Below are 144,179 nucleotides of genomic sequence, written 5' to 3' on the forward strand. Positions count from 1 at the left end.
CCCCAAATTGCTCCCCGGGCACTGCACTGTGGCTGCCCACTGCTCCTAATAACTAGGATGGGTCAAATGCAGAGGCCATATTACCCCAAAGGGTTCAATAAAAGGTATATTATTATTATTATGATCTTACAACTCAGCAATGTCACATCTCTGCAGCTTAGGCTATCTGATGTTATTTAGAGAGCCAAACCAAGCTGAATACTTCATCTGAATACTTAAGAAAGGTCATTTAAGGGTGTTTGCTGTAACAGACATCTGTATAAAGTGTAAATAAGTGAGCCTTATGGTGAGCCAGTGGAGTTGAGCCTGCCATTACTTCCTCTGCCTTTTTAACAAACCCACTGAGGTGTCTCAGAATGCAATAGAGAAATCTACAAACAGCTGTGTTAGACGGGCATCATCAACTCCTTGAGTCCAGTGATAGGCACAGAGTAATGGGTCCGCTATGTCTGCGCACTGTTGGACCTGTGAAAGCAGCATGCAACTCAAAACACTTAATGATGACAGATGCTAATGACACAGGTCAAAGGTCAGGAGGGTCCATTGGGTAGGACTTCTTTGGTACAGGGGGTATGATGGATAACTGCCATAGGGCTGGTACTGTGTGCTCCTTGAGTGAGCGATTAAACAGTTCACAGAAACCATTCTTTTTTGTGACGCATAATTGGTAAAAGACTTCTACTTCTGGATCACTTGATCAAAACATGTATATTTCCTTGTGTGTCTTTCATCAGTCTTTTTTTCTCACTGACTGACTGCCCTACATTACCCTTCTTTTCATGCTTCCCCTTTTCTTTCTGAAAAAAATGCTTTATATTGATACATTTCTACTGAAGATGTTTAGGCGCATTCAAATGAATGCCAGGTGATTTTCCAGTTTTGAAGGCATTAATTGCTGTTGATTGTTAATTAGACCTTCACATGAGTTGTGTTGGGTAAAAGGTAATTTGTTGGGTAATTTGTTATAGTCTTTTTGGAAAGAGATTTTGAAAGTAAGTCTCTTCTTCAAAGATTTTCACAGGAGAGTCTAAGACTGTTCCCTTGGTTGTTACTAGGTTTCGTGTTCTATATTCTTCTTATGAGTATTTTGATGTTGAAGTTACAGAAAAAACTGTACATTTTCCACCATTCTACATCCATTGTACTTTTTATTTATCAGCTGCCCTTTCTTCAATCAGTTTTAGCAGTTCCTTTGGCTATTCTAACTTCAGTTGAGTTACAGTATCCCTAGCTGAGTCTATCAGTATTATTTATTGTTTCTTGAAAGTCTTGCAAACAATTAGTGGGTCAGCCGATTTTAAAGGCTGTGAAAGAAGAAATATGCGATTAAATCTTATGTTAGACAGCATAACTGAATAAGCTTTCGTTAAATTTCCATTAGCAATGTCCATGTAGGGTTTCTGTTTCCATAATACTTAGAACAATAATGTGACGATCATACTTCATTCAACCTTCAATACTTTTTAAAGTTTTGGAAAAGGGAAAAATAAATAGAAAAATAGTCAACAGAACTGGCTTTATTAAGTCATCTCCATGACAATTTCATAGTGTTTGTGTTATACAGTAGTGTTTTACAATTTGTATAGTGTAACACAGAGGATAGTAATGAGGACAAAACAATTGAAGCCAGTTGATTACTATAAAACTACATGATTGCTCATGCTGTCTGGACCACTGTTCCATTTCACCGTTTGCATAACCTTATTAACATTGTCCACTTGTAACTGATATCTGCTCTTCTCAGGTAACTACAAGACATCTGATGCTATGTCATAACTTTCTGATTTAAATCTAGATTTGTGAAATCTGCTGTAGAGTCTCAACAAACTGACTCTTCGCTCCAAATGTTTCTCCGAATATACTCAAGGATACTCAAGGCTCATTCTACTTTATTGATAGAGAAGGACTTTATTTCTCTCCAAGTATTTCTCTGAGTTTCTTTGTTTCTGAGTTCCTTCTCTTTGTATGTCCTGTTTTCCTCACCAGGATAACTTCTGACTCTAACCTGGTCTCCTGAGTAGAATTCTGTTTTCCACTTGATGTTATTTTAATGTCCTTGGGCTTGTTGTTTGAGAACATCCTCGTTGTACTTGATGGAACAATGATTTCCTCACAGAAATTCAAATTGCCAGTCACTTTCTCCTTCACTAAACCTCCAAAACAATGCATTCAAAACAGTCTTTAGGAGAACTATAAAAAGAACCATCCAATTTATTGTTTGCTTTTGAACCTCTCAACTGCACTGCACTCTTCACTGCACAGCAAAGCAGCATAGACAAAATATGATTTGATTCAAAAGAATGTTTATTTCTAAGGCTGATTTTGAATACTGCATATTTATAACCTGTCACTCCCTTTTGGAATGACTTACAGTTATTTGAAACTAAAATCAATGACCAGATACAGCCATGAAATAAAGCCAATCATTCTTCTAAAAAGTCTATCAGGTACTAAAACTTTTAGAAAAAACTACACACAGTTTGAATATCCTTAAATTGTGTGTATACTGTGTGAACACGAAAATGTACAGTGAAAGGCCAAAACATTTTAACAGGGAATGTGAAATTTTATTTATTTATTTATTTATCCTCGGGTGGGTGGTAAAACCCCTTTTCTTCCCTTTTGGAATGTCCTTCATTCTGAAAGGTACACACACTCCGATGCATCCTCTAAAACATGCCCGACTAGTTGCTGCTATGTTAAACCCTTCAATGGAGCGCTAAGCAAACAACACAGCTCAGACTCATAGCTGAGAACCCACGGTCCCTGTTGGACTCCCATCCCAGTCAACACAGGCAGAGTCTGGATTCTATCCAGAATCCCTGCACTAAGAAGGTGTGCCTCGACAGGATGCATCACTCAAGAGACTGTTAGCTTTGATGATAGTGCATGTGGATCATTTCCCCGTTGAATTGCATTAAATGCATCACGCTTCTTCATTTACTCATGCAAAACACAAGCAAAATGGCAAGGGTAGGGATAATTTATTCAGCCACTTACCTCCCATTTGCACATTGACACAACTGCGCTTTCCTGAAATAGACATGACAGCACTGCCAAAGCGAACAGCATAATGTTCATTAGGATGAATCATAGTATTTAACATGTCTAGGTCTCAAAAACTGACAAGAATTTTCAGGATATACTGTATAGACTTAGCCTAATCTGACATCTTGCACAGATATAAACTACAATTTTATGTGATATAAACAAAATATGAACATCACATTTACATTTTAGTTTATATTTAAAATAAACAAAAATCTATCATATAATCATAAAAACGAAATATTAATATGATACATTGAATTAATGTATTTCAAACGCATGTTTTAAATGGGTGGAATTTCAATTTGGTTTCTGTCCATGAAAGTCTTAAAGTCCATTTAACAAACTGAACTGAACTTGATCAATGAGCTGGGCCAGTGTGGGGTTTTTTGCATTTAATTCCATTTTTAACAGTGCAATTTTAAATCACTATGGTAACAGGATATACCACTTGAAAGTGTTAAAAAACAGTAACCTATTTTAAGATGCCATTACTTTAGCAACAACAATTCCTTATTTTGTAATATGTGGGTTGCAAAACAAGCATTTTGGATATACTAGACAAAATAAGGAAATGTCAATGTCCTTTTCACGGTAGGGGTCCAGCTAACCAAATGCAGAATAATGCAATTCTAAAAATGTGCTAACACAGAGAAATGTCGATAGAATGTCCATTGTTTACTTAGAATTTCTCTGGAGGAATTATCATTGTTGTCCATTTCGCTGCTGCATACTTCTACAAAAGTACTTTTGTGCTATTATCTATGTTGCAGGCTCTCTGGAACAAGAAGATGTATGAACTTCTCGGACCAGTATCGGTAACCCTGTTGCACAGTGATCCCCATCTGTGAGCAAAAAATGCAGCATAACTTCAACTGAACCTATAACCGCTATGGTATTAAAGTATAAACAACTGAGAAGCATTTTAGCTAATGAAATTACATTTCCAATGGTATATAGTTTGTTAGGCATTCATAAAACAACACAGGTTTTGTTTTCCCAGTGTAAGGAAACAGTAGCATTTTCAATAAGCACACTGAGACTGGTATGCTTAGGCAAAAACTGTTCTTGAGTTTTTATGGCCAAAAAGGTTGAAGTTTTACAACAAATTTGCAATGCCTACATCTAAATGGATGACTTCCTTTGAGGGACTTCCAAGTCTCTCTAGCCTCTTGAATATTCTCGAGTGAGTATTTTGGAGGAAGACAGCAAAAACACCTTTGGCTCCACAATAGAAGCAATTTTCATGGCAGCGATCATCTAAATACATTCTCAAAATATTGTATTATTATTCAGTATGCTTACAAATAAGGAGCAAGCTTGCTTTTGAATAATAAATAGCATGTGAAACTATGGAATGTGTTTGACTCATTGATGGGGGTTGGGTATTTGACAAAAACATCAATCAATGGACCTCAATGAATATATTAGTATACAAGATGTTATTATTGTGATTATTGGACTTTTTTTTACAATCTTCACGACTTGTTGGTATCTGATGAGAGCACAAGGAAAGGACAAGGTAGGGGCAGTCAATCTTCCACTTCTACTGTGATTGAGCTTCTGTAACATTGATTTTGTAATACTTAGAGTAATTCTGAAAACAAATTTGGAAAACAAACCCCAGGGTTACCTTTCAGAAGACACCAGGATTATCAAAATGGTTCAAGAATAGTAGGCCTTTTATTTTGGGTATATAATTTTCAAGCTTGTGTTAATACAAGGGGTGATAGATAGAAGGTAGCAAAGATTTTCTCACGATATGTACATACTAAAAATAGTCTCCTTTATGATAATGACACCACAGCATGTCTATCAAACCAGATTGAAAAATTCTCTGTAAGACTCCCAGCGTTTCTCTATAAATGTTTAAAAACTGACTGAATGCATTTTAGATTTAGAAATACATGTGTGTAACCTTAGAGTAGCACCCCACCTGCATGCCTTGCATCAATAATTGAACAAGCCAATTAAGTAGAATAATTAGTTACAACAGTGGTATCTCTGAATACCCAGCATGTCAAACCAATCAGTGGATAGGCTACAGCAGTAGAAGACCAATAAGTCTAAAATATAAGTTTAACAAATACCTAATGAAGTGCTCACTGAGTGTATATTTTTAGTACCTTCCACAAAAAAGTATTTCTTCCTCAAAATGTAATTTTAACTGCTTTATTTTTCCCTGTGAAAGATGTGAAACCCATTGCAAAACGGAAGCAGTTTACTTGTGTCAAAGTTGCATCTTAGTGTACATTTGTAACAACTCTGCACTTGATGTGAAATTAATAAATAAATACATAAATAAATAAACCTTCCAGGCAGAAGCAGGTCCAATGGGAGAAGAGATGTAGGCGAAGGGCATAATGGTAAAATTATAATACACCACCAAAAAGAAAACCCAAGTTTACCCTGTATTCAATTTACACTGACAATAGGGTCATCTGTCCCACAGATCCATATGAGTGATGTCATGCTTTTCAGACAGTTGGGCTCATGGAGTCATTGCACTGCACTCACTCTCATCGATCACGTGAGCAGCTCGTGCAGTGAGTCAGCTGGCATGAATACAGAGCTTCTCCAGAACAACTCAAATCTGTCTGATTTGGCCAGGCGGTCAATCAGCCACAGTTACACGGAGCTCAGGCACAGGTGTTGCACAACCATTTGACAGGTCCAGGGCTTGTTCCTCTGTTTGTAACATAGCCTTATCCTCACCCCGTCCTCACAAAAGTAGCATTCCCATCCCACTTTACCTGATCCAGATATGATCTTTAAAATAAGAGCCAATTTCAAATGCTAATGACCATGTCAATAATAAGGGGCTCAAACCTTGTTCTGATGAAAATGTATGAATAAAGAGTTGAGTTTCAGATTCATCATGGGGTAACATTTAGTGAGGGCTATGCTTTAGGATGTATAAATAGCTGGCTTCTCACTGCACTGTCTCCAGACACAAACACGATTTGTGTGGTTGCCACAAAACAGCATGCATCCTTATTAGGGCAGGAGATGACAAGTACACAATAACCTGATATACTTGGCTCCATATGCACAAAAGGCTGATCTGAGACCTTTCACAGCTCACATGCTGTGCACCATTTTTCTCTGCATGCAGCTGCTGGGCTGATCTGAGATCTGTCACAGAGTTAAGAGAAGGAGCGAGACCACAGCTGGAGGGAGGGTGCTGTCGCTTTAAGAGCAGAATACAAAGGCGCCGCCAATCCCTGTGGCTACAGTCGTCAGGAGTAATAGTGCAAGCGATAGTGCTTACCATTGAGAGAGAGAGAGAGACAGAAAGAGAGAGAGAGAGAGAGAGAGAGAGAGGGGGGGAGAGAGAGAGAGAGAGAGAGAGAGAGAGGGAGAGAGAGACATGGAAGGATGTTCTGGCTGCCTTCGTCTTTCAGATGAGAAGATGATGTAGGCAGAGTTGTACGGTTGGAAATGATATACTTGAGGACCAGAATAAGCTCTTTTTTGCCATTACCCATGGACATCTGCTGCAGAAACAACCTGGGGAAAATCTCTGAAACTTTCGCAAGCAGAATTTGTGTTGTGGAACATAGGACTGAACAGTGAAGGGCAATTTCATACAACAGATTGAGACTATAAGATATGGAAACAGAAAATACACTGCAACTTGATAACTGATTCTGTCTGGAATTGGGATAATTTTTATGGCTCTGGGGATCTGAACTGAAACATGCCTCAGAAATTAAAGTCTTCATGAATATAGTAAGTATATATTTTACATATCAAATTCAACATCATTTTAAATACGTAATTGTATGACAAATTCTTGCTGTAATGGCAGATGGAGGAAGTTATATATAAGTGTAAGCAAGTAAGTAAGAATTTACACAGCAGGCAATGATCTTTAAAGAATAAATCATAACAGAATTGCGCAGAAACCAAACTCAGCTATATGAAGGGAAGTGGTCAAACAGTGAAGTATTTCATTAAAATGACAATATATATTGTTGGATTTCACTTATGAACTACAAAATGATGAATACGAATGTGGGAATGATGAAAAAATAGCTCTTATTTCTCAAAAATAATTTATGGAATAATTCAGTATGAGTTCAAAAGGCATGGCACCTTAAATTTAGAATTAAATAAAAATAGTTTTAAACAGATTTTGTTCTGTTATTATCTCACAGCTAATAATTCCTTTGTTGGAATTTAATAGCCTTTTTTCCTCACCCTGTGGGTCTGAGGTAGTTCTGACGGCAGGTTCGCAGTGGTTCAGAAGATTACCAGGATGATATTAGGAGGTAGATTAGATCCAACGGTTGTCCTGAGGGTGGTTCTGGTGTGGTTTTCAGAGAGGTTCCTCTGTAGTTTGATGGACTTTTCTGATGATATGTTAAGGGAGGGTCTGATGGCTGTTCTGATTATGACTTGAGTGTTTCTCTGGGGATGGTTGTGAGGTTTTATTGCTGTTCTTGTTCTGTTGCAACTTGGCAGTTTTCTCAGCTTGAAAGGCGTCCTTACATTTCTTTAGGTTTTTCATTGCTTATTCATTCCTACATGTTACATCCTCAGAACTGACATACACACACACACACACACAGAAAAAAATAAATAAATAAACATATGTCTTTAAGTTTAAATCTTTTAAAGTTCAGGGTAACATGCATTCAGCAGAATGTCTCACCCTGTTTATTTGCGATATTGTGACCTTGTGATATTGTGTTTTGCAAGCTGCTGATTAGTTGCACAAATTAAATTACATTTTCAAAGCTTGTATTTTAATAATTGAATTATCTCCTGGTTGCATGGAGGTGTCTTCATGATGCATTGAAGACATTATTAACCTCTTGTTATCTGCATAAATACGAATTATTTAGTAAAATAATTCTCTCAGCTCCACTTGCAAGCATGCAACCTGCATTTATAAACATTAAATTAGCTGAAGTCATCAACTGGACAGCGTGCCCTTTGGAAATGTAATTTACTTCTCTGCTGCTGTACATGGAACTATGTGCAGTTACCTGTCCAGGGCGTTCCATACATTGACTGACTAATATGAGAAGTCTTCTCTTAAATAAGAATTCTGTTTCAACCAAACCTGCTGGGGACAAAACCCCTTTTCAAAGTGCCTTTAAAGAACTTGGAGGTGAACAATAGCTGATTCGTATGCACCATCTGTGGTTCATCAATCTAAGGTAATAAATCTGTGTTTAATGAGTGACCCTAGATGAGTAAGAAAATTTATGTTTTAACAAATCCCCGAACTCAAAGAAGTTTTTCTACATCCGTACTACCCAAGACGGCTTTATAATATACTCAGCATAGCCCCTACATCACAGCACAGACATGTAATTTCACAACAGTTTACAGTTTCTGACAGCAGTTTCATATAAAAACTGTGCTCTTAATTCCCCACAATTAAAGTAATACATTTCTAGTCAAATTGCCTCTGATATAAAAGATTGGCTGACAGTTTTATCGGCTGTTTTGTATGTGGCGTCCTTGATGTGAATATGGTTTTAAATTTGTGCCTCTAATACACTCGTGTGGAGAAGGTCAACCACAAATAAACAATGGGTGTTTCTTTCTGTCATTCATATGAAGCATTATGGTGAAGCCCTTAATCAGTTTTGTCAATAAATTTGCCTCGGCAACATTGTTGAACCAATCTGGCCTCATAATTCGCTTGTGCAATTGATGAGCTACACAGTACCCTGCCTCCTATTTTCTCTCCCAGAAATAGCTCAAAATGAAAAGCATGTTTAGTTAGAGTGACAACCATAGGAAAACAAAGCTTTCTCTGGAACAAATGGCCATCTCACTCAGGCATTCTATGTGGATCATCTGTTGGAGAAAATAATGGACATCATCACCACCTGTATTCTCATCTACACACCTGTGTTTCTGTCTGTAGCCTCACCTCAATCACCTCCATTGAAAGTTTACAGAATGATACATGGCCACATTCATAGACACAGAATAAGCCGAGTCATAGACTAAATTCAACTTTGAGAAGAGATTCTCCATACAAAGCTCAATTTAGTCCAGGACTAATCCTAATCTGTGTGTGAAACCGTTTTATGGAGTATTTCACCATAAAGTGCTATTTATCATATTTCAAGTGTATACATTTGGTTTTTACATTTGGGTTTTAACGTTATGAAGTAGCCGTGTATCCAACAGCACTGTTAATTTGGCATATAAAACCACCCGGGCCATTAGAGGTTTATATTTACAGGTGCAGTAAAGTATTAATTAACTGTATTCTTCACAATATTTATCACTGTGTGCTGTTAAATTAGAACCAGCATGAAGGCCTGTTGCATAAAAACCTAATTCTGTCAAACAGTGCCTTGTTTAGTTTTTTGTTTTTTTTGTTTTTTGTTGCTATGGTTTCCACATCTTAAAAGGTTTTGATTTAATCTCATGATTGTGATTCCAAATACATGACTGGCACAAATGGAAAGAGAAAATGAGTTTGATGGCATGGTTAAGGCGATTTTGACTGGATAGGTCCATTTTCAGATATTATGACATTTAGACATATGATCAGAAACAACTTCAAGTAGTTCATTTACATTTTTTTTTAATACCTGCCGTGTCAAGTAAACCAAACACCAAAAAACTTTAATGGGCATTTTTCCAAGTTGCAGTTCCTGTACGAAATGTTTTTTCCAACTTAACTTATTGATATAGCTACCAAATTTTACCTGGTACTTCTTAAACAAAATAGCTGGGTAAATTACAGGTTTTTTTTCTCATATATTTTGTTATCTCTAGTTTTTGGGGTATTTTATGTGGAAAAATAGCAAAATATATATATTTTAAAATAATTCATTAATAAGCCCATTTTTTTTTCAAAACCCCTCTGTAATTTCCAAGCTATTGAGTCATTCATCACATTGAAATAAAATAAATGAACTCTAACTTAATCCACAAGTTTGATTGCATCGGCAAATTTGTGCTTTTCTAATTATTATTGTTTTATTATTATTCTTATTTTTATTATTATTAATATTCATAATAATATTAATAATTATTATCTTTTTTTAAGTAATAATACATTTTTTTGCTAACTTCCATATGTTCCTAAAAAATAAAATAAAAGTCATAATACAATATTAATACACATATTCAAAACATGAAATGTTATTTTGACTGGAGGAACGGATTATTTTTCGCCTATTCACCTGTGGAACATCTCCTTAATGCAGTATTTTACTACTATTTCTCTTTTTAGCATAATTTATTTAATATGTAATAAATGTAATATCAACATGATGAAACAAAAATTAGGAAGTCATTAGCACTGGTGTTAAATAATCATTACATTCCTATATGTATTAGTTATACCTACTTACAGTAATTGAGCAGTCTAATGTATTTTACTATTGGAAATTTTCTAATTAGCTTGAAAATGTATTTCTTTGTCCAGTATTTCTCATAAAATGATAATATTCATGCAAAGAAACCCATTTTATACTTATGTAATTACCACTCATAGTCAAGAAGTTAACTGATTTCAACACATTTGTACAAGCAAAAAAGAACTAAACTTCTTTTAGCAGTTTTCACATAATCTGCGCCAGTACTATATACTTACTTACATACACTTACTGTATATGTAAGTGTTTTGCACATTTGGTAATTTGATAAGATTTTGATATTAAACATTCAGAGTACAGAGTATTTAGGGTGTCTGTCATTTTTATCAATGAAGAACCTCCCTGTGTTAGGATGTGAAAGCTTTGAAGCTCAGTATCTCAAAACTACTCAGAATGCACACACAACCTTAGAATTCCAAGGTCACAAATGAAGTGGGTACATGAATTTAAAAAAGTATTTTGGTGTAACTTTTAATTATTCAGGGATTAAATATTACGTAATGGGTCTACTCAAGCAAAATAATGATCTAATTCCAATTTTGTCATGCACACCTGAATGGTGCATTAAGCAGAGAGCAATCACAGAGCAACAGCATGTGGATCCAGGTCACAAGTGCAGATGAGAGCAAAAATTGGTAGTCAAACACTGACTGCTGAGATGGGAAGACACCCAACAGGGATAGACCAGGATGAACAGTCACACTCTCAGAGGAAATAAATACATATTTCTGTCATGTTAACGTACTCTTGTTGCTTCCATAATCATAAGCATGAGAATCTGCGAATCAGTGTTACAATGACAAAGTCTGAATGCAAAGCTTCAACAATGCCTGTGATTTGTACGCGCAGCATTGCCAATACTGGCAGTGGAAATGTTGAAAGCAAACACTGATTAGCTTAAAGGTCAGAACATGCTTCACGTTAATGTTCCAGGTGGCCACACTTAGCCCTTTTTTACAACATAATTAGCTAACAAATGAGTTGCTGGGATGGATGCACCACTGTCTCTACATGTAGCAACAAAATATATTAATATATGCCATATATTTTCTTCTATGAAAGTAGTGAATATAAAAGAGGCATAAATTCATAATTTACTGTCCATTGCATAATCAGAGCTGCCTGTCAGCTTGGTGCTTTGGTGACCTTAAACATACCAGTCAACCAAACAAAACATTTTTTATTTATTTTCTATTATTGTTTATTGACATTATATACTTATATACAGTTGTTTGATGAGTGTTAATAATTATATGTTAATTATGCACATGAAATGACTATATTGAGTATTATATATTCCTGTGTTGATCATTTTGTCAAATACAACAGAAGAAACTGTGATGATGAGGGAGGCAATCGCAGTGAAGGCAGTAAGCACGGTGATGAAGCAGCGAAACGTCAGTATTTCCACACGATTGAATTTCACACAATAACTGACACTCCAAAATGTCAGCCTGTTATTTCGTCCCCTAACATGTGATGCACCATTCCCTTCCTGATTAGCAAAAACATTTTCCACTGTCACATTCCAACAAAAACTAACAAACACATAATAATAATAATAATAATAATAATAATAATAATAATAATAATAATAATAACAATAATAATAATAATCCATCATCATCATCATCATCATCATTAGCATCATCATCATAATAACAATAATAATGCTACTACTACTACTACCACCACTACTACTACTACTACTACTACTACTAATAATAATAATAATAATAATAATAATAATAATAATAATAATAATAATAATTTGGAACATCATGATTTATTTGATTTCACCAATTAAAAAATCGTAAGGCTGGAGTGTAAAGGGGAAGGTGCTCATGTTCCATACAATTAAACTGTGTATCTTAAAATGTTTTGTCTGATAGGTTATAGTTTAGTAAATGTGGTCCATATTAATATTATAGAAACTCTTACTGTTTTAGAACTGAACATTTCACTGTGTATCACCTCAGGATAACTGCGCAACTATATCAACAAATGGGAGACTTGTAGCTTATTGTGACAGGCAATAGTAGAGGCAGTTTGTGCAGTCTGTGCTGTATGCACTCAAATATAGAAATCAATATTTGACTAGCGCAATGTGTACACTAGGTTTTCAACTCTCAAAACTGAGATTTGGCAGTAATTGCTGAATGTGTGGCATGCCTTGTGAATGTTATGAACGCTGCCATTTCCCTGAAGCTCACAATATCTGTACTGCAAGGCAATAGAAATGAACTGTGGTGAGCAAAGGGGTCAGCAATCCTCCTTTCTTCATGACAATATCATGACTCCGCAGCCAGTATTTTATCAACCAAAGGCACCACTTTATTTGCTCTGTATTGTATGTCCTTTAGGACTAAGGGTAAATCTCTTTGTTTTTGGTATTTGGCTGAAGATGTGGCATTTCTATGGACTAATCTTCAGTTTTTAAAGGACTGTAACATTAAAGGAGCACTGTCACGCTTGTTATTTGGATTAAATGCTTAATGGTTTATGGGCAGCCACCCATCCAGGCGATCACATGACACTCCCACGAAAATATGGTAACCTTAGCATACAGATATCATGGAACCTACGGGTATGGCAGACTTTGCTGGGTTAGAGGACAAGCTTTTCGATTTTGACAAAGAAATACGGTAAGGCGGTAAGAGCAGTCATCTGGCAGTCTGAGGGTTGCCATTTCGATTCCACCCTGGGTGTGCCAAAGTATCCCTGAGCAAGACACCTAACCCCTAAATGCTCCTGATGAGCTAGTTGGTGCCTTGCATGGCAGCCAATTGCCATTGGTATGTGAGTGTGTGTATGAATGGGTGAATGAGAAGCATCAATTGCACAGAACTTTGGATAAAGGCACTATATAAATGCCAACCATTTAATATAAGTTCTGTTTTTATTAGCTAGCTGGATGCAAATGATTCACATTAGAAATGTCTGGCCATATTGCAGAGTACCTGTTCAGGAGGACCGGAAGAACGTTTTTCAATTACTGAACAGAACATTTGATTGCATTCAAGTGAGATGAAACAAAGGTGAATGCAGATTCATTATTAAGCACATCAGGAACACCACAGTCCAAAAAAAGTAAGGGGGGCTTATGGCTGTGCAGATCAACAATATTCTGTTCACTCTCTCTAGCTCTTCATCCCAGAGAAAGGATCTGTAGAACTCTGGAAGCTGAACTCCTATTTCTAGAATGGCAGGCCTACATTCTTCCTCCCCTGAAAGGTTTTCAATATAACACAGTCTTCTCGACTGCAAGCACAATGCAGTTTCTATGCTGCAGGAATCACAGTATCCACAGATTACCTATATGGTTATTTTTGAGATTTGAGTTGCTTTGTGGCGGGTTGCAAATGCTGTAGAGTTATGCACATTCAAACCCACTCACAGCACATGTTAAAACATAACATCCTCTCACTGCACCTTTAAAAGCATACTCACAGAGCAGGTTAAAATGCTTAAATGCTTACATGGCAGATCTTGCACACATAAAACTTTACTTACTCACTGTAGCTTCAAGCAGAATGCACTGAAATGACTTTTTATGACATAATTGACCAAAGAAATGAAGAAATCTGTATACTTCATAGTATTACATAAACATTGAAATATTATTCCTTACTCTGCTGTCCCTCTTACACATGATGCAGTAATATTGTTTTGTTTGCCACTAGGGTTGTAGAATTTGTGGAAACCAGACAACATGCACACATAGGCAACAAAGGGCAGCTTGAAGCTTGAAATGATCACATTTTGTCTTAGATCTTACAGGCAGTCTCACTATAGCCCATAGTCTGTGAGGCCACTCCATCTTTTCAGTGTGAAGTAGCATCTTGAATGGAGCAGTTAGAATATGTTCCAAGGTTATTATCATCATGCTATAAGTGTCTATCATAATGAAAGAGATTTACCATTACTGATCAAGATGCTGGCCAGAAGGCCAACATTTTTCACTGAAGAGAAGATGTGTTGTGAGGCAGGAGGATGTTGTGTTCATTGACTTCTGTAATTCAGAAATCTATTCCGTGACAGCTGGGACTCTGATGCTTCTGTTTGCATTGGCCTTCCTACCAAAATTATTGTCGGGACTTTTCTGTTAACAATTTCCTCCAGAAAAACAGATTCTAATTTACAGACAAATGGTGTATTAATCTTGTTTTGCAGATGCCCTGGCTTCAATAAGGAGAAACACAGTGCATGCACACAGCAATCAATACATTCCCAGACAACATTTTATAAAGAAATTCCGCTCCTGTTCAAATCAGGAACATTATACCATAATATACCATACTAGCATCTGCTCCACAATCTAAATTAAGCATTGATCAAATTGTATGTTCTGATATCTTTAATAATTGATAGGTTAATGAAGCGTACTGTTGTTGATCAATAAGCTGATCGCAGTTTGGCTATGTCCCACCCGATGTCCACACTAGCAGACTCTGCCTCACTCTGTTCTCACACCACTGAAACAAAACTCACAGCAAGCTCAGTCGCAACCTGGTCTGCAATCTGCCATCTCAATCGCCCCCAGGGCCCCACCACCCGCTAACAGAATAAATCTCCAAATTTGGCAACTCTGCTCTGTCTCTGAAGTATTTGTAACTTTGGTGACCCGGCTACTGTACACTCACAAATACCCACATGGAGAAAAGCATATCCAAGGCCATGTCTGAAATCCATTCTGTCAATTATTTTCAGAGGATTGACACATTTATTTATACATTTGTTTTTATGGTTTTTTTATGGTTTTTGTTTTACTTATCAAACTGCAATCTTCTTCCGGGTTTGGCATTTAATCTGTAGCTTTATAGTCACCAGAACAATGGGGAGATGGGAAGAACAAAGACAATGTTTGTTAAATGAAATGACAACTGACATTCAGTCATCACTGAGGCACACACACCTCCCCAGCTCCTGGGTCAGGCACAAGGTCGGTCCCCTGAATTCACAGACTTCTGTTTTCTGTTTTCTGCATTCTGTCCTCACTCCAATCCCTGCTTGACAAGCCACAAAATATTTGTATCAGATCAGCTGAAATTATTCACTATTTTTAGTACACTTCATATAGCATAAACCTTCACATTTAGAGGATTTCATGTACATATTTTGATTACTCACATGCAATGAGTACAATGTTTTCATATTCCATGCTTGTTGCTTCAGAGGTTATATGCAAATGTAGAACTTTGTTATTACAGTTTAATTTACTAGCAGAGGCCTCCTGTTTGTCATGTAAAGTCATGACCTCTGAATCATGACCTTGATAATGAAAATGTATAAAACAACTCCGTATGTTAATTTCCCAATCATCATCACAATAGCCGTTACAAATTGTCACAAATGGGCAACAAAATTCATTGAATGAAAGCTTAAAATGAGTATGTTAATCCTACTGAATTCACATGGGAGAAATGATAGAGGAGACATTAATATTCCATATCCACATAAATTAAATACACAGAACCAGTTTCTGGTTTGAAAGTTCAGGTTTTAAATATGCATTGAGATTGTTTATTTATTAATTGTGCAAAATAATTGACATAATAAAGAGAACCTATGCACATTACCAAAATAACTGCTTAAAATGACTTAATTGTGGTAAATATATTAGTAAAAATATGAAACACTCTTCAAGCCCTGTCTATCCTGTGAGCAGTATAGCTGAAATATAATGAGATGTAATTGTATAGTGTTCTGTTTGTATGACACTGGATTGATGTCATGGTAATGCCCGCTTGTTGCTCCATTAGAGTGCTGCTGTTTGACGTGATGTTCAAACCCCTGAGAAGCAGACAGCTGAGACAGATACCCTGAAAAACCCCCAGAATGCATTTCAGAACAGCGCCTTTGTGCTACATTTCTGGAATGTGCAGACAGTCGAGCCCAATCACAGGATGTTGCTGAGACGTGGAGTCATTCAGGACTGCCTGTGCAACGCCTATTCCAGAGGCTGTCGCATTTCAGCCAGGGCTCCTCCTCATTTTCTCCAGACATCTTCAGCAACCCAAGATATATAATTTAGGGGCAGAGTGGATAACCTGTCCCCCTCTCATAATAGGGGTTGGTGTCTGACAGTGATGTTCTGGCAGAGACTTTGATTGAAGCATCATCATAAAAATCAGCGTGTCAGCCTTTACTGGGAAAGCAGAGATGATCAATGCACCCACTTTGCTCCTGTGGTTACCTGGCCTCACTCTCACAGAGTGTTTCACAGGTCAGAACATTCATTTTTACGAGAGAGAAACACATACTTAAAACAGAACAACATTGGAAGACATTGTCCCTAGTCAAACTGAATTTCTCAGCTCCTCCAAGAACAGTATAACATCACACAAAGTGGAGAAGAGTAAACCAAAATGAGGATATCCAGCGCAGATAATGGCAGAGGCAGTGGTTCAGAATCCCCTGTGCATTTCAATGGGTTGCATCATTTGATTGCCCATGGGGACACCGCTGACACCTTCTGCACGTGGAGGACACCGCTGATGCTGTCTGCGGACAGGGGACACTGTTGATGCTCTCTGCGCGATACGGAGGAGACCACAGACACTCTCTGCCTCTTGAAGTTCCCTTCCTGATTCCACACCTCGGGCAGGACAGTACTTTGGGATCACCATCATGGTCAATGTGACTCCCAGTGATTCACTGGAGAAGGTACACGTCCAGTATAATGTCCTGGCCCTGGCATTGGGAGTCCCTCTCATCTTGGTCATTATCCTGGGGAACGTCCTGGTGTGTCTGAGTGTGCTCACAGAAAGGTCCCTGAAAACAGCCACCAACTACTTCATCGTCAGCCTGGCAGTGGCCGACCTCCTCCTGGCCGTGCTGGTCCTCCCCCTCTATGTTTACTCAGAGGTAAGCCTGCACATGTCTCTTGATGTACAGCTTACAAAATGGACTCATTATGAAAACTACAAGAAGTCCCAAGAACAAACATCTTCAGATTAATCTTTTTTTAATGGAGCCTGAGCACACATAAAATCCTCATTTTCATTGTGCTAACAAATTTTGTTTGCCCTGGGCTCATCTGGGTTGAGCTTGACTGGCACTTTACCAGTTCTTGTGTGTTTGCGTTTCAAAATCATGCGTTTGAATTTGTGCTTGTGCTTGTGTTGAGTTTCTGGGTGGCATTTGGACTCTGAACACGTACATCTGTGACGCACTGATGACCATGGACGTGATGCTCTGCACCGCTTCCATCCTCAACCTGTGCGCCATCAGCATCGACAGGTAAGGCTGTGCTGCATGACTGCGCTGTCTGCATGCGTGGCAAAAGGAAGCGTGCACCAGACATTAAATAGTCAGAACCTTCCTGATCTCTGAAATATTGGTTTTGAAATATAATAAATGGCATATTTCTGCAAATGCGCTGATAAAAAGACAAAAACAGACCGTTGTTGTGAGAGAGTAAGGCTTCATCAACCTCAAAACAGACAGTGCTACAATGAGCTGTAAATCTTTTCCTAGGCTGAACCAGTCAAAGAATTCGAATAGCAATAGTCAAAGGAATCACTGGTATAGTACGGTAGTTGTGGCCATTTTTTATTCATGAAACCCTTTTCTCCAATAATTAAGTTACAATAAACAGGTAAACACTTTGTCAAAATGGCCATACACCTAAGTGTGAAATATAAGTCAAACAAGGATGAACATGAAAACACTTTAAAACTTAGTGTGCCTGTTATACACCAAAGTACACAGGCTTTGTACTTAGGATGTTGTAACTAGTAAGGATTTCTAACCCAGCACTATAGTGGGTGTTGTATTTGCAAAATCTCTTGCTATTTATCTGTCAGATGATTTACCATATTTCTATATGAGAAAACAGCTCATACAACAGCTCTTTATCTTTACAGTCGCTCTGGCACAAAACAGAATCCCATAACATCTCCAAACTTCTGCAATGACACAGTTAAATGTCACACGCAAAAGATCAATCCATCTTTCTTTTGCAGCAGTTTGTAAATTTGATTCCATTTTGATTTGATTACATTAAAGATGAAGATAGAATTCAAATGAAAGAAATGTGATCTTTTTTAAAACAAAGACTAATAAAAAATGTTCTAGTCTCATTCTTAGAACAGAATGATTTGTTTTTTTCATTCAGCATAACCACTTTAGTCTACTTTTTGGCTGTCTACTGAAGCACTTTGGTGAATGGTACTGAAGAGGGGAATGTTGAAGAGCTGTAGGAGTCCGTAGGAGTCCACAGGCTGCTCCCTAACATTGACCTTCAGCACTGCAGGAAGGCTGAGAGATGTGGTTTCTGCTGTGCTCAGTATATCAGCAGTGCAGCAGTGCACTACATGATCCGTGCTTAATTACAGCAGTTGTACTCAGATGTCAGAGCACCCTAACACTCGAGGTAAAACCGGATTTAAGGGCTTAATATTTATTTAGACTGCATCAATTGAACAGCCCACTCACATCCAAAAATGAAATGGAATTTCTGTCGGAGTAAACGTTTTTGCTGAAGCGCAAAGTTACAAGCTATAAAATGTAATTGCTTTAATTCAAGGGAAAGTGTAGTTAAGGGAAATTGTGTGCGTGTGTGCGTGTTTGTGTGTATGAGTGGGTGTGTATGCATGTGTGTGTGTAAGTGCAGATTTAACAGACTCATTAAACATAAATTAATCATTTTATTGTAGGTATAATATCATAGATTAGTTCATTTTACATAGAAAATGAATATATCCGCAACATATCCATCAGACTGATGTCTGAATATCAATAAATTAATAGACCAGAAAGTTACACATGACTGGTGTTTAAGGAGGCTTTTCTTGATTCAGAAGATGCATCGGCACAGCATCTACCTTAACACATGGTAGCTCATTTTTCAGATGTATTGAGCAAGTTATCAATTACATTAAACATCAGAAACACTGAAAGAATCTCTGGAATGTCAATAGTTTGATTAAGCACGGTGCAATGTGACCTTAAGCTAACGGTAACAATAAGTTGTGCTCTGTTGCCGAAATAAAAAGATTATGCGGCAACACAGCCCATCAAATGTTCAAGGTATGAAAGGTCAAAACATGAAAACAACAATTTCATGGTGAACAGAAATAACCCATAATTCCCCTTGTGCCTGCAGGGACTGGAGGCTCTGAGGTCAGTTGTGATATAATAACATGCCTTTCGGTCTTTTGGAAGGTACATAGCCGTGGTGGTCCCTCTGAAGTACAACCGGAATCAGTTCAGTGTGCGGCAGCTCGTCTTGATTGCTGCCACCTGGATCCTGTCTTTCGGGGTGGCCAGCCCCGTCATTTTCGGCCTGAACCAGGTTCCTGGCCGGGACGCCAGCGTGTGCAAGCTAGAGGATGACAACTTTGTGGTGTACTCGTCCGTCTGTTCCTTCTTCGTGCCTTGCCCCGTCATGCTGCTGCTCTACTACTGGATGTTCCGCGGCCTGAGGAGGTGGAGCGCCAGCCGGAGGTCCAACCTGCTCCAAGGCGAGCGCCACTTCTCCCTCAGCCTGCGGAACCTGCGGCACAGCCGGAGGTCAAAGGTCAAGTACCTGATGCCCGCCCTCAGCCCCAGCCCCGGCGCGGCCGAGGCGCCGCCCATTCCCACCCCCGAGAACGATCTGATCACCACGCACATCGACAGTGCGTCCGACGGCGAGGCCGCGGAGAAGGCCCCCGAGGGCAGCCCCAAGGAGAACGGGCTGAGGTGCCGAGGGTCCGAGAGGGGCTCGCACAGGAAGAGCACGCGCGTCAGCGGCCGAGAGCGCAAGGCCATGAAGGTCCTGCCCGTCGTCGTAGGTGGGTGTGCCGCGTGCGGGCGGTGACGTGGGCGGGTGGATGCCGGGCTGCGGGCGGTGTGGATGCGGTGGAGTGGCTGTGTGCGTGTAGTTAAGCTCCACCGTGGGCGCAGTGAAGTCAGCGGCGTGATGAAGTGCTTTGGTGGATTCAGTGAAGTATGATGCTCTGATGCAGTAAAATGGGTTGAAAAGGAGAGATTTATAGGGGTCTGGGTGAGACAGTGCAGGTGCAAATGACCCTTATTTGCAAGCAGTACTGAGCTGCAGAGCTCTACACTTCACAACTCCAAGAAATGACTGCGTTGCATCAGGTGGAAAAATGTCCCCATGGCCAAAAAAAAAATGTCTCCAAGAATCTCGTACCAGGGCACAATTAGGGAACAATGAAGCCTGTTTTCACAGTTGTTTGCACCAATTTGATAGTAATGGGAGGCAACAGCTGTAATGGTGCTATGCTAAATGACATTAACAAACCATATTTCTTCTGCGTTGGCAGTTGTGAATTCACATTAGCGCAAATGAAGCTGTGCTTTCAGCAGGGGCTTTTTCCCCCACCTGGCTGGTGCCCAGATAGAGACGCTGCAGCTCAGGGAAAAGGCCTGATCCCCCCTGCTGTGCTCAGAGGCCGTGTGTGGGCAGAGAGTGCTGTGGAAGTAATCAGGGATGAAAGATTTGCAATGTTGACAGAGGAAGGTGTCAAATAACACTTTATTATAAGTGCAGACATGCTATCCTGTTTTTTTTTTCTCTGCTAAGGCGTGCAGGAGCTCAATGCTCTGTAGGAGTGAGAGCAGATTGGGCAAACAAGCCCAAAGATTCATTACACCGTTACTATAGTATACAGTATATGGCTTAGTTGGTAGAGGGCTCCTCTCCTGCCAGAGTGGTCCTCTGCATCATGAGGCTCCTTCCCACAGAGAAGTAGCACGAACTGGGATCTCCTGCTAGCTCCACACAGCTCTGTAACACTGTGTTCCAGAAGCTCCTTTCAACCACCCTTTCCTTACCACTTTTCTCCATACTGTAGGATTAGGATTACGTCCTAATTTGCTCGGTCGAGAGCAAACAGCTAACATAGCTGCAGCTCACATGTGTGCATGCATAAGGAGTTAAAACAACAAAAACAATTATGTCCAAATTAAATTATCCATAAGCTATACATATTATTATTATTGTGTATAACATTGGCTTATTGCTCTGTTATGAGTATCTGATGTTTTATTTTTAATCTCATGAACAGATTTTCTTATGACACGAAGGACCCCTTTGGAATTCTGTTATATAACTGAATATTGTCTTATAAGAACACACAAGCGTGAAGTAGAGGCAAAAAAGCCATTCATCCCATATCAGCCTGTCATTTCAAGAAATACTCATAATGTAGACATGTATTTATGTCTCATTGTATTGTCATATAAAATTTAATCAATTCAACGCTACTATGATGAACATTGAAACGTTATGCCTGAATGTATGCCTAAAACCTCAATTTCCCCTCCACTGTAAAGTTGATTCTTAGTGAAGATTACTGTGGCTAAAGCAGACAATTAGAGAGCTATTGTGCGCATGTTCCTCATCTCTTTTCTGGTTTCCACGGTGAACACCAAGGGTCTTACCTCACCACCCACTCATTGTCCTGCATTATCCTTATGCTGTCTTTGATCCTCAGCACAGAATTTTAAAAAGCTGCACTCAATTAATCCCAATAAAGCTCACGGCTCACAGACGATATGGCATGTGTCAACATTTATTTGTCCCAAGCTCCTTGGTACTGCCAGCATTCATGAAGAATACAGTCTGGAGATAATACAATGGGCTTTTTTTATTAGTGAATTCAAAAGGCTCTACATGAATCATGTACATCCAAGTACATCCCATGGGAGTTTAGACTATATAAGGTGTGTGCATATCTGTGAGCCATTCTTACATTATTACTTGATATTACATTTTGCAAATTGACATTAAGCGCTCATCTTTTCCTTGATTGGAGCCATTCCATATTAATTGAGTACCCTGCTGAAAAGCTGAAGCTAGGTTTTGAAACAGCTGGTAGCTGGTTGACCAGTTCAGACAAGCTCCATACTCAACAGGGCTTCACCTGCTCAAGTTATGTTTTGAAACAGCTGGTAGCTGGTTATTTGAGAGACAGTGACCAATCTGTCCTTACCCCATTCTGCACCTGTACACAGGTGTATTCCTGGCCTGCTGGACACCCTTCTTCGTGGTCCATGTCACCAAGGTTCTCTGCACGTCCTGTGACATCGGCCCAACACTCATCTCCGTGGTGACGTGGCTTGGCTACGTCAACAGCGCTGTCAACCCCATCATCTACACTGCCTTCAACACTGAATTCAGGAATGTCTTTCACAAACTCTTGTGCTGTCAAACATAAAGCCGGGAGTGGTTGCCTGCATGGTGAACAAGGTGTTGCTTTTCATGAGTTCAATAGATTTACATACACTGTAGTCAACATTGTTTTGTAAACAGTTATTATCATACACAGTAGTACCTTTAATGCCTTAGTTGATGTAATTATCTAAAAGATGACAAAAGCCATTAGTACTCATACTATGGCAATGTTCTAATTGAATGAGACATATCTGTAAAATATGGATACAGTAGGTTATAAATCATGCTGAGATCATAGCCCAGAGGCATAAAATATGTGGAAATGTGCTTTGGATGTGTGCAGTTACTTTTCTTTGCGCCTTGTACAGCTTGCCAACTTTGCTATAAATAGGAGTCTGTCTTAAAAGCCTTACTTGTGTTCTCTGCTTTCATTATCTGTGGAATATCAGTCGGACCAAGGTGTTTGGCCACAGGGACAAGAACATCATGGGGATATATGTTATTGATATCCTGAGATCTGCAGTCTTCACAATTTTCAATCCATAAGCAATCAAGTTTTTACAATGAATAATTGATTGTGGAGGGCTAGGAGACATCTCTATCGAAAATGGCAGATACTGTGCATTCCAAGTGTTTTGAGCATTGTATGAAAATGACTAGTATCTTGTTTCATTGTCTTCAGAATCAACCTGTATTGAATAAGTGTACAGAGATGAATGGTGTAATATGTAAAAATGGTCTTTGTCCAAATGGTGGAAAACAATAAAACAAGATTGTTCCACACACTTTCTCAATTTTTTTGGTCTAGTCTGAGAACAGGCAGCAGAGACCAGCCCTATGAACCAAAGACAATACCTGTGTAAATCTGGAAGCAAAGCTCAAATCTAAAATTGTGTAGTCCATATTAGGCAGAGACAATGGTTCGCATCTGAAGGTCAGACTTCTCAGTCATCCGAAACTAAATTTCATTAAAAAGGAAATACCCTTGTCACTCAAGCCAACCCAAAGAGGCAGTAGAGATGATCATGTAATCAGTGTAGAATGAGATCACTGCGTGTCAGCCAGAGGGTTTCTGGCTATTTATTGTCTCCACAGTGATTGGCTGAAACACCGTCACATAAGAATATATCACAGTTCACCAAAGGCCAAGTCGAGCCCCTTATTGACCATCGCCAAGTCCAATTCACACCTGAACTGGTCTGGCAGCCAAAAGGACTCACAACCACAACCACATCATTGTACTAAGCCTCCTGAGAAATCAAGCATGACCCTTCAATCTAAAGGCAGCTTTTCTCCTAAAACCTGCTCCAAGTGCTGGGATCCGGGTGGGAACTGGTTACTCTCCATTCTGGAGTCTGTTGTGTTGCAGTTGGGGCCAGGCTTTGGCTTACAAAAATAGATTCAAACGATGTACATGGCAACCTGAAGGTAACCAAGGTAACCAGATATAATGAAGAGGTACACGATCAGCGCTCCAATGTAAGGCTTTAGCCAAACCCTCCACATTACTCATTTGCATCACTTTTATTCAATGAATGTTTCAGTGGAACAGATATTCATGCAAAGTGATTAGTGCTATTGTTCAGATGATCTGCAAACCTTTCAATGTTCTCTATCATTAGTCTCCAGGGTAGGAATAATGTTTACATGGTCCAGCAGCCTAAATGGTGTTTTAAATCATTTTCAGATTAAAGAATGAATATATACACACGCAATGTTTTTTTGTTTGTTTTTTTACAGAAATTAAAATGATTCATATGTATTTTCTGCTAAAGAGTGTATTACTGTACAATAAAAATCTACGTTCATAAAGTTTCCAGAGTATTGCAGGAAAACAGCATATTTGTTGTACCCACACTACAATGATGAAAATAGATGCACAAATACGTCCCTATACGTTTCTGTTTTTGTCTTTTGCACTGATCCTATCATTCAGGATCAATTTAATCTAAAAATTCTCACTTTGCTATCACATTTCTAAATTATACATAAATACAGTATATTCTGACTGATGATGCAAGAAAAAATAATCTCTTTATAGCACATGTTTATTAATCTAAATCAGGTAAAAAATAATACAAAATAAAAAAATAAATAGACAGGAATAAACCATGATATTGTACTTTAGAAAACCTCATTTACTCAGTCACTAGTTTTTTAATCTCTGTATATGGTTGTACACCATTTTAACAATATTAACACCAAGGCTATATGAGAAAGGCTCATAATGTATGCAACGGGTAGCTGCTTTAAGATTTTTGCACATTCCTCCATTTTAACAATTATCCAGTGACAGAAAAACCATTCATATGGAAACAAGGTTATTATACAGTATTTTAGATAAACTGTGCATGTTCATACATATCATATATGTGTATATCAGATCAGATCACCTGACACATACAGCATAAATCTGATCCAGTAAATCCACAGCAGGCATCCGTTGGAAGAACAGAATAGTGTTTTCAGATTATTACTCATTTTACTACTTGATACTAACCGTTAGTTTGAGGTATTGAGCAAAGACCTCTGAAAAACAGCTTCACAACAGAACTACCCTAATACCAAAATAGACTTCTCTTTTTCACGGTTATGAACAAATGTGAAAATCCCATGAGGTTGAAGGTGATTTTATCACAGTCAAAACCAAGAGCTAAAGCATGAATTCAACAGAATGAAACAGCTCAGTCAATAAAAAAACATTAATTTCAACTCTATTACAAATACTAGTTTGAATCTTTGTGAAATGGCCATTTTATTATTTTTTCTCGTTGGACTAAATAAGATGTGATTTAACGTCATATTCATCTCAGCGTTACTTACTTTTAAAAAACTTAACATTTTTATAATTCCTTTATGTACATTCAGAAACTTCCATATAAGCTGCGTGGAGAATACATCAATGTAAATCCAAAAGTTTAAAATAAGCTCTTTGAAAAACAATAAAATGCCCTGAAGGACTTTGTTTCACAATGTTACAGACAAAGCCCAAAGGGCCTTTGACTGAATTAAAGCCCTTGATACAGACAATAGGTATGTTAGGAAAAACACCCATATTCTAATGCCTTTCCCTTTTCCCCTTCCTTTGTTAAGTTCATTTTCACTGGAACTTAACTTGATACTCGCAGGCTCATTCAGTGGAGAATGAATAAAGTAGAAAAGACAAATTTTTGTGTTTTAATCACTTACATTTCCACATTCATCAAAGCAATTCCCTTTTTCATTTTAGGGCTTAGAGAAGCACCTTTGAGACGGCTTTACATATAAATTGTCAAACTGCGAGCAAAATAAAAAGTTTACTCCGTCCTCAGGGCATCAGGACTATAACATTTTTGGAGATTTTTCCTTTTAATTCTTACACAGCACAATTGTTCATGTGAATGTCTGCCAAAGTTATGTTGAATTAATTATTGCAGTAAATGTAAATTTTGTAGCTTTGCACAGTGTTCAATTTTCTTATTTTGGCTTCAGACTTAATATGCGAGGGTTGGCTACGCATTGTAAAACTGACATTAAAAACTGCACACAGCATAGGTACAGGTAACTCACACATTCCTGCGGAATATTAGAAGAATATTTTTTGTCTACCATTTTAATTAATTACTTCATTTAATATCATTGAAATTAATCCATAAAGATAAGTATAAAAATATTTTTACTCTAAGCCTATGATGTCATTGACAGGAAACAGGAAGCTGGTCCCACATCCTGATTAGTTCTGTCCCCTGGAAATACAAATATGAAACTTTCTTCTGTTTCATTCAATGTGATACCTCAAACCTACAGGATAAGTTTAACATGTGCCAAACTCATTTTTGACTGTAAAATTTCTTCAGGCTTTGATCAGTATATAAATGTCAAAAGGTGCAATTTTAAAAACATAAACTTTACAAATAGCCAAGGCCGTTTATATGGCCACTGCTTCACTGCAAGGATAATTTACAATAGTACAGTTCTAAGAAAAGCGTGGCATTCTATGGCTTTTGCAAGGTGTGATGCAGAGCAGAGCAGAGCACTTAGGACAAACAGAGCTTTCTGACTCTCCAGTGCGAGTTCAGCGGAGTTATAGCACCATTACGTGGACAGACAGGATGTGCAGGGTGTCTGTCATGAGTTGCCGTAGATTATCTTAGGGCAGGTCTCAGGGGAAATGCAGTGCGATTCGTGCTCCACCAGCCCAGCGGGGCACTGGCAGCCGGGGACACAGGGCTTGAAGCAGTGCGACTCGATGACCCCCAGGGGTACGTCTTTGTTGAAGCAGGTCTTGGGGCAGGGGGGCCCACACTCGTCAAAAACAAAGCCACGGTCAAGGGGACAGCCCACAGCTAAGGAGACACAAATAAACACTCATTAATAGCTGCAAATGACCATTACTTTTATTATTTATTCAGCAGATGCCTTTAAACACAATGCTTACCACATAGAGCGTGGGTCCTCCACGTCCTTAACACTTAGCACACAGAGCATGGGTCCTCCATGTCTTTAACACTTACCACACAGAGCATGGGTCCTCCACATCTTTAACACTTACCACACAGAGTGTGGGTTCTGTGACATCTGTGATTCTCTCTGTAAAGTCTGTCTGTGATCCTCTCTGTCAGTCTGTCTGTGATTCTCTCTGTGAACATCTGTGATTCTCTCTGTAAAGTCTGTCTGTGATCCTCTCTGTCAGTCTGTCTGTGATTCTCTCTGTGAACATCTGTGATTCTCTCTGTAAAGTCTGTCTGTGATCCTCTCTGTCAGTCTGTCTGTGATTCTCTCTGTGAACATCTGTGATTCTCTCTGTAAAGTCTGTCTGTGATTCTCTCTGTGAACATCTGTGATCCTCTCTGTCAGTCTGTCTGTGATTCTCTCTGTAAACATCTGTGATCCTCTCTGTCAGTCTGTCTGTGATTCTCTCTGTAAAGTCTGTCTGTGATCCTCTCTGTCAGTCTGTCTGTGATTCTCTCTGTGAACATCTGTGATTCTCTCTGTAAAGTCTGCCTGTGATCCTCTCTGTCAGTCTGTCTGTGATTCTCTCTGTAAACATCTGTGATCCTCTCTGTCAGTCTGTCTGTGATCCTCTCTGTAAAAGCCTGTCTGATCCTCTCTGTCAGTCTGTCTGTGATCCTTTCTGTCAGTCTGTCTGTGATTCTCTTTCTAAACATCTATGATTCACTTTGTAAAGTCTGCCTGTGATTCTCTCAGTAAACATCTGTGATTCTCTGTCAGTCTGTCTGTGATTCTCTGTGAAGTCTGCCTGTAATCCTCTCTGTCAGTCTGTCTGTGGGGCGACATGGCTCAGGCAGCAGGAGCAGTCGTCTGGCAGTCGGAGGGTTGCCGGTTCGATCCCCGCCCGGGCTGTGTCGAAGTGTCCCTGAGCAAGACACCTAACCCCCAAATGCTCCTGATGAGCTGGTCGGCGCCTTGCATGGCAGCCAATCGCCGTCGGTGTGTGAGTGTGTGTATGAATGGGTGAATGAGAAGCATCAATTGTACAGCACTTTGGATAAAGGCGCTGTATAAATGCCAACCATTTACATCTTTAACACTTAGCACACAGAGCATGGGCCCTCCACATCTTTAACACTTACCACACAGAGTGTGGGTCCTCCACATCTTTAACACTTAGCACACAGAGTGTGGGTTCTCCACATCTTTAACACTTAGCACACAGAGCGTGGGTCCTCCGCGTCTTTAACACTTACCACACAGAGCGTGGGTCCTCCAGATCTTTAACACTTACCACACAGAGCGTGGGTCCTCCAGATCTTTAACACTTACCACACAGAGCGTGGGTCCTCCAGATCTTTAACACTTACCACACAGAGCGTGGGTCCTCCAGATCTTTAACACTTACCACACAGAGCGTGGGTCCTCCAGATCTTTAACACTTACCACACAGAGCGTGGGTCCTCCACATCTTTAACACTTACCACACAGAGCGTGGGTCCTCCACATCTTTAACACTTACCACACAGAGCGTGGGTCCTCCAGATCTTTAACACTTACCACACAGAGCGTGGGTCCTCCACATCTTTAACACTTACCACACAGAGCATGGGTCCTCCATGTCTTTAACACTTACCACACAGAGCGTGGGTCCTCCACATCTTTAACACTTACCACACAGAGCGTGGGTCCTCCACATCTTTAACACTTACCACACAGAGCGTGGGTCCTCCACTGCAGCACCACCCCGGCCTCCCGACACTCCGAGGCGTAGGCCTCCAGGGCGTCACACAGGCAGTCGTCAGAGTTGGCCCCGCAGGCACACAGGTCATACACGCAGGACGCGTAGAACATCTCCGGAGGGATGACTTTGTGGCAGCGCTCAAACACCTCAGACTTCAGGATGGCGCAGCGGACATTGCCCATCTTGCGGGCAAAATAGCCGGCCTCCTTGCAGGGGTCGATGTCCTCTCCGTCTCTGCACTGGCTGGCAGTGTCATTATCTCTCTTCACCTGGTGGAGGGAGAATTCAGAAACTTCAACTAGTTCACTACTGCATTTAGCTGATGATATTCCTGTACTGTATGTATTATGCAGTATATACCTGCTACAGTTAAAATCCGCCACCCTTGTTAGCATTAGCATATTTGAAGAAACTTCAAGTTCTCCTATACTGCGATTATACCACAGCTTGGGGGGACTTTAAATCTTCCTCACAAAATTGGAAGAATAATAAATGATTAATTAAGAAAAACACAAGATAACATTTATTCATACTGTATGTTTTAGCTCCAATTATTTTTTACAACTTATTTTTAAAAGAAGCCTCTGGTATCAGTTTTAAATGTTTTCATTCAGCTTGTCATTTTTCAGACAATTAGATCCACATTAATTTGGCTTTCTGACATTTGTAATCACTTTTACTTATTAAAGTAATTGCATATTCGGCTTAAATTAAGATAGAACCAAGGCCCCCGGTTGTCTAAAGACAGATGCTTCCTCTGCTAGAATCTTACAAAGGATATTTAGCTCTTAAATCATACTTCAGGGAAGTAAAACCGTTGTTATAGGAAGGAGGAAAACAGCCAGTAACATTTCCATAGCATTTCAGTAAATCCATTGCAATTAAAAAATAAAAATTCAGAGAAGCCTTCTATGCCAAAAAAACAGGCCAGGATTCATCATTTGTGAAAATACACCATAAACAGCTGTTGTCCACCATCAATTCTGCATCTCTACCTGTTGTCAAAAAGCAATCCATTTTCATAACACCTTATCGACATGCTTAATATCTTCAAATTGGTTTCCGGTGACACAGACTGGCGCCTTTTGAATGGTGTGGCAGCTCACTGAGTCTCTCGCCCCCACCCTCCCCTGTGCACTCTCAAGGTGACCACTGACCTTCCAGCTGTTCCCAAAGGTAGCCTCAGATTTGACAGCCTGGCCAGTGGGAAGCCTCATGTCATCCTGGGGGTAGTTGTTGAAGTTCCCGCAGAGGCCACACATGTGGTTTTTGTAGGTCCCTGGGACACTCACCTCCAGGTGAGACTTCCCGTTCCACAGAACCTGTACCGTGATATGGGAGGGGGAGGGGCATAGGAGGCATGTTACAGCAAGAGATGGGGCAATGCCAAATTTCATACCACTCTCCTCCACTTGTCTTCTCTCCCCATACTGGAGATGAGTGAAGGAAAGGAGGAGAGGGGCAGGAGGCAGGAGCAGGGAGAGGGAGGGGCACAGATACAGGTACACAGGTGATACAGCACCTTCACTCCAATATTGGTGTTCAGTAAGATGGTGTTCGTCTTGCGCTCCACATAAATGTAAGGCTCCTTCAGGTAAGGCAAAGTTACAGTCTGGTAATCCACCTGATAGAGGAAGAAATGCCAACATTTGTTGCAATGATGCTAAAATAATTAAGGGCAACAGGTAAACAATCACAGTTTCACAAGAAACAACATTACCATGACCATCCAGTTCTGCAGCAGCTGCACCATGACGTCGCCAATGAAGATGGTCACCTCCTTGGTCCAAGATACGCCTTTGCGGCCGCGATCGTCGTTCATGACATGAATGCTGTGGAGCAGTGGAGTTTAGATGTTTTGTGCATAAATGCTGCAGTACAGTTTGCCTCAATTCATATACAGTATATGCATATGTAGCCAACTGCATACGGTATGTAGCCAACCTTCAATGGCAAGTTCAAAGGAACAGGATGCTACTTACATGCTTACATGAAGGAGAACAGTATAAATACAGCTTCTTTTGCTAAGGAGCAACATTTATGTACTGACAAAATTTTTTACACACTCAGGAACGTTATGTGAACATAAACAGACTGGATGAACTGTGTTACAGGTGCTACAGCTCACCTGAAGTCTCCACCCTCACAGTCCTCTGCCAGCACGTAAGTGCAGGCCCCCTGGAAGTTGATCATCTTCCCATCGAAGGTGCGGTAGTGAGGGTCACCAAAAACAATGCAGGTGGCTGGCCTCGGGATGCAGTGGGGACAGCACATCCCAGGGATCAGAGCTGGGGTCTCATCCTTAAAAAACACAACAGCTAACACTAGTATCAAGCTTAACAGACACAGTGAATAATGTTATATCATGAGCTCTACCAATGTCCTTGTAGACCAGTGAAGGTCACTTCCACATGTTGCCTGGACAGTAATCATCATCTTGTCAATGAAATGTCCTGCCTATATTCTACTTGTAATCCCTGTAATGACCTCATCCCTGAAATAACCTCATCATCTCGGTAACGGCCTGATTCCTGTAATTAATTCATCACCAATGGCCACCCCTTTAATAACCTTATCGACCATTTAATGACCTTATCGTCCCTTTAATGACCTTATCCCTTTAATTATGCTATCATCCCTTTAATGACTTTGCTGTTACAAAGTTTCTTTTGCAGGATGTCAGATGGAAACTGTGTAAATAGCTGTATATTATTTAGGTTAGCACACTTGTGAGCTGTGTAAATCACAGTGATATACACACAACCCAACAACAGAGTCACAAAGACAGCTGATGTGCTTAAAGGGCCAACAGCACGCTGGTTGCCCTCAGGTGTTTTCTTCTTAATTCATGTGATGATTTACTGTGATGATTTACAGCCTGTAAATTCATCATGGTTTCTTCAAAGGTAACCCATGTGTGTGCACCTGTGGGAGGTGGTCTGACAATGTCCTTAGTTCAAATAAATTGTAATTTAATTACAGTAAAGTCAAGAGTAAGCAGTATTTGTGTGCGTGTATATGTGTGTGTATATGTATGTGTGTGTGTGGGGGGGTGGTGTTTTACAATCATTTCCTTGAAAATACTTTACCCCTGCTGCGATGAAACTGTTGTTTTGCATAAAAGAGAAAACGATATGCAAGAGATAAACAACTAAAAGACTGCAAGCTCAAAACAACTCAATTGTACTCTAATGCAGTAAACAGAACATAGTGTGGCAGAGTCTCAACTTCTCTCAACCAGAAAATTTCATGCAAACAGGTCTTTCCGCAGACAGCGGCTGTTTTCCAGGAATCATCCACGGAAGCAAAGGCATACCCCTGACACCCCTGCTCCCCATAGCCCTCATCCTCACAGGTCTGCTAAAAAATGCACTTTTAAACACTCTGCTACTACCATTCCTTTACGCCCTTGTCTCTGCAGTCCTGCTCCTCATAGACCTTTTCTCTGTGGAGCTTCTGGGTGATGCCCAGACTCCTGATGAGGCTCGATCTGATAAACTGCAGCTACTGTTCTCAGGCTCGGCCTGGAAGCAGATCCTAACACCACAGCTGTTCTCTTAATTTTATGTAGCAAATGTATTTGCACATAACATTTCATCTGTATTAACCACTGGAGGCAAAAATACACCAGCCGCTTTGACAACCTACTCTGCGACACATTAAATGGGAGTGAAGGCAATATAAAAAAATCTCAAAACATCATCACTGACTCACATGGTAAAGCCCAGTCAACATCAAACAGCCGACTTGAGAGGAAACAAGACAAGAAGAGACGGGAGAAAGCTCAGAACGTCCAAATTAAAATCTCAGAACGTCCAAGTAAAAACTAGGCAGTCCACACCAAAGCGCCAAGTAAACAAATAACGTTAAATGTTTCCATAACAACGACTCCACATGCTTGACTGTTTATGTTTCTTCTAGTGACCTTTACATGTGCATATATAACATAACATTGGCTCAAAAAATCTAGTTTCATAAAAAGTGTCAGACACTGACACCGATGCCCTTGCGGCACTACTGTGATTGGTTAAGGAAATATATTTTGTCTATTACGTAGCCCTATGTTCTAAAAGCAGTCTACAGTCAACTTAAGATGAGACTTAACATGGTCAGTTTCTGAAATGCTAGCCAGACAGTACACACCGCTAAGACTTTCTTCAAAAAACATTTTAAAACCACCCCCGTCTCGTCTCAAGTCGGCTGTTTGATGTAGACTGGGCTTTACAGAAACAGGGATTTTTTTGAATAAATTGGTATCATTTTCAATGCTGGTATCGGAAGTTCACTGAGCTACCAAGTACAGATACACACAGCTTGAAGCCTAAGGGCAGAGAACATGACACAGCAGAATACAGCTACATATCAGAAGGGGGCACAGATCCTGCTGTTATTTTCTCAGCCAACCTGATTAAGTCCAATAAAACCTAGGAATATGCATGCTGTAGATTTACAAAATGTCAATGCATCATTTTGCTAATCTATGGACGTGAGTGAGAATAAGCATTACGTGTTTCAGTGTGAAAGTGAATGTGATGTGAGTGTGATCTAAGTGTGATGTGTGCAGTGAGTGAGGATGTGAGTGTGATCGATGTGTGATGTATGTAATGAGTGAGTATGTGAGTGTGATCGATGTGTGATGTGTGCAGTGAGTGAGAATGTGAGTGTGATGTGAAGTGTGGATGTGAGGATGTAGGTGTAGATGTAGGTGTAGATGTGGGTGTGATGTAAGTGTGAATGCAGTTCAAGAGTGTATGTAAGTGTACATACCGAGGCGCAGGTGACCAGCGGACATCGTTCTGTTTGGCAGTGCACGTCCCCGGACACACAGGTACAGGATGTACACTCGTCCACCTCCCAGTGTTCGTTCGACTGGTAGATTGTGCCCTGGTATACGCATGACACGCTGGGGTCTGAAACATACACGCACACACACACAAATACACACACACACAGTCATGAGAGCAGGGTCATCTCTCCTCCAAACCAACCATTTGTCTCATTTCTCACTTCCCCAGGTCTAAACAGTGCTTTTCTCAAAATGCTTTACAGTGATGACAGGGAACAGGGACAGGGACCTCAATCTCCACCAATGTGTAGCACCCACTTAGGTGATGCATGACAGCCATTCTGCACCAAAACACTCACCAGATAGAGAGGTACAGGAATGATTGTAGCCAATTAAACTGGTTAGGTGATTAGCTGGCAGGTTGGGAATTTAGCCCGAACACCATGGAATGTTCTACTCTGTTCTAAAAAGTGTTGTGGGATCTTTAATGCCCACGTGAATTGGTTTAACGTCTCATCCAGAAGGCGGAACATGCATGTATCGCTGTGTTTATATATTCAGAGATACGTGCATGTTCATACACTCGGAAGGGTTCTGTTCTGTTTTTTTTAAATATGAGAGTGTGATAGTATTGGCCAGATACACATCTCAAAGGTCTGGATGTCGCAACTCCTACAGGCCTTGAGGAGCAAAAAGGGAGGATGAGGACAAGTTTTCCTTAATGAGCTGGTTATCCTTGAAACTGGCATGCACACGTTTGCAGAGTCCCCCTGACAGAGTATAAAGGATCGCTGTAAATAATGTGTTTTTATAACTGTGTTGACTCAGCAGGGATACTCCTGAAGAAATAAAGACCCTTATAATTGGATCCAGAATGAAGTGTTACATCTTTATTACAAGACAAGTGTGGATAATTCCTTCTCAGGTCAACAATTCCAAAATGTCACTTTCTTCATGTTAATGAGAAAACAAGATAAGCCCAAATCTCTACAATGCCAGGAGTGACACAGTACTTGTGGCCTCAAAGTACCTGTTTGCATGCTCCTTTTGGTACATTTACAGTTAATGCAATGGTGGTAAAATATAGGGATGGGTAATTCATTGAAATACCTTGGCATTCATAGCAGCACTGCCCTGGGGACTTCACCTTTACCAGGCCATCCTGGCATACCAAGGGCTCACACTCCTGGATGTTACACTCAATATAGCCCAGCTGAAAGTACACACACATTCACTAGCACCATACAATCTGCACTCAGTGAGCACTTTATTAGGTAGACCTGTACACCAGCTTGTTAATGCACATATTTAACCAGTCAATCATGTGGCAGCAACTAAATACACAAAAGCATGCAGGAAAGGTCAAGAGTTGCAGTTGTTTTTCAGACCAAATGTCAGAATGGGGAAGAAATGTGATCTAAGTGACTTTGACCGTGGAATGATTGCTGGTGTAATAAAGTGCTCAGTGAGTGTACAAGGTACAATCAACAATGGCGTTGCCATTGTAGCAATAGCAACATAGTGGAAGTACAATGACATCATTGTTTCCCCCAGGTATTAATAGCAGAGGTGGCTTTGCAAACATCCAGAGCGCCCCCACAAACAGGAAAAAATCAATAAAGCTTCAGACTCGGATCTCCATGGGAGGGGGGAAAAGGCACGGTGGTGCTTAGTCACCTTAAACACAGCTCGTGCCCTATACCTCCCATGTTCGGGGCAGAAACAGGTATAGGCTATACCATATGAATACTGCATTGAATCATTACAATCCTTAACAAGAACTTCTATAATATTCTCACTTGTTTGAACACCTTGCAAATACAGTCTCTCCCCATGTTGATATAATCTAAATGAGTATTTGCTGAATGTTTGAACATAATAATGGACACAAGGCGCTCACTGTGATAACGGACGCCCCCTATGGGTGACCTGTGGGACGTACGTTACAAGTGCAGGTGATGCATTCATCCAGGGGGTCTGTCCAGCTTTCCCCATTGGCCAAGCGTTGGATTCCTCCCTCAATCACACACTCTGGAAAAAAAAAAGTAAATCATTTTTCTTGTCATGTAAATCCAATTATGAAGAAATGTTCACTGTTTTATTTGGGAAAAGAAGGCAGCCTCTCTTGATACTTCTCAAAACAAACTAAAACAGAATAAAAACTCACTAGTTAGGCAGTAATGTGTCTATCAAAGCACATATATGAACAGTGGCTAACTGGTTAGGGGTTACCATTGCAGGTGGGACAGCAGGAGTCCTCAGGGGTGAACTGCTCTGACACAGGGCAGCTGAGAGGGAGACACCCCTGATGGACACACGTCCAGGTCAAGTCCTGGACAAACACAAAAACATCCGAATGTCCTTATCTCGTCTGTCGTCCCAGATCGGGCTCAAATTCATAATTGAAACAATAAATAATTCAATGAAATAATGATCCTGCAGACTCATTAGAAATTGAAATGAGTGTTACAAATCAGATAGGAATTCACCTGGAAGACGTTATGTTAATGAATTTCAGAGTATTTGACTCTTTTACACAAGTCCTATTTCTAACAAACTGCAGGGCGAGTGGAGAAAAACGAATCATTTCGTCCAGTCCAATGGAGTTATCAAAAGCTGAGTTGCTCATGGGGATGCATATGTACTGGATGTGTGTGTGTGCGTGTGTAAGTTGGACTCCCCTGTTACACAGTACCTTGCACTGACAGGTGAAACAGGGGTCATCCGTGGCGTGGACCTCGTTGCCAATCAAGGTTGCTGTGCAGTTGCTCAGTGGCTCTGTAGCACAAAAGGAAACACAGAAGGTTTTTGTCCAGCACACACTGTGTATACCTGCTAATTCTGCTTACTCCGTCAGTCAGTGTGCCTTAGAATAGCCATTTTTCTGAGGGGGGACTTCAGGTAATTACAATCTAATGTACAAGCCTCCCCGGTGCCAATACTAATTGCACTGAATCACCATCCAGTGAGAAGAACTTCTCCTCTCATCTCAAATGCAAAAGCCAGCCACAAAGAGTTGTTTTCTCCAGGCTGCTGAGAAATAAATGCATTCAATTGTAGTTAAAGGAAGTCTTTCCCCTGCTGTGGGACATCCTCTGTGTGAATTCCCTGCATGGCGCCATTTCTATCTTCTTGCTGGGCGATTTATGACGCGCCAGCCTCAGAATCCCCTCTGCAGCCCCACAGGCCAACCCTTGGTCTGCTTAGCGGGTCAGCACTAAATGAGCTGTGAAATTCTGGAGTGAAAGCAGAGCGAAACAGCTCATAAAACCGTTATTAGCACTCTCCACTGTTCTGAAAGACACATCCAAGAGGTATTTTCCCTTCTCCTCGTTGGTGTTTCATGAATGCTTATCAGCTTTTAAAGGCGCATTTCTTTAACCATGACTGAATCCTGATAACACTGCTGATTGTTTGTGGGTCAGCAGCACTGAATACATTAGTACTTGTCCATACCCTTCTGTTGCAGTGAATAGGAGATGAAGCCCGTATGCAGGCTTGCGGCAGATCTCAATCCTCTCCTTGCTTCAGGCCAATTACAATAAAAAACGAGTCCCTTTTAATCAATGTCCCAGACACAAGGCTGAAATGCAGGGCTGCTTGTTATAGAAAATAGAAAATGTTGGGGTGGGGGGGGGGCAGGAAGGTATCTGCGGTCAATGTCAATGGGGTAATTCATCAGCCTAACCTTTTCCAACTAAAAGGGAAGCCCCCCCTCCCACCAGAGAATCAATAATCCACCATCTTCCTGGTGGAAGGGACGTGTTGGCACCTGTTTATTGGACATTACTGCCAGGGGATCTGAAGGTACCTGACAGGCCTGCTGCTGGGCTGAGTTAAAGGTCAGCACCAAGGCCGAGCCACCGTGCAGGGGCAGAGCAAGGACCGGTTCTGAGCCCTGTGGGGCGTGAGCACTGGAGGGGGCCGTGAACGACACACACAGTTGTCCTTTGACCTTTTACAAACATTTTGCTTTGCTGACAAGCATGAAGATAGGCTCAGTGTAAATACGTGAATGAATAGATAAGCAAACAAACGAGCACAAATGGAAACAGACATCACTGCAGAGAGGGGTACTGACGGGCACACACGGGGCAGCAGGAGTCCGGACCAGAGAAGAGGATATGGTTTTTCGGACAGTCCACCAGGCTGGGACACTGCTTCCGGTAACAGTGAAGGTGCTGTTCCCCATCTGGCATTACCTGCGCGCACTCACACACACACACACACACACACACCACCACCGCACACACACACACACACCACCGCACACACACACACATACACACACACAAACACACCACCACACACACACACACACACACACACACACACTGTTACGTTAAGCTTAGTGGAAGTACAATTGTATCACTATAGCTGAAGTATGCTGAAGTATACTAGAGACTATTTTATCACATGGGTATATTTACCTCATATATTTTTCATTTACTGTATAAGCATGAACACACATAATTCCCATAAGCACATTTATAATAATATTTGGTTTGGAATATCAGTTTCAGTGGAGGCGGCAGTATTTTCAGCCGTACCTCGCAGGTGCAGATCTGGCATGGATCGTTGGAGGGGTGGAAGCTGTCGCCGGGGGCATACACTTGACCGTTGTAGACGCAGTCTGTGCAGAGGCAGAGACACAAAGCCCTTTAACGCCTGCACTGCACAGATAGAGCCCTGTAAAGTCTGCTCGTTCTCCCATGCTTCAAAACCACACGTCAGGGACAATGGAAGACAGAAACCGACAGCTCGTTTCAGCAATGACATAAACTACACCCTGACTTCAACAGAAAATCTGCCGCCCTTCATTATTCATCACAGGAAGTATAAGTCATTATGAGAGCTCTTCACTTAAATCACTTTTTGGTATTACATTATGTTCCTTCATGCATGATAACCGTCTCAAAACTCTTCAACTCCCGGTCATACCCCATTGGGGGTTCACGGGGATTGGACCATGATGCAATTGTGCCCTCTGTCACTGACACCAGATGGAAGGTGTTCAACACTAAAACTAAAAATATTCATAGGTAAACAGTGTACATCATGATAAAGGAAGTCAGGAAGGTCTTCTGACAGTGGTTCGGTAGTTTGTGTTGAGGGGACATATTTCAGCATCCCACTGAGGTCAGGAGGATGAATACATTCATACAAACCTCAAGTTCCCCCTGGGACAAATAGAACCATTCTATTCTATTAAATATTAATGAGAAGGATATTCATAATCATCATCACAAATATAAATGTTACTTATTTCTTTGGAATTCCTCTTTACCACTATTCTATTTATTTGATTTGGTCAGAACAATTTTGTTCAAATTAATTTCTATCCGAACCATACCACGACAGTCTGTCAGAGTTCATGTGTAGAATTACTGAATAACCTCTTTTGCAATTGGCTTTAAACCCGTTTTCACAATCTTGTGCGAGTGCTTTTACAATGATAGCATTGTAAAACCTGTGGCTGAGCATAATGGGCTCATTTGCAAAGCATGAATATTTAAATTGCATGAAGCGACAATGAGGCTGCCGAACCAACCTGCCTTAAGTTTTTACCTCAACCCGAATGTGTACAGCTGAATTATGCATGGCTGCTTATTTTTACTTTTAGTCACTGAATCTGTACCGAGATGGCCTTTGCTCAGACTGGTCTGGAAAGGATCCCAGGGCACTCAACCAGGATCAGTTATCCGCATGGAAAACTGATAAATATTCAATACTCGACCCAGGGGAAGTGCACAGTGAGACATCTCACCGGCATTTATACAGTACGGCTGATATATAAATGGATATGTCCAACTAGATAAACAGTCTTTTTTAAACAATATTTTCTCACAGGGTCATCCTGAGTGGCTTTGGAAATATATTTAGATGCACTTTTGTGGATTTAATATGGATGTTCTTTCACAAGAACTCATCCTCTTTTTTGATGGACTGTCATCTCAAACCCATTATGGGTACATTACTGCTCTCCCATGTGCAATATGAAGGCACGCTGAGGCACGCTTTCCTTATTTACAGTCATGACATAGCAACAACTCCAGGACCAGGAGCTGTCAATCACTGCCTGATGAAATTCAACTGAACACATTGCTTCCCATATGAAAAACACCTTCACTGGTTCATATCGCCCTGTCCTAGAAGATGCTTGTCTCTCCATCCACGGTGTGGGACATGGAAAGCTCAGACTCTGTCTGAAGTAGGAACAGACGGGGGTGAGGTTGGGGGGTTGGGGGGTCAGACCTGCACACACGGCGCAGCATTCCCCCGGGACCTGGATGTGGTTGAGGCACGGAGACACGCAGCGCACCTCAGAGCACGTGGTCACGCCATCCACGCACATGCACGACATGCAGGGAGTGCTGGAGGCGAACCAGGTGCTGCCTTCCGTGTGTTCACGACCGTCGTACGTACAACCTGCGAGGAACAGGCGTGTCACAAGCAACATGATGGTGAGACCTCAATGTGTCCTGCGCTTCAGGACCTGTGTGTGTGCATGCATGTGTGTGTGTGTGTGTGTGTGCATGCATGTGTGTGTGTGTGTCTGAGCGTGTGTGCATGCGTGTATGTGTGTGTGAGTGTGAGTGTGTGTGCATGTGTGTGTCCGCCATTTTGAAAGTGGTGCCCCCACCAGTTTAGAAAAAGTAATGTGTCTTTACCGGGTAGCAAAAACAAGTGTAGGTGCAAGTGTGTACGTGTGTGTTTGTGTGTGTATGCATGCGTATCAGTGAGCTCTGATTTCCTCTAATGGCAGATGCAAAGACACAGCACGTATTCCAAAGGATTGCTATTATAATCACAGTGGTTCTAATCATGATGATTGTAAGACCTGTAAGGTGTATTTAAAGACTCCTTCCACTGCAAAAATGCATGCTGTAATAGCAGGGTAAAGAGAGAACAGTTGGACAATTGCACGTGCAGAACATTTCAAACAATTTCCAGTTTTGTGAAACGTGCTTTGTCTGACAAAATCAGGTGTTTGCAAAAGCTTTGCAAACATCCACAACCATTATTTATAATAAACACTGTCAGTGGTGTCATTGAAAATATGACATTAATTATATCCCAGAGATTTTTATTTAACATGATAATAATAATTATTATTTATTATCAACTTCTTCTACAGATGACTGCTGATTGCATGACACAAATTATAATACAAATTTGGCATGCACTGCAACAAAATGTCTTTCGTTACCAGCTGGATGTAGGTGTATGAGTGTGATTGGTACAGTATCTCTGGTCCTGGCTGTAGGTGTATGGGGCTGTTGAGTGTCATTGGTGCAGTATATCTGGTCCTGGCTGTAGGTGTATGGGGCTGTTGAGTGTGATTGGTGCAGTACAGTACCTCTGCATCGTGGACAGCAGGTTCCTGGCTCGGTCACTTGATGCATGCAGGTCAGTTTGGGGCATTCGATGTTGGAGCAGAGGATATTACCACCCTGACATACAAAAAAAGAACTTTCATAGAAAGAGCAATCCTAACTTCCACAGACCAGCCTATAAGGTCCAGCAAGGCCCGATTCATTGTGAGCAATATTACCGAAAATCGGCCAAAGTAAGCTCTATATTCATAATGTACCGACGGCTTGCATTAATGAGCATTAGAGTGCAGTATGTGAGAGATAGAAGCTGTGGTAATGGCATCTGTGGTGTTCTCAGTCTAAGAGTGGTGGGGTACATGGGGCCAGGACAGGAACAGGAAAGAGGCGGGAGAAGGGCCAGGCCTTACGCTACAGGAGCACTGGCGGCAGCCGTCCAGGGTGAAGTCGTCCCCGTCACCGTACAGCACTCCCTCCAGGAAGCAGTCCTGGCACTGAGGACAGCACTGCCCCAGGGGCGAGGGAGACGGGTGACTGCAGGGGGGATTACACACCACCTCCGAACAGCGCACGTCACCTCTCTGGAGCACGTAACACACACACACACACACACACAAATACAAACACAAGTCAAAACAGAACAGTGTGCTTCTGTTTTATTCAGAGAGGTTAAATCATTTTTCACTGCCTTTTGAAATTCAAATGTTAAACCCTAATTGTATAACATCAGCTGACAGTAAAACTCTGTATACAGAATACATTTATAATAAATGTATACATTATTAATATGATATCTAATTATGAATACATTTTGTTTATATAAATTATATTATACATTGATTTAAATGTATAAATATACATAAGCCATCTCCTTCAAAGAATAATGGAATAATAATACAAATATGGAACTATATACAGTATAAGTAAGTGTTTATATGTTTTTGGTAATATTATTATATCACACTTATACACATTTATATTTCTATTACATGTAATGCTTATACTTCTCACTGCTTCATGTATTTGACATTTTAGGAAGACAATTTTGAGTGAAGAGAGTGGAGAGATAGAGAGAGGGGCGAGTGAAGCTCACCACACAGGTGCACTCCTGACAGCGGTTTGCAGAAGGGACCCAGCGCAGCCCGTCCGCATACTCCTGCCCCTGGTGGAAACACACCGCTGGGAGGGGAGGGAGGGGGTCATGTAGTATTTAGCACTACGGACATGGCATGACAGCGGTACTGAACACTGCTGGGATGTGATGCGACTGCAGCAGTCACAAGACCGCGGTAACAGTGTTAAAGGGGGATCAATGGGGTGTCAGCGTCGCTGAGGCAACGGGCCATCACAGAGAAAAATGACAGAGACTCAGTTTGTATGGATTGTTGATTTGGAAAAGCTGTGGCCAAGCCTCGCTTCATTCGCTGACAATTTCCTCAGCTGCAGGGAAAAGTTCTGACGGGAGAACTCGGATTACATTGGTGACATGAAAAAAATGCGACACAGCAGCATAATTACCTTTTGAAAGAGCACATTCGGAGAAGGACTGGAGTACATAATGACACAGCTCCAAAATGCACACAACATGGTGAAACCACATGATTACTGCAGCCTCTCCACCTGACCATTATACTTCCACCAAAAGACTAAAACACTAAACAGTTCAACCCAAACAAGACAAAGTTAATGGACGACAACCCGCCGTGTTGTGCTGAAGGGAGAGTCGTTTGAGCGGCAGGCTGAGTGCGGATTACCTGGGCACTTAGCGCAGCACTGGTTGGGCGGGGTGACGGGGTTCAGGCAAGGCGTCGGGGGGCAGACCTGGGGAGTGCAGGCCACGCTGCCCCTCACGCAGCTGCAGCGCTGGCAGGGGTTGGCGGCGGGGGTGAAGGTCTGGGTGGAGGTGTACTGCACGCCCTCGTACAGACACCCATCACAGGCCGGGCAGCAGCCCCCCGAGGGCACCGGGTGGGAGCACTGCTGCGGGCACGGCTTCCTGTGACATGTCACCGCCTCGTTCTGCCACAGAGGGGATTTTCACCACAGTTAGAGACAGCGCTGTAAGCTGTTTCATCTACACTCACGTTCTAATGCATTTCTATATCGCTCAATTTAGTCAATGTTTACAAGTATTTCGTGCCAATTACGCATTTAGAATTTTAATTTGCGAGACAGAAAGTGAGTGAAAAAGAGAGACAGAGAGAGAGAGAGAGAGAGAGAGAGAGAAAGACTGCCTTTGCCCTTGTTTTTTTTGTTGCATGATCAAGTGATTTAAAAATTAATTTCCAACAGAGGTCAAAGAAAAACAGACTTGTTTTCATCACAATTACCTGTTTAGAGATGCCAGCCTGACAGTTACAGAGAGTAATGTTAACAATCTAATAAAAGACAGTTTGCCCAAATTAAACTGACAGGAACAGACTGCATCACTCAGCAGCACTGTTAAACCAGGCTGCATTAATTAAGCGCCTCTAATTGGAACAATCTGGAAGCCTTCAGACCACCTGTCCTCCCAAATTTGGAACTGGCAGTTGCACCTTTCAACATATCACTGTGCTGTGTCACCTGTAACCACGCAAGGTGACAGCGGAGGAGCATTCACTTGCCTGGTTTTATTGCTGGGACTAATGCCATTGTAACATAGCTGATTTATAGCTACCCTAGCCAAGGAAAATGTAAACTAACAGTGTCCTGCTTCTGTGGACTCATGGTCACATTTTAGCAACATTTTTAATACCTTTTTTGCCTGGAAAGGCTGTTGTATTAAGTGAGCTTAAATGACTGAGTCACTTCCTGGATCAGGCTCAACTGCTAATCTCCTGGGATTTTCACGCACAACAGTTTGCAGAGAATGGTGCAAAAAACGAAAGGCCGCCAGTGAGCTGCAGTTCTGTGCAAAAACTCCTTGTTAATGAGAGACATCAATGGAAAAGGGCCAGACTGGTCAAAGCTGACAGGAAGGTGACAGTACCGCAAATAACCACGCATTAAAACAGTGGTATGCAGAAGAGCATCTCTGAACACACAACGCGTAAAACCCCTTAAGTGCATATGCTGCAGCAGCAGAAGTCTAACCTACATCCAGCAGCAAAAACGTAGCAGTGTATTTGCGTATCAGGTGCTCAGGAAATCGGCGTGCACAGCTCGACAGCGCGCGTACCAGGCAGGTGCAGGAGCGGCAGCGGTCGGACGGGGAGTCGAAGGTGGCACCGCTCTCGTACACCTGTCCCTTGTGCTTACAGCGCCCAGTGCACACCGGACAGCACTGTCCCAGGGGGGTGATGGGGTTCCGGCAGGAGGTCGGGCTGCAGGCCACAGGGACGCAGGTGACCCCCCCATTCTGAAAACACAAAGAACAATGATAGACACACAAAGAGCAATAATAATCAACATTAAAAATAGGAAGAAAAACTATGAATTAGCATTAGCTTTTTTTGCAAAGTAAATCATTGGACTTCGGTTTTGTGCGCTGGCACCTTATACTCAATAATCAACATTAGTTTACTGGTGGGCTTAGTGTTCCTGCACTTTTGGCACATAACCTTTACTGCCATTGTTGTGCATTGTTTCAGATAAAACAAATACATCCAACAGAAGGCTGGAGCCAATATTATTTTCAGAAGCAATTAAACAAAGCCCAGGGAGAAAGCTTCTTTAAGCCCCAAACAAACCGCAGGCGAATAAGCTTGAAAGTGCATTTAAATTTGAAGCCTCATTTCTGGGCATTCTCTTCACATAATATTAATACTTCCATTCAAATTCTAATCTTTGAAATAACTGTGCCCAGAGCAAACACTTACATGGTCACAGAAAGACAGCTAATTTGTTTTTAAACTTTTGGGAGGACGCGCACCAAAGTTATCTCACTCATTCTGACGCTTAGCCATACCAGACAGGTGCAGCGCTGGCACTTGTTTTTCGGGTCTGTGAAGTGTTCCCCATTATTGCAGTCCCGGCCATTGAAGTGGCACCCCTCACACACGGGGCAGGTGCAGATGTCTTTGGCGGGGTGCGTGCATGTAACCTTGGGGCACTGCTTCGAGCCACAGGTCACCTCTCCGTCCTACAGCAGGCAAACCAAGGCAAACAGACACAAGACAGCAGTGCTTATTCAAACACTGCGTGATTCACTGAGGCAAAGCACTACAGCCTATATCGAGCGATTCTGTTTATACACCGAGTGTGAACGCCTGCCAATATCTGTCTCTACCAGACAAGCAAAAATGACTGATCAATCTATAGCCAGGGCAACATTTAAATACTGATGAGATATGAGTTACAGCACATCTGAGTTGTTATATTCCACAAGTGTATGTTGTCAGGGAAGTATTAAATGCTTAAAAGGATATCCACATTAACACTAATAGATGTATCTCCAACCGATCTTAATTATATATATATATATATATATATATATTTTAATGAAGCGCATTACTGTACATTTTCATAACAAGCCAAACATTTTGCTTCCCTGGGGACAGTATCTTGTCCGCACACTATGCATTTTTCATTTTTGTGGATATCTGTGAGAAACAGCAGAAGTGAACTGGGAGCTCAGCGTCAGCGTGAATTGGCTGCGTGGTTATCTGTACCCACAGTCTGACAATGACTGACTGGCTCACTGCTGTGCTGGACCCAGGGCCTGAATTGTGATCACAGCCTTTCAGGAGCAAGAACAAAATGGAAAAGTGATGAAATACAGTATAAATCTATGGAGAAAAAAATAGAAATCACTCAAACAATTCCCTAATCTGTTTCTGCATACTTTAAAAGGAAACCCAACCAAAAGTCATAACTTGGTACGCTTTATTGAGAGAACAACTGAAATGACCTATATGTCACATGTGAAAACAAAATTTCTTATTAGAATCTGCAAAAGATAATGGCACAGGAATATACACAAGTCACCTCCTCTTATTATTATATATGTATATGAATGAATATGAATGAATAACATGAATAATGTGAACTACCTAGAGCCCCATGCAAACTGACAAGGTTACAGCCATATAGATGCAGGAACAGTAGACTCAACATTCTGCCCTCACATAACCCTAATCACCAACTCATTCAAGTTGTACTTATCTATCCGAGGATAAAGAAGAAACATGCTCTGATTATACACAATTCTCCATACAGGATTACAGGATTGAAAGATTGAGATTGGGGAAAAGACTCTACGACTAAATGATTAACAAACTTTTTCTCCCTCCCTCTCTCCCTCCCTCCCTCTGTCTCTCTCTTTTTCTCATTCTCCCACCAGCAGTACTCATACCATTTGTACGTATTCAGGGTATGTTTTTTTTTATGGTCTACCAAAGCTACAATGGTCTTATTGCTGGAGGTTTTAGAGGCTGTTGTGGAACATTACACCTTTAACTCAGGCTAGTGGAACGTAGAGGCAGAAAGGATCTCACCATGCATTTGCAGTCCTGACAGGTCCCCTTGGGACCAGAGAAGACGTCTCCATCAACATAGGACCTGTCCTGGAACACACATCCTGCAGGCACACAACCACAGACGCTGGTCAGGAACAACATTTAGTCCTGAAGACCAAGCCAAGTCAAGTCATAGGTTAACCCTTTCAGTGCCAAGCCCAATATGAAATGGCTCCAGCAAGGTTGAGAATGCCAAATAGCACCCTTGGGATTTTACAGAAGCTAAGTTTGAGTGCCATATGCCACTCTTGGGACTGAAAACATCAAAGTGCATTTCACAGAGGTCACAATGCAATGTACAATTAAAAACAAAAGAAAACGTAATACACAGCACAAAATCCTCATGATTAGCATGCTAGGGGAATGAGGAACATCATGAACACCTACGTGAAAGGCAGAGGTAGTAAAATAAAATGAGTGATCACATAAAATGTGTGATTGCATCTGAGTGAGACTTTCTCAATGACAGTGAGAGTTTTGCAATGAGAACCAAATATTTAATGTGATAATAGCTGTGTTGTGAGGATGTGTACTTGAATTGTTAATTGCTGTGTTAATTGCATATATGCCTTTTGTTAATCTACTATATCGCAGTATGAAATAATGGACCTATGGAAATAATAATCTTATCAGTCTTTGAGCTTTGAGCTTTGCGGTCTGAACAGACAGAAGGGGATTGTGGGTGCATCGGTCAGTCCCACATTACCTTCACAGACGGGACAGTCGCAGGGCCCAGGGGCAGGGTGCGAGCAAGGCGCAGGTGAACAAATCCTCCTGATACAATGCACAGTCCCGGCCTGGAGGGGAGAGAACGCCAAGCCTTTCATCATGAAAAATGCAGAACAGAGCACAGAGACACGAAAATACACTCACACACATACTCATACTGTAGCCAATTTCAAACCTGAGTTATTCTGGTTAAGCTTCTTGCTAAAGACAATTTCCCAACAGACAATGAAACCAGAGCCTTTTTCTCTAACCACTACACAATGCTGCTCCAGTAAAGAACTGCACAGAGTTAGTGCGTAGGGATGACACTGTAGATAGCTCATGCGTAATTAGGAGGCTGTAGAGACCTGGTACATAGTGAGGACACTGTAGATAGCTCATGCGTAATTAGGAGGCTGTAGAGACCTGGTACATAGTGAGGACACTGTAGATAGCTCATGCGTAATTAGGAGGCTGTAGAGACTTGGTACATAGTGAGGGCACTGTAGATAGCTCATGCGTAATTAGGAGGCTGTAGAGACTTGGTACATAGTGAGGACACTGTAGATAGCTCATGCGTAATTAGGAGGCTGTAGAGACTTGGTACATAGTGAGGGCACTGTAGATAGCTCATGCGTAATTAGGAGGCTGTAGAGACTTGGTACATAGTGAGGGCACTCTAGATAGCTCATGCGTAATTAGGAGGCTGTAGAGACTTGGTACATAGTGAGGGCACTGTAGATAGCACATGCGTAATTAGGAGGCTGTAGAGACTTGGTACATAGTAGGACACTGTAGAGAGATCATGTGTAATAAGGAAGCTGTAGAGACTTGGTACATAGTGAGGGCACTGTACGGCTGATGATGTACGCAGTGATGTATGCAGCTTACCCTACAGGTGCACTCAGAGCACTCTGAGTCTTTAGGATCTGGGAAGGACTGGCCATCGGTGACAGCCACACCGTTATATAAACATCCTGACAGGAGACAGGGGGAGGTTTCAGGATTCAGAGAGGATTTTTACCACTGTCTTGAGTCGACTCTACTGCAAGGAAACACTGCTGTTTTCCTTTACAATGGCATGAAATATAAATGTTACAAACACATAAACTGCTGCTGTTAAGTGCATTGTTCAGAATTGTATATCTCTTAATAAAAACTATCTCTGAAAGTGATAGTGATAAAGACAAAGAAGTGATAAAGAACTGTTCCACAGCTCTGAAAAAGGAAACTCTCTAAAACCAGGGCATGGTCTGGATCTATGGTGACATGTTTGTACAGGATATGGGATGCTGTGGCTGAATCTAGGCTGGATCCAGGGCCCAGGATGTTACCTTCACAGACGGGACAGCAGCTTCCAGGGCGGGTGACAGGATGGGAGCAGCTGGCTGTGTAGCAGGGTTTAGGGCTGCAGGTCACATGACCTCCTGCGCAGGAGCAGCGTTTGCACTTGCTACGCGGGTCAGTGAACTCCTCACCATTAAGGTACTCTTCCCCAACATAGCTACACCCTGAGAGACAGAGGAGAGAAAGTCTGTTGCACTAACTGCACTAATAGCAAGGATCACCAATGTATGCAATATACTGTACAGCGAGGCACTGAGACTGTTATTAATCAAAAGCCTGATGAAAAGCCACTAGACTCGAAGCATTACTTTTTTGTTCATAGACCCACATTATACAGGAGCACATACAATGCATTTACATTGTCCATTTTTTTTGTTTGTGTCTGAGTTTTTGTATTTGCATGGACTTTCTGCGTGTAATGCAGTTCAGCAGCCCACAGCACATAAAAAAAAACAATTTAAGAGTCAAAGAGAACTTTTAGGGTGAAGAATGATTGTCAGTGATTGATTTCGTCATACCGTCACAGATCTGGCAGCACTGTGTCTGCACAGGGAAAGGACATGTGACCGCAGGGCAGTGCTTTCTCTCACAGGTCACCGTGCCCTGTCTGCACACACACATCCCACAGGGGTCTGAGCGGTCCGCAAACGTCTCCCCGTTAGCGTGCTCCTTCCCATCGTACAGACAGCCTGTGGACGAGGCAGGCAGAGGGAGGGGGAGAGGGGGAGAGGGAGAGGGGAGAGAGAGGGAGATAGATAACAGAGAGGGGGAGAGAGAGTGGGGGAGAGAGAGGGAAAGAGAAGAAGAGGAATTAGCCATGAAATTGATGTGTCTTGTTAAGTGCACCCACGGCAGGAAGTTGACGGGTGTTAGAGCCCGCCTACTTACCGTCACAGGTGCGGCAGCAGTCCTGCAGTATGGGGTGTGTGCAGTGGGCGTGGCTGCAGGGTCTGCGCTGGCAGCTCACACTCCCATTGGTGCAGATGCAGGTGCGACACTTATCCGCGGGGTCGTAGAAGCGCTCACTGTGCTTGTAGGACTGCCCCTTGTACAGGCAGTCTGCAGGTGGCGCTGTGGGACAGAGCAGTCATGTTACAGTCAAGCAAAACACAGGCGGTCAAGCAGCAGTTATGAGAGTCCCAATGCTCACACTGACAATGTACAATTACATTTGCAACAGATGATGACCTTGCTCTAAATCCACTAATGGCTGTTTGTATATAATTGTAATAACTTCCCAAAATTAAATGAAGAAAAGACAGTGGTTCAGGAGAGAAAATCTAGCCTGTAATCCTGACCAATTGGCTCTACAGAGGAAACAAGAAGTAAGGAATTCAGAGGTCATTTTAGATCCTGACCGTGGTTTTAAATATCTCTGTGATGTGACCAAAAATTACCCTTCCAACTGACCAGAGTAAGATTCATGATGCAAACAAGGTGACACTTTCGTTTTTAGCTGCTGTGATTATGGTAATGCACTTTCGCTTGAGTTGCCAATGAAGGCTGCAAGACTACAACTTGTACAAAACACTTCTGCCTGCACTTTAACAAGAGCATGAAAGAGACAGTATATTACACCAACTCATCCTCCCACGCCTTTTAGAATCAATTTTAAGATTTTTGTTTTTTAAACGCTCTGGCACAAGTATAGCACCTTTTCGGAAATTGTAATAAGTCTCGTCTTTAACCCAGCCAACATGCTCAATTTGCCAGAAATGAAACTCAAGCAGAGAGGTGAAGCAGTTTTTTCATTTTAAGCAGCTAGTGAAAAAGTTGCCTCAAGATATCAGATAGGCACCATCAGCACATTTTAAGAGGAAGATAAAAACATACTTTTTTCGGAAAGGATGATCACATTTGTCTTTTATGGCTATTCACATCTTGCTATTTACTTTCATCATTGTAAATGTATAATTTTTTTAACTTGTTTTTGCTCCACCGTCCTATTATTATATTTCATCAGCATTTCAGTCTCTTTTAAAATAGCCTTTTTATGTTTTATCATGCATTTCCTTTTAGTTGCATTAGTGAAGCAATAATATTATTGAGTTGAAAGAAAACCGTGTTATAGAAATGAACTTTAGCTCAGGAGGTAGAACGGTCGTCTGGCAGTCAGAGAGTTGCCGGTTTAATCCCCGGCTCTGTCAAAGTGTGCCAGACACCTCACAGAGCCAGACACCTAACACCTAATTGCGCTCAACAAGCTGGTTGGTGCTTTGCATGGCAGCATTTTACCATTGGTGTGTGAGTAGATATGAATGGTGAACGGGGGACATTAATTGGAAAGCACTTTGTGCAGCCGTAGTTGTATTTTGTCCTTTTCGTGCTCCTGAGGACCTCCAGATTTCCCAGTGAGAGAAAGGTTAATTAATGTCCACATTCCTTATCGTCAGCGAGACAGCCAATCACACACGTGAGGAGCTCTTTACAAGCGCACGCTACTGATTTATTCTTATCGGCATGGCATGAATGCTCTCCCTCCAACAGCTTACCATTCACATGGCCAAACTTATCGCCATCTTCTCCTTCCATTTTCTAGAAGGACATCATAGCTTCCCACACTCACAGAGAACAGAGTACTGTTGTAAATTAAAACATGCTCCAAGAGAAAAAGCATATTTAATCATTCCTAGTCTAATTCCTAGTCTATCGCTTCAGCAAAGACTAGCGCTTCAGCTGAATGCCAGACTGGGAGGCAATGTCGGGAGGAATGCTTTTGAGCAAACTTGGCTTTTTATATGCAGCTTCAGATGTGCAGACTGCACTTCCTCACCCGGACACTGGGGGCAGCACTCTCCAGGTACCATGGAAGGGTTGCTGCACTGCTGTGGGGGACACCGCTTCATCAGACACTGGACGTTTCCATTCTGCAGCAAAACATATCACAACAAGTTAATCCTGCACAGCACAACAGAAGTTCTGACAGCTGAATGCAAATAATGATTATTCATAATTATGGATGATGGACCTCACCTTTCCACAAAGCCTTGAGTAATAAATGCCAGCAAATCATAATTTTGGCAAATGCCCAACACTGGTTTTAATATAACCAAAGGCAATTTGCTCGTAATTGTGCCTGAAAGAAACCGGAGTCTAAAAGTCACGTCTCAGCTACGGTAGTTATGCTTGCGCTCATCACAAGCTCAAATCCTTTCTTCTGCAGGAAAATTAAGCATGAACTAAAATAAGACCTTTAACAAGTATAGCAATCTAATGATGGAACTATAATCACAGTAAAAAGCTGGCTGCATGGAAATAGAAGTGATAATCAAGCTCAGAGTTGAAAATCCAGAGGTGTGAAAACAAAAGGAGTCTCATGGCAAGTTCTCTAAATAGTGAACATGGAGAGGGGAGCTATTTTCGGGTGTAAAATAAAGAATGAAGACACTGAGAAACTTTCGTATATCAGCCCTGCAGATGCTATGAACTTTCTGAACTGTTTTTCACTCATGACATCATCTAAATAATTAGAATTTAGCAATTGGAGGCATGGGCCTTTGGCAGACACTTGAGCTGAAAGCAAGAAAGCAGCTGCAGAACTCACAATGCAATGGCAGGTCCTGCATCTGTCCGTAGGATGAGGGAATTCCATTCCATTTGGGTACTCCTTCCCAGCATAGTTACAACCTGACATACAGGGACATTGGCATTTCACATTGGCAAATACTCTACAGATAGCAATTTCAGTGCATGTGCACTATATAACACCCATTTTACATTTCTACACAATAAACATTTTTCCCTTTGAATATTATTTTCAGAATCTGAGAGCAATGCAATTACATGACATCTTACATTTGATATATCCACCAAGAATGGCTCATTTCAGTCAGTATGCAGTAAGTGCAATGCGTGCATGTGTGAAGGGTATGGTACCGTTGCAGTTGTTCCGACAGCAGGACCCTGATAGTGGGTATGTGCAGGTGGGGTGTGGACACTCCTGATCCTGGCAGTCCACTCGGCCCCCAGAACACACACACTCCTGGCACGGGTTCACTGGGCTGGGAAACTCCTCTCCGTCAACAAACACACGGTTGTCAAAGTCACAGTCTGTGGAGAGAGGACACACACACACACACATAGAGAAACACACACGCAAGCACACACATTAAATGTAATACATTAATCTGTAATAATCAGTATAATCCAAAAATTTGGCCACATTTTGCAAGATTACCAGACATGAACAGATTAATAGCAGCAGTGATTAGCAGCTTAATAGCAGCAGCAATTAACAGCTTAATAGCAAGCTAGACAATTCTTTTTTCCAATTTAGATAGTAATTATACCTATAATTAGATATGAATTATACGCAGATAAAAATAATAATGGAATAGAAAAATTTCATTACAGATGGAAATGGGCCACATGCTAGATATTTTTCAAATATTTGTCACACTTTCTGATGAGGTAGGTAAAATTACAATAATATTACAGTAAAATAATTTAGTGTTATTACTTTTCTGGGACAAGTAAACAGTTGGAACAATTAACATTTTGTAGCTTGTAGGCATGGTCTCATGAAAGCTTAACAACCAATAGATTACTGGTCAGACTGTCTGACTGTATGAAGGATGTTGTCTTTCTTCATCAAGGAGGAATATGTTAATTAAGGGCTTCTAAAGGATGAGACAGACAGTGCTTTCACGCCTCAGCACTCTCTGATAGTACAGCCCAGGATGAATCCAAGAATATCAACTCTGGATTAATCAATGAAGAATATGTAATTCAGGGCTTCTAAGGGATGGAACAGGCTAACATGACCACTTCTCTGCTTGACAGGAGAAGGAGATGGATTACTGAGAGAGAGACAGAGAAAGAAAGAGAAAGAGTGAGAGAGAGAGAAAGGCAGAGAGAGGGAGAGATAGAGAGAGGCAGACAGAGCTTCACATCTCAGTATACACATGGTTGTTATTGTCAACACAGATATATATCAGTGAGCACTTTATTCAGTATTTATTAGACTTATTTTTTAGACTTCTACTGCTGTAGCCTATCAACTTAGAGTTATGATATGTTGTATGTTCAGAGATGCTCTTCTGCATACCACTGTTGTAATGTGTGGTTATTTCTGTTACTGTCACCTTCCTGTCAGCTTTGATCAGTCTGGCCCTTCTCCTCTGACGTCAGTCATGAACAAGGCATTTCTGTCTGCTCACTTGTGTTTGTTTTTGGTGGGTTTTTTTGCTCTATTTTTGCAAACTGTAGAGACTAGTGTGCATGAAAATCCCAGGAGATCAGCAGATTCACTTCCATTTTTTCCCCATTCTGATAGTTGATGTGAGCATTAACTGAAGTTCCTGTCCCGTATCTACACGATTGAATGCATTGCACTGCTGCCACACAATTGGCTGATTAGATAATTGCATGAATAAGTAGGTGTAATAAAGTAAAAATGTTCCTAATAGTCCTCGGTGAGTGTATATAGCAATTATTCTGTATAACCTACATTCATTTCTAATGTATTGTATGTCTATATTTCCGTAAGGCAATATTTACATGTGTATTTCATGCTAATATATTATTTTTTGATATAAATTTCAGAGAGTGAGAAAGAGACAGGGGGACGGGTTTTGCCATAAAACGACACATTTACATAAAAAAGGCAGACGGCGCTTCACGCCCCAGCGTACTCAGACAGTACAGCCTGGCCCGAGCGAATTAGTTCCAGCAGACAGGTGGGTTAGTTGCCTGTAGCAGCAGGAGGCCCATAAATGCCATTAAATCATCCTCCTGGTAAACGCGGCGTACGCAACACAGACGGAGCAAACGGCATTAAAGCTCTGTCTGCGCCTTCATTCTCCCCAGAGTTTAGCGAACCGCCAACCCAGCCACAAATCACCCGTATTCACACACATTTACATTCCATCAAAGATCACCGCTCGTGTTACACTTGGGAATGAGTCATTGCCCGATCGCTGGCAGACGAGGCCTTTGGTTTTAAAAGCAGGCCATTTACTGAGGATACCAACACAGCGTGTCTGTTAAGGCACGCCGCTCCGTAGTGGCTGTTCTCTAAATCACTGGTGTTCCCGGCTCTTGTAATGACAGGAAACAGACACATGCACGCCCCTCTGTTCTCAGAGCTCTGCCACATTGCCAACGGCGTGCTGATAAATGCCACAGGCTACAGTTCTACAGGGTAACACTCTTTTGGTTGACAGATGCCACAGGCTGCCACTCTACCACATCCACAGTAGTGTGATTACCACACACTGTCGCTCTACGGAGTAAGGCTCCCAAAGTGTTGATGAATGTAACAGACCAAAGCTATAACTTGTAACAGGCGGGAGTGTTGATGAAGACCACAAACCACACTACCGCAATGCAGTTTGCAGCTTGGCATGTGGAGGTATGGTTACGCTCAACAGTTTCACAGATTTCATTTCACACCACAGCAACTGCACACTTCTGGACAGATACTGTCATGCTCTGGCCCTGCCACACCTGAATCAATGTGAATGCAGTGGCATACTTTGTGAGGACAGAACAAACATACAGACTGAAATGAGAGACAAGGGATAAACGTTGAGAGGCTGCCATTGCCTCCATTTAAAATATCAAGTGCCACAGCAGCTGTTCATACCAGAACCACTTTGCACCTACTAATAAGGCATGAGGGGATGTTAGTGAAAAAGCTCCCATGAGTGATAGAACTAATTTCATCATAATGCAACCAGCTGGCATTGGCACTGATGTTAAATTCAGACAGCCCACCGGTGCTTCTTAATAGAGGCCATTGAGCACCACAATAGAAAATAATAAAACGAAAAAGAGCCAAACATTAGAATTATGTTCACACCTTCACCACACGCCCTATGAAGTCATTTATTTACCTGACCATGAGACAGACAGACCAAGCAGTCTAGGAGAACTGCTGCTTCATGCTATGTTGGAATCCACTGAGGGGTAAGTGGGTGGGGGTAATGGGGGGAAAAGGTATATAACAAATCCTACAAGAGAATACACACATCTTAAGATACACATAGAGTAAAGCCCTTCACATGAGTAAACACACCTCACCCCTTTAGATACACATACAACCCTTTATCTGAGCATACACACATCACTCCTTCAGGTAGATGCTGTACAGCCCATGACCTGAGTATAAGGACAATGCACAGCCCTGACCTCTCAATGGAGCAGAATTTGCTCATTAGTCAACTATGAATTTATTGAATTGGTTTTTAAGGTAACCAAGGTGAATTTTGAGTGAACTGAAAAAAAAAAAAATTCATCCTAAGTGCATATTTAGATCAGCTATTTCACATTTCCCCAAAGTTAAGTCCACTGCTTTCTATTTGTATGCACACATTGCTCCGCTCCATTCAAAGTCACATCAAAAAATGCAATTGATATTCCAAGGTTGCATAAAGTTAAAAGCAAAGACTTTCCTTTTAAAAGGCTTAAAATAGACTTCATCATATTTCCTAAAAGATTGGAAGATTATTGGTAATTGTATTTATGAGTCTTGTGCATATAGAGATCAGTTTTACAGCAATGCAGATGCAAGACAAATGGCTAAGTCTGTTACTGACCTTTTATCTAAGCAGGATCTGAGCTGGATTTAGAATGGGACCCAGTTGAAGTGAGATTACATTGATCCTTGTGTTAGGTAACGGGTTTAGACAACAGATGTGGCCAAGTGTCAGGAGCAGACAGGAAGTCTGAATGTTCCTTTCTGTCTTCTGTGTCCAGAATGCACTGATGCGCAGAGGCAGTATTTATTGGTGGGGGGTGGCTTGGCCTGGATTTCATGTAGTTTCAATACAGGGGAAGTGTGGGACAGTGCACAGGGTGACGTTCTTAGATTGTGCTGTGCACTTCCAGCAGAGTTCTCCTAACACTGGACTATGACCACACACACTCTTACAGACCCTTGCCACACACGCACACACACACACACACACACACACACACACACACACACACACACACAGTACAGTTCAGAGAACAGCATATTGTACTTTGTCAATACAGAGCAAGTATTAATTCAAGGTCTGGCTACTGAGAGCACTTACTGGAGCCTGTCTGATTTCTGAAAAAAAAAGCAAGAACTAGAGAGCAAGAGAGCCAGAGTGGAATAAGGGTCTGTGTGAGTGAGATAGACAGCAAGACAGGGAGAGGGAAAGAAGAAAAGGGAGGATCTGTTTGAGAGAGATAAAGAGCTAGAGAGAGAAAAAAAAAATCACTGGAGGGTCTACCTAAAACCGAATGCTGAGGTGGCATTACCACCACAAACTGAAGGGCACACTAAAGGCAAAGAGACAACAGAATACTCATCTATGTTCAATCGCTTCCTTCCCTACCCCTGAGGTGAAGCACCATCGGAAGGGAATACCAGGTGTATTTGAATTTGGTTTTAATAGCGTTGGAGCCACTGAAGTGTTTTACTCTTATCTAAGTTTGTCTCTACAGAGAGGGGGTGCAGGTGGCACCGCACCGCACAGCAATAACAGCAAAGTACTATGAGAGGCAAGCAGCTGTAATCCCATTTGCATCCTCACTGCACAATCAAGGGCCTCTAAGTATTTATATACCTGAGAGTATTTATATATCCGTATGCACTTGAGCTCATATAGTGCCATGAGTGGCAGGATGTCTGCCACTTTGTTCCACTGCCTTTATTAAAGAAGCTCTTTGCATTTTCTGGAAGTGTAATTGCTGGTTCTCCACCAGAGTTTTTGTATTCAACTCCAGAAATAAACAGAATAAATTAATAGTGCAATCTGGAGGTTTTATCCGCCTCACGTCGCCCCCTGTCGAGGGAACATAGAAAACCAAAGTAATTCTGGATGTAAGGGATTCACAGCCATTGTCCTTTGGAAAGTCTAATTTCGATGACAACTGAAGACAGAAGATCAGGTCACAGATGCCCATTCAACCAGATGGCAGTTAGTGAAGGATAAGGAAGGAAACACTCTCCTGACTGATAACGGCCCTCCCTTGGTGACAGTGAAGAGAGGTCACAGTGAGGTGACAATAGCTCAGGAGCTAAGAGTGGTCATCTGGCAGTTGGAAGGTAGCCGGTTTGATCCCGTATCCTGGGGGCATCGAAGTGTCCCTGAGCAAGACACCTAATCCCCAATTGCTCCTGACAGGCTGACTGGCACCTTGCATGGGAGCCTAACGCAGTGTGTGAATGGGTGACTGAGAGGCATCAGCTGTAAAGCACTGCTGATAAAAGCGCTATATGAATGCAGTCCATTTACCATTTACAGTGACCATGACTCCCTGGCGTGGAACAGACTTGACTTGATCTTAGGCATATGTCAACACACTGCCCATGCCTCAGGCAAGAGCATCACTGGAGAGCCTGCTTCATACCACTCAGTGTACAACTGAGCTCAAAGCTATGAATTCATTTCCTGTGGTGACTGTAACTGGAAAGGCAGGTCAACATTGGAAGAGACTGACAGGCGGGCAGGGACGACTCACTCGGGCACTGGGGACAGCACTGTCCCGGGGGCGTCTGGGGGCTGGAGCAGGTTGGAGGTGGGCACTGCGCTACAGTGCACTTAACTGTGCCATCCTGCAGGGGGCAGACACAACAGGACGCAGTTTTGACAACACATTCAAGTCCATCTATCTATACTCACACACATCAACTCCACTCTAGGCATCCAGCTGAAGCTTACAGCTTAACTCCACATGCCTGATGCTAACACAAACCTCCTGTAGAGCTTTGATAGATGTCAAACTGTAGTCGCGGGCAGGAGGGGGATTGGTGAAACACTTTACAGGCATACGAGTGAACCCAGGCTGGGGCAGTGACTGTATCCTATTCACACTGGAAACGTCACGATTCTGGGTTTGAACTCTACCTGACCACATTCAAATAATTCTTTACACGACTGGGGGTGTGAGTCATGGGAAGCAAGCCTGTTGCCTCCCTGGCCTTAGAGTAAGCACAGTGGCCATATAACCGATAGAACAGAGACAGAGACATCGGCCAGGATCAAAGAACCACGTAACTCACCTGACACCTGCACTGCTGACAGGGGTCGTCGGGGTCATGGAAGTCCTGCCCGTTGCTGTAGATGCGCTGGTTGTAGGAGCAGAGGTCACAGGTGGCACAGCACTGGCCTGTGGGAAGGGACAGACGCAGTCAGGGAAGGGCTCGCGGCACAGCGCGACTCGGACATCCTCCCCTGGCGCACACTCACCCTCCAGCTTGCTGGGGTGCAGGCAGGACACGGCGGGACAGCGGGTCACATGACATACAGGCTCCCCGCCCACACAGCGGCAGCGGCGACAGGGCTGGCCTTCAGCGTCCCACTCTTCCCCCTCCTCAAACTCCAGCCCGTCCACCACACAAACTGAGAGAGAGAACGAGAGATACACATACACACTCTAACAGCCTGACCAGAACTACATTTACCTCATTTTCCATTCCCGCTGCCCATGAATTTTGATTAGACCAAGGAACAATGGAAATCTTCAGTGGTTTGGGATTGGTTGAGAGTTGGGAGGATGCAGGGATAACGAATAATGAAATTAGTGTTGGTGTAGTAGGCGACTGGTTTTAAGTGTCTGAAAAGTGAGTCAAAAGCAAGTGATGCAACAGGTTTGAGGACAAGCTGGACCACATAAAGCACAGCAACAGTCTAATGTCATTCCATTATATTACATTAATTTTGCATATGTTCTGGACAAGATATCTCATATCATGTCAGTCAAACTGCATTCAGTTAAATACAAAAGACTGCGAAATCCTTTGCAAAGATGACACTTCCAGGAAAAAATATGGCATATAAAATTTTCTGGTCCTCTGCTTTCAAAATAAGGGTGATGAATGACGGTTCAGAGGAAAAGAATAATGGCATGTTTAATGTTCAGCCGGAAGAGCCCTGGGCACTTCAGTTACTGTCTGACTCCAAAGGCAAGCACAGGCAAACTGCCAGATGAACCACATCCGTCAGTTTTTAAAAGTGTTCCCAGTCCCTTCATGAATCTGATGATTTAAATCACCTCTTGATTCTGGAACAAGGTTGAGGCTTCTCATAGGACAATCTACAGAAAATCAGCCAGAAGCAATTCATCAAGCTGCACGCATAATGCTTATGGAGTGCTGGAGACACTTCATTATACCAACCTTGTGAGGACATGGATGGAGCAGTACAGTACAGTGTGTTTGATAGACTGTAGAGTGTGATGGGACAGGATGTGGTGCAGGGTACCTTTACAGACGGGGCAGCACAGCTGTGGGTCTATGACGGGGTTGGAGCACTGGATGAGGGGACACTTTTCCTGGTGGCACCTCACATTCCCGTTCTGTGATAGAGACACACTGATCAGTTCTCATAAGAGGGCTACAGCTTGTACAATCAATAAATGTGTGTCTGCATGAATACATATATGTTTTCGTGTTTTCGTGTGTGTATGTGTGTGCGTGTGTATATGTGTGTGTGTGTATGTGTGTGTGTGTGTGTGTGTGTGTACATGTTTGTGTGTTTGCGTGCGTGTAGGCCTCACCATGCAGGTACAATGGACACAGGGTCCGCTTCCTGGGGGGTTGAATCTTTTCCCATTGGTGTAGACCTTACGCTCATACTCACACACTAGAAACACACACATGCAGGCAGGCACACATGCAGGCAGGTGCACACACACACATACACACACACACACACACACACACACACAGAAGACACAAAGAGAGCTGTGACTAAATGGGCAGATTTTTATAGATTTTGAATTTTATATCATGCTTGTTCTGCTTAATTTGAAATTTGCATTTTGTAAAATTTGACTGCACTTAAGGGCATCATTTGCAATAAATGAGTTGTATTTTGCACATAATTATAGCGTAACATTGGAGCTTTTCTAAAAAGGTCAAAACAAGTTAAAAAATAACCTACAGGGAATGTAAATGAAAGCAAGGGGAGCATTAATGATGATGAGTTTGCAGCTGCTCTCCAAAGAGGAGCTTTTCACCGATGTACTCTGACTTTGAAAAGATCGCTCGGTAATATCCAGCCATGGGATGAAATGAGGGCCCTTACCATGGGCCTGAGGGATTAAGGGGCAATGGCACACAGCCAATGGTCCTCAAAAGCCAGTGCTTTATAACTGCTTCAAATGTCCAAACAGACACTTTCAAACACACCTTGTGTTTGTACTGTACGTTCACACAGAAAAATTGCAACTTTTAAAACTTTTAATTACATGAAGCATGTAGAGATTATTTCAACATCATGCACAGTCATATTAAAATACAGTAACTGAAAATCTGAAATCAAATCAGCACATCAAAGGTGAATGCTACCTAAATCTTATGAGCCTATGACCCCTATAAAGTAAATTCTCAGAATAACCCCACATTAAAATGTAGTCTAAAACATTGAATTATTCTGTACACATTTCAAAGCAATTGCATATACTGTACTTTCAAGGACCGGTTTTATGGACACAGATTAAGCTTTTTCCTGGACTAAATTGAGTTTGGTATGGATAATCTCCATTAAAAATTCATGCTATACTATGCTTAACCTTTGTATGCAAAACTAGCCCCAAATGTACAGTAAAACATTTGTTACTTTTGTCACATGCATCCCACAAACAACAGATGAATCACTGATACAGTGGAAGTAGTATATTATATATTGACACAATAACCACCGTTGGTTCAAGTGTTTTATAGACTCATAGTCATAAACAGTAGAGCTAGTTGGTTAAGGATCAATACTGTTATCATCAGTGGAAATAGTGTTTTAGACTGACACAACTGTCATCTCTGGCCAGTAGTATATTCAAAAGAACTCCACTGCTGGAAGAGTTTTACAGAGTCTCGGGGCACTGGGCTTCATTCCAGGTTTGTCCCCCTGTCCCTGGCACCACCACCCCCCAAGCAAATCAGAAAATCCTACAGATTAACAGGACACATCCACAGGGGGCAGTGGTGCTTACAGAGGCTAATCACTTTGATGCAGTCTTTCCACTGCATGACTCTTTACAGCACAAAATCACCCCCAGACTCCATCCATAAACTCTGATTCTGGATCAGTGAGGGGGCTGACAAAATGTCTGGGAAATGTTCTGACCTCATTTCCACTGTGGGCTTGTCCTCATCACAGAGCGGAGGAGCCCAAAATTACCTCACCATCCTACTCTGTGATCTCTACAAACACAACACCCCCGCCCCCAGCAAGCCATAGAACGGCCTCAACACACAAACAGCAGGAAGTGATTTAGACTCAGCAACAATAATGCTAGAGGAACCTCAAACAGGACTGATGTGATCCACCACTGGGGAAATAACAGATTTTTAGAGAGCTCTAAAACTTTTTGGTTTCCCAACGAACTCAACTGGTAGGAAAAGCACGGCTAAACAGTAGCCTGCCGCCTGCCTCAGGAGAGATGGTCCAGTCTGTCCAGGAACACAAGGAACCTGCACCATTCGCCAGTTCTTACACCTACACGGTTCTGAAACAGCGTAAGGACACAGGGCCTCATACTCACTCTCACACGTGGGGCAGCACTGGCTCTTGGTCTGGGCTGGGTGAGTACACTGCAGAGGGGGGCAGGTGTGGTCCAGGCGCTCACAGGAAACCTCCCCACCCTGTGAGATACAGGTAGTGTTACACCATAAACAATCACCCCACAGTACCACATGTTCCATTAGCATGCACCAGACCAGTTACAAGGAAGCTGTGCCATTGTGGGTAAAATTAATTACAGCACCAGTTTCCCCCCCATGAAAACAACACAAAAACAAGTTAGTGCAGTTTACTTGACGTGTATACAGTATAATACAATGCCTGGTTCCAGGTCTACAGTGGGAAAGGGGTATAATGAGCCAGCATGGTTCCAGCTATACAGTGGGAAAGGGGTATCATGAGGCAGCCTGGTTCCAGCTCCACAGTAGTAAAGGTCTATAATAAGCCAGCCTGATCTGAAGTGGCATGCAGGTACTGTACATCTAAAACCGGTAACCTTGGGCCATACTTATTTCACAGGATGAGGACTCACCGAACACTGACAGCGTGAGCAGGGATCCAGGCGGGAGACAAAGACTTGTCCGTCCACATACACCTGAGACTCATAATCACACTGTTCACATCTGCAGCATAAGAGAAGCCCATATTAGTGTCTAATCTTGGTACCCAGCATTCACCGCCTATTTTCTACAGAACACCGTGTCCCCTCATACCCTGAGGCTGCAATTATACTCAGGCCTTTCTGTTCCAGATTTTAAATGTCTATTACAATATTGACAAAGGGGATGCTGATGTAACGTTCCTTTATGACAGCCATGACAATATTAAATGACAAATCTTATTCCAGAGTGGAAATCTTGCTGTTAGATCACTGGAAAGTTGGCTCGTGGCTATAGATGATTCGGCTTTGATAATTCTTAGAACAGTGTGCAAGGGGATATGCACAGTACATTCAGTTCAAGAAGCCTCCTGAATGAAACAGTATGTTCATGGCATACGCACGCATAAATCCAGTTTAACATGAAATCTTAACAACCGAGGAAGCAGCAGTCACTTGATGCATTCTGGGTAAAGCAGGCAGGTCGGTGTGCTCTTACCGTGGGCAGCATTCTCCAGGCCTTGTGACTGGATTTCTGCAGAGTGCGTGGGGGCAGGAGGTGGGACTGCACTTGAGGTCACCATTCTGGTGCAGATACAGATGAAAAACATGTACTTTCTCATTCTCCCTCTCCAATGTCTATTATCATCCCCCATCCCTCTTCCCCACTCTCTCTTTTTCTGGATAGCTACCTCCTATTCCACTAAAAAGTCAGCGATACCATTGTATGTTTCTCACTTTTAGCGAAATATATTTTATTTAGAGCCAAGCTTAAGCTGCCTGCACTAATTTGCTACCCAAAGTAGCAGTAGTCAGTGCAGTGTTCCTGTACTATTGTAAAGTAGTACCTACTACCCCCTACTTTGGGGTCAGGATTTTCTCTGGAATACCAGAATTCTAGGTCTTGCCCAGATTGCTTGTCAGCGCCCACTCCTGACAGCACTGGTCAAGCAGTTCCAGGCCTTGCTGCTGACTCAGCTATGTGCCAGACAGGAGGACTATATCATCAGCAGAGAACAGGAAGCCAATTTCAGTTTCGTGTAAAGTGAGGCCTGGAGCTACAGGCAACCCCAACATCGATATTTTAACCTTCTAGATTGAAGCTGCAGTGCTTCGTGAGCTTTTTTTATAGGCAGTTTTTACTCAGTGTCTGTGTTGCTTTATTAGTTTGTTTAGATGACTTCTCTTTCATGTGCACTTCCCTCACTGTAATGTAATGTCTAACCATTGAACTGTTCCGTCTTCTATTAGTGAAACATCCATCCATCCATCCATTATCTGAACCCGCTTATCCTGAACAGGGTCGCAGGGGGGCTGGAGCCTATCCCAGCATACATTGGGCGAAAGGCAGGAATACACCCTGGACAGGTCGCCAGTCCATCGCAGGGCACACACACCATTCACTCACACACTCATACCTACGGGCAATTTAGACTCTCCAATCAGCCTAACCTGCATGTCTTTGGACTGTGGGAGGAAACCGGAGTACCCGGAGGAAACCCACGCAGACACAGGGAGAACATGCAAACTCCGCACAGAGAGGCCCCGGCCGACGGGGATTCGAACCCAGGACCTCCTTGCTGTGAGGCGGCAGTGCTACCCACTGCACCATCCGTGCCGCCTATTAGTGAAACACTAAGTGATAATTTCAGCAAAAGAACCAGATGGCCACTTCACAGAATTTAATACATCTGAATATTGCACTGGACAGTTTCAAATCATGGGCAGAAAGAACAAAATAGGTGAATGTAAGTAAAACAACAAGATCTTGGGTTACAAATAGCAAGTGGTAACTTACAAAACAAGTGCACTCCTGACAGCGATCTGCACCAGGTACCTGTTCCCCATTGAGGTAGTCTCGGCCATTCATACCACAACCTAAAAGAAACACACAAAATAAAATGTACTTCTTACACTAAACAGTACGACTTTAGGATCACAAACCCGTATCCTATACTCAGCACAGGTGCTTCCTTGAGATGATATCACTGGGATAAAGATTTATTACACAATTTGAGAAACTAATTAACTATACTGATAATGCACATTTTTCAATTGAGTTGCATTATGTGCAGTAATCAATAAACACAACCTTTCCCACTGAACCTAAGAATAAGGATAAGGATAATCTCTTGACACAAAGCAACAGCTGAATAATGTTGCACATTTCCATTAATGTGTGGTGATGAAGACAAAATGGTCATTATGTTACCATCAGAAAAGTAGAAAACAAAAATGGCTCAAAACAAAGGTCAATGGGGCTTTTCTGTGCAGACTCTGAGACTATATTGTCAGTACTGTTCAGGGATTTAATTATTTCAAAAGCCATTTTCAAAATGTATTTTCTCATTTTAATGCATTTACATTATTTTATATCTTCATTTTAATTGCTAAAATCTATTTATCTTTGAGTTTGTTGTTGAATATTGCTTTAAAAAAGTGTTTTAGGAATCAGGCTTAGAAGGACCACCTACTGTGCAATATCACTAAACCCTCTAAAGGACAATCAGATTTAATGAAGCTGTTGTTTACTGGTAAAAGTGAGCAGCTCAATGAGATTATTTAACAGCTAATCAATAGGGACATGCAACTGACTGACGGTATATTCAGCTGAAACGGAATGCATTCTTTGTTGTACAGGTAACAGTTGAAATTGTACTTCCCTCAAGGGTCTTTCAGCAAACTTATCCCTGGTTATGGGTATGCACTTTGTTGTACGTCGCTCTGGATAAGAGCGTCTGCCAAATGCCAATAATGTAATGTTATGTAATGGTGCTCTGGTGGGGAGTTGCGCACAGACAGGGCTCCGCCATTTTGGGCTGTTCCACACTAACCTTTGCAGACAGGACAGCAGGTGCCTGGTGGTGGGCTAGAGGGGTTTTTACATGAGGGGGCACACTTTTCAGCCTGACACTGGACCTGGCCCTCCTGTTCCAGCACGTGGAGGGATAGGTAGAGAGATATGAAGAGAGGGAGAGGCAGGGGAGGTGTGCAGGTATAAAGGGATGGAGAAAAGACAGGGGAGGGGTAAGAGAATCCATTCAGTATGTCAAGCCAGAGTATTCCAGTTTAAAATGCCCACTCATTACATTTCTGTCACCGGTAATTTTATCTTTACTATTACGCCAGGCCAACAAGTGGAGGATGTACTCCTCCTCTAGAGCCCAGTTCTTGCCATAGGCAAGTTTGTTTACCTTTTTTTCCACTAGCTTTTTGAGGGGTTTTTTAAGGCTTCGTTCTTGCCCTATTTTCCTTTCTGGTTACTCTGTAAACCATCTTCCTGCATCTCTATAAAAAGTGCTGCACAAATAAAACTGAATTGAATTGAACTGAATTGAATTTATACAGGGGATACTGCACATCACAGGAGCTACAATGGCACAGAACACTTATAAGTTAGGCACAGATTTACCGTGCAATAAAAAGTAAGTGCATGTAAAACACATTTTCATGGTGGCAATCTCTAGAGAGGAAGAGCTTTTAACATCTCTAGAAGTTTCTTTGTCAGCAGAACTGGCAAGAGAATGACCTCAGTGGGTAGGTGGAGCTATACTGCTTCCAATCACAGTGAAATATGTAGCTTTCCTTTAGCAAAACACAATGATTAGCTTAAATTACTGTGGTCAATCATAGGACATCTATTTGGGTTTCATGTACTCAACACATGCTTAGCAGTTGTTTCAAGCCCTAAAATATGGGGACCTGCGGACCCAATGTCAGAGGACAATTCTCCGATCCATCCTCAACGTCCATCCACGTCAGCAGAGATCAGTGAAAAAAAAGGTCAAACCGATGTGGGCAGGCCAACAGATTTATATTTTGTTTTCCTTATTTAATTTATAAGATACATCTTCATCTCAGTGAGTGTTTACATTTCAACATGCTATGTATGGATTCTGTGGGATGTGTTGAGAAGCTGTGCTCCACAGTGCTAACAATGGCATATGCTCTCAGTGGATTTAACCCTTTGGTTTAGGGTACAGTCCCCTGGTACTAGGTTTCATTGAAGCCAAGTAGTACTAATCAGGGAGCAATGGCGATACCTAAAAAACAGCACAAAGCCATTCAATATGTTCCCACACACTGTTGTATACATATACACACTGCACATAATGCATGTGCAAACTGGCCATATGCACAAACGTGCACACACACACACACACGGATTGTAGCGCACACTTACCACACACGTGCAGATGGTACAGGGGTTGTCTGGCATGCGCCACTGCAGTCCATGCTCACGCTGAATGCCATTGTGAACACAGCCTTCACATGAAAAATCAGGAATTTAATGAAAATCCAATATCAAAACCAGCACATTTGGTGTCAGCAAGCTGCTTTACCAAACACATCTAGCTCAGACAACACACAACTTGTGAGTGACAGACAGAAGATGGATGGTCCCAGAAGCAACCAAATCCACAGATCTGCTGACAATACTTTCAGGTTTTCACAGCCCAGTTGTGCTGAGACAGCTACCCGTAACATTACAAATCTTACTTTAGATTGGCTAAAATAAATATTTTGAGGGCATGAAATCCCTTACATGTGCACTCCGTGTGGAGTAACTTCTTGGCTTGGGATGGTTCAGGAGGCCTGGATCTCAGTTCAGGCAAAGGGACAACTCACCTCGGCACATGGGACAACACTCGCCCTCACTGGTCTCAGCGGCCACACAATCCAGCGGAGGACAGGAGACCGCAGTGCACACTAAGTTCCCATTCTACACCCCGACCGCCACATAAGACGAAAAGAAAGAGAAAATGACAATAGTGAGTGTGCAACATATCTGAGCCTCTGAGCATCTCGGTTTACATAAACAACCTCAGTGGCCCTCACCCATCTCTCCCCCGGCCCCTTCTCCCTCCTCTCTGTGCCAGACTACCTTTTCCCCAGCCCCTGTCCCTGGATGACTGTGGGGGGATTTGGGGTGGACTCCGGGGACACTCTGGGGGTGCTGTTATGGGACAGTGGGGCGGGTGAACCCTCACACACTCTCTTTTGTCTTGGTGCATTCCGCTGTCACCCTGCCTCTAACGCAGAGCAGATGAAGCAGAAACACTCCCGGCCCGCCAAAAAGCCCGGCCACCGCCATCCACCCTTCAAAAGGGTGAGCATTCATTAGGCCGGTCACCACGCATGACCGCTCTCCCTGAACCGGCGGCGACCACTCGCTACTCACCACAACCCCTCCAACCCTCCGACCTGCTCCCCGCAAAGAGAGAACACTTCCTGTTCATCATTTCTGATTTGCTGCAGTGCTCTGACTGATATGCAAAGGGTACTCCCCCGTTGCGGAAAGTCTACAGCGATGTCCTTAAATTACAGGAGAATGTGTGTCTTCTTCATAACCTTGCAGGTGCAAAACCAGCTCAGAGAGTAATGAACCAGCATCCCCACTGTTCACGCCTCCTGGAGCTACTGCTGTTCCTTCTGATTCTTTTCCCATTCAAGTCAGTTAGCGGCTAACATCTGGGAATGGTGGACCTGACCTTGCATTTGTCCACCTTCTCAGACAGTCACAGCTGGACCCACTTGAGTTACTTCACTTACTCACAGACCCAGACTGGGAGCTAAACTCATCTAATCACAGCCAAAGAATCTACAGCACAAACTTTGAGCGTGAATCTGGCCAATAGTAATGCAAAATAATTTCTCGTCACTTTATGATGTCTCTATGGCATTAGAGAAGCACAGGCAGGCCAAGACGGTTCACAGGCATCGTGGCTCACCATGCAGACGCAGCGCTTGCAGGGATCCTGGCGGTCAGAGAAGGACGCACCATCTAGGATGATCTGCCCATCCATACTGCAGCGTGAGCAGTCCTGACAGCAGGATCCATACGGCGGCTTCACCCCATGGCTGCAGGAGTGCTGACATGTCTGCACGTCTACACATGACGTGTCCCCTTTCTGGAGGAAAATAACAAACAGTGAGACAGCATTGTACACACTCCAGGGTACAATCAGAGAAACAAATAACAGATGCAAACACTCACGAGACACACAGACCCCGAAAAACATATTCAGAGACAGTTATTGTTATAAACAAATGTGCTTGTGAAACAATGCGACAAACAGCCACATACACACAGTAACACACAAACAGATTTAGAGAGATTCAGATGCAACCATACATTTTCCACAGGCTGCTACACAGATATTAAGCCCCAAGGGTTCCCATTCAAAACTTTCACCCTACCTAAAGGGTCTGTCACAGCAGAATCGTGCCCGGATAGGAGTGCTATCGCAGGCCTGAAACAGCTGTATAGATAACACACCCACACAGGAAGGGACTGAGATTCCTCTCCACATCAGCCATACATGTGCGGGAGCCATGCGGCCCCAGAATGGCGCCAGCAGACAAACCGTACAGCACAACACGTCCTTGATCTCATTCATTAGTCATTGCTTCCAGAGACTTCTCTGTACAGGGCAAAACAACAAGCAGCACGTGGCAGGAGGGCACACAACCTCAACCTACCCTGCAGGTACAGATCTGGCAGCCATCCAGAGTGTTGAAAGAGCCATTGTAAGGTCTGCCGTCTACATCACAGGCTGAAAATAGAGTTTTAAATCATCCCGATTACCCTCACTGTCAAGAGTCACAACACGCCTTCAAGTGCCAGCATTTCTTTATCTATCATTCTCCAATGCCGTAAAATTAGCAGATTCTACAGTTACAGTGTGCTGCCTTCAAAGAAGACTGCTCCAATATGAATGAACATCGTCTGGAAGGATGAAAGGATTCCTTTAACTGAAAGTCTACTCTGATCACATCATTAAGGGTGAAGAGAAATGGCCTCCTGCAGTGAGACTGAAGCAAAACTGCCGTCAGGATGGTGGTGCGTATGTACCTGAACAGGTGGGACAGCACTGGCCTGGTATCTGAAAAGGTCTTGAGCATCTTGTAGGCTGACACTGAACTGGGGTACATTTCACCAGGCTGTTCTGAAACAACAGAGATACAATTACTACCCCTGTGAAGTTCTACTGCCAACCAAACAGGACATGTTTCTGAACTAGAGGTTATGCTGGAACAAAGGCCACTTATGGAGGGTATTCAATGCTATAGCAGACTTACTGTACATGTGCATTTCTGACAGGGGTTGGATCTCGATACAAAGACAGCTCCATTCTCATAGACTTCTTCTTCATACTCACAGCCTTAAAAAGACATGGCATTCATAACACTCTTACATCATAGTTTTTCCATGCATAACCAAGGTCATGAATATATTTTAAATGGTTTTCCTCTGTGCCCTAAATACCATCATCTGTGGGAGAGAGGGCCTTTACCTGGTTGGCAGATTGGGCAACACTCCCCTTCAGGGATATACTGGTTCAGACAGGACAGGGGGTGGCAGCGGCCCCGCTGACACTTGGCCCGGCCGTTCTGAAAATCAGATAAACAAGCAGATTACACCATTTTCCTCACCTAAATGTCATTCCGTCTGCCAACAGCAAATCGACAGACTGCAGACTGGAAGAATACCAGGCATATTACGGACACACACTGCTGAAAACATTCTTAAAACCATGTGGGGATGTTGTCATTCAGGGCACTGATATGGAATGTGCCGCCCTTCACTGCGTTCCTTCCAACAATAGGAACACAACCTGGCGCCCATGGAGTCTGCAGTTACAGCTCCCTGCAGTATCATTACTGCATCAGACACATTTGGAAGAGAATCCCTGATCATTTAGTAAATGAAAGGCGTGTGAATGGTGAAAAGTAATTTGTCTAAAATGTTGCTAATGTTTATTTAGCAACGCTTCATGGACTGTGAGTTCTGACCAGCATAACTATGGAATTTCTGCTGCCACTGCGGGTAAACAGTGCATGATGCCATGTCTCAAAGTCACACCACAGTGAGCGATTGGCTACTTGCACTGTTCAATATTTTTTCATTAATGTGAAGTAATGATGTCATTAACTACAGACACAGGACTACTCTCCTGAGAAGCCGAAGAGGATTATAAAAGGGAGCGTGATCTCGCTTAAAATCTCTAAGGAAGCACTCACCTCACACACACAGGACTCACACGGGTCCGGGCTGAACACATCTCCATTGCTGTACGTCTTGCCTTCGAAGACACAACCTTCAAGTGACAAAATATGCCCACATCAAACCAGTAGACACCAGGGATTAGGCTCTGAGATTAAACCAGTGCTAGGTCTCTGCGCAAGGTCAACCTTACTGTACTGTACTATGATAAATATTCAGCACACTAAACATGAAGGACACAAGTGAGAATACAAGCATGTTTCAATATGTAGAGAGAAAACCAATCAGCGTGAATGGTGTCTGCTCTGGTCCACCATCAGTGTTCTGGGTCTGGACAGCCTGCTCATAGTCTGGGAAATAAAACATATCTGAGATTAACAACTATAGTTTCTCAATATATTCATCATTTTATTCATGACTGGGCTGTTATGAGTTCAAAGAGGCAGAACTGAGTTACAGTTTGTAAAGAATAGACTAAGAAGATTCTCCTAAATTGTATTCACATTGGCTAACGTAGCCATTTTCATAAGAATAAAACCTCAAGAGCAAAATTTAAAATTAAAGCTATAATCCACTCAGAAAATAGTAGATTAGATTATATTAATTACGATATTTATAGTAATCTGAGTAAGTTTTATGAACTCCCTGAGCAAGCCCCATTAAGATATGTCTTGAAGCAGAACATCTCACAGAAGAAGCAGTGTGTGTCTCACACATGAAGAAAATCACATCCCACAGGACACAGGAAATGTCTCACAAGTTGAGCAGCATGTGGTTCCCACATGAAGCACATCGTTCACATGAAACAGCGCACATCTCACACAAGAAGCAGCATGTTTCCAACACATAAAGAAGAACACTTCTAGCGAAATCTCACATGAAACAGCACACGCCTCACACAACATAAGATTTCACATATACGGCACCATGTCTCACGAGTGACACAGCATGTCTTGCAAACAAACCCATTTCAGACATGAAACAGGACCAGTCTCACACACAAAGCACACTGTCACTTGTTGAAGTGTTTATATACATACCCAAACATTTCAGTCCACACAAGGGCCTTATCCTGCAAACATCCACTGTAACCTGCACTCATTTGACTCCATTCATATTCATATTCATATCATATGAATGAGATATATTCAGTACAGGCAGGCTGAACTGGGCCGTATCAGAACTCTTGTTTGCTGGAGGGAGATTTATGGACAATAGAGCCACATGCCTTTCTACTCAGTGTTTGTCGGGTATTATATTCTTCTGGGTTTGGTGGGATGTCTGAACCAGCCTTTTAACTGAAGCCACATGGGGGCAGAGAGAAGGAGAGGGAGAGAGGCCACGAGGAGAGGAAATCAAAGGGGTAAAGGACCCGACAGTCACCTACAAAACCTGGAAAACCGTTTCATTCTGAACACAAGCCCCTCTGAACGCTCCTGCTAAACTTCCATTCCCCTTCATCTGTCAAAAGCGATGTTTGCATATGAGTGCCAATTTACCTTGTAAGAGGGGATTTCATGCCAGTTTCTGCTCTTGGTCATTTAATCACGACTGTGGCCTGAGATAAGAATCTGTGTTACAGTACATGCAACTCATTTAGTCTGGGCAGTTTGTTAAAACGAATACAAAAACACACAGGTATGTAATGCAATGTTGCAAAGACATTTTTTCAGGTGGAAAACCAGAATAAACAAATGTCTTTCCAAACAGTTTTTGTCTGAAAAAGAGCTCACATAATGTGAAAATAAGTTTTACATGTTACACTATGTTAGCCATTACTTACTGAGTCAAGTGAGAACAACAGAGTTCTGAAAGAGTTCTGAATGCAGCCCTGCATCTTCTATGAATTCCAAATTTACAATGGCAGAGTTCAGCAAGTCACTAAGTGGTAACATCTGGTCAGTTGTTTAACTCTATAAAGGACTAAGAGACATTTCACAAGAATAACATGTAACTGTAGTTAACCCCACAAAGCAACAATGAATGTCATACCATCTTACATTTACCAGAGAAACCATTCCAACTCATTTAATTTATCGACTGCACAGTGCAGTTCCACAGAATAGCAAAGGCAGGCATTCATAAAAGTATTTCATAGTCAAATAGTGTGTTCTCTCACTATTCCTACCCATCGCCTCCCCTACACACAGACACCTCCTTCATACCCAGCTTTGATCAGGCACCGCAGGAAAAGTGGGGAGGACGTCCCAGGCTATTAATCATACTGGCAGACTTACAGTAGCCCTGACAAAAGCGCCCATATGCATTAAGTTCTCTTTGTTTTTCAACACAAGTGCTGTGTATCAAAGCTTGACAGACAGACTCATTTGACTTCTTTGAGGACTCGAGACAGACTCATAGACTTCTTTGAGGGTTCTGACTGTTACATCAAGGTTGATGTTCTTAATGCAAGTGCAATGCTGATGGTAATGTGAGGAGAGGTGGATACATTTCCAGAATGTAAGGCTATTCCAAATGCGGTATCACTTCAGGACAAGTAAATGGTATTTTCAGTATTCTCTCTCGTAGTAGAACCGAAATTGAGGTAGTATGGAAATACAAAATACATGATATAAATGCATTCGCAACTTCACATGACCTGGAAACAATAAAAAGTAAAGGCTACAAATGCAATGATTCTTGATACAACGCACTGTAAGAAAACCCCAAAAATGTACAACAGTGTAGAAAGGGTTGATTTCACACTAAAAAGAGCAACATATTAGAAATCCACACAAGTAATTAAAATGAACTAAAATTTACCAACAATTTATTGCCTTACCAGTTGATATACTGACTACGACAACTACTACAATCAATTTCAATTCAGCTGGATTCAGGTCAGCACTCAGCAGTAAAGTCTTGAACAAGAAAAAGAGGACAATGTAATCCTTTCCTCTCAAGAAAATATAATTTGTTTATTATGCTGTCTTGTCTATTTAGCTTTGACTACTCCAGGCTCTCCCCGTCTAGGGGGTGGGTTGGTGGGGCACAACCCCTACTCCTCGCATAGCTGGGACAGGACAGTCAGAAATGCATTTCAGCACAGTGCCCTGGAGACCATCTGGCTCCACAACCCTCAATCTCCTGCCAGTAACGAGGGCAGCACATGCTCCTGGTTTGCAGCTTCAGGGTCAGAGACCCATCGTGGGCCTGACATTAAGCACCGCTTCTGTAAAGCAGACCTGCACATAGAGGGCACAGCACCTTCAGAAAGTCTGTATGTAGAGGGATAGTCCACATACTGTCAACATTAACACTCCCTGCACATGGAGAGCACAGCACCGTCAGAAAGTGTGCAGACTGTCATCATCTGTATGTAGAGGGATAGTCCACATACTGTCAACATTAACGCTCCCTGCACATAAGTGCAGGATGCTGTCAGAAAGTGTACAAACAGGCTTTTTTTTTGAAGGCAGCATTTTCACAATGCGTCCTTCTAAGGTGCCTTATATCGGTTATATTTGAAGGCACAGTCCGATGTGTGCTTCGCCTGGGTAGGACATCCCATAGGACCTTTTTATGATTAGTACCAGACTGCTGAATTCTGTTAAATTAATGGTGGCTCAAAGCAGCAAAGCCAGGCTATCGCATTAGCCGCTACAGAGGACGTGAACCGACTGCCAGTAGCGGTCTTTCATATTTTTGTTCACTAGAAAGACACTGTAGAAAAGACTAATCAATGCTCTCTCTGCAAGCCACCAAGAAGTCTCACACTTATAGTAACATGATGTGCTATGTTTTATGTATTTAATGAGCATCTCAGTAAAGCTGCCTTGCTTTTTTTGCTGATCGCCTTCTGTCTTCTTACATCTCAGTGCACAACCAGCCAAAGTGTTATGATAGGCAATTAGTAAAGGAACCAGACATGCAAAGCAAGGCATGCAGGACCATCAGCAGTCGTGGGAACAATAACAGTGTTAAAACAATGCTGTGCTTGTGTAACCCTATTCTTTATTGGACACAAAAGGAAGAGAGAAAAGCCTTGCCCTTGATCGGACATGAATCCATGCTGTGGTTTGGTTCTTGTTTAAGAGGCCGGAGAAGAATGGAGATCTCCTCTGGAGCTGTGCAACACCAAACATGCAGAAACAATTAAGTGGGGGGGGGGATATTAGCATACATTCCAAAAACATCATTCCCATTCCTCAATGTCAGAACAGGATTCATGCTTTTAGGTGGTTTTCAGTCTGCAGACTCCAACATTGACCAATATTAAAGCAAAACAGCACAATATTTAAAAAAAAACAACTTTGATACCACAACAGCGTGGGCGTGCCTGAGGTATTACAAATGCAACATAATCCAACAAGTCAGGGATGAATAGATCATAGGAACATGAAAAGCAGAAAGTTGGTTTTCTTGTGCTACTACAGTGCAACCTCTCTGAATCATGTGCATAGTTCATGATATCTTAAAAACAGCAAGTGTTATCTTGTGTACTGGTAAATCCAAGTGCATAAAAATAAATGGCTCTCTCACATGTTTTTACAGTAGGCACATTTGTGCCAGTTTCTCAAAGTAAATTTTTTATTTTGTGAAATGGCCAATCATACTTGTTCATCAAGTAATTGCATACAGTTTTTTCTTTAGCAAGCTATGCTAGATGAATTTATGCCTGGATTATTCACTTTCATATGTATTTTCATCCTCTGGATCATCCACACTACAAGTCACTGAAAATTGCAATAAAAGCAATATATATCACTTGTCTACCAGACAAATTCCTATAAATGCAATGATCCGGCAGGTATTTGAAGCATGTAGTAGACCAAGTCATTTTGTCCTTGTGAAGAGGCCCAGGGTTGTTCAACCCAGAAAGTTGTCCCCATAACCTTGACTCAAAAGTGCTCCCTTGTCACCATCCCTGACACATGACATGGCTCCCTGTGGCTGGATCGTACCACTCAGTAAAGCAGGATCCGCAGTTGTGGACGCGGCACTCCGCATCGGGATAGCCCACACAGTGGGCATTCTTGCAGAGGTCAGGGCAGGTCACTGGGGCAGGGCCCACTGGACAGCCCGAGAACCAGTGCAACTCAAAGCAAAACCTGGGGACAAGAGAGCAGCCAAAAACAAGAAATCACACTGCGGATCCAAACGGACTGGGTACAGTGGCTACATACATGTTTGGCATACACATTTAGCATTTGGAGCAAAGATTGATGCACCGTCATAGATTGAAGCCAAAATTTCAGGTAAGAATATCAGTTCATGTCGTCTGCTCAGGCAAATATATCACAAACTCACATTTACCCATGTATTTTGACTGCCAAATTACAGTATTTCTACAATGAACTCTGGACCTCTGGTTGTTTGTTAATGTAACTGCAAGTGCAGTCTACTGTGCATTCCTACTACTCAAAATATTCAATAGGCTATAAAAAAACAACCGTAACCAATAAGTGATACAAATTGCAAAGTTATGGGTAAAGGGAGGTCTATGGGGCAAAGGGGCATCTGTATTACCTGAGGTCAGGGGTATAGAGGTGTCTGTATTATCTGAGGTCATGGGTATAGGGGGGTCTGTGTTACCTGAGGTCAGAGGTATAGAGGTGTCTGTATTATCTGAGGTCAGGGGTATAGGGGGGTCTGTATTACCTGAGGTCAGAGGTATAGAGGTGTTTGTATTATCTGAGGTCAGGGGTATAGGGGGGTCTGTATTACCTGAGGTCAGAGGTATAGAGGTGTCTGTATTATCTGAGGTCAGGGGTATAGGTGGGTCTGTACTACCTGAGGTCAGGGGTATAGGGAAGTCTGTATTACCTGAGGTCAGGGGTATAGGGGTGTCTGTATTACCTGAGGTCAGGAGTGATGGGAAGCCACAGGCCACTTTCTTTCACTGAGGAGATGTTGGGGGTGTAGTCCCTGTCAAACGGGTGCTGCAAGGCCCTCTGCTGCTCCATATGCCGAATCCTGGCCATGCCCTCCTCAATATCCAGAGCCAACCAGTTCTGAATTACCCAACTCTCAGGTAAGGGGCTTATGTGGGGACAGATGCGCTTGATTCGGGACAGAGTTCCCAGACCTGCCATGCTAATCTGGAGCTGGGCAAAGAAGTAAAACCTCATGTAGTGGGGGCCCTGAAAGTAGAAGTTACAACTGTCCTTGTCATAGCCATCGGTGCGAAATCCAAACATGTCAAAACCGTTTCTGTCCAGGCCAAAGGCATCAAAGCCGTACTTGTTGTATCCGTCTTCAAAGAGCTGGTCCATGACCCTTTCACTTTCCGATGAGACAAAGGTCCGGTCTCTTTTCATCCCAAAGGACGTAACATTGGACCTGTTGAACCCGTAGCGGTTGAACCCAAATATATCATACCCATCGACATCCATGTGGTCGCGATCGAAGCCGTCAATGCCAAAGCTATGCTTATTCCAGCCCATTTGGTCATAACCATTCCGGTCATAGCCTTGTCTGTTGTAACCCTTCTTGTTGTACTCACCTTGATGGTTGGCGGTTACCTTTTTCCCAAGGTTCTTTCTGCTATAGTCATACTGGTCATAGTCATTAGAGTCTACACTGTACCTGTCATACCGGTACTTGTCTGGACCGGATGTTCTTTGTGGTGAGGTAATGTTGCAGGGGGCACCCAGGGTGATAGGCACATAGAGCGTACAGAGCTGTTTCTGGGCTTGCAGCATATCATCCGGAGCCACATTGAAGGGCTTCATCTTCACATACTTCAACTCTCCAGGAAACTGGGAGGGTGAGTCACGCCCACGTTCCTGCCACTGCGCCCACAGCTTGTCCATGAAGGCATAGTGGGACAAGAAGACAGGGTCATATGGGCTGAGTGGAGAGGCCATGTGTCCCCCCACCCAGAGGTGGAAGAGTGATGAAACCGCCCGGATCTGGTTGGAGAACTGACCAAAGTCCTCCTCCACCAGCAGCAGCTGCAGGTTGACAGCGTCTGGCAGGGAGACGGAGGAGTTGAACCTCCGCCGCAGGCAGGGCGACCAGCTAGCCTCCCCCTGGAATGGGTGGTGCGAGACACAGTCTGTTACAGGTTCCCCGTTTCCCCCGAAGAAATTAGCCTGCCAGATAGCAGAAGTCTCCAGGGAACCCGCATCCACGGCCCACTCAAAGTAGGGGATGGAGATTTGGCAGGACGAGGCCTTCTGCAGCTCCCGCTCCACCTCTTTCAGGAAGTAGCGGTGCCAGGGCAGGAAGAATTGCCCATTGGCCTGTGGCATATAATCAGCGCGCATTCTAGTGAAGCTTTCCCAAATTCCTGATAGCACCATGGCAGGGGGAAAGGGAGGGGACAGAATATTATTAATCGGTCTTAATACCAGACACAAGACCTTTAATGCTTTAATCCCAATTTCTTTCTGTACTCCCCAATTTGAAATTCCTAACTGCACTTATCAGCCCTTTCCATGCAATGTCCTCAATATGGAGGGGTGTGCTAAAGCATTGTGCCTAACACACAGTTTTTTCACAGCTCAGCTGGGTTGTAGAGTTATTTTTCTGGAAAATGCTCTGATGGACAACAAAAGATAACAGAACATCGATTGACCACAGGAGTTGCTATTGTGTGATGACATATTTTAATGACTAAACCCTCTCTCTATGGGTATAATTCTGGCTAATGGTCCTATCATAAATAATCACTCTTAACTAGATTTGTCTCAGCGGGAACCAAAGCACTGATATTTGTTGAGGATAACGTTGCTTATTCATACTGTGTGTATTCAAACATAAACAGGTCTAGGACTGAGGGTATTTTAGTCAGCTACACTCACATATCTGTAATAGACAAATTACATGAATTGAAGTGATATGATACCTGGTGTAGAATAAAGTTTCCTGATGGCATGCTGATACACCTCTCTCTCCCCAGGGGTCATATCCCGCACCTCCTTGCGCTGAGTCAGGTGTTGGCAGGTGCACTCCACAGATCCCATGTAGCTGCACACACATGCTTCACAGGCATGCTCAAAGGTGTCCCCAAAAAGGTAGGAGTGCCCATGGAAGGAGCAGCCACAGCTTTCTCTGCACTGCACGTCTTCGCAGCTCCGCCCTACAGAGAAGCTGACCACCTCCTTCTGCACGCCTTCCTGATTACGCAGTTGGCACTGGGCCAGAGACACATGCTCACAGCTGTACGCAAACGCTGTGTTGAGCCCCAGATAGTTAAAGCCGTGATCATTTGTGCCGCTGCAGTCAAAACCAGCCCTGTTGAAGCCCTTGCGGTCATATCCACTCTGTCCGAATTTGGAGCGACCGTCATGTTCGCCCTTGCGATTATAGCCGGTCAGGTTGAACCCAGTGTCTCTGTGAAACCCATCCCTGTCGTAAGCGTTGCAGTCAAAACCATACTTATCAAACGTCCTCCCGTCCCTCAACCCACTGAAGACTTTCCTGTTGAGGCCGAAGAGAGCTGGACCCACCCATTCCTGGTTCTCGGCCTTCCTTCTGTGCCCATGTCGGTCCAGGTTAGAGAGGTTGTACCCGTGTCGGTCATAGCCTTCTCGGTCAAACCCCACCGAAAAACCCAGGTGCTTGGGCTGCCGGTAGCAGCAGGCTCCCAGCATGCACTGCTGCTGACAGGCATGGAGGCTCTCGAAATTGTTGTCATTCCCTCCACAGCCACTATAGAGGAATTCCTCACACTTGGCAGTGAGGGAGCTGTAAAACCAGCGGCGTCTGGGCTCCTGCTTGCGCCTGCAGTGGCCCTCCATCTTTGGCAATGTGCAAGCCTATGGGGCACATAAGCTGGATGGAGGCCTCAATTTACTCAAGAGAGGAAATCAAAACTCGCTGCTTTCGCTTTGGGGTCCAATAACTAATTTTGTTATTGTTTAACAGCTGCAGCTGTGACATAACTACACTGCTGTGGGCCACTCACTGAAGGACACTGATCTTCCAAAGAATGCAAAGACTGCATGCTAAATTTGGTAAATACTGTACTTGCATCCTAATTTCCATTTCCAGGATCCATTTGGGAGCACTATAAACTGCTTTGTCCAATAAGAATGTGGAATTTGATAGATGCCTGCAGTACTGAACTATCAATTTGAGTTGACCAATATTAAAGCAAAACAGCACAATATTTAAGTTGAGTTTGTGAGTTAACAATCATACAGTATTGTGACAAATATCCCATACTAACCTAAAATGTACAAATGTCTTTCATGAATATTAGTTTGTTCCAATATAATGATCTACTGATACACCTCTACGTATACACAACTGTTATCTAATCTTACTCATTTTAATTAACAATATTATTAACAACAGAAGAAACTTGCCACAAAATTAGTCAATTTGGGAGGGTGCACACAGGCATTTTGAGAAACATTTGTTGCAGTTTTCGATCCACCAGCTGTACTGTGTAGTTCCTATGCTGGAGGAAAGTGCAACTGATAAAAGCTAGGTTCCTGGGATAACCTCTGTCCCGGAATGATGTTACGGTAAATGATGCATTTACACAGTCACGGTCAAATCCCATTTATCAGCACATACCCAGACCGGAGGGTGCATCAATTGACTTACTGGGATGTACAACATTGCAGAATTTGCCTTTTTTTTTAAGAAAAACAAGAGGCTCTAATCCCATCATTAAAGAAGCAACATGTAAAGTGTATTTTATATTTTTGGTCATGTTAAAAATGAAAGCACCCTTCATTTATTTAATTATGCTAATTAAAGTACTCTTATTAGCAAGATAACAACCTACAATCCCCGACATAGATCAATTTTGTCACGTAATCCAACTTATCTTAAAGAGCCAGACTGGAACTAAAAAACACTTTATTACAGATCTTGCTTATTAGGATTCAACAATTTCATAAACTCTCATAGCTATGGCTATGCAACACCCAATGACACTCTGGTCATACTCAGATATTGCCCTGTAAATCCGGTTTCAAATCTAATAAAACCAGCACTGGGCAGAGTGCAGTCATGACAAAGTAACATAGAATTACTCGGAAGCAAGCCAGATTCAACTACTCACAACCAAAACACAGTGTCAAAGAATAAAACACAGAAAGACATATTGAAGAGTTTCAAGGCCCAAAAATGTTGTATGTATCTGGTTATCTCTCACATGAATCATGTGGTTAATATTTAATGAAACCTAATAGGAGTAAGGTTTAAACAGTGATGTTTCAACAGATCTAAGCAAACCATATCCATGGTACTGCAGAATACTAACAAACCTGTTACAAGCAGCTAGCGAACAAAAGAGAGATATAAGATTGGTGTACCTGGGTCAGTGTAAACTACATGCAGCTAATCTATAATACAGAAGGAAGATGGAACATTTGTGTGCAGTACTTAGATCACTACAAGCACCTAATCTACAACATAGAGAGAACATAGGACTAACCAGGGTCAGATTGCTGTACTACAAGCAGTCTACAGAGGGGGAGGGGGGAGGGGGTTCTGTACCAAGGTTGGGTTTAGTCCACTACAAGCACCTATTCTACGAAACAAAGGGTGTATTGGAGACTTTTGTACCAGGGTCAGTAGAGTCATCTATTAGCAGCTAGTCTACAACACGAAGGAAGGTTGAAGAGTGCTGTACCCAAGGCAGTTTAGAGAACTACGAACGACTAATCTACAACACATACTGAGGCTGTACCTGGGTCACTGGTCTCTCACAGAAGCGCCCAATCGCAGAGGGTGGGCAAGAACATCTAAATCCCAAGAGGTGCTGCCCAGGTTCAGAGGTCAAAACCTGGCACAAACCTCCATTTAGGCAAGGATTGGAGAGACACGGATCTGCAAGGAAACCGGGTTGTTCAGAACCCTTCTGAGTTTAAGAGTTGAATGCGTCCTAAAAACACACTCCATAGCTACGCACCAAGAAAAGTTAAATCAGTCGACAGACTACACGGAGCTGCCCATAAAGCACCAGAACACAATGGAATGATGAATGGATGAGGTAACAAGTGAATGAATGAATGGCCACGATGAAAGCAGGAATGTGTCAACAAAAACATGAAGGATTATCATCTCAAGCCCTGCAACTAACCCTGGATACAGTTGGCTGAACAAGAGCTTTTCTTTCAAACCGTTCTGAAATTAGCCATTGCGAAACACACAGTATCTCTTGTGATGTTATTCTACACACTGAAGTAAGAGAATACAATTCGTTTTTCAGATAGAAATTCTGGGATAACCTTCGTCCAAAGTGCCTCTGGTGTTTGATGCAACCCCAGTTTCAGAAAGAGCATGATCCAACTATTAGATACATGATGACTCAAATCTGATGAACTGCAAGCATAGAGAAGCTTAGTTATAACTGGATCAGAATGAGTGCACTTTTAACTAAATAAAATCTCAATCAAATGTGAGCAGAGATGCTGTGTAACCTCCTCAGCATATTCTCTCAGTGGCTGCTGAAAAGTCCTTGTTGTGGACTATTACATCTCCATTACAAAAGCGTGTTCCATTAGCCCACAAACAGCCTGCTGTAGAGTGGAACTGCTCATTCAGTGGAGCTCTTTGGCTCAGTGAAACAAACGGGACTCCAGCCAGGGCAAACAACCATGCCTCTCCCCTATGTGTGCTTTGGAAACCAAAGCCGAACACTTGGAACATTTAGCCGGATGAATCTGATGAACAACTTCCTATAACTTACAGAGGGCGACACAGAGTCGTGCTCCACTGTGTCCTTGGTGCTGAAAAGTCAGTGAACACCAAACCCAGCTCACCTGCGCATGCTATAGCTGCAAGGTGCGCAGGCAGCAGGCCATGGAGACACAGCGGAAGAGGCTGTTTTTGGGCTGTAGCCGGGGTAACTCACCATCACTGACAGCACACTGCACCTTCCCGGTGACGCACTCGCAGGTGGAGCCCTGGTCCGTCTCCCAGCGAGCCCCCTCCTCCACCTCCCGCTCCTCCCAGGTGCACGTTGGCCGACGGCACTCGCACGTCTCCAGGTACTGAACCCGCGACACCAGGTCCGTATTCTGCACAAACAGAAGTTGGACCACAGGGCATTACCTAACGCGGCTGCCAGGGGTCGGCTGAACTTAGGAAATTAACTGTAATTCAGTCAAGTCATTGGTAAATTTCCTCATTTTATTGTACTCAACGAATTTCAACTACTTTATCAAAACTGTCTTAAGAACTGTCTGAATGGAAATGGAATTGTCCACAAACATAATTAATGCACCTGATAGGGTTCTGCAATCTGAAATAAATTTTGCCTATAAGGATAGCCCGGAACGTATGTACAAATGTACGTATGTGACTGAAAGGTATAAGGTAAAATATTTCAATCAAAATAGATAATGTTTTGTTTTGTTTTTTTGGGTAGCTTGACTGAGAACCCATGCTCATTAACATCAACACCCTGTTAATGTGTCCCCCAAGTAGTGTAGCCTGCATGTCTTTGGATATTATAGCTCAGGACTTCAATGAGGTCCCCAATTATTTGGACAGTGGCACAATTTTTGTTCTTTTTGCTCTGTAATCCAACACATTGGATTTAAAACAAAGAAATTAATGAGGAGGTTAAGTGCTGATTGTCGTTCCTACATGGATCACCCGTGGATGTGCATACCCTCAAATTGAAGGCAACAGTCTGCACATTAACATAAGCATTGCTTCATTTCAAATCCAGTACAGAGTACAGAGCCAAAAGAACAGAAATTGCACCACTGTCCAAATACTTATGTGGATTGCAAACACTGTATGATTTGCGTCCCACAGTGCAGTGCATACCTGAGCCTTGACCATGTCCAGCATGGTGCTGAGACCATCAACCAGCTCCTCCAGCCTCCGAATCCTCTCCTCTGGGTTCAGGGGCTTTGACCCCCGCTGCGACCCAGGGGGGCCCAGGTGAGTGCGCTGAGGCTGGTCATGTGCTGAGTCAGACTGCGGCTCCAGGTGCACGCTGGGATCTTTCCCGTAGGGGTCTTCCATTTCAGTACTGGGAAGGGAGTGGGGCATGGAGTCTGAGGTAAAGAAGAGTGGACAAAGTTATTTTAAATGTATGCACCATGTATGCAGCAAAATCATATATTTTCATCTTGCACATAATGTGATATCAGACTGAACTGATAATCAGCAAAATGCATACAACTCCTCATCACCACTTCGGAGTACTAAATTGTTGTCTCCTGATCATTAATACAGACATTTCTTCTTTACAGGAGTCACAGAAAACCAGAGTGTTAGTCGGTATATTAGCTTATTCAATGGTTATGACTGATTGTCTCTGTGAGCCCCTCACTGCTCATGAAGCAGATGGCTTTACAGTAATGCCAATCTCCTTTAATCTCTAGCTTGCACCCTCACACTCTCATATGCTTTTCTACTCAACTGACAAAGTCCCACTGTGTGCTCACAGTGCTCGCTATATATAGTGACACATATGTGGATGCACTATGTGTATATGAGCGATGTTGCCTGAGGTATGTATGTATGTATGTATGTATGTATATGTACTTAGTATTTTGTCATCCACCTTATTCTCAAGTAATTTACACTCCTTCCCTCACTCTTTTGCTCACACAGCTTTGGATCAGGAGGTAGAAACAAGCCTGAATTTTTCATAATAAGAGCTGTATTTCTTACAGTAACAGACACAGTGACTCCCAAAGGAATTATAGGTATGACCCCAAAGGCCTGCAAGGGGACATTTCATTTCCTGTTTATTCCTGAACCTGCTCTGCACGGACACATTATGAAGAATGACTGAGTGTGTGTGTGTGTGTGTGTGTGTGTGTGTGTGTGTTTGTGTGTGTGCACATATGTGGGGAACCCAAGAAGAATCATAGTGTGTTCATCCTGTTTCCTGAATGATTTGACATTAGAATGCCAATGTAAAAAAAATCTGTCTTCCCTCAGATGCACAAGACATTTCATTTTCATGCTACGCACAGAAGATACACCAACAGTACCAGCCTTCAAATTCTCCTTAACTATGCACTACAGCAACTATGTCCAGTGGACTAGGGAGACTAGACATGCCAACAGACTGCACACATTATGTATGTTGTGTGTGCTAGTGTGCAGCCTTTCAAATTCACAAAGGACTTGCAGCATTGGGACAGGCTATCAATCAAGACTAGAAATAGCAAACTGTGAAAGTACAGAAAAAAGCATAGATTTAAACAAATGTTCAAAATAGAGAGAAGGTCAAAGGTGAGAAATGAGCAAATGAAGACCTACCGTATCAGAAAATTGCCTGAAAGAAAGGGTATAAGGGATCGATTCCTTAGCGGTAAAATATCAGGCTGCCTAGATTTACAATCCTGTATTATTTCCAGTCAATTTACAAGGCCGTCATCCACAGAGACAGCATGTAGAATTTATTACCCTTTGAAGAAATGCATCTCATTCCTGACTGAGTAATGAGATGTGCTCCTCGGTGTGACCCAGTTGGCCATGCACAGCGAGGGACTGTGCGTCTCGCTGGGAAATACAGGGTCACAACCATAAAAAAAAGCCATTGCTGCTGAAATGCATCCTGTTAATTACTGTGACTAAATATCGCATTAAAACTTTACTGAGCCGTTTTTGTGTGTGTGCTGGCAGTCCATCTATCATGAGCTTGTGTTCAGTACTTAGGCACCGCAGGCTTAGGTATGCATGCCAACAAGTTATAAAGAGTAATATAATAAACTATAAAAATCTATCACACAGACTGCACAAAGAGCAGCTCTCTGACCCCATGATTAGATGAATCATTCTGCTTATTTTCACAAGCTGGTAAAAAGAGGACAGCAAGTTCACTGAGATCATCTGATTTAAATGTAGTTCTAGCAGATGTGGTTTCTCCACTTCTTCCTTCCAGCTGAAAAACTCACATTATACATGTGTTACTCATTACATCTGATTAAAATATTAACCCCATTTCACAAAAAGATGATACAGGCATAATAACAGATTAGGCTCTGAGCTGGCTGACTCACACGTATCTACAGTACAGCTTTTACAACAACTGAAACATTCCACATCTTCCTTTCTGCTCAAACAGTTCCAGCTGTGCTTTGACATTAAACAGTCTCATCTGTTAGCATGGAGAAAGATTCAAAGCTCGGCCTACTTTTGAACACAGCTGCAGACCACAAACAGGCCACGAAGACAAGGAACTTGAATGAAAATGTAATTTCATTGAAAATTAAATTAAGTGTACGGGGTCGGGTGCAACCCAGACTCGATTTAAAAGGCAACTAAAATGTCTGAACATACAGAAACCCGGACAGGAGACTGGGGTGACCCCACCATGTGTCTCACAGCAAATAAGAGTAGAATGCGGGTGGAAGTGAGGGGTCACATCACTGTGCATACGTCCTGATCTGAAAGACAATAAAAGCTTCCTGGCCTCCCACCACCCTAAAAATAACTCCCCACTTGACAACAAGGATAGAAAATGAAAGTGGTCACATCAAAGAAAAGCTGGAGCTGACTGCTGGTAGTAGTGCAAAGGTCACACCCCTCGTCAAACAGTGATGCACTTACGGAAAGTAGGAAAGCTACATTCTTTTGTCCTTCCATGTGTTTCTGCATACGTGTCTGCCTTCTTAGTTCTCTAAACTGTGTTTGGCCTTAATAAGCTGCTCCTGTATGTAAAAAGATAGCTACGGTCCAGATTGTTAAATTAAAAGTGTGCAATAATTTGTGCTATAATCTGTTAGCATTTCACCTCTAGTCAGATTGTATGTATAAGTATATTTTGTATGTTACAAAGATTGATTCCACATTTCATTCTTAAGTAACATTCAACAACAAAAAATAGGTTTCTTAATTAAGCATTCCGGCTTCACTTGTTATTGCATTGTAAATCAATGTGATGATTAATTTACATAATTAGAGGTTACTTCAGCAAGCTGAGTATGGTTAAGGGCATATGCATCCATTGATAGTGCTTTGCTGGAATATCCCAGCATCACTCTACAGCAGTCTAATGGCCCACTAATTGAAATCACATAACTAAGAGCTCTTGGATTGCAGAGAACACAACTTGAGAAAACACCCAAAAAAAGAAAAAGGCAAGTCTGGGTGCACGCATGGGTAGGGGTGTGCATCCTTGGGTGAAAGCATGTTTGACTGTGCGCGTGGTCTTCGGCCAACTGTCTACCCAAGGTGCCTTTTACCAGTTAGGTTGCGATTACACCCTATTTTACATTCTTCTCTCTATTCTGGATGCCAAAAATAATTATAGGCCTGTCCTATCAGTGTCCTCCGACTACTTTCTCCTGTAATTGAAGAGATCCCAGGCACCCTTGTGTGGGAGGAGTATACATTCTGCACAGCTGGTGCTGGAAAAGTGCAGGGGACCCAAATCACAGGGTGATAAGTAAGGCAGTAAGTTATCATCGATGGCTGAGAAAATAGTCAGTCAATAGTCAAAAGCCAGGCCCTGAGTTTCCCCATAGTTTTTTAGTACATAATATAGAGCTTCATCCTGCCAAACAACTCAAAGGTATAAATAATTCAATTACAAACATCAAAGTGAACTGTACCTGATAGATTTTCACAGTGCCATGGACGTCTGATGTAACCACTGGTGGAGACTTCTGCTGTTTGCCAGTAACCCTGAAAAGAAAGGTGTCCACATTTTTTTAATGTCTCCGAGATCGGTAACATTCCTCTCAAATTCTCTGAGGCTCCTTTGACACAATACAGTGTAATGTCACTTTGATGCATTTAGGTTTCCTCCACCATTCTGTATGGGTCTTCTAGCATTCTACAATGTGCCTTTGGTGGACCATAATAATAATTTGTATGTTTGGAATTCTTTAATGTTTCTCATTCAAGTTCATTAATGTAACCTTGAGAAGATTTTCACATTATAAAGACCAAGTCCAGTTTTTTAACAAACCAAATTAAGTACAATAAGTGAACTATACTGTATGTATAAGCATATTTTGCATGTTACAAGACTGCACATTGCACATTTCATTCTTAAGTAACATTCTACAACAATAAGTAGGTTCCTTAGTCAAGCATTCCTGCTTCACTTGTTATTGCATTGTATGCAGAGATTAGGAAAAAATGGGGTTTTAATTCCAGTAAAAATAAAATGAACTTTAACTACACTATGCAAAATAACCTAGTGCTTTAATCTTGTACCATTTTCCACATACATTGCAAATAATTTAACCAAACTATGAGAACCATATTAAGCAACCAGCCAACAAATTAGCATTTGCATGTGGCATTTTTCGGAAAAGACAACTTCTCTCTATTAAGGCATTGAACTGAAGTTTATTTTGTGACATTTCCTGGTTGTTTATCTCTACATTCCATAAATAAGGAGTTACCAGCTATCTCTGAGTTCATTATCCGCAGAGCAAGAAGGCTGGTCGGCTCTGTGTGAACTCTCTCTCAGAGGTTTTTGCCAGAATCCCACACACCCCGTCCCTCAAGTTCCCCCACTCCCACTCTACCCAAACAGAATACAATAACAAACCTAACAGCCCTATTCTGAATACCAGCCCCCTCAGTTCTGCTGAGTTTCAACAGATCAGCACCAGAGCAAGAGATAGCTGGAAGCACTTTCTGCCTCTGATCAGATCAACTTCAATTATCATGTTCCCTTCCGGTTTGCAGAGCTTATCTAATTTCACTCAGATGCATCAGACACACTGTGGCAGTGCTCCAAACAGATTTTAAAACATAAAACTTCCTTTGAGGAAACAAATAACTAATAATTAAAAAAGGAATAATGAAGTTCATATAATTCATAAAAAAGGAAGTGTCTGAAATCTTTACTGGGCCGAATGTAAACTCACCGTGTTCCGAACAGAACACGGGGAAGCGGCCACTTCCACCAGAAGTTAACATCTGTTCAATGGTAGTTCTTCTCCTGAGGAATGTGGTTTATGATTATGGTTGCTTATTGACTATCTCAGACACTAAAATACTTTGACTGATGTGAATTGGACCAATAACTATAGAGAAAACAACAAATAACTGCACAATGATCCTGTGCTCAGAAGTCTGTGTTAGCTCACAATGATCCGAACACCACCGTATACACCTACCCGTTTCATAGTCTCTCATTAGCAACAGCTTACCCACCACAATGTCACAGTGGAGCACTATTACCATGTCACTGTATGCTGAATTTGATCGGGTATGTGACTTATACCAAGTTTTTATGATAACGGAAGGAATTATACTATACACACAAAAACCAAAGTTGATCTCAACGCAATTTTTTTGTTTTTTGTCATAAAAGTTGTACTGTTCAGATCATGGTGAGCTAACTTGGTGAGTTTACATTATTCGATTCATGACATCCCGAATAAGCAATAACTTATGGACCAGTCTTATTTCTACGACATAAAGAAGAGATTTTTAGCACTCTGAGTTATATGATGATATATCCGGCCACTGTGTGACTCACCATGAACTTACTGGCCTTGTCACCGGGCACACTTGCAAAGGTGATCTCCAGGTCAATGGGCAAGGTGAGGCTCAAGACGTCTTCACTCCTCGTTTTCTCGAAGACGATGGCCTCCTCGCAGTCAATGAAAAGCGAGATCTTGTGGGGCTCCAGGTTGAGGGCGACACGGGCCCAGCGGTCATTGGAGAAGGGCGTGCCACCAGGGAACAGGATACTGGCGGGCTCCATGCTGTGAACGGCCCGGTAGTCCAGACGCAGCTGGTTGGAGCGGGTGCTGGAGACCAGCTGGAGAAGCGGGTGGCCGTCCTTCTTCAGGGCGGCCGGCGAGATGAAGGATATGAGGGCGCCGTCTGAGTTCTTGGCCTGCTGGGCCACAAAGTGGAACCCGATGGAGCCCTGCATGGTGCTGAGGAAGTAGATGGAGAAGTCCCTGGGCAGGGTGAGGTGAGGCACCCTCTGACGGAACTTCCAGGCTGGGATGCCTGGCTCCATGCCCTTGGCCTTGGTCACACCCTTTATGGACCGTGTGATATTCAGAGCTTCTAGAAGATCAATGACTGGAAATACAAATTGAGCTTGTTAATGTGTAATTTGCTTAATTACGATTGGTAAGTGATACTGATAGTGATACTGGCTAAAAGAATCAGACCTGGGTCAAATACGTACTTCTTTTGGATTCAAATACTTTTCTGCGCTCGATGGATCTTGCATGGTGTAACTGAGCCAACCAAGAGCATCAGAAGGTGGGGTCTGCACTTTTTCAGAGTATTCCATACACCAGACAAGCTCAGTAATGTGTAGAAAAGATTTGAATCCAAAACAATTACATATTTGATCCAGGTCTGAAGAGAATAACTATAAGATGTTATGACATAATATAAAGGTACTATGGCATATTATAATTCACATGAGGCAGGTCCACAGATCATTATCATCATACATCATCAGCATAAAAGCTGAAATAAGGCAACAACTGTCAACCAAAGGAGTTCTTGTCTATACATTAAATTAGCTACTGACCTCTGAAGATGATAACAAACGCTGGTTACAGTTCATGTTCAAAATTATGTTCAAAAGCAACTAAACCTCCTGCAAGTAGGCTACTTATCAGAGTTTTGCTGATTAACAAAATGTACAGTCTTTGAGACATTAATTGGAATATGTACAGTGAATGCCTGCAGTCAGTATGTGTCCTCCAACACAAACTGACAACGGACCCCAGAGTGGCACTTTGTGCTTCTTTGTCTTTGCTGTGTTTGGGGGTGGAGGGGTCTTTCACGCACCAGCGCCCCTCTCATGAACATCTGTGTGGTCACAGCGAGGGGCCCAGAGTCCAGAGCAAAATCCTGCCACTTTGTAGAGGCAGAACTTTGACCTTTTCTCACATTCAACAGAACTGGCCAGAGAGAAACAGTGTGCAGTAATCCAGAAATCTGTGAAAGAAAGCATCACACTCCATCTGAAAGTACCATGAAAATGAAGAAAACAGGGCTTGTATAGTGTGTGCTCCTACTCCACCATCGCATAGTTGCGTGGGCAGGAACACTAGTATTACACCTGACACAGAACACTGGTGGCAGTATAGTCACAGAAAATCGCTTTTATACAAAGACCCTTCTGTAGTCAAGGATTGTGTGTAGGCATAGTCAGCACTGAAGTGTTCATAAAAGTGTTACTTGATAACAAAAATCCAGAAGACAAAAAATAAGATGCTTCAACCAGACACATGCATTGTATTCATGATCTGGTTCTGCTAAGATCCCATTAAAGTAGTGTATTAATCAAGTAATACAAAGTTTACAGAACTTGGGAAGCAAAGTAATGAATTTTCATGCTGTGAAGCAAAACTGTAGTCTTGAGCTTCTGCCAGCTCTAAATATACTGAAAATATCTTCGCTGATCTCAACTGTAGCGCATCTGAAAGACGAGCGTCTCCTGCCAAAACCAAGTTCAGTGAAATTTATGCTTCTCGTTGGGTCAGTAAAAAGTAATGGGTATTAAAAGCTGATTGTTTTTCCAAGTCACCACCTGTTCTGCAGTGGTTTATAATGGCCTCAAGTGTGCCAATCCTTAAGCCTGATGGACACCCACCAACCAAATTTGCTTATATCCTTCAGCACATGGTTTTATCAGGTGGTACACTGAGAAACATGCATTTTGAGCTGTACTTTAGATGCCTGTTTCCCTGCTCTGATTAGGACTGTTGATATAAAAAGCCAAAAACAACTGCTACAGCAGGCAACTGCAAACATCTTTGGGCCAAGGACTTGAGAACAAACATCTGCTGCTCATGACCCCAGCAGATATTTCAGATCAGTCATATAAGCCTTGTATGGCAATCGCCTTTTAAAAACTTAATCTCAGGGTTTTGCTGAGTCATTATAACGGAACACACAGTAAATAAGAAATCATATTCCTTCAGTTTAGCAAGAACGTTTTATTGGGCAATTTAAGTGTCTTAAGGAGGAAAGAGCAAAAAGAAGAAGCAGAGCTCCAAACCATCCACTCTATTTTTTTCTGGTTAACCCACCCTATCCACAATGTCTCAGACCACCCTGTTCTATATGCCCCCACCGCCCTCTGTATCTGTCCACCCTGTCCTATATACCTGCTTGCCCAGTGCCCCTGCTCACCAAGTTCTATATGTACCTGCCAAACCTCTTTCATTTGTTTCTGCACACCCATGCAAGTCCACCCTGCCCTATGTATCTGTCAATTCTGTAACATATTCCCCTACCTATCCTACCCTGTTCTATGTGCCCCCCATCCACCATATCTTACATCTCCCTGCCTGGCCTATCACCAAAGTCCATCTCCAGCAGATGTTCCATATATGTCATAACACTCAGTCTGCTCCCAACTGTAATTACTGCCAGCGATTTTCTGATTTTCCTTTCCAGTCCTGTATCACGTTAAAGCAGCTGTTGCACTGTGCTAAAGTGAGGATGACATCACCTCAGGAACAATGTGCCCTCTCGGAGGCACAGTTGCCCACTTTGGAGAAACCGGCATGGAGGAATTTCAATCTTCGTGACAAACTCGCTGCACAGATCCACCATGCGCCTTTTCATGGCCCCAACATGCTCTCAATGGTGGAGCAAATGACTATTCCCTCTGCAACTGTGAAGGCAGCGAGAGATTGTAGATATTCCCATGATGCACAGAGGGCCGTAAGCTGCATCTCTTGGACACACGCTACTCTCATTAGGCTCCATCCCTACAGGAACTAGACACGTGGACCCCATTAGATACACAGGAAGCAACAGCCCACAGGCAACCAGCGGCAGGCAGGAAGAAGACCAGCCCCCAAAACCAGCAGAGAGTTTTATACCAACACAATAAAGTTATAAAGTTATGAGGCGATGGTAGTGGTACTTTTTGTACAAACTGTTGTTCGCTAGGTTAAATTTATATGTATTGATTATGAATGGGCCTCAGTGCCTTGTTGGCGATACTCCATTTCTTTATTCTTGACAACACTGATGTTCTCCATTACTGTATATCACTCTCGATAAAAGCATCTGCCAAGAGATGATAACTGTAAATATTTGTGACTTTCCAACAACCATTTTGGGGGAACTGTCCAACCCATTTTATTTGTTCTAATGCACTTCACATTTCTATGATATCCATTTACTATTACATCTTGCCACTCTATTACCAGGTTCCCCTGAGATTTCATTGGGGAGTTTTTCTCCCCAAAAGGAGTTTTTGTTTTTACTTCATGCACTTTCTATTGTGGGGGTTCAGGTCTAGTGTTTGTCCTTCTGCTACTCTGTAAAGTGTCTTTGTGACAGTCTCTTCTGAAGGGCTACAGTATGAAAAGTGAATGTTGTTCTCCTCACTAGAGTGGTTAGCAACACTGGCATTAGAGAGAGTGGTAGTAACACTTATGTACCATTTGGAGGCAGAACTACTGTATCACTGTTACAGTAAGCAAAAACTCAGTGAATATGTATTCCTGAATGCTTAAAATATTTTCTCATCCTTCATCATTTTGCCAACATATTTGTGTTGTAGGATTAAGGACAAAGGCTGGTAACAGTAAAGGCACAAATGACAATACCAACAATATGTCCAGTTTATGAACATTTAAACAGGAAACAAAGGAAACGGTAAATATCATTGTCATATCGCAGAACTCATTAAAGCCAAAATCACGGTTTTTAAGTAGACATTTTTAAATAATGTAAAATAGTAGCCATTTGTTCCACTAAAGTTGTAATACTTTATATTATGTAACAATTTTTGCATAATATTTTGGAGAGGGGATAATTAGCTGCAATGTGTAAAATATCATTGTGTTTGAAAAATGCAACTCAGTTTACGACTTGGCATTAAATCTTCACTGTAGAGATTAAATGTGAGATTAAAAATTATACAGATTAAAAGTAAGTGTTTGTAACTCAACTGTATCTATAAATACGATGAACAGCAATCAGCGTACAAATAATGTGTGGAATGGCTTGCAACAAGAAAACATCCAAGATTTAAACGGATGGATATCCTTTTAAAAATGTACCATTTTCGTCGTCGTAATATTGGAGAGGACCGTCTTCTTGAGCTCGTGTTGCCAAATGAAAGTTCCAAAAAGCTAAGACACAGAACTGCAAGGACAGAGCTGTTCTGATCCTGGGGCTCCCCATTATCTTCACCCGAGTCTTCACTGCGCGGCCCCGCAGTTCCAAGGATCTAGCAAGTTATTAAAAGATCACTTCAAGATATTTAACGAGATATTAGCTCAAATGTAAAATAAGGCTCAGCCTTGCTGTTTTGAAATAGTTTCAAAAAAAGTGTGAACCGCTATACAATAGTTCTAACGCGCTGCATATGAGTTTTGCGGACTTTCCCTTTCCACGACTGAGCATCAATGAAACACGAAACATCTGGCGATCATTTTGCACAAAGAAACATAACATTTTATATTTTCTAAATAATGCGGCGATGTTACGAACTTAAGTCGTTGGTTCCGTCCTTTGTAATTAAAAATTTACTTAGTATTCGTCTCAGGTCATCCGTGATACTTCCATCCTGTCCCGGTCACTGTACAAGTAACCTACTTCAACTCATAAAGTTTTGTTTCCCAATGGGGGCAGGTCCCCCCCTTCATAAATGTTACGGATTCCTTAGGATCCACCTCTCAATTATCTGCAATAAAACCCGGATTGGAGTTTTGGACTGGAATGGGGCCAATAGCAGCTTTTGTGTTGAACAAATGAGGATGAATTTTTGTAACATTCGTTACTGACAATCTGTTATCTCTTACCTGTTTGTGAGCGTGATTGTAATATACCACTGCACATTCATTGGAATAGCAATCATGTATATTACATGTTAATTGTCACTTGAATATTTCACAAAGTTCAGTAATATAAATTGAACAGATGGGGTTAATTAAAAGAGGATTACCTAATATTACTGGTGCAGTAATGGAATAATCCCATTCTAAATGCTATGAAAACCAAGACAGTATTGCTGTACTATATTTTGACGTGTTGTTCATGCAGAGTACACATTTGGGTGTTATTAAATTACAAAGTCTCTTGGTCTAATTCCTAATCCCCACTCTCAGCAAAATCACTGCTCTATCCGGACTGTAATTGGAATCCTATGAACAAATTCTAAACTGTAGCCTTGTGCAAAATCGACCTGATCTATAATAATTACGCACATTAGTTGCAGTATGGACCAGGGTGCTGCAGCAATTGTTAGCAGTTACATGCATGGCCTTCACAGCCACTTTCATACCTGAAACTTCAGTCAGACAGATCAAAACCAGACACTGGAAAGCCTATAAAAATTGTTTATTGAACACATACCACCCATGTGAACATCTCAATATGCAACTACTAATTACAAATGGATCCTCACACACAAAGAGGTAGTGAGTTTGGAATTTTGCCATGGTTTTGAATAGGAACTGAGACCCATGGCTGCATGGGGCTTCAAACTGCGATGAAAGGTAGATAGAAGCACTAGATAGTTAAGCATACCAAAAATCACTAACCTTTAGATGGTCTGTTCTATTTCTTCATTTAGACTCAATATATCTACCATAGGGGTTAGATAGTCTTAGTAGTACTCCAAAAGACCATTTAAAAACAAAATGATAGAAGGGTCTAAGGTATTTTCACACATCATACTGCTATGCATATGCCCAGTTTACAATACAAGTGTTTTGTTTTTCTGAGTATATTTATCTTTTCCTTTTTTTCATGCTCTGATTAAATCAGTTGATGAAGAACGCTCTCTTCTGGTCTCAGATTTCTTAGATCAACACTGATGACCCTTCTATACCTCACGCAGAAGACCTGCAGGCAACAATTTGTGGTGGGCATAAGACACAAACGTTTAAAAATAAGTTATTAACAAGTGGAATGGTATAAGTTTTTAATTTACTGCCTTGCCTTTTTTTGAAGTACAGAGGCAAATACAGCAGTATAAGCCACTGGAATCACTTTGTAGTTGCCGTGGTAATTCCCGCTCCTTTTTTTTAATCTTCTGAAACCTTTTTTCTCTCTAAGCCGGAGTTTATTCTGTGGGTGATATTATGGATCAGTAGTGATTTAACTGCATAATGGTATGTTTGTGCTGAGCATAAGAATGACAATATTGGGAGCGGGCGAAGATTCTGAGTTTTCTGTGAAAATTGAGATAAACTGGTTTCACAGACACCCTGACACCGGTGTGGAGCTGATGTGCTAACGGCCCCCTACCTGAGTGGTGTGATCACATGATGCCTGGCAGTAGGAGGTAAAAGAGTGCACACACAACAGAGCGTTCTAGAAAATCCTGCTGGGAAGGAACAAACGGAGCTCCAGGTTCACTTACATGAGCAAGGGACTCTGAGTCTATAAATATTAAACAACATGGACAATCTCTATAAAATAGTCATGCTGTAGAATTTAACCAAGTTTTATTCTAATTTAATGAATTAGGAACATCCGGTTGGAGCATCACATCCCGATGTTCACTTGTAAATGGAAATGCAATTTTGCAATTGCAATGGAAAGACCAAAAATGACAAGCTACCAATGTTTGAAAAGATCAAAAATCCCGAGTGAATGATGTTGACTGACAGTCAAAGCAATAATTTCCCAGTAGACATGAACGAAAGCCCATCTCTAGGAGGGAAAGAAGGACAAACACACAGCTTTCATTCATAAGATGGCTGGAGAACTAAGAGGCTAGAACAGCTTTGTTTTGATGCTATGACCTATGCATTAAAGCTTTGCATGTATCCCCCATGTATCTGCAAAATGAAGTTATGTTTTTGTTCTGTATAGATGTCTTTGTTTGCTGAACTATATGTGGTCTCTGAATGTGAATAAGGATCTGTGTATGTTCTACTAATGTGGATGTGTGTTCTGGGACTACTCTGAATGTGTTATGGCACTGGAGTATGCACACAAGCCCAAGCCCCTCTCATATGAACCACCACTTTGAGTCAGTATTACAAAGACATGTGATCTTGCTGAGAATAGCTGTAGCTGTCGGGCAGCTGTTTTTTTTTTGCTCACTTAAATGGCATTTCCGGCACAGTATATTTGTGACTATAAATGAAAAAAGATGATATCACACAAAAGAAATCGGAGATGGCCCAAAAAAACGGAGATGCTAGGGAATTGCATGGGTCCACATAGGAAAATTATATACTTCTCTATTTGTATGGGAGTAATAGCAGTAGAATATAAGGTTAATATACCAACAAATGAATAAGGTTGAATAGCTGAACAGTTATCTTTCATCAAGGCTATTAAGTAAGAAGCAACAGCGGTGAGGCAGGATGTAAGGGTGTGTTTCCGAGTGCTGATATGGCCCAATCTGATAAGTGCATTCATGTTATTTTAAACATTCAGATGTTTGGTCTTTGCACTGAGGCAAAACCTGATGAATCGCTTTGAAGATGCAGAAAAAAAAAGCACATAACAGTATGCAGCACAAGTCAACACAGAATGCTGTTTCATGCTTATCAGTTTACCAATTGGATTGTCATAGTGCATTTTAAACTGCATTGCCAAGTCTTCAATAAGGACAGCATGTCATATTTCTCCTGCAACAGCAAGCACATTGTTTCCCATTGGCTGGAGAGGAGAATTTTTTCAATTCAATTTTATTTCTCCTGCAGGAAGGAGTGAATCTCCATCGGCCAGTGTGGGGATTTTGGTCAGACGTGTGTGTTTCCCAGATATTGCCCTCACCCTACCCCCGTCTCTACACCCTCCCTGCAAGGCTTGGCATTTCACAGAGTGCATGCAGGAGGGCACATCTGTCACCAAACAGTGAAACAAGATCAAAGGTGATCAAAGACTTGGGGATTTCAATTCAAATGCAACAAAGTGAGAAGTGACAGGGCCTGCTATGCAGGACACATGGTTACAGGTTAGAAGGTCACAGGCTGTTGATCACTGCTGAAAAAAATCTGAATATCAAAGTTTTCAAACTCTCAGGAGCAGGGAGTGCAAGCTCCCCCTTGTGGTTTGTGTTGGTCATAGCTACTTTATATGTCTTTGTATTGTTTTCTTAATAGAAATGGTGTTATAGAAAAAAGATTATATGCATGTTATACAAAGAAAGGGGAAACTGTCAGTCCATAAAATATGTAAAGCTATTTAATTTGGCTACACACCTGCAGCTATTCACTGTTGCATATATTCCACTAAATTCAACTATATCACTAAAACACACTTTCCAGAGATGCATTGGATTTGGCAACTATACACTCAGTGATCATTTTATGAAGTAGACCTGAAAACCAACTTGTTAATGCAAATATTTAATCAGCCAATTATGTGGCAGCAACTAAATGCATAAAAGCTTGCAGACATGGTCAAGTGGTTGAGCTGATTTCCAGACCAAATGTCAGAACAGGGACAAAATATTATCTGAGTGACTTTGACCGTGGAATGATTGTTGGTGCCAGACAGAGATATTGCTGGATATATTTACAAACCATATTTTACCGAAGATGAAGGAGAAAAAGCATCAGAGCCATAAGATAAAAATAGAAAACAGTACCAACACTATACTATCCTCAAAAGCATACCCTACTATATAGTTGCGGGCTGCATAGAACTAGGTGGGCCAAAACTAAGGGTATTCACGATTGTGTGTAGTGGTCCAGCCAAGGCAAATGGGCGGACCAGGATACTATTTAGGTGGTCGTGGTCCACCGTTGCATACCCATGCATACCATTGCGGTCAAACAAAAATATGCCTGGGTGCTCATAGATTCCCATGGCATATGAACAGGACTTGTGCAGTGCTTTGTGCTCAGATGCACCCATGGTAGGCCAGGGTAGATACATAGTGTCATTGGGTGCAAAAAGCATGGGGCAACAATCCTTCTAGAATGTGATTACATGAAGTGCAAAATGTTCAATTAAAAAATTGTGAATAACTAATTGGACAACAGGGGAAACTGTGTGCTCTGCGGTGGTCGTTAATTTGTCATACTCCAGCAATAAATGACATTTGCGGTAAAACAAATTGATTTCATGCAAGTTAATCCCGTTTCATAATGTTGCAGCCAACTGGCTGTTCTGCGAGCACACGGCTTTGCCTTAATCTGCTGCCTCAGTTATTCTAAGGATCTAGGCAAATACCCGTTTACAGCAACAGGCTGTTCGTGGCAAGAAACCGCGCTGACACGCCGATGTCAGTCGTGGCCCTCCAGCCAGTTTACGCTCAGTCGAGCTCTGGTTGATTTCGTTCTCTCTTCTAGTTCTTGTCTCGGAAATGCGATCTTAAGTCTGGAAAAACACACGTCTCTTCCATCGGATGTTCTCTGGAAAGCTGTCCACGCGTTTGCCACTTTGAAACAGCCGGTAGGATATGCTACGGACACTGAACCGCAGGCATGCAGGGACCGAGGGATTTCTGGAAAAGACGCGAAGCTCTCTGATAACGGACGCAAGAACACTGCAAGTCAAGTGCTAACTCTCTATGTCTCACAAGAACATTGTAAGTGCAGACTCTCCATCTCTGTATGTGTGTATGTTCTGCTGGGAGACACATCGATTCTGTGGGTGGCTTAACTCTAATTAGGTGGATGGGTTGATTTCTGGGATTTCCTAAAATCTTTGAGGTTTCAACATTGTTTTACTGTTGTTAATGTAGGAAACAAATCAGAAACAACTGGGAAAACGACTGTGAGAGTTGGGAATGACACTTGTAGATGTCAGAGGATTAGAGTACAGTTGTAAAAAGCTGCTCAGTAGAGAGCTGGAGAGAGCAGGGTGAAACATGGGGAGGGGCGGGGGGCTTTATATCTGAAGAGCTTAGAGGTTAAGTGACGCTGAAAACCCCTGTAACGCTACAGCAATTCTCCATGGAGAGTAATTTTTCTGTAACAATACATTGCATCTCCTTGGTGACCGCTGTTTGTTATGGGGTGAGGCTAAATAAAATGACATGGCAGTTATGATACGTTTGAGTCTTTTGGAGTTCATCTTGTTCTGACAGTCAAAATGTAAACAATTAAAGCATCAATGTACAGGTAATTTACAGTCTTATAACACAAACATTGTCATTATTAAACATTTAAATTTCAGATGTGAAAGTAAAGTAGCAAGGCAAAGTAGCAAAGCAATCACACTGGTGTTTTTATGAGGAAAAGAATCAGCATGTCCTAAAAGTTTAACACAAAAGCTTTCATTATTACCGTGTATTCTGTTAGGACAGGAGCCTTTTGATCACCCGTGTCTTGTTTATTTACTGAAGCAACAGCAATGGGACTGTATAAAGGGATTTTCAACAAAGCGTAATAATTGACCATCCTTTCCCCTAAGTGTGCTAATGAGTTTAGGCTTTCGTGCTGAAAGGAATGTGTGAGTGTGTGTGTGTGTGTGTGTGTGTGTGTGTGGATGGCAGGGTTGAGGAGGCTGTTGAAGACAGGCTGTTATTATTGCAGTAAAACACTGATGCTTACCAAGTCAACAGACCCAGATGCAAACATACATGTGCATTCATGAGGGGGGGTCATAATGCAATTAGATTTCAGAGATTGTGTTATGATATTATTGATCCATATTCTGTCATAATCCTGTAATCTGTAGTTTTATCAGACTTGCATCCTGTGACAGTAAATCTCTAATCCCCAAAACCAGCCGCGAGGGACATAATTCTTCATGCATTTCACGCTTAGTGAAATTTGATTGCTTTAAACTTGTCCTAGCCTTCCCTCACCATGCAAAACTCTGCAGACTTATTCAGCTTATCATCTCATTTTATACATTAAGTGCAGTCTAACAGTCTCTGAGTAGTGTGTTGTTGTCTTGCAATGTGGTACACAAACAATGCTGACTCACTTATCCACAGCACATTTTGTGAATTAGCTGTATACAGTACAGTAGCTATGTAGTTATGTTTGTGAATCTTCTGTAAACAGTCGTCATGTCTACATCTGCCCCCTGAAGGGTATTTCTGATGTGCCAAACATCACCATGGTTCTTCATTATCATGAGAATTCATCAATTGTAAAGGTTTACCATGCCCTTCGTGGTTACTGAGCTCACTGGTGCTCTCTGTTCGTAGTGACGTTCTAAAGAGTTGTTTTTTTTATTTTTCTTGTTTCTCAGCCTCATAATGGCTTCCTTCACTGGCACAGTTCTGGTCCTCATGTTGACAAATGGTAATTACAGACTAAAGGCAATTAGAAGCCTAGAATCTAACACACCTAACTAATCCAAAACACCTGTGAAGCCATTTGTCCCAAACATTATTATTATTATTATTATTATTATTATTATTTTACTTTTCCCTTCCAATCTGTAATGCCCTACACGTTTCATACTAGTCCCTTGGCGCAATATTTGAATGACACATTAGCAAGCAAAAAGCATACAGTGAACCACTCCCTCATTTCATTCATGACCAGAGGGGTCACTGTTGGATGATGAGTCAGGCGATACCCTGCCAACTGACATGTTCCTTCCCTTGGCAACACTGTGGTCAGACATTATGGAGGGGACATTATAAACAATTATAATTGTGGATTCACTGTTGATGCTGAAGTTTCATGATGAAACCCTACTGTATGTCAGCATGCGCTCCCACATTTGTCCCTGAGCAAGGATAGATGTGAAAAGATAGCTCTCTGTGCTTCTGTCGTGCATATTACCATTGCTCAGCACACTGTATCTGTGGTCGTATATTCCCCGGTGAAACTCCCATGCACCCACACCTGTACAGTATAATTATCTAGGAGGTGTTGCTGCAGCTTATTTATTACAAGGCTATTGTAATAAAACATGTAGGTTCAAGTCATATTTCCTGCCTCAAAACATTACAGCTCAACCCCACACAGTCACTAGACTGACATGGGCTAATGTTAGGACAAGATGTTAGATCCTTAACAAGGGGTTCTATTCCAGCCCTGCAGGGCAATGGAAACACTGCCATTAGATGACACTGGGTGTATTGTCTGATCTGGGAAAAACAAAAACAAGAAAAGGGGGGAAAAGAAAGTCTGAATATTCTTTCATTTCCTCTCCCTTGCATTGTTTATGTATTTTATATCCTGTTTGCTTATTTATGCCATTCCTTCTACTAGAAAGAACAAAGGCACGTGTGCTTTTGGTAGGTAGTGTTTGTTGGTGCAGTGAAGTACGGGTACATTTTATGAACCATCCTAGAATGAAGATGCAGTATAAACCTGGCTTCACAGCAAGCATAAACTGATTGATTGATTATTAAATCACTTCGGACATTGTGTTATTATGCATGTCTAACACCAACTCCACATTATGATTCTTTGTTTCCCCACATGGAATATGAAATGCATAGAGTAAAATTGCTTATTGGAAATGTCTTTCTTCATTCAGGTACATGTGCTACCTTAATTGCAAATCGAACACTATCAAAACCGCTAATGCAGTTTTTGGAGTTCAGGAATTGAGTTTATTTAAGAATTGGGATATACTTGATGAAGTCTTAATATCAATTAAGGACTTAATCGAGAGCACACTGTTAGCCTTGTTTCTCAACCAAACATAGTAACACTGGCCATACAGATTATCAATTTATAGTCATACTATTTGCCAATTAACTACTAAGTGGCAAATGCTAAGTGGCATGCACACTTGGATTAGGATAAGAGTGGCTAATAATTTATAGAGCCCAATGCTTCAGTCAGTGTGTGAAACATTATTTATTGCCCACGACATGTGTGACAAAGCTTATGAGCAACAAAGGATGACATCTAGTGGTCAACGCAATGAAACCAGATAAATGCCTTTGCCCCACAGAATCACCAATCACAATGTCATCCATTTAAGGATTAAGTTCACGCCACTACCACTATGATGACAAACCAAATGCCAACTATTTTTGATATACTAACAGTATATGGTCATCAGACATTGCCTTTGCCTAATTGTTGTCTCAGAGAAAATGTGGGTTCATAATAGAAAAAATGGAGGCACTCTCTTGTATAAATATAGAAATGCCTTTAATGCCTTTTCTTGTAGATTTTTAAAGCGCCTTGATTTTTTCTGGTATCCACTAATTGAATGGACCGGTTTCAGTGAGCACCTTCTTTACAGAATTCTTCTGTTTTAGCATTGTGTCAGTGCACCTCTTTTCCCATTCTTTCCTCAAGGACATGTCATCTGGGTTTGAAGGGATTACACAATATGAGGGTCCATTAAAGGCCCTTTGGAGTGTGGGGCAGGGGGAGGGGTGAACTGACTAACCTCAGTGAAACCTGCTAGCAGCTTTACTGCTGCCTGGAGGCTATTAACAGTGTCCAAAAATGGGCTAATTGGTTTAAGGCATTTGAAAAGTCACGAGGTGAAAATGAAGAGTCAACAAAGGAGTGTGAGGACTGAAGGAAGTGGTTTTTTTTTTGTTTTCTGCTAAGTTACCCTTTTTCCATCTTTTAGCTGATATCCTGGGAGATCATTGATTGGCTGGGGTCCTGGTGTGTTGATGGCCATGTTGAAACTCTGGAGTGCACTACTCTGCCAAATGGCAATAATGATCACTCACCACACTGTCAAAGGTGATTTTTTGCTTTTTATTTCAAAGTTTATATGTCCAATGTGTCAATGTATTCATTCAAAAAGTGTCTTAACCGTAATGTAATATTTGAACATAATTAATATTGAATACATGAATACAATATTATAGTCTTCATTCTAAGTATTTATACATAATATTCATAAGTAGTGTTATAATGAAAGGCAATATCTAATGTGAAATCATTAAAGATGATTGCTGGCTTGTACTATTCTTAGATTGGCAGATGCATACAATGTTCTTCATTTTTCTTAATTTATTAATCTTTCTTTAGCAAACTTTTTTTCACAGCTGAAATATTTTTATTTACTAATGTATGAAATCAGCAATATCAAAGCTGCATTTTATAAGCTTCCAGTGCACATGTGAAACATAAAAATAAACTGTTTTATGAGACAGTACTCATTGTATTCACAGCAAACCTATGCCTTGGGGGCCAGAACATCTTTGCCACAGTCAGAGAAAACAGCCCCACTGGAGAGTTCATTGCAAATCTCACCATCATTGGAGACCCTGCAGCCAATAGCCTCAACTTGCACCTCACTGGAGAAAATGCTGATTGGTTCTTTCTAGAGGGCAAAACCATCAGGCTCAACTCATCCTTCTCAAGGGCCCTGGATCGAGAGGTAATAGGAAATCAACACTACCCCTCAGTGTATTACATTCTGTATCAACACTGCTCCATCTATGTGGCACTCTGTTAATGACACTGCACTACATTCTCACAGTACATTGTGTCAGAATTACACCACACTATTTTTTATTCCATTGTCAACATACCTGTGGCTTCCTCTGGTAATCAGTTCCTCTGGTAATCACAGTTTTTTGTGTGCACGTACGAATATGTAAATATTCTGCTCTTTATTATGCTGGTATGACTGATCTTGTTCTAATTCTGTTCTCAAAGGTCCAGGGATCAATTCTAATGGCAGCTTTGACATGCTATGAAGATAATACAATACAGGTGTGTGTTTATGTGTTAAAATGCAGGTTTAACTTCCCTGTTTGGAACAAAGTAAAGCAACATGCACTCGAGAGTCAGTAAGAACAATATTTCAGGAGCAGCAAAAAGGTTTCTCTTCTTACCCATGGGGGTGAAAAAAAATTCTTGCATTTTTGCAATAATAATAATGTTTGACAGCACAATATTATGTGTGGAAGAAGCACATAATGTAAATATGAACTTCTTTCTTTTTCCAGAGTGAATATAGGATAATGGTTGAGATTCTTAATGAAAATGACAACAGACCAGCATTTCTAGAACATACCATTCAACCATTCCATATAAGTGAGGTAAGAATACCTATGTGTTATTATCTGTCTGGAATTTCACACGTTAAGGCAGAGAGGGACAATTCCATAGGGCACTTTGAGGTATATGTCTTGTGTGTTAGCTGTGTGTTAGCGTGGCTGAAGAAAATATAATATCTTTCCCCTCTAGCTGACTGAGATAAACACTGTGGCGTTCACTGTCCAGGCCAGCGACGAGGATGAAGATATCATTATGTACATTCTTGACCAAAATTGGGTATGTGGCTCTGAGCACTTCATACCATCAGATGTCCACTGTGCCAATAGCGGTGATCTGACTAAGGCAATATGCTTGCAAGCGACCGTTGATTTGCAATGCTTTCTCCTCACAGCCTGACTCCAGGTACTTCAGGATAGACCTGCCCAACAGTGGCAAAGTCATTCTGGATAAACCGCTGGACTATGAGATCAAAACACAACTGCGGTTTGTGATTTATGCAGTGGTACGTCTCCTCTGCCGCTAAGCTGCCTCTGTAGCTAATATCAATATCATGAGTTCTTTACTTATTCACAACCCGAGTAGCCATGATGATAATAATACCGTGGAAATGCTGTTTTTCACCCTTTCGTTTTGTCACAGGAAATGAACACCAAGGAGAAGAACAGTGCCACAGCCACCATCACGGTCTACGTGCTGGATGGAGATGACCAGTACCCCCATTTTCTGCCTTGTACCCCTCTCTCTAAGGACGAGACACACCCCATCTGCATTAACCCGATCTACATTGTCAACATTACAGAGAAGGATCAGGCAAGAGTCTCTGTTTAGTGATAGAGCTGTAATGAATGTATGAGAAACATACATTACCTCAAGAGAGTTAAGTTTAAATCTCATCTACAACCCACTGGAATCTGACTGTAATGTGCTTTTGCGTGTTCTTTCACTGATACAAGGTTACTTGTGGAAGTCACATTGGATTAAAAACGTCAGCCAAATGACAAAAATGTCAAACGAAAAGTGAATTGGATCTGCTGATATGCTAACAGTTCCTTTATCTGTGTCGGTATGAAGCCTGTAACAGCTTTCTGTTTTATAGAACCAGGTCTTATATTTCTCGCCTGGCCCAATATATGCTGAGGATGGAGACAGGGGCCTGAGAACACCATTGCTCTACAGAATTCTGTCAGGTGGGTATAGATATAGTATAGAGTCTGGCCAACTGCCCAAAATCACTGTTAAAAAGAAAAGTGTATCTGGATTTTTTTTGTTTTCCTGCTATCAGTTCATTTCGCATTGTTGTGCATTTTGAACATTGTTAAGTGTCCCATGTGCAACAGGTGCTGACAAAGGAAGGTTCCGCATTAATAATGAGACAGGAGAGGTGGTACTGACGAGGCCAGTGGAGAACAGACTGCTGACCCCTACTCACAGACTAAGGATCATGGTGAGACACACACAGTAACTGGCATAAAATGCATATTCCCATTCTTAATCTAAAACCACAACATTACATGAACTGAATATTGTGTAATGATTCTCATCTCCTTCAGGCTTTCCAAATAGATGACCCAAAAAAGTACACGGTGGGAACAGCCCTGGTCCGCGTTCTAGCTGAGAATCGCTTCCCCCCTCAGTTCAACCAAACAACCTACAAGGGCTTCGTCACAGAGAACAGTGGCCCCGCTGTGCTGGTCAGCAGCTACGAGAAGATTGCACTTGTGGTCCAGGCCACCGACCTGGATTTCAGAGATGTACGATGTGGAAAGTCCTCTCTCTGACTTTCATCTAATCCTCAATAATGGCTAATTAATCTGAAAATCCCCTCATAATGGACTGTAATTGAGTTAATACCACAACATTTTTAGACAATGGGCAATTTTGTCCAATACGTCAACTAGTACCAAGGTTCAGTACTTGTGAAACTTGTGTAATTCCTCTTGCACAGTGCTGTGGAACTTCCAGCCCCATGCTCTGTGCCCTGCTCACTGTAGTTCACAGCCTTTTTTTGTAATGTTGCTTTTCCGGTTAGCTGTGTGAGCTCTTCTGCCTTCATGGAGCAATATTCAGGATGGGTGGTCAGTAACAGTTGTGACAGTTAAGTTTGCTCTTGTTTGTATCAGGCGAGACAGCATATGAAAAATAGGTATGCTGCTGTTAGGTGTGTTGGGTTCGACAGACATCAGTTTTGATGTGGGCTTTCTGTGATTAGTGTCATGTATGCCTTGATTGTTCTTCTGAATATTTCCTCATATTATGCTTCTTACATATTTGCCTCTCCAGTATCTAATGAATTAGTGTGCAGTCAAAATAAGTTGAATCATCTAACCATTGTATCATTCTTCAAAAGTGCTGTGGGTATTCATTCTGTTTCCAGATGTGGCTCATGTTCAGTATTTTACCTTTTAGGGGGTCAACCCTCACCTCCAGTATTCTCTATGGCCAAAGACTAAGAACTCCAGGCTATACCGTATCACACAGGAAGGACTTCTGATTGCCAGGACCAATCAGCTTAGATCATTTGAGAAGAATTTCATGGAGGTGAGAAGTGTTAAAATAGTTTAAAGACATATTGTTACATATCTACAGATATAAAGGATATTTATAAATATATTCAGGAAATGAAATGTACACAAGCAGTAATGTGAATATTGTGCAGTAATGTAAATACTCTGCAGGTGCTTGCTACAGATCCAGAGTCAGGAGAGGTGGTCAAAGCCACCATTGACATTGAAGTTCTCCAGAAAGGACAAGGTAACCCTCAGATCAGAGCTGACCATGGTGAGGGCTGTGCGAAGATTACGCATCCACACCATCTGCCCAGAAGAGCCTGTCCTGACCTCTAGGTTTTCCACTCGAAGGCAACGAAAGAAAAATGTCAGAAGCAAAGTGCTGTACTGAATGCACAGCTAATTGGTGCCTAACCCACAGAGGGGCATGGCCCTGTTTTAATGTATCTGTGGGTAATTGCTGGGAAACCAATGAGAAGAAATCTGTATGAGAAATTGGATTAGCTGTGTGATCTTCCACAAGAGCAAATGGACACACACAGAGGAAGGGCTAAGCCATCCAACCTCTGACCATCAAGCTGTCCAAATGCATTATGTTCCGTATACAGTATACTCAATACTCATTGTAGTACACTTAAATAAAACTTAGTGTTCAGTTAATATCCTTCAAAAACACAGCTTGGATGTAGATGCTTTACTGAATACAGTTTTATTCTTTGGAAAGATGATTGCAAGATAATATTTTTATGAAAATACTTATTTTTGTTATTATTTGTTATTTGTTATATAGCCTTGAAGAATAACCTGTCTGTTTTTGTTCCAGGATCCCAGGGCCATTTTGGGCAGCAGTGGAGGCCTGGCAGGATGAACGTGGGCATGGCGTGGGGTGTTGCTGTCACGGTGCTGCTGTTGCTGGGGGCTGCTTTTGTCCTGTTCCTGCAGCTGGTCAGGAGGCGGAGGCAGCAGCAGGATCTCGCAGACCGAGGGTCAGTGGCACTGGGGAAACACCCTAATGTGGTAAGAGCCAGAGACTGGAACTTCCCAACCCTTCCCGACTTCCCGAAACTTATTATACGACTTTTAGGCTGAGTCTTTAAACTTATCGAGAGGTTGAGTGGGTGCGTGTGTTCACGTCTACGTGTATTTCTGTGTGTGTCTCTACATTTCTGTGTGTGCTTGCACATTATGATATCAATGAAAACGTATTTTTGCAGAATTGTTTTGGATCATTTGCTTGGTTATGTATCCTTTGGGTAAAGACAGACAAACGTATCCAGGTATTTCCACAAAAAATAATAGTTCATTCTGTGCCAGTTCTTACAATACATTCACCAGACAGGTTACAAGTCGTACTATCCAATAATTCCTCCTCCCTTCTCCACCCCTGCATATTTCTGCACCCATGCTACTCATGTAGACTTTACAGTGGTTTCACCAGGTGAGCGTGTGTATTAGTCAGTATCTGTATTGGAGTGTCAGTGCCAGTGTTTTTCCATTGCTTGTCAATACAAGTGAATGCATGCCATAATGGCATGCTGTAAAAGCAGTGATATTTGTTCAAACAATTTTATTTTTAATCCATCGCTTTCTTTAAATTGTCATTCATTTTCATTACCAGACATAAAATGTTTATAGCCATGGGCTTATGTAATACACTAACCAGCTTAAGCAAGGCACCCACAGTTTGTGTTGTGTTGGTGAACCAATACACTGTGTGTTTTTAATTTTAAGGTACATGACTGGGACCCGCAAGGTCGGTGGTTCAAATCCCGATGTAGCCACAATAAGATCCGCACAGCCGTTGGGCCCTTGAGCAAGGCCCTTAACCCTGCATTGCTTAGTCTAACCAACTGTATGTCTGCCAAATGCCATTCATGTAATGTAATGTAATGGTAACTTTTAAAACAACATTTTTTTTTTACTAATCAATAATGAACAAAAAGTAAAAATGGAAAACAAAAAGAATTAAAAATGAAGCTCAAGCTGGTCAGTGTACAGCCTATTTTCCTTGTACGGCCTGTGATTAGTGTAAACCCTGTGTCTAGAGTATAGTCTGTGTTCTGTAAACAGCCTATGTTCAGTGTACAAATTGTGTTCAGTGTATATACTGTGTTGAGTGTACAAAGTGTGTTCACAGTAAACTCTAAGCTCAGTGCTGTTATGTTCTGTGTACTTCCTGTTTTATGTGCATTCTCTCTGTGTACAGTTTGTGGTCCATGTGACACAGTCTATTATTGCTTTTTTGTGATTTATTGTGCTGTGAATAATGACAAATTAATCAGACATCTTATAAGCAGTTTACTTCTTAAAGGCTATTTCATATTTTTATATGAGTGTCATCCTGTTTTCAACAATGTGGGCATACCTGAAACAAAGTGCTCTTACAAATATGATATCTTGTAACTGATCACTCATGTTATAATTTACAATTTTATCACGAGTGTGATAAAAAAACACAGTAGAAATATTTTTCACTTATCATCCCCTAAATGAATCCTGCCATGTATAAATAAAAATGATGATAATAACTTGACAAGTTGAAGGCATATCCCACAGGAGGGGACTAGGCGGCATGGCAGGAAGTTGACGAGAGGAGTAGGAGGTGATCTAAATGGCTTTTCCCTGATTGACAGGTGAACCATGGAAGAGCAGAAATCTATCGCAATGAAGCATTTGATAACGGCAGCACAAGCTCACATGGGCAGGGCAAGCATGGGATGTATACAAAAAAGACGGAAATGGCGGCAGTGAGGCCATTCAGCTGGGACCGTGATGGCTCATCGTTCCTGACCAACGCCCCGCCAGTGTTCGTGGTCCCCATGCCTCCTCCAGGAAGCGCCTCGTCCTCCATCTTGTCCAACGGGAAAACATCGGACAGGTCTGCTGTAAAATCGGTGTCATTTAAGGAAGAAGGCATTGTGAAAGACCAAGAGCGGTGTGGTGAGGGCCAGCCAAGCTCCGGGGGGGTAGAAATGCACACCCTCCTCCATCCAGACTGCATAACCTCCTGGCTGGCGGCCACGACTGCCTCTGTACCAGCTGAACCAGGTCAAATGGGTGAAAGACACGAAGAGGACAGACCAGATGAAGCAAAGCCACACGGTCATAATACAGTCCCAGAAAGCTCTGAAGAGCAGGAACACAGCATGTGTAGTGATGATGATGATGATGATGATTATGATGATGACAATAATGAGGAGATCTACATCTCAGTGGAAGAGGCCCCAGGTGACGACAATGAAGGACAGCATTCTACTGGGCCCAGTTACAACAAGGACATGAAGGAACCAGGTGAAAATGGTGGTCAGGATCAGACTGATTCTCCTCCAAGCCAAGGGACAACTTTTGAAATGGCAAGCCAATGAGACAGCAAGCAGAAGCAGAATCATAAAACCAAGACTACCACTCACATTTATCTACCACCGTTATCTTTGGTCTTCCAGATCATTTCAGAGATACATACTTCAATTATCATGAGGTATGGATGAAAAGATTAATTCTGACATATATAAATTAGCTCATTTGCTTACCTTACAAATTACAAATTCGAACATTTTCGAACATTTTCTTTTTTTTATAATCTCAACCAAGTAAGATATCATTATAAGATTCTAAATAAGACATTTTCAAGATTGTTTTGAACCTTTTTCTTATTACCAGCTCCCAACAGTAATTTTTTTTTGACATATCATATTGTTCATGAAAAAATTTCAGGATCTAACAATGAAACTTGTGATGCTGTACCCTTTGTGATAAGTATATTCTTGTACTTATAACAAAAATATAATTGGCTCAAAACCCTGTCCTGGATATGGAGTAGGTTCCTGTAATGTCTTGAAAACAGATATTACATTTACATTTACATTTACATTTTAGTCATTTGGCAGACGCTTTTAATCCAAAGCGACTTACAAGTGCATAGGTTCTACCATAAGTCAGAGCATCACATATTAATATTAACAATTATTAAACAAAAAAAAGGGTTCCAAGCTTTGTGGAGAATTTGAAAAATCAAGTAAAAATCTGAATTTGCATAAAGATCTGATTTGAATATTGTAAAAGAATCTTGCAGAGAAGAAGTGTTTAAAGCTATTAAGTGTTTCAAGTCAAATGTATGATAATGTCAAACAGCAGGAAACAAAAGTACACAGAGGGTATGATAGAGCCTTTGTTATAATGCCTTTCTGTTTGTTGTGTCATTTCATTTTATGATAACTCTGTTTTTGGTTATTCACACATTCCAGTGTTTCATTTTTCATGAAGTGGCATATCTAGTTCAGCTCAAAACAATTATGGTGTATATTTAAATGAATACTATTAAGAGACTATATTCATAATGTGAAATTTCTGTTTTATATATCTTATTTATACTGTAATTGCATTGTTTTAGGGATGATGATAAATATTTTTTTCTGAATGTTCAATATGTATGTGCTGTCCTCAGACCTACCATGTCTTGCTATACTGTGAAAACAAATTGCTAATATACAGAGTGGACTTTCTGCGAGTAACCAGTGTCTGTTTCTCTCATCTGGCTGGTTTGCTGCTTTGATATCCAAGGTACTGTACCCTGAGCCTGAACTGTGGTGTTGTAATGCGTTTTGCAGGACATAACAGGTCATAACCGGTTGACACGATCAGCAGCTATCTTTTCACAGGCGAGTGGGCATGGTTTCCCACAATCCAAACATTATTTTAATCAGCTGCCCATCACTGCCAAAAAAAAAAATTAAACAAACCAGAACTACTGTCACTAAAATCTCAGCCAAATTAATACAACAGGATTTGAATGTCATGTTTGTTAGTTTGACCCACATCATGGTGTGCGTCATCAGGACCCACATCATGCCCCAAATAATATTTTAAATATTTGAAGTGTGTTCAGTATGTACCAACTGAACATATTTATGTGGTTTCATTTAAAATGGTTAAACAATTCTTGGCAGATCAGAACTAATTTCAACCTACAGTTTTATGTTATACTTGTACAGAAGTCACATTAACATTTATACAGTATACTCCATATTTATTAGCCATATTAATCCGAGAATACACTCTCTTGTTAAGTCACTACCACAATACAGAAACTGGATTTTTTCTTACTGATATTGTTAGATTGTTTAGATTTTCAACAGGGGGGCATAATGCTGTGTGGTTTCACATTATTTCATAATTTGTGTATAATAATGAATAATAAAGAATAACTGAACTAACATGCATTTTATGAGTGGAGTATGCCATTCACATTTTGGAATTATTGGTAAAATCAGTTATACATTGGTAATATTTTTTTCTAGGCCACAGAGAAGGCAAACTGTTTGTCATCAGATGTATTACTAAGATACAGTACATACAATGGTGCTCTTTACTGGCTAATTTTAATAGAAAATAGATTTCACCAAAATCAAGGTTCCATAATTATTGGTACCCCTGGTTTTGTACTTGCTGCATCCACCTCCGGCATGACTTTTCCTGTAATGCCTGACAAGGTTAAGGAGCACATTTGGAGGGATTTTGGACCATTCCTGTATGTAGATCCTTACAAGATCCTTCACATTCTTGTGTTTGTGCTTATCAAATGCCCTCAGTTCAGCCCACAGGTTTTTGATTGGATTTAGGTCTGGCGACTGAGATGTTCTTTGTTGTCACAGAACCATTTCTGTGCAGATTTTGAGGTATGCTTTGGGTCATAGTCTTGCTGTAAAGTCCATCTACAGCCAAGTCTCTGTCTTGTGGTAGAGGCAACCAGATTGTCAGCCCAAATGACCTGATATCCATTGTGCCATTGATCTTAATCAGACCCCTGGACCTCTGAATCAGCCTCAAGCATCACTGACCCACCAGTATATTTGTGGGTTTGAGGTGCCTCTCCTTTTATGTATCTCTGTTTCAATGCCAAACATGCCAGTGCTGTATCTGACCAAAATGTTGAACATTATAATTAAATTGTTTATTTCTCAAGTATTTTTTGTGCAATAATTCTGGAGCCTTAATGAATTCTGCCAGCATATTTTAATTTAGCCTGCATATTTATTTGTCTCACATTTTTTCAAATCATTTCCAAAGAAATGTGGGAACAAACCTTAGGGAAGGTGTTGATTTTCATTTTATTCATACTAATCCCAAAGGCATCCTGCTGCCAAAGGCTGAGTCTTAATACAAATGTTTGAGAGGCTGCCAGAAACCTTGTACCTGTCTATGTTTTCACCTGTCATTTCTTTCTTTCTGCTTTAGGTGTGACCTGTCATTGGATTCAGTAATCCACAGCGGAAGAACATTTGACACACTTTTATTTATGCTCTAATGAGCTCATTGGTGGTGCCATACAGACAGGAAATGAAACAGCAAAACTTTAGTGAGAGAAATTTCTCACAAAAAGTCTCAACTGTTTTGTTAATCTGACTATGTACACTGTAGTTACATTTTCCTAAACATAATGGAAAAATCCATCTGTAATCCCCTGCCCTGACAAGAACAAGAATGTATCATAAATAAAAATAAATGTTCTGAAAATGTTGTCTTTCAACAGTATGAATATAATATATAAACTGTGTTATGCGTAGGTTGAATTAATGGCATTTTCTCTCTCATTAACATGGATGTGAACTGACTCATCCTCCTACAATGTTTTAGCATTGTCAGTGTTACAGCTGGAGGGTGTTTTTGCCAGTGTTACGGGTGGAGGGTGTTCCTTCTGCTCTTGTATAAATCTCAGAGATGAATCTGTTTAGCGATAAGTCCCACAGGTGATCAAACTGCTGTTGCAATAAATCTCAGATATGAATTTGTTCTGAGACAGATCCTACACACTGTTTTCAGATCAATCTGATGAGATCTGAAAACAGTCCCCACAGGGTCACCTTGTACCCCCCACTCTGTTCCACTCATTTTCTCTACACTTTTCAGCTTTGGTACAAGCTGTTTTATATTTATATACTAGTTCATAAATAAATGCCTTTATATCAGAAAACAATTCTAAAAGAGTGATTTAATCACCAGAATTGTAAACGGTAGGCCACTCCCTTCAATGATAGTCAGCACTTCTCCTATCAGGAACCCTCTGTCAGATAAACAGAGCATATATTTTTTAGTTGGGATGAAAATTTACACAACGCCAAATAACATTATTCCCAAAGGTAATGTATTTGCATATGCAAATTCTTCATCTGAGCATGGGCAAGCATTTCATGTGAAAAAAACATTTCAGATAAAAAAAAAAAAGACATTTCAGTGTCTGCTTTTAACCTTCTATCTCTTCAGTGACTATATTACATTACATTATGGAATTTGGCAGATGCTTTTATCCAGAGCAATGTACAATTAATTAGACTAAGCAGGAGGCAATCCTCCCCTGGACCAATGCAGGGTTAAGGGCCTTGCTCAAGGGCCCAATGGCTGTGCAGATCTTATTGTGGCTACACCGGGGATTGGACCGCCAACCTTGCGTGTCCCAGTCATTTACCTTAACCACTACGCTACAGGCCGCCCTATGCCCTATACCCGGTTTCCAGTCCTTTTGACTGTTCTCACAGTGCCCTGTTTTATTTTCCACATCATCTCTGTAAAGTGAATAAACTGAATAAATGATACAGGTGAGGAGAATTTGTAGGTTTCAGGTTCATTTGTAGAACAAATATATCATATTTAATGCCTAAATCACAGCACAGCTGCAGCCCTCTCCTACACAGACTTGCTTAACAGCATGCACTTATGAGAGCCAAGAGGAAACGTGAAAGCATCAACTTCCCCACACCCCAGAAGTGTGTACTTGGGAAGTCCCCAAATAAAGCAGAACTAACTGTACCAGTGCCCCCACTCACCAAGAATGGAGAAGTCTTGAGAGAAAACAAACACTAAAAATGGATTGGAATTCAAATAAAATAGAAAAGAGTAAAATTACTCCAAAAATTCTGTTCTATTTTTGAATTGACAAAAAATCATTTGGCACACAAGGCAGAAGGAGTACAAGATTTGGTTATTTTGGAATTTCCAGCAATGTCACATGAATGGCGTGTGCTGCAATACTGTGCTTCCAAAGAAACATCTCTCATGTGACATGATGTGACATAAGCACATAAGCAATATTAGTGGTCACGTCACAGACTTTGTGATGCTACTTGATCATTTGTGCCTTATCTGAAGGAAATTTCTTAGCAGGATTTTACTTTTCACTTGAACTTCCGTCCTATACTTCATTAAATGTATAATTACTCTACTTATGTTTATCACTTTCTGACCAGGCCTACCACATTAACAAAGTATAAAAAACATACATGAATGCAACGATATACTTCAAACTGCAGCCATCAATGCTTCAAAGCTTTGGGAGGAAAGTGACTGTTTGTCTGCTTCTCCAGTTTACGAATTGACTATGCTGCCACCATGTGGGAAACATATTGCTTAACTTAAATGTTCTTATTCAAAAGTTGTTACAGTAAATACACACCGGCGTTTTTGAGCTGGAATTGTGTACTAAAATAAATAATGCCGTTTGCTAACTAACACGGTCCTATTTTTGAGGTAGCTAGCAGTAGCACAGCTGAATCCGAGATGACTTCGTATCGGTAGAAGACAGTACATGTTTATTTAGTTATTCGTGTTAATTATCTAAAATCAACAGTCGTGGAGTAAAAAAGCCTATGGAAACATCCCGTCTGGCATTGATTTAATCTATTTTTGTGCACTCTCCCACTGCTCGTAGAAGCGCAGTGCAACATTAGATGACCATTCACGTGCTGACAGTGACATTGTATCACGTTATCAGTAGAGCGAGAGCCATAGCGAAGCATTCTATTTTTGCGTTTACTTAACTCCATGGGTGTAATGTAGCCGACATCATTGGCAAACTCACACCCACTTTTTAGGTTAGTGGATGAACATATGGCACGCTACACAGTACCTTTGCAGAAACCGAAATGTCACCTTTTGTTTTCAGGAAGTTCATTTTTGCACGTGGAAGGTCATTACATTTAATAATATATTACAGTGCAATAAATCCTAGTTGTGGGCGATATCAGTGGCGATTCTTCTTCTCATTGCTTCCGTATACATCATATACACTATTCTAGACACCCGGAAGGGTGGCACTTAGTGTTACTAGTTGCACACTTTGCGTCATTTGTTTCGTTTCATGTTTAGTTAGCTGGCTGTAGTTGGAACGTTAGTCCGGGGAAATCAGGGTGGTTGGATCAGGTTTTGTTAGCTCCTCCTCAGGCATATTAGCCTGTTGAAGTTTTCAGGTGAGTTCGTTATGTTGCATGCGTGATATTAGAAGTATATTTGATTATCGAATAATCTAAATTGAACGTTTAGCTGACGTTAGCTACCTGCGAACACCTTCCGCGAGAATTTGCGATTGAGACCTCTGTTCACCATGGGGAAATGGCGTTCTGGGAGAAATACGAGTTGAAGTGAATGCATGCATACAGTCGTTTCAGCCGATAGAAAGATAAGATTTGCCTCTTAGATTTCACCGGTACACGCAATGAGAACGAGCAATTCGACATATTTACATTTATTCACCGTCATTTGTGTAGGCTACCTATCATTATTTTGTAAGAGAGCCTACGTCTTCCTCTCTCGTTTAGATTATTTGGTGTTTTAAAACACAATTACTGGTATTCCAAAAGTTGTTAAGTTACACAGAAAAGTAAAATGGCAAATGTGTATATGCAAGTTCTTAATTAAATATTGCGAAATGGCAGATGTACATTCCGTTGTTACGAACAGGCAGTTCTCTCCAGGGCCGATGAAATGCTTTGCAACTATTGGTTAACATATTTGTGAGACTTTTTCAGCTTTGCCTGAATAACATTTTTTAATTAAATCCCTAAGCATTAGCCTACTAGCTAATTTTATTTGGTGCTGTAAAGTTTGGAATTTTCTGAAAAGATCATAATTGTATAACATATTTCTGTCTGTTGTGTGCATCATTACCAAAACCGGCCTAATTATGTGTTGTATTGTGAAAGAACGTTATCCCTATTCACGTGGTGAGAACAAGTGTGCTGCCTCTTTACAGTATTTAGCAAATTAGTTAATGAGTGGTGGTGAAACCATTTTCTATTTTTCTGGGGCGCACTTAGACCTGTGTTTATCAGCCGAATCCTATTCAGTTGTTCTATCTGATCTTTATCTTTGAATGTAAATGACTGACATGAATGAAAAATCGTGAATCACACAGAGTGAAGTGCATGAACTGACTGAAAAAAGGAAGAACTCCAGACTCAGGAGCAAGTACTACATAATTGCCGCAGCTCTATGGCAATCTGTTGCACAACGGTCTGAACAGTAAGGAATTGCTGAATTGTTGATTCCAGCAAAAGCAGTACACTATTGTGCACCTGTGCCACACTACTTGTATTTTTGTCATTATTGAGTCAGAAAGCAGAGAGGATAAAGGATAGAGAAGGGATCAGAACGCAGAAACCTCCAGTTACATGGGGGGGGATTTGTATATGGGCGGTAATTCGTCCCTGTGCTAACCCTAGTCCAGATGTAAAGCCTGGATATGCAATGTTTTCCCCTTGCCATAACTGGCTGCATCCTTGCTGAGGGAGGGATTATTTTCTTCCTCCATCTAACAGTGGCCTATGGATGATTCCTATAGGCCATTGGATGCTTGCTGACTGTCTGTGCCAGCTGCATAGGAAGAACAGTCTGCCAACACAAGGACCTTGCAGCTTAGCTGGTGAGCTAACAGCAGTGGGGATGTTTCACAATCAGACAACATTCCAAATGTATCGACTTTCAAATTTGGGGTAAATTGATAAATTGTTGGCCAATAAGTAGTTTAAAGAATACATTTCTCACTGACTCAAACTGTGGATTCTGTTCATTGGATGGAATGAAAAACCTCAACTGTAATGTGGTTTGTGTGTTATGCTTTTGCCTGAATGGCACATTGTAATGTGTGCAGTAATGCAGCTTGCAGCTGTGTTGTGGGAATGTCTACCGGGGAAAGCACAGATATCCAGTTTTATCCCCGATTAAGTGCTCCTTACTCCCCTTGTAAATGAAAATTACACAGCAGGCAAAGTCAGAAGTTTCACTGACTTGGATCTCAGACTCAAGTGCCTCTAAATGTGTTTGACATGTGAAAGTAGTAATTGAATGTAATTGCAGGCTTTGATTTCCTATGGGTTTTTTCTGGGGGGCTTATAAGTCATTTTTTTTTTTTTCTCTTTGAAAATTAGGCACAACATTTCAGTACATTTGTGTTTTAGATCAATCTAACACCTGGCTTTTCACTCCCTCCATTTTAGAATACTGTGCAAATTTGAGTGACTTGGTCTAAATTTTACTATCCTTTTTTCTACTTCTGAGCTTCGCTTAGGGCAGGGCCCAGTAACCCAGACCTCTGGCAATAGGGGATCCACGGGGACTGGTGATGCTAATTGGCCATTTGCGCATGTTCTCATGGGACTGAATGAAAGAGTTGAGACTGACATGGTCAGTCATCCATGCCATCATATCTTCAGCTCAATGCACTGCTTTATCTGGGGTGCGAGATCAGAATTTATTTTAAAAAAGCAGAGGGGATTTCTACAAGCATTCGTTTTCTTGATCTTCTTGTGATCAATTTAGTTTTGAATACAGCAAGTAATTCAGAGTGAAATTATAAGTTTAATTTGGCACACTTGAAAAGGAAGCGTCACCAGCGCAGTTGAGAGAAGGAAACCGCAGGTGTTGATAAGATGGGACTGTCTGACTGTGGTACAGACAGACTATGGACCCAGCGAGTGATTTGAATCATGGCAATGGCAGAGAGGCCTCTCTTGCACAATGTGCTAGTACAGCATACTTCCCTCTCCTGAGCTATGTATAGAATAAGGGTGTTTTCTGCATCGAAAGGAGGCAAAAGTGTTATCTAAACGCCAGCAACAGTTCCTAGGGCCTATGTGTTTTATAAAACATATCTGATTTAGGCTTATATTGCAGGCATTCTGAGGAATCTGTTACTCCCTAATGTTACTGAGTTCGAATCCTTTGGAGGGCAGGGTAGTTTAATGGCACTGTAAGCAAATAGAAAAACTGTTTTAATTGCTCTGGATAAGAGTGTCTGCCTGAACGGTATTGCCTTATTCAAATGACCCACAAATGACTGTCCATGTGATAATTATACCCAAGCAACAATTTATATGATGACGCAGCAATGTGAAACTGACTTGGTTAAGAAATGAGAAGAATCAGATTCACCAGCCTACCTATTTAATTAGTATCTGGAAAAGGATTTGGAATTGTCCACATGGGAATTGCATATACTTTTCTTTGTTTTGCAATATTTGTTCATTTAATAATTTGCTATTCCTGTTCTAAATTCAATTAATGCAATTTGAGGCATGTGGTCAGAATTCTAATCTTTTAAAACAGTCCAACATGAATTTATGCTAGCTAGCTATCTAGCTAGCTGCTAGCATTCATAATAATAATAATAATAATAATGGATTTAATTTATAATGCACTTTCCATTCGAGAATCTCAAAGTGCTACAGGAGTCAAAAACATCAGAGAATACAAATAAAAATAAAAATAACTAAAAACAGCAAAATAAAACAGCAGTATCCAGACATCATCATCACTTAAACTAAAAATGTGGGTAGGCTCTTCCAAATAGGTGGGTCTTAAGACCGCTCTTGAAAGAGTCAACTGACTGTGGTGCTCTTAGGTGGGCAGGGAGGGCATTCCACAGTTCAGGGGCGACAGAACAGAAGGCCCGGCCTCCCATAGTGACCAGCTTAGTCCTGGTGGGTTTGAGGAGGTAAGTGTTTGATGAGCGGAGACTGCGGGTGGGGGGCTGAGTCTTGACCAGCTCCTTGAGGTAGGGGGGTGCGTTGCCATGGACGCATTGGTAGGTCAGCAGGGAGATTTTAAATTCTGTACGGGAGGAGATGGGGAGCCAGTGTAGTGAGTGGAGGATGGGAGTGATGTGATCATGTTTGCGCACTCTCATCAGGATCCTAGCAGCACTGTTCTGGATGTATTGAAGCTTTTGAAGGCTCTTGCTTGGAATCCCGATGAGAAGTGCGTTGCAGTAGTCGAGCCTGGAGGAGACGAAGGCGTGGACTAATTTTTCAGCATCCTGCAGAGACAGGGTGGGGCGGAGTTTGGCTATGTTTTTGAGGTGGAAGAAGGATGTTTTACAGAGGTGTTTGATGTGGGCCTCGTAGTTGAGGTGGGGGTCCATTCTGACACCCAGGTTGGTGATGACCGCTGACAGTGGGATAGCCTGGCCAGAAAAGGTGATGCATGTAATGGGGGATGAGTTGACCTGGTGTGGGGTGCCGATGAGGATGGCTTCTGTTTTGCCGCTGTTCAACTGCAGGAAGTGTTGTTTCATTCATCTTAACAGAGCTCTACTGCAACATAGTAGCTTTCTTCTTTGTCGTCAATGTCTTGTCCCTGAGGTGCCTGTGAAACTGATGCATGTTCAAATGATAGTAATCCAGTGTACACTGCTTTTTAAATAGGCTTTATTGTTGACATGCAGAAGATGGTGGTCACCTTGGAATTCTCTGTGCAGGAAAAACCCAGAAAGTGCTCCAGTTATATGCTCTGTGCATTCACTGCCATACTGATGATTCAGTTTAGTACAGGCCTAGGTCCAATGACTCTAGCCTCTATCAGGATTCTCAAACTCTGCCCTGGAGTCCCCAGTTTTGTGGTAGAAAATGCTCCTTTGTAACAGGCTACTCATTACATTAGATGTTATTTAGCTGACACTTTTATCCAAAGCGACAATGTGGGGTTAAGGGCCTTGCTCAAGGGCCCAACAGCTGTGCGGATCTTATTGTGGCTACACCGGGGATTGAACCACCAACCTTGCAGGTCCCAGTCATGTACCTTAACCACTATGCTGCTCATTTTTCTTAATTATACACTGATGTACAGTATAAAGATTATGCTAGCTATGTATGCCATGGTGAATAAATGTCCCATATTCAGATTACAGGACTTTCTAACCAACTTAATTGTTGTATCTGTAAAGTGTTGTATACCACATTTCTCCTTTAGTAAGAGGTAACATTTCTGTAATAGATTCAGCTATTGGCAGACAGTTGAAATATGTGGGGTCCTAATTGCTGAAAGTGTGCAATATTGCTCACAGAAACGGAATCATTTATGGAAAAATCTGAAAAGTATTCAAATATATATTTTAAATTTAGGCAACCGTACAGTGTGATAATCTAAGTTTCATTTTTCAAGAATGTAAAAACATTTTTTCAAGCATATTCATTTATCAAAATATTGGCTGTTACAAACCCAGATGAAATGGAGGAACTAGTCTGAGAACCCCAGCTCTGTACTCTCTGTCACTTAGCTTCCTTCTTAACCGATGACAGGGTTCAGTGTCTGACTTGTTCTGTGTTCATGGGGCATTAACATCTATAAATAAAGCTGCTAGCAAGCTGGTGACCACACCACTCTGCACTCTGCATGTTTTTGACGATACACTTGTATGTTTGCCCGATCTGCGGCTCATGCATGAAATCTTGCCACGCTTCTGAGTGCTTTCAAAACATGACACAAGTAAACCGTGTTGTCTTTCAAGCAAGTGAAGAAGAAGTGAAGTTACCCAGAATGCAATATATACTGTATTTGGCTTTGTCCTTTGTGGCTTGTCCTGTCACATTTGAGTGTGTAGGTGACTGTCAGTTGACCCTGCAAACTGCAGGAAGTTATACCTTCCCTCTTCTATTCATCTTTGGTATACTGGTCCAGAAATTCTGTTTGTACTCTGTACGATGAGGGTGTTGCTTTTTCTGCAGTGGAGAACGGAATAGAGACACCATTTTCTTTCAAAATCACAGAACTGAGACGCTCTTGAAAAAGATAGGAAGCTGTATATCTGTATACTGAGGAGCCGTGGTCACAATTCAGTGTAATTACGGAGTGGTTGAGGAAGCTCAAGTTTATGAGGTGTGAAGCCCAGGCATTTTCTATCTTGTATTTTAAAGATTCATTCATTATTTATTGCCAATCCTATATTATTTTGCTGGTAATAAAGTAATACTTTATTAAATTAATTTTCAAGCTAAGTACAGCATGCATCGGTGTTTATCCAATTCAGGCCAACATAATCATTTAAACGGCTATTCTTTTAAATCCACATTTAAATACAAACTCAATCGGCTACCAGAAAAAGTTCTTATCTCTCAAAGTCACAAAGCTGCAGTTCCTTATCTTTAAAAGTTTTAGCAAGTCAGAATTATTGCTGATCCAGTACATTCTGCATTTTCTCTTACTTCTGCCTTTCCTTCCCGCGACAACGACAGGCGGTTCCCCACCATGAGTCTACAGTCTCGGAGGATCCGGCTGAAGCCTTGGTTGGTCGCCCAGGTGAACAGCGGGAATTACCCGGGCTTGCGGTGGATAAACTCTGAGCAGAAGCTCTTCCAGATACCCTGGCGCCATGCCACCCGCCACCTGCCCGCACAGGAGGATGAGAACACCATATTTAGAGTGAGTGTGCCCTAACATAAGGTTCACCAGGCATGGTCAGAGTGAAAGCGGTAATGGCAGGGAAGAAGTGGTAACAGAAGGGGAAGGGGAAGGGGAAGGGGAAGGGGATTGGAGTAGGGTCAGTTTCTCGTTTGACACCCCCCTTCCCCGCCCCACAGGCCTGGGCTCTGGAGACTGGAAAGTACCAGGAGGGCGTGGACGAACCCGACCCCGCAAAGTGGAAGGCCAACCTGCGCTGTGCCCTGAACAAAAGCCGCGAGTTCAGGCTCAAATACGACGGCACCAAGGAGACGCCCGTCCAGCCGTACAAGATTTACGAGGTGTGCGACCAACCGTATAACGGAGGTAACGGCCGCAACAGAACCAGTTCAATCACCAAGGGCTAACCGCAATCGAATGACCATAAGACCCAGCACTCAACTCCAGTGTACCTTGTGCCTGCTGCAATCATATGAAAGTGCATAAGGTTTAATGTCCACGATGGGCCTTTTGGCCCATATGTTTGATAACATGCTGTTTATATGAGTGTGCATTTAGTAAAATGTACAGTATCTTATTCAGTTCTTCATGTGTAAATACCAGTAAAGATGGATTGTAATTATTATTAACTGTGTTTCAGATGCCGGGGATGATGATGAGGATGAGGTATGGTGAAATTCGTAAAGTCTTTTTGGAAAATTGTTTTTAAATCTTGTAAATAGCAATGATCAAAATACAAAATATTCTCCAATATAATTTGTATATTTCATATTGTTTATTGTCTGTTTCATATGCTATTTCATTTCTCTTATCTTATTTTCAGCTACCAGACATTGTAGGTCTCTCAATTGGTAAGGCATTACTTTATCTTTTACTTTTACCTTTTACAAAGGAGTGAAAGCTCCTGTGATAAAACTGATTACCTGGAGCAGTTTCCTGTTTAATGGCTCTTTATTCAATGTTCTAAAAAGTGTTCTCTAAATAACATTGTGTGGCATTAACTTTCATGCAGATGGGTGAAAAAGGAATGGGTTACTTGTAATTACTTGTTTGATATCTGTGCTTGGTGGCTTGGCGGTATTTTGTGATATTGGATCATGTTTGTGATGCTGTGACCATATCTTTATTAGTGTGAGCAATGGTGTTGGATCATATCTTTATTAGTGTGAGTGATAGTGTTGGATCATATCTTTATCAGTGTTAGTGATAGTTTTGGATCATATCTTTGTGTGTGAGTGATAGTGTTGGATCATACCTTTATTAGTGTGAGGGATGGTGTTGGATCATATCTTTATTAGTGTGAGTGATGATGTTGGATCATATCTTTATTAGTGTGAGTGATGGTGTTGGATCATATCTTTATTAGTGTGAGTGATGGTTTTGGATCATATCTTTATCAGCGTGAGTGATGTTGTTGGATCATATCTATATTAGTGTGAGTGATGGTGTTGGATCATATCTTTATTAGTGTGAGTGATGGTTTTGGATCATATCTTTATCAGCGTGAGTGATGTTGTTGGATCATATCTTTATTAGTGTGAGTGATAGTGTTGGATCATACCTTTATTAGTGTGAGTGATGGTGTTGGATCATATCTTTATTAGTGTGAGTGATGATGTTGGATCATATCTTTATTAGTGTGAGTGATGGTGTTGGATCATATCTTTATTAGTGTGAGTGATGGTTTTGGATCATATCTTTATCAGCGTGAGTGATGTTGTTGGATCATATCTTTATTAGTGTGAGTGATTGTGTTGGATCATATTTTTATCAGTGTGAGTGATGGTGTTGGATCATATCTTTATCAGCTTGAGTGATGTTGTTGGATCATATCTTTATTAGTGTGAGTGATGGTGTTGGATCATATTTTTATTTGTGTGAGTGATGGTGTTGGATCATATCTTTATCAGCATGAGTGAAGTTGTTGGATCATATCTTTATTAGTGTTGGATCATATCTTATTGAGTGTGAGTAATAGTGTTGAATCATATTTTTATCACTGTGAGTGACACAGTGTTTGATAGTGAACATGTATGATTCTCTATGGCAGATGGCAGAATGGGAGAGGTGCCCGGTTATGCAGCTTTCTCTGGCATCCCAGGGGAGGTGCCCTTCATAAACTCCGCCATGAGTAACAGTTACCTGGCCCAGATGGCAGTGCCACATGGCGGGGTCCCTGTGGCCCCCGGCGGGGGCGTCCCCCTGGTCGGCATGCCCCTGCCAGACTACCAGACCCCCGTCCCCCTGGTGGGCGAGGTGGGCGGCGGCTTCGGCCACGGCGGCAGTCTGCCGGGCGTGCACGTGGAGATGGCCCCGCCCCCTGTCCCGGCGGTCATTGAGGACAGCCCAATGCTGGAGGTGCAGAATCGGGGGGCGGGGCCGGTGCAGCCCTGTATCTACGACCTGCTCAGCAGCCCCCATATGCTGCCCTGTGAGTGAGCCGTCCTCCCTCTGACATGGCCCCGTCTCATTGGCCACTTCCTGCCCCACTGCACACGCCCTGTACCTCTGCGTCCACCCCTCCTCTTTCTCCTCCCTCTGCACACACCCATTTCCTGCTCCTCCTTCCTCTGCACACATCTCTCTCCCCCTCTGGACACCCCCTCCATCCTCCTTACATGCTTCTAATCGGTTTGGTTGGACATTTTATGTCTCTTTGAGCACTGTAATGTGAGTTAATGAGCGTATGCCATGGTACAGCTTGAGGATGTGTTTCTATGTCTAATGCTGTTCGCGTGGCCTAAAATGGCCACAGTTCGATCAGTTAAACTACAGCCCAGTTCCTGAAATCATGGTCCTCAGGGACTGGTTTTCCACCCTCCCTTTACCTCGGTGTCCGGTGTGAAGGCAGTGGGTAGCAATCATTAGCAATCATTTATTTCAAATAATTGTTCAGTGAATTACCTTGGAGGAAAGAAAACCAGGGCTTGATTTTGATTCAAAGGCCAGATTGGACTTTCCCTGAACTAGCAGAGGCACACTGTGTTGAGTTTATTGGCTCATACGGTGTGATGGATGTGATGTCTGTGTGTCTCTCCGGGACAGTGACCGATCTGGACATTAAGTTCCAGTACCGGGGCCGGGCGGCCAGCACCCTGACCGTCAGTAACCCGCAGGGCTGCCGGCTGTACTACGGCCATCTGGAGCCCACGCCGGACCAGGTGGACCTGTTCGGCCCTGTCAGCCTGCAGCAGGTCCTGTTCCCCGGCACTCAGGAGCTCTCCAACGACAAGCAGCGCTTCTACACCAACCAGCTGCTGGATGTGATGGACCGCGGCCTGATCCTGGAGATCGAGGGCCAGGACATCTACGCCGTGCGCCTCTGCCAGTGCAAGGTGTTCTGGTCCGGCCCGGGCGTGTTCGAGCAGGGCCCACCCAACCCCATGGAGAGGGAGAAGAGGATCCGAGTGTTCAGTCTCAACAGCTTCCTGCACGGTGAGACCGGGGGGCTGGGGTCAGGGGCCCATCCTTCACACTGAACTCATCCAGAAAAGTGTCCTTTCTGTCACATGCAGAGACCCCAATGTCAAGTTAGCTCTTAGTATGTCCTACAATACAATGTTGTCATTATTATTCATTTCTAACTTTTGTTAGATTGTTTACTTAAAGGTACAATGGGTAATTTTGGACTTCTAATTTCTCAAGGGAGAAATTGCAGAAACAAACACGCTCAAACCATAACACTGTTTATCCCACCCCTTCTCTGTGAACGCGCTGACGTTGAAACGCCATTGGCTGTGGCAATTAGAACCAATTTTCATCAAATGAGCTTGAATTATTGTGCAGCTATATGATGTTTTGGTACAGAGTAACGGCCCGTCAATTGCATATTTTGAAATCTGACTTTAAGGACTATAAACACAGCCTTTTTCAATGATAGGAAGGGATTTACAATGGCCTTGTAACAATATTTTAACACAAAAATTTTACCTATTGTACCTTTAATTAAGAAAATCCATATACCATAGACCATACCATATACTAAAATTTATACTGTATTCGGGTTATTTCAAAGATACTTCCATGAGGGACAAATGTTTGTGGTTAACGTGCTGACTGTCAGCTTTAATTTGAGGGTATTTACATCAGGTGATCCATGTAGGAATTACCGCCCTTTATTTCTGATGAAATGGGACTGGATTCTAGTCCGAGTGTTATTTAACACATCACCACTTGTCTCTCATCAGTGATGTTTGGGCTGTTTCCCTCTGATTCTCTCTCTTTCATTTACTCTCAGGCTTCAGTGCTAATTTCATATGACCCAACATTTCCAAAACCGCAAAAATTCCACCTTTTATGAGCCACAGAAAAACACAAATTCTTATATTGTGTGTCACTTCTGTGTGCCTGTGACCAATTACCTGGGTATACACACAATAGGTGTTGCAAGAATAGTAAGTAATTATGGGATGTAAGTGTAGCTGTGTTATTGAAGTGTAAGGTATTCTCTCGTGTGGTAGGTTTGATCCTGTACCAGAAAGGAGAAGCGCCGGCCCCACCCCCCTTCGAAATCTACTTCTGTTTTGGAGAGGACTGGCCTGACAGGAAACCCAAGGAGAAGAAGCTGATTATCGTCCAGGTGTTCAGCAGTACTCCCCGAATCCTGCACAGTGCACAACGAATGCATGCTGTACACTGCACCATACTGCTTCACTCTGCACTGCAACACACTTTCCCAATCTATCCTGCACGGCATAGCACAGTACCGCACTGCGCTAAACTGCACAGGGCTACCGTAATGTACACACTGCACTAAACTGCACAGGGATACTGTAATGTACACACTGCACTAAACTGCACAGGGATACTGTAATGTACACACTGCACTAAACTGCACAGGGCTACCGTAATGTACACACTGCACTAAACTGCACAGGGCTACCGTAATGTACACACTGTACTAAACTGCCCAGGGCTACCGTAATGTACACACTGCACTAAACTGCACAGGGCTACCGTAATGTACACACTGTACTAAACTGCACAGGGCTACCGTAATGTACACACTGCACTAAACTGCACAGGGCTACCGTAATGTACACACTGTACTAAACTGCCCAGGGCTACCGTAATGTACACACTGCACTAAACTGCACAGGGCTACCGTAATGTACACACTGTACTAAACTGCCCAGGGCTACCGTAATGTACACACTGCACTAAACTGCACAGGGCTACCGTAATGTACACACTGTACTAAACTGCCCAGGGCTACTGTAATGTACACACTGCACTAAACTGCACAGGGCTACCGTAATGTACACACTGCACTAAACTGCACAGGGCTACCGTAATGTACACACTGCACTAAACTGCACAGGGCTACCGTAATGTACACACTGCACTAAACTGCACAGGGCTACCGTAATGTACACACTGCACTAAACTGCACAGGGCTACTGTAATGTACACACTGCACTAAACTGCACAGGGCTACTGTAATGTACACACTGCACTAAACTGCTCAGGGCTACCATAATGTACACACTGCACTAAACTGCCCAGGGCTACTGTAATGTACACACTGCACTAAACTGCACAGGGCTACCGTAATGTACACACTGCACTATACTGTCCCCTCCTGCACCAAAGCACATTGTATCACACTGCACCCTGCACACTATACCCCACTTCATTGCACTGCCCCCCTCTGTACAGTATCACAGCGAGCTGTACCTCAGGGTCTCGTACTGTATCAGACTGCATTACACTCCCACAGCTCACTGCATCACGCAGGGTCATACTGCATGGTTCTGTACCAGTAACACTGCATGCTTAGCACACTGGGTCACACTGTATGATACTGCACCACACTGGGCCATACTGCACACTGCAGCTTTTTCATTCAGTGAATTTTACAGATATCAATTGAACGGCCTCATCTAGATAGGCTGCCAACATACTGTGATTTATTGAATAACATGTCACTATGTAACGCCAACTTGAACAGCGCGTTTACGTGTAACACCTGATGAACAGTGCATTTTTAATGTCAGCTTTGGTCTTACGAGATTATGTCAGGCGACATGGCAGTAAGAGCAGTCGTCTGGCAGTCGGAGGGTTGCCGGTTCGATCCCCTGCCCGGGCTGTGTCGAAGTGTCCCTGAGCAAGACACCTAACCCCTAAAATACTCCTGATGAGCTGGTCGGTGCCTTGCATGGCAGCCAATTGCCGTTGGTGTGTGTATGAATGGGTGAATGAGAAGCAGCAATTGTACAGCACTTTGGATAAAGGCGCTATATAAAATGCCAACCATTTACCATGTCAAGTTCATTTATGAACCAACTTGCCATACAATTTCCCCTCTTGGTACACAAAGACAACAATCTCTTCTGCACACTCTCTCTCTCACAGGTGATTCCCGTAGTCGCCCGGATCCTGACAGAGATGTTTTCGGGTGAGCTCTCCTGGTCTACAGACAGCATCCGCCTGCAAATCTCCAACCCGGACCTCAAGGACCAGACGGTGGAGCAGTTCAAGGAGCTGCACAGACTGTTACAGAACCAGCATGCTCAGGGCCAGTGGGGCCAGACCATGTCCTGAGCAGAACGCTCCTGCTTTAATTCCACACTGGGATTGGAACCAAAGCCATACCAGCACAGACTTCTGTTGTGCACACGCCTGTTCCATGGTGCAAGGACCGGCTTTTACGGGTCTGTCTGAGATGTCATGTCCCGTGGTGCATCTTCAGCTCCCATGATGTGTCAGCCATTTTCCTGTAAGGAACAGCTGTGCTGAGATCAATGGAGACCAGGGGCCAAACTCTGGCAAACAACTAGCCAATATTCTGCCTACTGTATATTTGATAAATGGTTTTTAAGAGTGAGATTTCACTTGAATGTGATGCTTCAGCACAATATTAAGACATTGTGGTATTTTTATTTCAATAAAAACCATACCAGTATGACTAAGTTTCTAAGCTTTTTTTTTTTTTTTAGGTGTTTCTAAAGGCTTACGTTAAAGCGTGTGTTCTCATTGGCAACAGCATTTCATTCACCATTGTTTGTTGCTACGATTGTATTATAATGTAAAGAAGAATTTATTTTGGGTGCTAAAAACTGTCACCTTGAATGTAGTTTCCCACCAATAAAGGTTTTTTTCCACAATGCTTTGATGTAGAAAAGTGGAATTGCACCAATCCCTGTGGTTTGGTACAACATACTGTACAGTAATAATCCCTACAAGGGAATGTCTAACTTTTTTTATTCAGCTAAGGTGCCAGATATGCTATGTGAATTGTAACCATTTCCATTTTGTCCCTTGCCATAGTAAGGCCCCTCAGAATTGACTGCTTGAGCAGCTAATAAAGCAGTAAATTGTCTGAGACACAAATGGTTAACCAAACTAAAAGAGAAAATGATATGCGTCATTGTGTTTTTCCAGATTATTAGTTGACTTTTACTCACCTCAACAATGACACAGCACAGATGGGAAGTGCATTTGTCTGGCAAATCTTTAACTTGTCAGCTCAGTTTGTACTGCCAATGCAGGAATGGCAAAATGACAACATTTCTCACTGCGCTGAGAGCACTCAGTCAGACAAGTTTTTTTATTTTAAAGATATTCTAGCTTCATTGGACAGTATAGTATAGAGAGACAGGAAGAATGGGAGCGAGAGAGGGAAAGACAGCGACAAATGTCTGATGGTCGGATTCGAACCGCCGACGTCACGCTCGCAATGAGCATGCGGTCAGTGCTCTACAGGCTGCGCCACTGAGATACCCCAGTCAGACATGTTGTTCTGAAAATGGCCACAGTATGATAAATTGAACTACAGCTCAGTTCCTCAATGCATAGTCCTCAAGGGCAGAGAACTGCTGGTTTCCCACCCAAACCAGAGCAGAACAGGTCAAGCTGATGTTGGCTGAGTGGTGAGTACGCAGATTAGAATAGCCCTGAAAGGAGAGTCTCACTGACGGAGGAACACTGCCTTGATTTCAGTGCAGTTCAAACGGTACACTCATTTGGCAAGTGCTCTTACCCAGACAATGAAAGAGAACACCAGTGTATCCAGCTAAGTAATGTGAGTGACAGGGCCAGACCAGGCTAACAACATTCCCAGACCAGGGAGTGTATGAGCAACATCATTAATCACTAAATGCTAGCCTATAATCATAAATAAGTCATATTTATATAGCTGACATCCATATAAAACATTTTTTAAAAGCATGCTATAAAACTTATATTTAACTATAAATATTTAACTGTGAAAGATAAGAGCAATGGGGTGGGAATAGGAAGGTAGCCAAGATGTAGTTTGCATCAGAAGATGGCCAATGATCTCTGAGCAGCATTTATTCCACCACTGTGGAACAGGCAGGCATCGTGGCTGGGTGTGATGTCAGAATGCTTTGCGAATATTGTACAGGGCTCACCAACCCTGTCCCTGGAGATAATGCAAACTGCTTGTAGTCAAAGCAAGGCAGGGCCCAACGCCTGAATCCATGGTAAAGCAAAACTGTGCTTCCCCAGTGTGACCTCTTCCGCCATGCTGAAAGTCATCTGACCAATGCTGCAGAACTTATTGGGGCTACACCAGGGATCAAACCATCGACCTTGCAGGTCTCAGTCATCTTAACCACTACAGGCCCTCACTTCCACATAATGCTCTTAAGTTGGGGGGAAAAACAGGAAAAACATTCTAACAAAACATGGAATTGCTGAGGTACTACTGAAGCCATTAACCACTCCCCTGGACTCACAACCTCAATTCAGATCAGTGCGGTTTAACACTTATGGCACTGGGAGACATTCAAATGTACTACATGTATTCATTCATACGTATACGTAGCATAGCATCTATTCATGTTTGTATTCAGATGTCCTTTATAGCATTCACTTTGATGTGAACTTTGTTACTTTGATGTCTAACAGTATCCGTTATATAGCTGTTCAAACAACCCAGAAGAATCAAATGTGACCCAAGACGTGATTTTACTGCTTAGGGAGAAAATGTTGGTGATGAGCGAAGGCTTGCGTGTGAAGTTTCAGTTGTAAGATTATGAGTAGCATGGGTGATGAGGAACGTGTTGGTGATGGCTATCACCTTTTGGAAGCTGCAGTCTAAATATAATAGCTCCAGCAGTCATTGTATTGTGTGTGTGTGAACTGCAATGAAAGACCCAAAAAAGAGAGAAAAAGTCAGTTAATTTCTTGTATTTTTGAACACAGCCAACACATAATGTGTTCCAAGGCGTTCTATTCATATTTCTGTCACTCCAAGATCCTGGCATGAGAAAACAATATCACACATCACAGAAAGCATCAAATATTGATATAATTATAGGCAGAAATGGGAAAACAAAACTGTGTCAAGGTCTCAGGGGGTTAAGAAACACAGCTGATCGGAGACTTCATTCTTCTGGAAAGGTAGTCCAGTGTATTGGAGGTTTTTCCTGGGAAACAGGTTCCACTCATTCCTCAGGTTTCTTTACTGCTGTTGGGAACATTACACAATTAACACTTCCATAAAAAAGTGTGTAGCACTGACCCAAACTAGAAAATGTCAAATCTTTAGAGAGATTTAGATTTAGTAAAATACACATTCATCCAAGTGTCTTGTTGGAGGCCAAGCTTATATGAGGTAAAGACTTGGCTATATACGGCAGTAGGTCTGTTATGAAAGGCAGGTTGTATTTTATTTGGAAAGGGAACGGTTGTCACGCACGAGTTCTGACATGCCCTGGAATGTGTCTTGCTCCTCCATGCAGGTCTACTGTTGTCACAGAGGCCAGTCTGAGCAGGTCTCTGGGAGTTTATGCTTTTCTAAAGGTAATAAACAAACACCGCTCTCACCGTGACCCTCAACCCTGCAGCAGTGGGTCTGTCATCTTCCTGTCCTCAGTGCCCCAAAGCACTGTGGGAAAATTTAAGTGGAGTCTTGACAAGAGTGCTGAGCCAAAGGTATGGAATATTTATGTCCTGCCGCTTTATGACCCTCTAAGGCCAGAGTGGGTCCTTCGATAAAGGCGGTCGCCGTTAGCACTGACTGAGCAGTAAATTCAGAAATTTGAGCCTCAGCTTTGTCGTTAGTCAACTGTAAGATTTCAGCTTTGTTGGGGCACAATGGGCTTTGTCCTCTCAGGTCTTGGGTGGGTGGGTTTAAGTTAGCCAGGGTTCCCTGGTATTCTGCTATGTGACTTTCCAACTTTGTCTCAGGCACAGACACACACAGATAACCTGTGATTCTCTGTGAGAAATACACCTCTATTGCGACTGGCACTCATGAATTGCATCACAGAGTGCAGATGATTCAGAGAACACTGATCTCTGGTCAGTATGTCAGGTCGCTGGAGCTTACTCATCTCAGGCCAGTGAGTCAAGTTGCTCTTTGGTTCAGGTCCTTGGCCATTCCTCTATATCTGTCGACTCACTGTAGAACATGCAACTGGGAAGAAGAAAGAAAGAAAAAAAAAATAAAAATAAAAACTTGCTTGCAGTATACAACCTTAAGCAACAAAACAACTAACCAGTGAAAGTCATGAGTGCTGGACAATCGAAGTGGCTTTCAACACATTCCATCTATTCGTTTTAAAACGTGCATATCACTCAGTTGAACAACTCCTTACTAAGCCCTAGCATACTAAGAGTACAAGCTCTTCTGCTGTGAGTATAAGGGCAAACTAAGAGAGAATTCCTTAATGTGCTACATTCATCCAACAATCATTGGAAGAGAAGATGGGTGAACGATGGATTTTTGTCTTATATACGTAGAGCACCATCTTGTGGTCCTACAAAATAATGATGAGACAATGCGTTTTAACAGTCCTGAGAGCAGACCATCAATAAACCCTACTTAAATTGAGCAAAACTCTACAGTTTTTCACACAACAATTGTAGAATATACTTTTGCAAAATACAGGAAAATTAAATATAATTATATAATATACGCAAATGTTTGAAATTGAAAGCAAAAGGCAAATTATTCAATAAAACACTTTTACAATAAGAAACAGTTATGTAAATGGTAATCAACCGTAAAATAAATCAAAATAGTAATCGATCTATAAATAAATCAAAATGACTATTCACGCACATTTATATAATTTATTGAGAAACTGGCTGCTCAGATACTGCAGAACAAGATTCAAATTTTTAGTGTTAAGGTATTCTGCATATAAACCATAAAGTAACATTTTTACATTGCATTTCAATGTATATACAGTGAGTAACTATTGACAAGTGAGACTACAGGTAAAGGTCTGAATATTGTTTAAAAAAAAAAAAAACTTCAAAAAATAAATAGTGGTAATATGGTGTTTAGGGGATGGGATGAGAGAAAAACCACCCACAAAAACCTGTGCAACCCTGAACTTGATATTACATTAATGGCATTTTGGCAGACGCTCTTATCCAGAGCGACATACAGTCGATTAGACTAAGCAGGAGACAATCCTCCCCTGGACCAATGCAGGGTTAAGGGCCTTGCTCAAGGACCCAACAGCTGTGCGGATCTTATTGTGGGGTTAGAACCACCGACCTTGCGTGTCCCAGTCATGTACCTTAACCACTACGCTACAGGCCGCCCTGTACAGAGGGACAGATCAATGCCTACTGCTCCTCTAACCAGCTTAAATGGAGTGTTACACATACTCCAGAACGGAAACTCGTTTGCTCTTTATTTGTTCCTATACATTTAAATACTAAACACACTAAAATACTAAACATAAAAACAGTAAAAGGCACAGAAGAATGTGCTGATGATGGAAGCTGTTCATTGTCCCACTGAAACATCAACTTCCAAAACTCAACATTAAAAAGCAATCAATCAACTGTGAATCAATTAACAAACTTCCAGGAATCCTTTCACACGACAGAAAAGAGACTCCATCAGTGAAGCACTCATCTCAGTCTGAGTTCTGAATCTCTGAGTCCCCTCCTGTATCATCGGAGTTTAATGTATCAGTCTCTGAATTCAGGAAGTCTCCATGGTAGCCAATGCACCTGATTGTTCGTCAAAAAGTTTATATGCATAGGCTGTGTCTTTCAGCCGAGCGCATGCCAAAAACATGTTGTTCAAAATCAGACTGAACAAGAAAAACAAAAATACATTGCAGAAACTAATTTTATAAAACAACAAAAAACTAAAATAAAACTTTACCACAAAAACAAACACACAAAAAAATAGTCATTACATAGCAGTCCTGATGGTAGAGTAAATAATAAAAAATAAATAATGGTTTAACTAATCAAAATTAAAAATTGTTCCTATCTACAATGGTTTAAAATTCATCATGCCGTACTAAGGCCTCTCCAAAATCTGTTGCTTGGCTTCCGACAAACAGGTCGTATTTGTCAATTATTTCTTCTTTAGTGAGTTGGCCATCCTGAAATCAGTATGATACATAAATTAGTGATCCAACACGGAAACCATCACATTTTTAAACATTGCATTGTTTTGAGAGCTCCTGAAATGGAGGCTGGGTCCATCCAGACCCAGGGACTGACCTTGTCTGCGTCTGACTCATACACCAGGTGTTTGGCCTCTGCTTCAGCATGGTCGTAATCCGAGGGCAGGATCCAGTCCCTGGTCTCATCCTTGTTCATCTTTCCGTCTTTGTCCTTGTCTCGGAACTCGATGAACTGCTCACGCTCCGACCGGACCCAGTCCGGCTCGTCAGGGTCACTCTCCAGATTGTACATGTCCCCTGGGAAGAAGCGGGGAGACAAAAACACCCGTGGTGAAGACAAGCTCTTACATCCACAGACCTGCACCCACATCCACAGACCAGTGGCCACGTCCACAGACACACACCCAGGTCTACAGATACCATGAAACTTCCAGTAGACACTGAGGAAAACAATAAAACCATAAAACTGCAAACAAATGCCAGTCTGCAAAAATAAATTGGTTGTGAAAATACACCACTCTGGTAACAGAGAAGCAGCTGGTCAATGTCCCACTGCAGCCCAGCGAACATGCGGCAATGAGCTAGCTTACAGATGTTAATGCTGTGGTAACAGACCGCTATATTTAAACGAGATGAGGAAAACCATTTTATATGGAACATTAGAGTGAAGCAGTGGAGCACTACTTTGGAACAGACCCAAAAGAGTTTGTGAATGGAAGGGGGAAAAAAGATATTTATTACATTCCACTGCCTGAATAACTAGAACAGATAAGTGAATTAAATGCGTATTCACAATGATGCCAAAGATATGTATAATCTACCCCTAGGCTAGTAATGTACGTTAATCAACAGTTAATTCAGTTCCTCTAATCCCTTACAATACAGCATCCAATATAAAAGCTTTTATTCCAAGACTGGGTGTGTGGCAATACACCTGCAATTTAAATACCAATAATAGCCTACGTTTAGAATGAGATTTCATTTAAAACCACCAGTAGATGGTAATCTTCAACAATGCTTACTTGCGTTGCAAGCCATCAAACTCCTGGGCTAATAATCAAAGGTTTACACTAGTTTTCCTCAAGAGGCTTCTCACATCACACCGCTTCCCTTGCACTCTTACCAATGTATTCTTCCAAGTCGATGAAGCCATCTCCATTTTTGTCAATGTCCTCCATTGTTTCCTGTTTAGAGAATGATCAGCAGTGAGACAAAGCGGTGACCTCCCTCCCCATCATTCATAGTCAATTCCAGACATGCTGCAACAGTTTATTATGCCAGCAGACCATTCAAATGTATGAAAAAACTGAGGGCCCTCATAAGGTACTCATATGAGCATATCTTAGGACCCCAGTGTAGCAGTGTCAAGTTTTAGCAGTTTCTCAGCTCAGTGGTTCCTCTGCCTTCAGCTCAAACCTCTACAGGCTCCTACATGCAACTGTTATTTTCTAATTTTTTTAAAGAGAATGTGGACATACCACCACTACAATGTCTTTCATGTAGTCATACTCCTCTGGGTGCAGAAAGGCAGTGAACTCCTCCTTGTTTGCGATGAGGTCCCCGTCTTTGTCGGCCATTTTGAAGCGCCTCTCATCTCTGGCCATCATCTGCTTGTAGTTGTTGTAGTTGTCCTCAGATTCCGGGTCATCTGAGGGCAGAGGAGAGTACAGAGGAGAGCTCAGTGACATTACAGAGGAGAGCACAGAGACATTACATAGAAGTGCAAACTGATATTAGAGAGGAGCATAATGACAGAGACACAGCAGACCACATTAAAAGCAGACCACTTATCAAATAAACACTATCCATTAACTCCTTGGTATTGACAGATGAAACAACATGTTCATATTTATGTGGTATTGATTATATAAAAATACATATTTGACTTTCAAAGCACTCTGAATCTTTGTACATGCAGGTACTTTTTAGCAGATTTAGTGGACTAGTGAGACAGACCCAAGACGTAGCCGTATGTAGCGTTCTTGTACTCCTCCCACGTGACCAGTCCGTCCTCATTAAGGTCATGAGCCCTCCACTGCTGGTCCACATCGTAGTAAATCCAGCGCTTCTGTGCAAACTTGATCCACTTCTTCATTTCTTCTGTCGTTACAAATCCATCTTTGTCTTCATCTATTTTATCCACAATCTTCCTGCGTAGGGGAGGAACGGAGATACAGGAAAGACAGGCACTGAATAAAGGTAAAATGGAGGACAACTGAAATAAACTGTCCTTCAGAAGCACAGGAATGCAGGGATTGCTGTCAGTACATAATCAATGCATCTATAAAGATATGCATGAAACACAATTATGGAAATGTGTGTTTTCTAGAGCTTTCTGTATCACGCACTGCAAAGAAATTGGCAGGTAAGCACATTCCATGCACCTCTCCTTAGGTGCGCTGTAAGACAGGTCTCAGATCAGCCTCCTACCCCAGCCGCTCCTTGCTCTCCTCGGGGGTGAGCTGATCGAAGGTCTTGGCCTCCTCCTGACCCAGGAAGGCGTCGTGGTCGTAGTCGTAGCCCTCTGCGTCGTCGTGGTCCTTGTCACTCAGCAGCGGGTCGTGATGGACGCGGTCTTTCTTCTCCATGGGCTTGCTGGTGGCGCAGACGACACACAGCGCGACGCACATCGCTAATGGCCTGAGCTCCATCTTCAGGATCTTTAGCTGGAGACAAGGGCAGCGTTAGAAGAGCAGCTACTAAACAAAAACATATGCATTACATTTACATTTTTGTCATTTAGCAGACGCTTTTAATCCAAAGCGACTTACAAGTGCATAGGTTCTTCCACAAGTTAAAGCATCACATCCATAGCTAGTAAAATATACATGAAGTGTTGTTCTAAACATATAGTCATCATATTTTTTTTGGGGGTGGTTCGACAAGAGGGATAGGGATATCAGAAAGGGGGGCAAGGGAAATCAGGAGGGAGGACTAAGGTACAGTTTGAAAAGGTGTGTTTTTAGTCTGCGTCGAAATAGGGGGAGGGATTCTGCTGTCCTGACAGTGGTAGGCAAGTCATTCCACCACTGAGGCACCAGAGCAGAAAACAGGCATGAACGTGCAGCTCGACCACCAGGTGCTCGTAGAGAGGGAACCATAAGGCGATCAGAGCTGGCAGACCGGAGTGGTCTAGCTGGGGAGAAGGGAGTGATTAAAGATTGTATATAAGGTGGGGCAATCCCCTTAGCAGCCTGAAATGCCAACACTAGGGCCTTGAATCGGATGCGTGCGGCAATAGGAAGCCAGTGGAGGCCAATGAGAAGCGGGGTATGCCTTCCGTTTATCCAAAACTGATCAACAGCGTGCCCAGCTTATTACTAATGCTGTATAAACATTACTTTCCCTTCAGAGCGACACAGGACTGTGCATCCATCTTTGGGGCATACATTTACATCCCCAGTCCTCTGCCTCAGTGAACTGAGAGCCACAGGAACAGACTGGGGGAAAATGTTGCCTGGGGAATGTCACAGGCTTCTATTAATCATATCAATATTTGCTCTCCACATGAAATCATTACGGTGGGTCAAATCACAGAGCTGGTTATTATACACAGTAGATGCACAGAGTTCAAGAAGTCTAACCCTCCCAAAGCTGCATACATTACATATAATGACGCCAGCAAATGTCCCAAAAGTATGATGTAAATTATCATATTCTTAGTGTTACTGTTAAAAGCTGCTGCAAAGGAGTTATGACCAGTTAGCCAATCAGCAAACTCATACTGAATTCTTTTTATATTTAGGAGACTTCCGTATCATTGATAATTCTATGCACATTTACAGCAATTTAACATTTGGTGCGATGGAGAAGTATAAAGAGTGTGAGAGTAGATGTTAAATGAATTAGACTAGTGTAGGTCCTCAAGCTGAGCATCTATAATTCTTTGGTGCACTTAATTAAATAGAATGAAAGCATGTAATGTCAACCGCCTTTAAGTTAAAAGTGAAGACTACATGATTATTGCGCTTCTTTCACTTCTATGCCAAAAGCATTTCAATCTCAACCCATGAACACTGAGATGTTGATCACCCCTCTTAAATGTACAATAGGTAAGATTTTTGTGTTAAAACATGACCATTGTAAATCCCTTCCTATCATTGAAAAAGGCTCACTGACATGTTAACTCACCCTCTGCCTGTGTTTAGAGTCCTTAAATTCTGGTTTCAAAGTGTAGCTACATTTGTCGGGCTGTCAAATGTATCAAAACATTGCACAGCTGTACAACAATTAAAGCTCATTGTTTGAAAATTGGTTCTAACTGCCACAACCAATGGCAAGGGGCTTATTTCGATACACTGGACTTGAAAAGTTTGGGAAACTGATTTGGAGGTATATGAAAAACAAACTTGATGGTAGACTTCCAGGGTTAGGTAATTCTGAGGTAAAGGGAGTGTAGTCCCACAGAGCCACCTGCTGCTTTCAGAGGAGTATGACATGACAGGACAAATACATGTACTGTAGATGTCGAACTGAGCTTCAGAGCTTATAAAAACGATGCCAGACATAACATGCTCATTAACAATACTAGGGTGTACGATAATCATAAATCGATGCAATAATTTCTCCAGGTTCCCAAAGTGAATCTACTCAAACCTTAGTCGTAAGGAAAGGACTCTGGTTCACAAGCACTTAAGTAATTATCTGACATTGTGTAAGAGAGGACCAACACCAGACAAAACGAAAAAAGATTAGCAAGACATGCTAGCTTTATAAACGAAAGGCCTCCTGTCAGTTAATTTGCTCACAATCACGACCAACTTTTCCAAACATGCAGTAGGCAAATTTGTATTTAAACAAAAGGCAAATAATTTCAAATCCAAGAAGGTGCAGATGTGCAGTTTCATTCTTTTGATACAGAATTCCACGATAGTTTTGCACCAAAGTAGATCACATTACTCACTTTCGTGGCAGATGTCTTGCACACACTACACAACAGGAAAACAAGGAAATAACCCCCAATAGCTTCAGCGTAGCTGGATATCCACTGCAGCCTTGAGGTAGCCTAGATTGCTTATTAATTACGGCAATGCCCTAACTGGAAATGAAAACGGTCTCTACAAATAACTGCATCATAGATGGTGCAAAGCGATTTAAATTGTTAAGTTGATTGAATTATTAGTTCTCCCCTTAATTTTTTTTCCCCCCCAATCTTTGCTTCCCAGCAGGGTCATAAAACGCTGATATCAAACGAAAACATATCGCATTTGCTCATAATCTATACCCGTTTCGCTTTCTTGAGACACTGGCACGGTTTAAAAAATGAAAATGCTCGTATTGGTATGCTAGCTATATCGCCAGCTCTGACATTTCTTTCAGTAAAACGATGTGCTGAGCCTATTTACGAAACCGAATTGTAGTATAGCTAACACGCTAGCTGGCGGGTCTAAATTGTTTTAATTCATGGATCAAGACAGGATAGATAAATTAATGTTATCAGATACCCAGACCCCTGTTTGTCGCGGTTAACATATAGGCTTAATAAATTGAATAGACCTTCACAAAGAAAGGGAATAGCAATGTAATGCATGACAATATAAAACGGCAGGCATCTAAAAGCGGTTTGATGTGATGATGATCATAGCCATCTTTGCTAGCCAGTTAAGCTTGATTGATCAGAACACAGAGAAACGTAGATAAATAGCCAACCTGCATATATATAACTCTAGACTGATAAATATATATAACATTATGGGATGCAAAGCAGCTCCATAACTTCGTCACTTACCCGGTATTTGTACCTAGCTGCAGAGTAACCTCACAAGCCTGTGCCCTGTAGCCACTCCCACAATACACAACCGGATGTACCCCATTCTCCTTCTCCGCTTCCGATAATAAAATAATATAGGAATTGACCAATCAAATTTCAAGAACAACCATATGCACTCGATTATACCAATCCCAAAATTACTTTTGGATTGGTCACGCCAATGCAATACAGACCATATGATTGGCCAGCAAGCGCCACGTACCCATGCAATGAAAAGGCCGCCGTGCTTGACAGCGTTGTGCTTTTGACCGTAAAAGCGGTTATTTCTGTACAGCAATTAGGCAAAGATGTCATCTATTCTCTGATTTGATATAGAATCTATTTTTAATTTATATTTATATTTATGATATGACATTTCCGTAAAACCGCAAGTGGTAATTCCATCTGCTTTTTAAAAGATATGTTCCACCAGCAAGTCCTTGAATTAAAGATATGTTCCACCAGCAAGTCCTTGAATTAAAAGAAAAGTTTTGAAAAGTATGGTTGCAATTACAATATGTTCCTAAAAAGAGATTTTACAGTTCAAAAAAATCAGGTAGTGATTTTAATATGGGATAATACATATGTTCTTCCTTTATATCTTGAACAAAGTTTGACCAACAGGTTCAGCTTGGCACATTCTATTCAATACATCAATAATAACATAACTTTGAATTTATTAATTATAAAACCAAGCCTCAGTTCTGTATTTAAATACATATTTAATATGAGATCACATTAAAAAATAATACACATTCCTGAGACGCAAATACATTATCATTCGTAGGGTAACTAGACATCAATACAATGCAGTGAACACAGTAAAATGTCTTTAACATCATAGCTCTGTTGAGCTCTCTGAGACCGCTGATGAAAGGTCTTCTAGCTCTCGGGCACTGCAGAGCTCCCTGACTCAGACAGTCCTCACTGCTGGCCTTATCATGTCCATGTTGATCTTTTATGGGGTCTGGTCTTATTTAGACATCCCCCAAAGGTCACAGTAGGTGGAGAGTAGATGTTTTTCAGGTCCTGACATTTTACCCTTTTCTTAATCAAGTCCAGTGCTTTATACACTTGGTTCTTTGTGCCTGGTGCGTAGAATACAAAAATACAATGAAGTGAAAAAAAGGAAGAGAAAAGCAGCATCAATTCACCACTTCAGTCTTTTCAGATTGATCACGGATCCATGGGTACAGAATAAAGACTCACCCATTATGTTACAGACCACATAGTCCTGGGTACGAGGATGTTTGGACATGTAGACCAGTCCACCACAGCGCTGCTTCACAAACTTCAAATACTGCCCTTCTTTTCCAAGAAATGCTGCAGCCTGATGCTATTAAACAGAAGATATGGTTCATGAAATCAGTCCTTAAAATGTAACTGTAAATAAAATCTAACTTCAGGAGTGAGGTAAGAAATTATACACTGAGCACTTTTTTTTTTCCTTCCATGCATTTACTAGCTGCTACATGACTGGCTGATTACATATTTGCATTAACAAGTTGGTGTTTATTATACCTAATAAATTGCACACTCAGTGTATATTGCAATCATACTAACAATAACCAACCTTTACAATTGTGCCTTACCAATCCTATGAGCAGCCTATTTCTTTCTTCCCACAGATATGTGGGACTCTACAGAATGTTTGGTGCACTGCCATGTGTGGATGCCAAAAAAATGTTTTTGAAAGGTGATATCACCTGTGGTATTTCTGTCTCCCAGATAATGAGTTCTCCATTATTTTTGTGAATGGACTCCTTAGATGACACTAGTGTGTTGCGGGTCTTCTCTGGATCCTTTCCAGGAACAAGGTCAGCTATCTGCAGACCATGAAGACATAGCTACTCTCAGGTTCATAACATACGGTTGGGTCTGATATTGCAGTGCCTAAAATAATTGCTTTAAATTTTCATGTGCCTGGTCTCAGGCTTAAATATCAGGTCCATTGGCATTTCTGACAATTCTTCTAAAACGTGTGTTCGATAGTCGAAAAAATACAGCCAGTAAAAACGCAGCCAACTCAGTCAAATTGGGACAAAATGGTCCAATTTAGTCCAAAAATAGTCCAAGACTAACACTGGATGAATTTACTATGATTGGACAATGCAATGCTTGCAGGATGGATATCAGCCACCTCCCACTCACCGTCATATTGTCAACATGCATATTTTCCACAATAATGTTGCACTGCTCCTCGCTCGTGGTGGGCATGACCTGGCTGAATGGGGGGGCAAGCTCTGGATCATACTGTGGGAGGAAATGTGTGTCTGGAGGACACACACACACACACAAAACCAACAAAAATACACAGAGTATCATCCATGCTCTCTCATATTAACTCAACACCCACTCAAAAACAATGCACAGGAGTGTCTGTGGACACAGGAATACAAAGATTATTTCATTTCTACATCAAATTTAAAACAGCAGTGACGCATCCAACATACCTGAAACATACTGGTATTGAGTTTTTTCCATTGAAATTTCTCATTCACTCACCTGTCTCTATGATATCATTGCAGAGCCAGTCTTCGGTTGCGTAGCTTTCAAGATCAGCTAGCAAACTGCTGGGTGCCAGGTCGTACTGGTCTGTAGAAAAGTGATCCCAGTAGTGCTGCTGTATGAGGAGAGGAGAGATGTCTTTAAATACAGATCTGGGCTTAAGATGGAGTGGGGAAGCCTACAGAACGACTGAGCTAGAACTGGAAGCCCTCACTCCACAGCCTCTAAACAAGGAGAGAGGATCTACACTGCTTCATACACTTCATACGAAGGAACCTGGGCCTTCCTGGTCTTCCTGGGCTTTGTTTTGAGATCAAACTCACACACACACACACAAACACACGTACATATAGACACAAGCAGCAAAAATTACTTACATAATATGAGATTATAACCCTAGAAAATGTGGAGTGTTTCAACATACATATTTTCCACGACAAAGTGCAGCTGCTTCTCCCTCATGGTGGGCATGACCTGGGTGTGTGTGTCTGTGTGTATGCATATATATGTGTGTGTGGGTGTGTGTGTACAGTGGGGCAGGATCACACGCTGTGAGTGAATGCATAACTGTGTATCTCTCTGCGTGTGTGTGTGTGCAAATGTGTGCACCTTGGCACAGTATACTGTATGTGTTTAAGGCATGGGTCAAATATGTAAATGTTTTGGATTCAAAACTTTACTGAGCTTGTCTGGTGTATTGGAACCAATAAAATACTCTCAAAAAGTGCAAACTGCCTTCTGGTCCTGTCGGTTGGCTCAACGGCACCAGGGAAGATCAACTGAGCACAGAAAAGTATCTGAATCCGTTAACAATTACGTATTTACCCAGGTCTGTATAGTTACCATGGGGAATGGTGTTGGACTGCTGTTGTAACCAGGAGGGATGAAGATGTTGTTGTTGCCTTCATGAGGGAAGAAGTATGTACATCCAGGCCTAAAAAAGGGGTCCGTGTGGAACTGCTCCATGGAGGACTGACGGCCGTCCGGCCCACTGGGCCACCTCGGGGGACAGGGCTGAAGGGGGATGAAAAGGAAGAGTTGAAAGTTGAAATGCACACCTTTTTCAGCTTTAATGATGATATCTCCTGACGAGCTGGTTGGTGCCTAACATTGAGCAACAAGGACTCTTATGGTAAAGTTATACAGCTCTTTCTCACCCGTTTGCCCTTCATTACCATATACTTTTTGCTTTTCGGTTTGTATTTTTTGATTGACAGAGTACATTACATGACAAATATTTTTGAGCTGTACCATGTGGAATGGTGGCGGGTTGCAGAGGCCACCATTGTATCTAGATGACGGGAAACGGTTGGATCCTGGCGATGATGGGTACTGCTGTGGTGGAATGTGTCGCGCTCCCACTGGTCGGTTGGACCAGTTTGAATAATGCTGCTACAGATGGACAAGATATCAGACATAACCTGGGTAAAAAAACCTGACAATTTCACATGTGTGCAACCTCAATGGCTTGAATAGAATATCATACTTTTTGTGCTAGGCGCATAAGTAAATTAGTAGATGGGCTTAACATAGTTTACCATGATATTACAATGAATAATACTTTACATTTCTAATGGAAGTTTATTATTTCTTATGAAAATCATTTTGTCATTATTTGAAATTATTTAAAATGATGAACAGTTAAAATCAATGTAGAGCCAAAAC

General features: G+C 41.9%; 6 protein-coding genes across 11 annotated transcripts in view; 3 read left to right on the plus strand and 3 right to left on the minus strand.

Annotated features, from left to right (window-relative positions):
* Nucleotides 1–6,401: 6,401 nt before the first annotated feature.
* drd4-rs (dopamine receptor D4 related sequence) lies at nucleotides 6,402–23,316 on the plus strand. Its single transcript, XM_061251411.1, has 5 exons — nucleotides 6,402–6,780; nucleotides 16,169–17,273; nucleotides 17,536–17,648; nucleotides 19,575–20,185; nucleotides 22,374–23,316. Exons 2-5 carry the CDS (start codon nucleotides 17,037–17,039, stop codon nucleotides 22,574–22,576), a joined length of 1,164 nt encoding a protein of 387 aa, XP_061107395.1. The 5' UTR covers nucleotides 6,402–6,780; nucleotides 16,169–17,036; the 3' UTR covers nucleotides 22,577–23,316.
* Nucleotides 23,317–24,563: 1,247 nt separating this feature from the next.
* Nucleotides 24,564–93,748, minus strand: kcp (kielin cysteine rich BMP regulator). Its single transcript, XM_061251410.1, has 52 exons — nucleotides 93,211–93,748; nucleotides 88,689–89,245; nucleotides 86,800–86,872; nucleotides 83,051–83,283; nucleotides 82,128–82,293; nucleotides 70,384–70,460; nucleotides 69,657–69,753; nucleotides 69,442–69,524; nucleotides 69,215–69,308; nucleotides 68,842–68,915; nucleotides 68,091–68,270; nucleotides 66,988–67,081; nucleotides 66,542–66,624; nucleotides 65,193–65,286; nucleotides 64,157–64,236; nucleotides 62,858–62,943; nucleotides 62,293–62,383; nucleotides 61,783–61,882; nucleotides 59,797–59,882; nucleotides 59,502–59,595; nucleotides 58,488–58,640; nucleotides 58,301–58,407; nucleotides 57,760–57,853; nucleotides 52,198–52,371; nucleotides 51,866–51,948; nucleotides 51,095–51,188; nucleotides 49,210–49,392; nucleotides 48,840–49,010; nucleotides 48,309–48,485; nucleotides 47,866–47,951; nucleotides 46,973–47,063; nucleotides 46,246–46,328; nucleotides 44,718–44,891; nucleotides 43,989–44,168; nucleotides 42,583–42,847; nucleotides 41,922–42,007; nucleotides 41,239–41,409; nucleotides 40,855–40,948; nucleotides 39,750–39,923; nucleotides 38,045–38,127; nucleotides 37,576–37,696; nucleotides 36,190–36,272; nucleotides 35,727–35,826; nucleotides 35,437–35,525; nucleotides 34,605–34,707; nucleotides 33,476–33,618; nucleotides 30,837–31,009; nucleotides 30,429–30,540; nucleotides 30,231–30,332; nucleotides 29,866–30,030; nucleotides 28,677–28,977; nucleotides 24,564–26,858 (listed from the first exon to the last, which is right to left on the minus strand). The coding sequence occupies exons 1-52, from the start codon at nucleotides 93,332–93,334 to the stop codon at nucleotides 26,641–26,643; spliced, it is 6,999 nt and encodes a 2,332-aa protein (XP_061107394.1). The 5' UTR covers nucleotides 93,335–93,748; the 3' UTR covers nucleotides 24,564–26,640.
* An 8,917-nt stretch (nucleotides 93,749–102,665) lies between these two features.
* On the plus strand, nucleotides 102,666–109,831 carry LOC133134492 (cadherin-related family member 5-like). The gene is made up of 14 exons (XM_061250693.1): nucleotides 102,666–102,690; nucleotides 103,125–103,333; nucleotides 103,615–103,671; nucleotides 103,908–104,000; nucleotides 104,149–104,235; nucleotides 104,351–104,461; nucleotides 104,599–104,775; nucleotides 105,062–105,146; nucleotides 105,297–105,403; nucleotides 105,510–105,710; nucleotides 106,366–106,497; nucleotides 106,635–106,737; nucleotides 107,290–107,483; nucleotides 109,100–109,831. Exons 1-14 carry the CDS (start codon nucleotides 102,666–102,668, stop codon nucleotides 109,829–109,831), a joined length of 2,313 nt encoding a protein of 770 aa, XP_061106677.1.
* A 5,714-nt stretch (nucleotides 109,832–115,545) lies between these two features.
* irf5 (interferon regulatory factor 5) lies at nucleotides 115,546–128,814 on the plus strand. Of its 2 annotated transcripts, XM_061251737.1 has the most exons (10): nucleotides 116,726–116,756; nucleotides 117,076–117,156; nucleotides 121,742–121,928; nucleotides 122,087–122,273; nucleotides 122,548–122,573; nucleotides 122,731–122,758; nucleotides 123,958–124,338; nucleotides 124,953–125,342; nucleotides 126,368–126,486; nucleotides 128,262–128,814. In XM_061251737.1, exons 3-10 carry the CDS (start codon nucleotides 121,755–121,757, stop codon nucleotides 128,448–128,450), a joined length of 1,494 nt encoding a protein of 497 aa, XP_061107721.1. In that variant the 5' UTR covers nucleotides 116,726–116,756; nucleotides 117,076–117,156; nucleotides 121,742–121,754; the 3' UTR covers nucleotides 128,451–128,814. The 2 variants fall into 2 exon arrangements, with proteins under 2 accessions (XP_061107720.1, XP_061107721.1); XM_061251736.1 differs by lacking the exons at nucleotides 116,726–116,756; nucleotides 117,076–117,156 and adding an exon at nucleotides 115,546–115,705.
* A 4,125-nt stretch (nucleotides 128,815–132,939) lies between these two features.
* On the minus strand, nucleotides 132,940–140,080 carry LOC133135127 (calumenin-like). Its single transcript, XM_061251909.1, has 7 exons — nucleotides 139,986–140,080; nucleotides 136,688–136,923; nucleotides 136,214–136,407; nucleotides 135,736–135,905; nucleotides 135,381–135,441; nucleotides 134,355–134,554; nucleotides 132,940–134,233 (listed from the first exon to the last, which is right to left on the minus strand). Exons 2-7 carry the CDS (start codon nucleotides 136,906–136,908, stop codon nucleotides 134,129–134,131), a joined length of 951 nt encoding a protein of 316 aa, XP_061107893.1. The 5' UTR covers nucleotides 136,909–136,923; nucleotides 139,986–140,080; the 3' UTR covers nucleotides 132,940–134,128.
* Nucleotides 140,081–140,763: 683 nt separating this feature from the next.
* Nucleotides 140,764–144,179, minus strand: part of LOC133135227 (uncharacterized) — a 5,427-nt gene continuing 2,011 nt past the window's right edge. For 4 of the 5 annotated variants that reach the window (XM_061252080.1, XM_061252076.1, XM_061252077.1 and 1 more), the window contains 7 exons: nucleotides 143,766–143,906; nucleotides 143,340–143,528; nucleotides 142,512–142,629; nucleotides 142,158–142,279; nucleotides 141,713–141,832; nucleotides 141,216–141,342; nucleotides 140,764–141,094 (listed from right to left, as the gene is read on the minus strand). In XM_061252080.1, coding sequence (XP_061108064.1) covers nucleotides 140,946–141,094; nucleotides 141,216–141,342; nucleotides 141,713–141,832; nucleotides 142,158–142,279; nucleotides 142,512–142,629; nucleotides 143,340–143,528; nucleotides 143,766–143,906 — 966 coding nt within the window. In that variant the 3' untranslated portion in view covers nucleotides 140,764–140,945. The remainder of the gene's footprint in view (nucleotides 141,095–141,215; nucleotides 141,343–141,712; nucleotides 141,833–142,157; nucleotides 142,280–142,511; nucleotides 142,630–143,339; nucleotides 143,529–143,765; nucleotides 143,907–144,179) is intronic. The other variant, XM_061252081.1, reaches the window with a different exon arrangement.

Source organism: Conger conger, chromosome 8, assembly GCF_963514075.1.
Source record: "Conger conger chromosome 8, fConCon1.1, whole genome shotgun sequence".
NCBI classification, from domain to species: domain Eukaryota; kingdom Metazoa; phylum Chordata; class Actinopteri; order Anguilliformes; family Congridae; genus Conger; species Conger conger.

Coding starts and splice junctions, on each gene's coding strand:
- LOC133134492 (XM_061250693.1), top strand. CDS start 102,666: ATGATCACTCACCACACTGTCAAAG. Junction 104,462..104,598: donor GGTTTGTGATTTATGCAGTG/GTACGTCTCCTC, acceptor GTTTTGTCACAG/GAAATGAACACCAAGGAGAA. Junction 106,738..107,289: donor TCAGATCAGAGCTGACCATG/GTGAGGGCTGTG, acceptor TTTTTGTTCCAG/GATCCCAGGGCCATTTTGGG.
- drd4-rs (XM_061251411.1), top strand. CDS start 17,037: ATGGTCAATGTGACTCCCAGTGATTCACTGGAGAAGGTACACGTCCAG. Junction 17,274..17,535: donor CCCTCTATGTTTACTCAGAG/GTAAGCCTGCAC, acceptor GCTTGTGTTGAG/TTTCTGGGTGGCATTTGGAC. Junction 17,649..19,574: donor TGCGCCATCAGCATCGACAG/GTAAGGCTGTGC, acceptor GTCTTTTGGAAG/GTACATAGCCGTGGTGGTCC.
- irf5 (XM_061251736.1), top strand. CDS start 121,755: ATGAGTCTACAGTCTCGGAGGATCCGGCTGAAGCCTTGGTTGGTCGCC. Junction 121,929..122,086: donor ATGAGAACACCATATTTAGA/GTGAGTGTGCCC, acceptor CCCGCCCCACAG/GCCTGGGCTCTGGAGACTGG. Junction 124,339..124,952: donor CAGCCCCCATATGCTGCCCT/GTGAGTGAGCCG, acceptor TCTCCGGGACAG/TGACCGATCTGGACATTAAG.
- LOC133135127 (XM_061251909.1), bottom strand. CDS start 136,908: ATGGAGCTCAGGCCATTAGCGATGTGCGTCGCGCTGTGTGTCGTCTGC. Junction 136,408..136,687: donor GAGAGCAAGGAGCGGCTGGG/GTAGGAGGCTGA, acceptor TCCCCTACGCAG/GAAGATTGTGGATAAAATAG. Junction 134,234..134,354: donor ATGAGTCAGACGCAGACAAG/GTCAGTCCCTGG, acceptor TACTGATTTCAG/GATGGCCAACTCACTAAAGA.
- kcp (XM_061251410.1), bottom strand. CDS start 93,334: ATGGGGAGCCCCAGGATCAGAACAGCTCTGTCCTTGCAGTTCTGTGTC. Junction 68,916..69,214: donor GTGCTGTCCCACCTGTTCAG/GTACATACGCAC, acceptor CTCTATTTTCAG/CCTGTGATGTAGACGGCAGA. Junction 46,329..46,972: donor CGACTGTCCCGTCTGTGAAG/GTAATGTGGGAC, acceptor GTGTGCCTGCAG/GATGTGTGTTCCAGGACAGG.